General features: G+C 57.5%; 2 protein-coding genes across 5 annotated transcripts; one reads left to right on the top strand and one right to left on the bottom strand.

The window, feature by feature from the left end:
- The first annotated feature begins 13,759 nt into the window (after positions 1-13,759).
- On the top strand, positions 13,760-44,341 carry BTBD2 (BTB domain containing 2). The gene is made up of 9 exons (XM_054398794.1): positions 13,760-14,361; positions 19,777-19,896; positions 27,092-27,248; positions 28,549-28,654; positions 29,517-29,714; positions 35,226-35,418; positions 39,316-39,403; positions 40,629-40,775; positions 42,392-44,341. The coding sequence occupies exons 1-9, from the start codon at positions 13,760-13,762 to the stop codon at positions 42,551-42,553; spliced, it is 1,773 nt and encodes a 590-aa protein (XP_054254769.1). The 3' UTR covers positions 42,554-44,341.
- A 4,494-nt stretch (positions 44,342-48,835) lies between these two features.
- On the bottom strand, positions 48,836-70,291 carry CSNK1G2 (casein kinase 1 gamma 2). 4 transcript variants are annotated; one of them, XM_054398795.1, is made up of 12 exons: positions 69,790-70,291; positions 60,712-60,752; positions 60,164-60,233; positions 59,487-59,635; positions 57,817-58,051; positions 56,586-56,671; positions 56,149-56,233; positions 55,910-56,058; positions 54,626-54,709; positions 51,721-51,825; positions 49,815-49,921; positions 48,836-48,908 (listed from the first exon to the last, which is right to left on the bottom strand). In XM_054398795.1, the coding sequence occupies exons 1-12, from the start codon at positions 69,974-69,976 to the stop codon at positions 48,854-48,856; spliced, it is 1,353 nt and encodes a 450-aa protein (XP_054254770.1). In that variant the 5' UTR covers positions 69,977-70,291; the 3' UTR covers positions 48,836-48,853. The 4 variants fall into 4 exon arrangements, with proteins under 4 accessions (XP_054254770.1, XP_054254771.1, XP_054254772.1 ...); XM_054398796.1 differs by lacking the exon at positions 51,721-51,825 and having other exon boundaries at positions 59,487-59,665; positions 60,122-60,233; XM_054398797.1 differs by lacking the exon at positions 51,721-51,825.
- Positions 70,292-117,534: the final 47,243 nt, after the last annotated feature.

Genomic DNA, 117,534 nt, shown 5'->3' with positions numbered 1-117,534 from the left:
CCCTGCTTCCAGAATAAGCTATTCACCACCCACCCCTTTTTTTTAATTATTATTATTTCTTTTTGTTTTGTTTTGGTGATTGTTGGTTTTAAGCTGCCAGCTGTGCTTCTCTACAGGGCACGGAGAAAAGTCTTCCTTCCCTTCCCATGCTCCGGCTGGTGGCTCCCTGGGGGTAAGGTCAGAGCTGGGGGGGGATGCACTGGTGTCTGGGGCTGTGTTCTTGCATTGGGGCAAGTGTTGGCACCACCACCCCCCACTCTCATCGATTTTGGAGGGGCTGCTTGCTGATGGCTGTGCCCTAGTGGGGGAGCAGCAGGGATAAGGTCTCTGCAACTCCTCTGGGAGCAGGAGGATGCTCTGGGGGAGGTGAAGGACCCATCTGAAACGGCTCTGGGACCTGCTGCGGGGTGCTAGGACCTGGTGTGGCTTTGGGCTGGCCCCGAGGCTGCTGTGGCAGGAGGGTCTTGGAGGGGCACGGAGGGTGCTGAGTGCCCAGGGGATGCTGGCAAGCGAGTGGCCAGGCTGAGGGCAGCAGCCAAGGGCCACAGCACTGGGAGGCAGCATGTGGAGGGTTCAGGATGTGGAGCTGGAGGGTTTGGGGTGGGAGCAGCAGGGGCTGTGAGGGGAGCTGGGTGTGTGCCCACATTCAGCTGTGTTCAGGCAGGTGCCATGCATGGCATTGCCCTTCCCTCAGAGCCCAGGGAAGGGAGTGCAGGAGGAGAAGGACTTGGGGTGCCGAGGCCCTCAGCTGGTTTGTGCCACGCAGGGCTGGCTCCGTCCAGGTGAGCAGGGCTGCCCTGCAGCTCCTCCAGCCGCCCTGCACCGAGCCAGAGCAGCAGCAGCCCTGCTCCCCTCTGTGGGTCGTGCCCCTGTGCCACGCCTGCTGCCATCCCTGCCAGGAGGAGGGAAGTGCCTCCTTTCTTAGCAATCTCTTTTTTTTTTTTTTTCCTCCTTTCCAACTCGATGCCTGGAGCTTTCTCTGTGGTTTTTAAAAGCAGCCTTGGGCCATGGCGTGCACAGGGTGAAGGCTCTGGGAGCTTGCTTTGAGCCGGGGAAGAGCCTTCCCCTAGGCTTCAGCTGAGGGTGGTCACTGACGAACACAAAAACGTTCTCCTTTTTATTTTGAAGACTGCTGACAGCAATACTATGCAATAGATGTTGTGGGGTTGGTTAATTTTTTGTTTCAGGGAGGTGTGTGTGAGCTCTCTTGGGAGATGATGATGGAGTTTGGGGCAGGGATTATCTTTTCTCACCCTTGTTAAAGCCCTTCTGCTGGGCTGGTGTTGGATGGATTTGAGGAGGACAGCTTCCCTCTCTCCTCCACCTCACCCCTCAAAAACTGCCTCATGCTTGCAGTCTGCTCTCTTTCCCCCCCAGTCTCACCGTGCAGGGTGAGGAGGAGCAAGGGTGCTTGGTGGTGAGGGGAGATCCTTCTCCTCTATGCAGGCACCACCTGGACACCCCAGAGAGGCCTCCTTTAAGAGAAAAGGAAAAAAAAAAAAAACACAAAACCAAAAGAAAACAAAAAATCCACCTTGATTGTACATTGTTCCTTTTTCTAGGTTCTTTCTGTTTGTTTTTGGTTTTTTTCCTCAGTTGTAGATAATTCTTTCTTGTCTTATATTAAGAAATACTTGAATGTTGCTGCCTTGAGCTGGTGGCGTGGAAGCTGCCCTGGGTGCTGCCAGCCACAGCCTGTGTCTGAACCAACCACAAAAAAAGAAACTAAATGATTGTGGGAAGGGGATGGGATGGCAGGGAAGGGGGATGGCCTCTCTGAAATTATCTTGGCCCCTCTGCTCTTGTTGGCAAACAGAATTTGCCTCTTCCCAGGCATTAAGGCTGGCACTGGCTTGAGCCATGCTGGAGCTCGTCCCCCTTTGGGTGCTTTGATGCAGGGCACCCTCAGCTGGGGATGCTGGCAGATGCTGGGGGTGTTGGCATGGGGGTGCCAGGGAGCGTCCTCTGAGCTGGTTGCTTGGCACAGGGTGTTTTGGTTCGGGGGCTCAGTCAGGCTGTGGACGTGACGCTCCTGGTGTGGCAGTTGGAGGGGTGCTGAGTGCCCAGCAGCTCTGCTGTGCAGTGTGCCTGGCACAGGCTGTGCACTGGAGAGGATCCTTAAATGCCTCTGGAGCTGGAGGTTGATTCTGAAACACCTCTAGCATCCACTCATGGTGGTGTTGGGGACCCATGGGTGCCTCAGCAGGACTTGGCACTGGGGAGATGCTTGGGTTTGGGACCCATGGGTGCCTCAGTGGATCAGAGCTTGGCTTGGGTTTGGAGCCCATGGGTGCGTGAGTGGATCAGGGCTTGGCTGGGGAGATGCTTGGCTGAGGCTGGGTGCCTCAACAGGACTTGGCACTGGGGAGATGCTTGGGTTTGGCACCCATGGGTGCCTGAGTGGATCAGGGCTTGGCTCAGCACCGCACTGGGCCAGCTGGGAGACGCTTATATTGAGGCCCAATGGTGGTGGTTGGTGGAGCAAGGCTTGGGACTGGGGAGATGCTTGTGCTGGGGACCCTTGGGTACCTCAGCAGGGCAAGGCTCGTGCCAGAGGCAGACTTCCCTTCCCCACCACTGCCAGCATCTCTCTCTGAGGTGGTTTCCAGACAGATGCTTCCCTGATCTGTGGTCCAACACCTTTGGCCAACACCCTTCTTTCCTCCTTTTCCTCTCTCAAAGCCTTTTCCTCCTATTTGAGCATCTGTCTTGGAAACCAACTTCCAAAAAAACAAGAAAAAAAAAGAAAAAAGATTTGTTTGTTGTTTATTTTTTTGTTTGCTTTGTTCAAGCTGGAAATTTGAAAGCATTTTGGCTTCCTATCCTTCCCCTCCCACCCTTCCTTCAGCCAACTAACTCGACTTAGAACTGGTTAGAGATGTTTACTGTGAAGCTAACTTTAATTCTTTTTTTTTTTTTCTTTTATTGTTTTGGGTTTAATTTCTTTTTTTTAATGGAAATAGGAGAAATTTTTTTTTTCTCCACTTTACAATTCCTGAAGACTGCCAAAGCTTGGGTTCCACAAGAGTCATTGTGAAGGCACTGTTGGGTTTGGAGAGTCAGCAGCCTCTGCTCAAGAGTGGGGGGCTGGCTGGGAAATAAAAAGGCAAAAACAAAAAAACCCAAACCAAACAAAAACCACAACAAAAAAAAAAAAAAGAATTAAAAAAAAATTAAAATTTAATTCTTTGGGTTTTTTAACTCTTCTTTTTAAAGGATTAAAAAAACAAAGTTGGGAAAAAAAATTAAAATAATTAAAGAATTAAAAAAAAATAATTGAAAACCAAAGAATTAAAAAACCAAAGAATTAAAAAAACAATGAATTAAACCCCAAAATTTTAATTTTATTTAATTCTTTGGTTTGTCTAATTCTTTTTTTTAAGAAAAAAAAGTGAAAAAAAGAAAACAATTAAGCAAAGAATTTTAAAAAAAAATATTTTTTTAATTCATTGTGGTTTTTTAATTCTTTTTTTAAGAATTAAAAAACAATTTTTAAAAATTAAAGTATTTTAAAAAACTACAATTGAAAAATTTTTTTTTAATTCTTTGCGGTTTTTAATTAATTTTTTAAAGAATTAAAAAAAGAATTAAAACCCAAAGAATTAAAAAACCCAAAGAATTAAAAGAATTAAAAAAATCAAACTATTAAAAATTTAAAAATAATTTAAAAATAATTAAAAATAAAAAAGCATAAAAAAATTAAAAATTTAAAAATCATTACAAAAGAATTTAAAAATAATTTTAAAAAATGCACCAAAAAATCCAACAAACAAAAAACAACTAAAAAGGAAAAAAAAAAACACACCAACAACCAACAAATAAAAAGCAAGACAAAAAACAAGCACTTTACTGTTATGTACCAGGTGAAACTGATACAGCTGAGTTGAAGTTTTTCCTTTATAACAATTGTTGATGCCAGAATTTTGTATTCTGTTTTGTAAGAATTTAATAAAAATGGATTGAGAACCTAACCCTGTGGGCAAGGTGGCTGAGGTGGGCACGGGGCCAGGTGGTGCTGGGGGAAATGAGCTCCCCCCACCCCCACACACACAATATTCCTTCTTCCCCCTGGTGGTGTTCCCAGTCTCATCCAGCTCTGTTCTCTCAGAGTCACAGAATGGGTTGGGTTGGAAGGGACCTGAAAGCTCAGCCAGTGCCAACCCTCCTGCCATGGGCAGGGACCCCTCCCACCAGCCCAGGGTGCTCAGGGCCTCATCCAGCCTGGCCTGGAACACCTCCAGGGAGGAGGCAGCCACAGCCTCCCTGGGCAACCTGTGCCAGGCTCTCCCCACCCTCACTCTCAACAATTTCTTCCTCATCTCCACTCTCAATCTCCCCTCTCCCAGCTCAAAGCCATTGTCCTCATCCTGGCACTCCCAGCCCTTGTCCAAAGTCCTTCCCCAGCTCTCCTGGAGCCCCTTCAGGCACTGGAAGGTTGCTCTGAGGTCTCCCTGCAGCCTTCTCAACATTCCCAACTCTCCCAGCCTGTCCCCACAGCAGAGCTTCTCCATCCCTCTGCTCATCTCTGTGACCTCCTCTGGCTCCTCTCCAGCAGCTCCAGGTCCTTCTTGTGCTGGGGGCCCCAGAGCTGGAGGCAGTGCTGCAGGTGGGGTCTGAGCAGAGCAGAGCAGAGGGCAGAATCCCCTCCCTGTGCTGCTGCTCTCCTGCTCTGGATGCAGCTCAGCACTCAGCTGCCTGCTGGGCTGCCAGGGACCATTGCTGGCTCCTGGGGAGTTTGTCCCCAACTGACACCCCCAAGGCCTTCTCCTCAGGGCTGCTTTCAAGCCAGGGACAGATTCTTCTGCCACAACACTCACACTGATCTCCTAGAGTAACAAAAATGCTGTCCCAGCCACAATGCTCATGTCCCAGAGGTGCAGAGCCCTGCAGAGGTGCAGCCCTGCAGAGGTGCAGCCTGCTCACTGCACTTCCATGTTTTGCAGAGAAGCAGCTCCTCTAATCCAGTTCCCTGAAAGAATTGGCCCCAAAACAAGTTGCCCAGGGAGGCTGTGGATGTCCCCTCCCTAGAGGTGTTCAAGGCCAGGCTGGATGAGACCTTGAGCAACCTGGGCTGCTGGGAGGTGTCCCTGCCCATGGGCAGGGGCTTGGAACTGGATAATCTTCAAGGTCCCTTCCAACCCAACCCATTCTGTGAATCCATGAATGTATGTGGTGGAGTCATCACCCCTGCAGCAGAGATTCTCCAGCCCTCTGCCCCTCTTGGTGTCTTCCTCTGGCCCCTCTCCAGCAGCTCCAGGTCCTTCTTGTGCTGGGGGCCCCAGAACTGGAGACAGTGCTGCAGGTGGGGTCTGAGCAGAGCAGAGCAGAGGGGCAGAATCCCCTCCCTGTGCTGCTGCTCTCTGTGCTCTGGGCTGCCAGGGACCATTCCTGGCTTCTGGGGAGATTTTCATCCACTCAAAGTTGCTGGGAGACCAGTTGGGGATCCAGCAGGGTGGCGAGCTGAGATGCCAGGAATATGGGATGGGATGCCAGGAATCTGCCTGGCAGCAGCTCAGGCCCTGACTCACTTTTCCCAGCCCGGGTGCTGTGATCTGCCAGATCCCCAAATAGGGCTTGGAGGGTCAGGGTGCAGCACTGTGCTCTCTGCCAGCTCTCAACATCGGCACAGAGGCTGCCCCCTGCCCTGCCATCCCTCAGAGACACCTGTGGGCCATTTTACACCCCCAGCCTCCCCCCCCCCCTTTTTATTCATCAGGAAAGGGGAAACTGAGGCAAGAGGGAAGTGTAGTGTGATGGAGTAAAGCTTGAGGAGGGGAGATTGAGAGTGGAGATGAGGGGGAAATTGTTGAGAGTGAGGGTGGGGAGAGACTGGCACAGGTTGCCCAGGGAGGCTGTGGATGTCCCCTGTCTGGAGCTGTTCAAGGCCAGGCTGGAAGAGGCCTTGAGCACCCTGGGCTGGTGGGAGGTATCCCTGCCCATGTAGGGAGTTGGAGCTGGATAAGCTTCAAGATCCCTTCCAACCCAACACATTCTGTGGTTCTGTGCTGGGGGTACAGGCAGCAGCAGGGGCTGGAGGTGAGCAGGATGTGGGAGAAGGGCTGTGGCAGCCCTGCTGTGCTTTCTTCCATGGGCAGGGGAGACCTTGTGGGATTATTTTATTTTATTGGATTTTCATTGTTTAAAAGGTATTTCTAGCCTGGTAAGTTTTCCACCCCAGGGGATGGAGCCTGCAACCCCTTTGGATGATGTGGCTGGAGGGGACACAGCTGCCTGGCAGAGCCCCAGGTGTGGCAGCCCCAGTTTTGGGGACTGGGCTGCAAGTTCTGCTGTGGAGCAGCTCTGCACATTGGGCAGGGTGGCTCTGAGGAGAAGGCTTCACATCCATGCTGGCTGCTTGAACAAATGGAGCAGCTGCTTCCTGCAGCATCTGGATCTGGCTCCAGGAGTCTCCCCTCCCAGGCTGCTCCAGGATGGGCCATGGTGGGAGCAGACCTGAGGTCCTCTGGATGCAGAGGATGAGAAGCAGCTTGTCCCATCAACCCTGCCTCTGCTGGACAAAGCTACTGCTGCCTGCTGTGCCTGAGGCACCAGATCACCACCCTGGAGATGTTGTGGGCATTCAGTTCTTTTCTCCTATGTTCCTTTGTATCCTGCTCTCTTTTCCCTCTTGTGTGCTCTTCTCCTATCCTTGAGCACTCAGTTACCTATTCAGAAACCCTCCTGTCCTGCCCTTTGCTCATGGCCCATCCTGCAGGCAATCCACCCACCAAGATGCTGACTACATCCCAGGCAGGTCATGTTAAAGGGAGTTCTGCTGTGGAATCCCAGAATTCCAGCATGGGAATTGGAAGGGAGCTCTGGAAATCATCCAGTCCAAGCCCCCTGCTCCAGCAGGGCACCCACAGCAGCTTGCCCAGGAGCACAATGCCCAGGGGGGGTTGGAAGCTCTCCACACAAGGAGACTCCACAACCTCTCTGGGCAGCCTGCTCCAGGCCTCCACCACCCTCACACCAAAGAATTTTCTCCTCTGGTGGAACCTCCTGGGTGCCAGTGTGTGCCCATTGCCCCTTGGCCTCTCCCTGGGCACCACTGAGCAGAGTCTGTCCCCAGCCTCTTGCCCCCTACTCTTTAGATTCTTTACTGTCCTCTCTAGGTGGGGACCTCACCAGGGCAAAGTAGATGGGGAGAAGAACCTCCCTTGCCCTGCTGGCCACACTCTCCTTCATGTACCCCAGATCCCCATTGGTCTTCTTGGCCATGAGGGCACACTGCTGGCACATGGGCATCTTCTTGTCCCCCAGCACTCCCAGGTCCTTCTCCAGAGAGCTGCTCCCCAGCAGGTCCCCCCTCAGCTGTACTGCTGCAGGACCTTGTTCCTCCCCACCTGCAGGACCCTCCACTTGCCCTGGCTTGACCCTCACGAGGTCCTCCTCTGCCCAAACCCTCCAGCCTGGCTTAGTTATTCATCTTTCAAGTTTCTTTGCATGGTTCCACTCCCCTGCCCTTGGCTTCCTGGGTGTCTGGCAGCTGAAACCCATCTCTGAGCACATGCGAAGGGCAGCTCTGAAAATAACCCAGCGGAGGGTTAAAATAACCTGGGCTGCTCTGGTGCTTCAGCATCAGCCCCAAATAGGCTCCCTGCTGGGACCTGGCTGCTATAAATAATTCTGCTATGATTGGTGCTGGAGAATGGCCCCACAGCAGGAGCAGTGGCAGTGCCACCACCACCCCTGCTGGCCAGGTGTCACCAGGAGAGCCAAGGGGGACACCACAAAGCTGCTAAGGTGGCCTGGGGGACACGGGGCGGGGGTATCAGCTGGGTTGTGGGTGGTGTAGTGGCTTGTGTTGGTTCTCCTCAGGATCTAGAATCATAGACTCAGAGAATTGGCCTCTAAGAGCATGGAGAGGAGGGCAAGGAAGCTCGGGAAGGATCTGGAGAGTAAATCTCATGGAGAGCAACTGAAGGAGCTGGGGATGGGCAGTGTGAAACAGAGGAAGCTGAGGGGAGACCTCCTGGCTGTCTACAACTACCTGAAAGGAGGTTGTGGAGGGGTTGGTGCTGGTCTCTGCTCACAGGTCATTAGTGATAGAACAAGAGGGAACAGCCTCCAGCTGCCACTGGGGAGGTTTAGCCTGGACATTAGGAACAGTTTTTTTTCATGGGAAGAGTGGTCAGGCATTGGCAGAGGCTGCCCAGGGAGGTGGTGGAGTCCCCCACCCTGTTTAAAGGTGGTTTGGATGTGGTGCTTGGGGATCTGGCTTAGGGGTGAACCTTGTAGAGCAGAGTTCTGGGTTGGACTTGGTGATCCTGAGGGTCTGTTCCAACCTGCATGTTTCTGTGATTCTGTGAGTCCAACCATCAACATCAGAGCACCAAACCATGTCCCAAAGTGCCATAGCCACAGTTTTTTTTTTTTAATCCCCTCCCAGTGATGGTGACTCCACCACCTCCCTGGGCAAACATCATCTGCAGGCTTGCTTGTGGGCTTTGACCCCTGGAGAGGATGCCAAGGGAAGCAGGCAAGGTCCTGGCCCACATGGTGGTCACATTGAGGTGGGGTTAACCATGTCCACAGGTTTCTTCTCAGCCAAAGTTTAGTTTAATTCAATTCAATTCAGATTAATTTAATTGATCCCTAGAATCATAGAATCAACAAGGTTGGAAAAGACCTCAAAGATCATCAAGTCCCCACCAGCTGTGGGTGGCCTTGGGGCTTTGTGGCCAGTGGGGTTGTGCCTGGCTTTGGCACAGGGCACCAAGGAGGGTGGGCAAGTGGAGTGTCTTCAGGATTTGGGGTCTAGGCCTGGCTGCAGTGGTGGTAGGAGACACCTCCAAGTCCTTCTCTGCAGGGTTGCTCTCAATCTCATCACCCCCAGCCTGGATGGATACCCAGGGTTGCCCTGACCCAGGTGCAGGACCTTGCAGTTTGCCTTTCTGAACCTCCTGAGGCTCTCCTCAGCCACCTCTACAGCCTGCCCAGGACCCTCTGATGGCTCCCATCCTGTCCACCTTGTGCTTACCCCATCCAGAGCAGCTCTGCCTTTGGCTGAGTGCCCAATCCATGAGGAATCTGTTGGCTATCAGCTGCAGCTCCCTGCTGGGCTTAGGAGCATGTGTGCTCAGCTGTGTTTTGGAGGTGCTGAATTCTCCCCTGTGGCACTGTTCTTTGTATTCCTCATCTGCTGATTGCTGCTGTCTTGGTCTGAGGATGCTGTGGCAAACATCTTGCCCCACCCCACAGAGTCAAGGCAGCAGCATCCCACAGGGATTTCTGTGCTGTTTGCACAGAATCACAGACTGGTGGGGGTTGGAAGGGACCTCTGGAGGTCATCCAGACCAACCCCCCTGGCAGAGCAGGGTCACACAGAACAGGTCACAGAGAAATGCACCCAGAGAAGGAGACTCCACAACCTCTCTGGGTAGCCTGCTCCAGGCCTCCAGCACCCTCACAACAAACAACTTTCTCTTCCTGTTCAGGTGGAACCTCCTGGGTTCCAGTTTGTGTCCACTGCCCCTTGTGCTATCATGGAGCACCACTGAAGAGAGCCTGGCACCTTCTTCTTGCCCCCCACCCTTCAGATATTTATAGAATCAGAGAATTGTTAGGGTTGGAAGGGACCTCAAGGCTCAGCCAGTGCCAACCCCCCTGCCATGCCCAGGGACACCTCACACCACAGCAGGTTGCTCACAGCCACCTCCAGCCTGGCCTGGAACACCTCCAGGGATGAGGCTTCCACCACCTCCCTGGGCAACCTGTGCCAGGCTCTCACCACCCTCCTGGGGAAGAATTTCCTCCTCGCATCCTATCTGAATCTCCCCATTTCTAGTTTTGTTCCATTCCCCCCCAGTCTTGTCACTCCCTGACACCCTAAAAAGTCCTTCCTCAGCTTTCTCGTGGGCCCCCTCTCAGCCTTCTCCTCTGCAGATTAAACAGCCGCAGGTCTCTCACTCTCTCTTCACAGCAGAGATGTTCCAGTCCCTTCATCATCCTCATAGCTCTCTGTTGGACTCTCTCCAGCAGTTCTCTGTCTCTCTTGAACTGGGGAGCCCAGAACTGGACACACTATTCCAGGTGTGGTCTCACCAGGGCAGATCAGAAGGGTAGGAGAACCTCATTTGATTTCTCCCCACCCAGCTCTGCAGCCTGTCCAGGTCCTTTCTTGTTTCTGTAACTGTTTCTTTACCTTAGTCCTGAGCTGAACCTCTGGCAGCTGCCACAAATCATCCTTGTTGGTTCCTCATGCGCTGCATAAATGAGACCTAAGGAGCTGCAGCAGGGCTGGCAGGGTGAGCAAGGCATGGAGCAGGAGAGTGGTGCCAGGGAGATCAGTGCTGAATGGGGACCACTGGTGCTGTACTGTGCTGGTGGATGCCACAGAGTGGCAGGGGTTGGAAGGGACCTCTGGAGATCATCAAGTTCTAACCCCCTGCCAAAGCAGGGTCACCTAGAGAAGGTCACACAGGAACATGTCCAGGTGGGTTTGAAAGTCTCCAGAGATGGAGACTCCACAAGGTCTCCTTCCCAGGAGCCAGCAATGGTCCCTGGCAGCCCAGCAGGCAGCTGAGTGCTGAGCTGCATCCAGAGCAGGGAGAGCAGCAGCACAGGGAGGGGATTCTGCCCTCTGCTCTGCTCTGCTCAGACCCCACCTGCAGCACTGCCTCCAGCTCTGGGGCCCCCAGCACAAGAGGGACCTGGAGCTGTTGCAGCAAGTCCAGAGGAAGCCACAACCTCCAAGGCAGACACACCAAGCCCTTGGAGATGCACCCCCAAAGCTGACTCACCTGTGCATTTGCTGCTATCTGGGAGCAGGAACCACTACAGCAGACTTCAGCCTCCACCACCTCCATCCCCCACCAGCATGGACCTCAGGGGCCTCCTGATGACTTTTCCAGCAGCACTACTGGACCAGAAGGGCTGCAGGACCAAGCAGCTGATGCGCAGCAGCCCCAGGCCATGGCTCCAGGCCACCCCCGGCAGAAGGCAGCAGCGGCCCCGGTCCAGCCGGGCGCTCGCAGCAGTCTGTGGCTCCCTCTAATGTTTACGGCCCGAGAGAAGCAGCCAAAGGCAGCACCAGGCCGAGGAGGGCCGGGGCTGGGGCCCGGAGAACAGCTCCATGAGCAAAGAGTGAGGCTGTGCGGGAGCAGCTCGGCCAGCCAGGGGCTGTGAGCCTGCCGTGTGCTCAGCTGTGGAAGCCAGGAGGGTGCAGCAGGGCCACAGCAGAATGGGTCTGCAGGCAACGGTCAGTGTGAGAACCCCACCTGCAGCACTGCACCCACTGCTGGTGCCCCCAGCACAAGGACAGGGAGCTGCTGGAGAGGGGCCAGAGGAGGCCACAGAGATGGTGAAAAGGCTGAAGGCAGGACAGGAAAGAGTTGGGGCTGTTGAGCCTGGAGAAAATTAGGCTCCAGGGAGACCTCAGAGCAGTCTTCCAGTACCTGAAGGGGCTCTAGGAGAGCTGGGGAGGGAGTTGTGGCAAGGGCTGGGAGTGCCAGGATGAGGACAATGGCTTTGAGCTGGGAGAGGGGAGACTGAGAGTGGAGATGAGGAAGAAATTGTTGAGACTGAGGGTGGGGAGAGACTGGCACAAGTTGCCTGGGGAGGCTGTGGATGTGCCCTGCCTGGAGGTGTTCTAGGCCAGGCTGGATGAGGCCCTGAGCACCCTGGGCTGGTGGGAGGTGTCCCTGCCCATGGCAGGGGGTTGGAACTGGATGAGCTTTGAGGTCCCTTCCAACTCAACCTCTTCTATAATAATATAAGAAAGAATTCACAGGGAAGGCAAAAAAAGAAAAAAAAAAAAAAGGCGGGGGGGGGAAAGGAAGGGGAGGCTGTTCCTCTAAAGTCTCCTACTCAAGGCTCTTTTCCAGCCAGGTGATTCCATGATTCTCCTCATTCTTGAATGCTCAGAGCAGATACCAGAAGGAATGGTTAGGATGGGCCAGCTCTGAACCCAGCATTGCTGTGGCCACAAGAATTTCCCCAACTCAGCCACCGTGAAGTGTCAGACAGCCTGAAAGAATGCTGCAGGAACCTGGTGGCAGGCAGGGCAGCAGCAACAGGCATTTGATGACCTGATAGAGGAGCAGGCTGGAAGCTCCTGATCCCAGCTGATGGTGTAACACCACCGCTGTGCCACCGCAGCATCTGGCCCTGGCAGTTAATCAGTTAGATCCCAGAGCTATATGAGGCTCTGGAAGCTTTGAATCCATATAAATAGCACAGCTCTGTATGCAATGCAAAGGCCCAGGAACCAGAAGGGGCAGGGAAACAAACATCTCCTCGCTTGAAGATGTCAGATTGAGGATCACAGGCTTGCTCCTGAACTCTGTGTGTGTGCTCTTCCAAGGGCTGAACACAGATCAGGGAATGGATAACAGAGAAAGGGGGAATGTAATTACCCTGTGAAGAATAAATCACTTTAACAGTTCAGTTACTGAGATCACAGCAAGGCAGTGGCACAGCCTCTTAATTCATCTTCTGCTTTCCAGGCTGCTCCTGCTCCCCCTGCACCGTTCCCCACCTCATGTTGGCTGGCAGGGAGATGGCCACCGGTAGGGACCCGCTGGCCAGTGTGCCCTTGTGCCAAGCAGATCCCTGAGGAGAGATCCTTGCTATCCACAGGGTGATCCCCACGGCGCTGCTGGGAATGTGGTGCTCCAGGTCCAGTGTCAGCACAGCAGCCTGGAACTCCCAGGTGATTGTTCTGAGGAGCTGCTGGGTGCAAAGCAGGGGGGATGGGGGAAGCCTGGGTCCGTACTTTAAGGCAGGGGTTTAGGGGGTTTAAGGCTCAGGTTTGTGACAGGAGGAACAGAGGAACCCGTGTCCCCTTCACATCCCCCTCTCCCCTGCCACCCCTTTAGGATCAATTCCTTTCACCTCCACCCTTCCCCACTGTTCCTTCTCCATGGCCCAAACCTCCCTCACTCCTCTCCCCCCAGGACCAACCCCCTTCAGCCCTGTAATTCCCAACGTCCCCTCCACAAATTACACCCCCATTCCACATCCCTCCACAATCTGTTCTGTGGACTGGCTCATCTCTTCCCTCATCCTCCTCAGAATACTTCCACCCCAGGATACCCCAGAACTGCTCCTCAGGGATCACCCCCTAATCCCCTAACTGCTCCTCAAGGATCACCCCCTCATTCCCTAAACTGCTACTCAGGGATAACTCCCTCATTCCCCAAACTGCTCCTCAGGGATAACTCCCTCATGCCCCCAGAACTGCCCCTCAGAGATCACCCCCTCATTCCCCCAAGTGCCCCTCAGGGATCACTCCCTTATTCCCTAAACTACCCCTTAGTGATCACTCCCTCATCCCCCCAAACTGCCCCTCAGGAAATGCCCTCTTGCCCCCTAGGACTACCCATCAGGAACAGAAAAAGGGGAAATTGCCCCTCAGGACTCGACCCTCGTCTCCCAAACTATCCCCCCTCAGGATTGCCCTGTTCCTCACCAGAACTGCCCCTGCAGGGATCACCTCCTCACCCCCAAACTGCCCCTCAGGGATCACTCCCTGATCCCCCAAACTGTCCCCTGGGACTGTCCTTTGCCCCACCACAACTACCCTGCAGGGATTGCCTCCTCACCCCCAAACTGCCCCCCAGGGCTCGCCCCTCACTCCCCTCCGACACGTCCCCTCCTCCCCCGAGGGCTCGCCCCGCTCCGCCCACTCCCCGGGCCGGGCCAGCCCCGCCCCGCCCCGCCCCGCCCGCCCTGCGCCCCACGCCCTGTCCCCGCCCCGCCGCTGCTGCCGCCGCTCCCCTTTGGCTCGGCCGGCGGCGGCGCCGCGCCGTGCCCCATGCGCCGCTGCTGCCCTGCTCTCTGCACCAGCCCCGGCAGCCGCCCCGGCACCCCTCGCCCCGCCGCTACCGCCATCGCCGCCCCTCTCCCGCCCGCCGCCGCCGTGTCCCGCCCGCCGCTCCTGGTGCTGGTGCTGCTGCAGCGCCGCCCCGCGCCGCCCGCTCCTGCGCCTCCGCCGCACAAGATGGCGGCCGGTGGGAGCGGCGGGGGCCCCGGGGGCCTCTCCTCCTCCTGCCCGCAGCCGCCGCCGCCACCGCCGGGCAACGGTGCGGCCGCCGCCGCCGCCTGCACCAACGGCGCTCCCCCGTCGCCTCCCGGCCTCACTTACAATCAGTGCGGCGCTGCCAACCCGGCGGCGAGCAGCGGCGGCGGCGGCGGCGCGGGGGGCCCGGCGGCTGCTGCTGCTGCTGCTGCTGCTGCGGGGGCGGCGGGGGCGGGCGGCTCCGGCGGGGCGCTGCAGCGGGAGCCGGTCTATAACTGGCAGGCGACGAAGCCGACGGTGCAGGAGCGGTTTGCCTTCCTCTTCAACAACGAGGTGCTCAGCGACGTCCACTTCCTGGTGGGGAAGGGCCGCGGCTCGCAGCGCATCCCGGCGCACAGGTGGGGAGCGGGGGGCAGCCCCACGAGTGGGGGCCGGGGGGCCGCGGTGGGCTGCGGGCCGTGGAAGGGGGAGCCCAGGGCAGTGACGCGGTGGGCCCGGGGCCGTGGCGGCCTGGGCAGGCCGAGTAGGGGGCGGCCCAGAGGCCCTGCTGGGGGTCCCGGGCCTCGGGACAGGCCCTGTGCTGCGTGCGGAGGTTCCTGCACCCCCTGAGCGGGGGATGAGCCAGCAAGGGGAGGTGCAGGGTTTGGGCTTCTGTGTCTGCCTCCTGAAAGGAGAGATGGGGGTCGGGTAACTGCACCCCGCATTTCTCCGCCATGGCGGGGATGCGCCGGGCTCGGCGAGGCCCAGCCCCGCTCCGGCATCAGGCATCCGGCTCGGGGGGGAGGCAGCCGGGCAGCGCCGAGCACCGGAGTGCGGAGCCCTCCGGGTTGGGCTTTTGCAGGTTGAGAGGCGATTCTGCCTCTCGGCATGGTCGGGTGCTGTCGCCTCGGATCAGCGTCGTGTTTCTTACGGCTGCCGAGAAGGGGTGACCGTGAGGTGGGGTCCGGTTCGCCTCTCGGCAGGATTTTCTCTGGAGGATAGGTGTGACAGGGGCAAGCACGGGGGGGAACACCCCCAAATCCCTGCCCTTGTAAGCAGCCCTTGGTTGTGTGGGTAGCGGAGGAGAGGAGGAACGGCCCCCAAGAGTGACTGATCTGTGCTGACAGATAAAGGGCTCGGTGAGAACGCAGGGGATGGAGAGCAGCGACTTGAGACAGCAGATTTCTGCCCACAACATTTCCTTCTGAGGAGGACCTTTATTTTGACTCCTTTCTGAAGCTCTGTATTTTGGGGGGAATCCACTACCATAAAACACACCTCAGGATTCTGGAGGAGCTGTACTGGGAGTGACATCTGGGTTGGAGGTAACCAGCTGAGGTTAAGCGCTGGAGGGCTGAGCTGCCATTTAAAAGAGTTTGTGGCTCTTGAGCTTCTGGCTGGCTGAGAAGCTGGGCATGGCTTCCACCTGCATAATGCAAACCTCAGGTGGCTGATTGATGTTCAGCTGCTTCTTTGGGCAGCTCCTCTGACATTCAGTTGCATCTCGGGGCAGCTCTGGTGAATTGTTGTGTGCCACTCGCACCACAGCGCTCTGGGAAGTGCCTCTGGGCTGCTGAGCTCTACCAGCACTAAATAAGAGCCTTCTGCTCCAAGATTCTGCCCTTGTGAGACTCCACCTGCAGGACTGTGTCCAGTTCTGGTGCGCCCAGCATAAGAGGGACATGGAGCTGTTGGAGAGGGCCCAGAGAAGGGCAACAAAGATGATCAGAGGGCTGGAGAACCTTCCCTTGCAGGGCCAGGCTGGGAGAGTTGGGGCTGTTCAGCTGGAGAGCAGAAGGCTCCAGGGAGACCTCAGAGCAGCCTTCCAATACCTGAAGGGGCTGCAGGAGAGCTGGGGAGGGACTTTGGACAAGGGCTGGGAGTGCCAGGGTGAGGGACAATGGCTTTGAGCTGGGAGAGTGGAGATTGAGAGTGGACTATCCTCAGCTTCCTCATCTCCAGTCTGAACAGCCCCAGTTCCCTCAGCTGCTCCTCCCCAGTCCTCTTCTCCAGACCCTTCCCCAGTTTTGTTGCCCTTCTCTGGCTCTGCTCCAGCCTCTCAATGTCCTTCCTGGAGTGAGGGGTTCAGAACTGACCCCAGGATTCAAGGTGTGACCTCACTGGTGCCAGTCCAGGGGGACAATCACTTCCCTGCTCCTACTGGTCACACGTTTGCCGATCCAGGCCAGGATGCTGGTGGCCTTGGCCACCTAAGCAGACAGCTGGCTCACATTCAGATGGCTGCCAACCGGCACCTCCAGGTCCTTCTCCAAATTTTTTTCACCAGAAGGGTCATTGGGCAGTGGTGGAGGACGTTTGGATGAGGTGCTCAGGGACATGTTGTGAACAGGGAGCTGTTAGGTGATGATGGGATGTGATGATCCTAATGTGCTTTCCAGCCAGGCAGTTCTGTCATCTCTGGTGTGGTCTCATGGTGTATTGGAAATGGCCAATTTTGACAGCAGACTGCTCAGGGCAAGGAAGCTGAGAGTTGTGGTCCTGCAGGAGCTGGAGGTGGTGGTGCAGCTGCTCCCTGGTTGGGCTCCTCCAGGAAGGAGCAGAGCAGAGGTGGTGCCTTTGGAGGCTGAGGTGGCTACATGTAGCATCCATGCCAAGTGATCACAGGGATGTCATCCACATGCGGTGGTGCAGGGAGGAGGTTTCTGAGCCTGATGTTGCTGTAGGTTTAGGTGAGTGAGGGACAGACTCGAGTTCAGTGGTTCAGTAAAGCCATGGAGGACGACAATAAATACAGAATCAAAGAATGGTTTGGGTGGGAAGTGACCTATAAAACTCATCCAGTCCAACAATCTGCAGCTAGAGCTCAGAACCCCAAAAAACCTGACCTGCAGTGGTTCCAGGGATGAGGCAGCTCCCACCTCTCTGGGCAACCTCAGACAGGGTCTCACCACTCTTCACCATAAGCAGATTCTTGAGGAAGGCAGATTGAGACAGGAGATTAGGAAGAAATTGTTGAGAGTGAGGGTGGGGAGGCCAGGGAGATCCTGGACGCCTCCTCCCTGGAGGTGCTCAAGGCCAGGCTGGATGAGGCCTTGAGCACCCTGGGCTGGTGGGAGGTGTCCCTGCCCATGGCAGGGGGTTGGAACTGGATGATCTTGAAGGTTGCTTCCAGCCCAACCCATTCTGTGATTCTATGAAATTACTGCTTCATATCTTGTCTAAATCTCTCCTCTTTTAGTTTCAAACCATCACCTGTCATAAGAGGCCCTGCTAAAAAGTCCATCCCTATCTTTTGTCTCCTTCACGTACTGAAAAGCTAGAAGAAGTTCTCCCTGCAGCCTTCTCTTCTCCAGGGCTGAACAGCCCCAACTCTCCCAGCCTGTCCTCACAGGGGAGGTTCTCCAGCCCTCTGATCCTCTTGGTGGCCTCCTCTGGACCCTCTCCAACAGTTCCATGTCCTCCTTGTGGTGAGGGCACCACAGCTGGACTCGGTGCTGCAGGTGGAAGGGCCTGAAGTGTTTTGATGTCTGATGGAAGCAGCATGATGGTGACATGGCCAAGGTCAGGGCCTTGGTTAGGTCCTGTAGCAGGAGGGCACCAGGGCTATATTTTAGCCTTCTTCTAGATCTGCTTCATGGAGCACAACATCAACCAGCTTAGAAACATCTTAAACCTCATCAGCCAGGAGCTGACTGGGTGTTGTAATTAAGCTTGTTAATTAAACTTGTTAATTGGCCAGGAAACGTGGCCTGAAAGGCAGCAGGGACAGCCTGTGGCCATGGGCCCCTGTGTGTGCCACACCCTGGGATGGCTTCAGCCTGGAGACAGTCCATGGAGATTTCTGGCTGCTCTTTCCAGGTGTTTCTCTGCTGAGCTCATCCTTTCTTTTCTTGCTTGTGTGTTAATCTCTGCTGTGGAAAAAGGCTGAGAGCCCTGGAGCTGGTTAGACTGGAGAGGAGAAGGCTGAGAGGGGCTCTGATCAATGTCTATAAATATCTGAGGGCTGGGGGGCAAGAAGAAGGTGCCAGGCTCTTTTGGGTGATGCCCACTGACAGGCCAAGGAAGAGTGGGTACAAGTTGGAACCCAGGAGGTTGCACCTCAACAGGAGGAGAAACTTTGTTGTGAGGGTGCTGGAGGCCTGGAGCAGGCTGCCCAGAGAGGTTGTGGAGTCTCCCTTTTCTGGAGAGCTTCCAAACCCTCCTGGCTATTGTGATCCTGGGCAGGCTGCAGGGTCTTGGCCTGGATGATCTCCAGAGGTCCCTTCCAACCCCTACCACTCAAGATTCTTTTAGCCTGAGCACCTGCAGTGTCCCATGCTGAGATGTCCCCATGCTGAGATGTCCCCATGCTGAGATGTCCCCATGCTGAGATGTCCCCATGCTGAGATGTCCCCATGCTGAGCTCCAGGATTGCATTCTGCAGGCTTCTCCTTGCCTCCAGCTCATTTAATCTGGTGTCTCTAGTCCTTGGGTGAGCTGGAAGCATGCAGCCAGCAAATGCTCATCACTCATTAACTTCTTGTCACCTCTGGTCTCACCAAACTCCAGCCCATCACATGCTGCTCTCTTCCTGTGCCAGCTCTTCTGGAGGAGATATTTTAAGCTCTCTTGGCAGCAGAGCTGATGGAGCAGGGAGGTGGTGTGCAGCCATGGGGCACTCCTGGTCCTCCAGTGCCTTATTATTGGCATGGCTGCAGTGCCTCAGTGGGGAGGAGCACTGCTGCACACACAAACTAAGCTAGGTGAGGAGTGAAGGTGTCAAGGAGTACAAAAAATCAGGGAAAATTGGGGGGTGGGGATCTGTGAGTAGCAGAATGAAAAGAATTTTCTTGCAGGGCTTCAAAAGCCTTTAGAGTCAACTCTGGATCCTCGTGAAGACAAAATAATTAACCCCATGGAAGTGGCTGTGGCACAGCTGAAAGTCACTTCCCTTTGTTCTTGCAGAGGGAGTGAGCAGCAGTCAGGTGTTGCTTTCTTATGGCAACACAAATTGTTAAGGTTGGAAGAGACTTTTGAGATCATCCAAGTCCAGTCCTTAACCCAGCACTGCCAGAGCACCAGTAAACCATGGCCCTCAGCACCACATCTCATAGAACCCTAGAATGGCTCAGGTTGGAAGGGACCTTAGAGATTATCTCCTGCAACCCCCCTGCCATGGGCAGGGACACCTCCCACCAGCCCAGGTTGCTCAAGGCCTCATCCAGCCTGGCCTTGAACACCTCCAGACAGGGGACAGCCACAGCCTCCCTGGGCAACCTGTGCCAGTCTCTCCCTACCCTCACTCTCAACAATTTCTTCCTCATCTCCACTCTCAATCTCCCCTCTTCCAGCATTGGGTTTTGACAGCCTGCAGTGCTGTCCCCAGGGATGTGTTCCTGGTGGCAGGGGAGGAGGGTCAGTGGTGCACAGAGACAAATTGTCAGGAGCTGGGCTGTGAGGAGTTGCAGCAAGACTTAGGCTCTGTTCACTGGGAGAATCTGAATCCCATCCCTTCCCTTCCATTCCCTTCCCTTCCTTCTTTCTTAGCTTCTCCACCACGTGAGTGATCTGGATGCTCCCCCAAGCAGGACTTTGCAAAGCAGCCATGTGCCTTCTCTTCCATCATGCAGCAGCTCTTGTCTTTGGAGGGGAACCATTTCTCTGGGTGTGCTGGGACAGGGCTCAAAATGGACTTGGTGTGGAGCAGCAAGCCTGACACTCCCTTCTCTTGCAAAACCCTTCTGCTTTAACACTGGGAACGATTTATTTTCCCTGGGGGTGGCCTTGGGGGTACAGCAGCCAGCCTGGGATTGGGGTTGTTTGTGGAGACTGACTTTAACAGGAGGTTTTTGTGCTTGTTGGTTGTTTGTTTGTATTTTTTCTTCCCCTCTTAGGTTTGTGCTGGCTGTGGGCAGCGCAGTCTTCGATGCAATGTTCAATGGGGGAATGGCCACAACTTCTACAGAGATTGAGCTGCCTGACGTGGAGCCTGCTGCCTTCCTGGCTCTGCTGAAGTAAGCTTCTGATGTGGGGTGACTGGGGGGAGCAGATCTGTTGAGACAAGGATGTGCTTAGTGAGAGCAGTGGAGTGTTTGGTAGAGTGGAGGTCATTAAGGTTCTAAATCAGAGTCGCAGATTGCATCAGGTCAGAAGGGATCCTCCAAGGGCATCTTGGCCAACCCCCTGCAGGCAGCAGGGACAGCTCCAGGGGACACATCCAGTCTGGTCTTGAATGTCTCCAGGGATGGAGCCTCAACCACCTCCCTGGGCAACCTGTTCCAGTGTCTCCTCACCCTCACTCTGCAGAACTTCCTCCTGATGTCCAACCTAACTCTGCCCTGCTCCACTTTCAAACCATTGTCCCTGGTCCTATCTCCACAGCCCCTTCTGAACAGTCCCTCTCCAGCCTGCCTGCATCTCCCCTGCAGATACTGAAATGCAGCTCTAAGGTCTCCCTGCAGCCTTCTCTCTCCAGTCTCAACAGCCCCAGTGCTCCCAGCCTGTCCCCATAGCAGAGCTTCTCCAGCCCTCTGATGCCTTCGTGGTCTCCTCTGGACCCTCTCCATCAGGTCCTTGTGTCTCTTGTGCTGGGGGCCTTAGAGCTGGACACAGCCCTGCAGGTGAGGTCTCACCAGATCCTCTTTGTTGATCTGTTCAAGGATGGTTAAATGCTGGTATCAAATCCCTCTTTTCCTGGGTGAGGCTCCAGGGAAGTTGCTGTACAGGAACCTCTGACTCTTTCCATGCTTTGTTTCAGCAATGTTTAAATGGATTTGCTGCCCTGCTGCTGATCTGCACTGTGGGCAAAACTACACTGGGGACTTCATACTGTTGTAAACATGTAGTTAAATGGCCTTACACCAAGCAAGTGCTGCAGCAGGGAGGTGTTCAGCTGCAGCAGGGAGGTGTTCAGCTGCAGCAGGGAGGTGTTCAGCTGCAGCAGGGAGGTGTTCAGCTGCAGCAGGGAGGTGTTCAACTGCAGCAGGGGGGCATGTGGTGGCCCTTGGAGGTGAATTGATTCTCAGCCTGTTCAGATGTTGTCTCATAAATTCTCCTTTGTGCTTTGGGTTGATTTGAAGCTGTTGGAGAAAATTGGAGAAATGTAATCAGAAAATGGTTTGGGTTGGAAGGGACCTACAGAGCTCATCCAGCCCAAGCCCCTCTACACTCAGCAGGGACATCCTCCACTAGAGCAGGTTGCTCAGGGCCTGGTCCAGCCTCACCTTGAGAGTATCTCCAGGGATAGAGCCTCAACCACCTCCCTGGGCAACCTGTTGCAGGGTTCCACCACTCTCATGGTGCAGAACTTGTTCCTCACATCCAGTCTAAATCTGCTCTGCTCTAGTTTGAAGTCATTGCCCCTGGTCCTGTCCCTGCAGGCCTTTGAGAACAGCTCCTCTCTAGCCTTCTTCAGGTACTGGAAGGCTGCTCAGAAGTCTCTTAAAGCTCTGGAAGTTGGAAATCCTTGGAGCTCCTTTAGGTTCTGGGTGAATGAAGGAGTTCCAACAGGTAAGGCAAGGGTGTGAGCTGGCTGTGAGCTGCTCCCTGAGGTTTTGTTCCTCTTTTGGAGAGCTGGGCTTGGATTTCCATGCAGCTGTCAGGCAGTGTGCTGGGGGAAGGAGGAGGAGGATGAGGAGGAAGGGGCTGTCCCATCCTCTTCAGCCATGTCTTTAAACTTGGCTGGTGCTGTGTGACATCCCCATTGTCCCATTTCTATAGGATTTCTGTCACCTCCTTCCAGGGCTTTCCAGTCCTGTGCTCTCCACATGCTTCCTGCTGGGAATGATGACTGTATGGAGCTCTGGCACACTTTTGGCTTTACCTTCAAGAAAGGTTTTGGTCAGGACTATCTTAGAAAAATTAAAAATGCAGCTGTGCTGCAATGAGAGGCCAGAAATAATCAAGGAGCCCCAAACCCCCTCCCCTTCAGCTCACTTGAAACCAAACTCCAGCACTTGGGGAATCCCTTTAATTGGTGCTTGGCTCTCTGAGCTCAGGTAGAGCTCTCTGGAGGACAGAGGTGGTTGTCTTTGTGACCTGGTGAGGCTGCAGTAGAGAGTGAACTAGAGGCAGAGTCTTGTTGCCACCCTGCCAGTGCTGAGCCTGTGCCCTTGGATGAGAGCCATCACCTGAAGAGACAAACGTGAGGAGTTCAGGTGGATTTCAAGAGAAATGTTGATGTTTTGGGTAGGAGCAGTGTGCACAGGGCCTCCAGAGCCTGCAGTTGTGCCACAGGAGCTGTGCAGAGGGTCAGTGGTGGATGCTTAAATGGAGATTCATAGAATCACAGAACAGGTTGGGTTGGAAGGGACCTTCAAGATCATCCAGTTCCAACCCCCTGCCATGGGCAGGGACACCTCCCACCACCCCAGGTTGCTCAAGGCCTTATCCAACCTCTTTGTCCTGTCTCAGACACCCTCATGAAAAGTTCCCCTGCATTGTTCCTGTAGGATCCCTTCGGGTACTGGCAGGCAGCTCTAAGGTCTCCCTGGAGTCTTCCCTCCTCCAGGCTGAACGCCCCCAGCTCCCTCAGCCTGGCCTCACAGCAGAAGTGCTGCAGCCCTTGGACCATCTCCATGTGCCATGTCCACACATTTCTGGAACACCTCCAGGGGGGATGTCTCCACACATGCATTGATAGAGCCATGGAATGGGTTGGGTTAGAAGGGACCTGAAAGCTCATCCAGCTCCAAGCCCCTGCCATGGGCAGGGACACCTCCCACCAGCCCAGGGTGCTCAGGGCCTCATCCAGCCTGGCCTTGAGCACCTCCAGGCAGGGCACATCCACAGCCTCCCTGGGCAACCTGTGCCACTCTCTCCCCACCCTCACTCTCAACAATTTCTTCCTAATAGAATCAAACTGTCCCTTGTTCAGAGCTTAAATAAGCCAAAGGAAAGTTTTCAGTGTTCCTGTAGGAATCTTACCAAGTGCATGGTTTGACCCTTCCTAGAGGAAAACTGGACCCTCCAAACACTGCTGTGAAATGGCAGCTGATCCTCACATCTGCCTCTGGACTTGCTCCAAGCTGTGACCTAATGCTGTAGGATCAGAAGCTTAGCAAGGGACAAAGAAGAGAGAAGAGAAGGCTCCAGGGAGACCTCAGAGCTGCATTTTAGTATCTGCAAGGGAGCTGCAGGCAGGCTGGGGAGGGACTGTTCAGAAGGGCTGTGGGGATAGGCTGAGGGGCAGTGGTTTGAAAGTGGAGCAGGGCAGAGTTAGGTTGGACATCAGGAGGAAGTTCTGCAGAGTGAGGGTTGGGAGACACTGGGACAGGTTGCCCAGAGAGGTGGTTGAGGCTCCATCCCTGCAGACACTCAGGATCAGCCTGGATGTGTCCCTGGGCAGCCTGCTCTGGCTGGAGCTGTCCCTGCTGCCTGCAGGGGGGTTGGTCAAGATGCCCTTGGAGGCTCCCTTCCAACCTGATGCAATCTGTGGATGTGCCCATCCTGAATGCTGAGCAGAAGGCCCTTTCTGGACAGCCTTTGATTGTTCTGCTGTCATGGTCTTAAAGAGAACCTTTTAAATTATTTTTATTTCCATGGTAACCTGAAGGAACATTTTTGATTGTCTGGGGCTGTGATCTAAACCTCCCTCTTCACAGTTTGAGCCTCTCTTGCTTTCCATCTCAGCACAAACAGTTTGGCCTCTCATAAAAAAAAAAAAATCTAACATCATTGGTGCAGGAATTAGAAGTGGCTCTTGTTAGAGCAGCTGTAAGAACAGACCCTTGAGCAACCTGGGCTAGTGCAAGGTGTCCCTGGCCATGGCAAAGGGGTTGGAACTAGATGGTCTTTAAGGCCCCTTGCAACCCAAACCATTCAATGAATCTTTTAGCCTTGTAATAAAAAGGGTTGCCTGGAGAGAAGAGGTCTGGTTGTGTGCAAAATACCTTCATGAGCTTGATGGGGTTGTTAAGAGCTGCTCTGGAGTAGCACAAAAGCTGCATTCAGCAGCACTGGGAATGCTTCTCTTCCTTGGAATTCCCCTTGTTTGTGCTTCACAGAATGGTAGGGGTTGGAAGGGACCTCTGGAGATCATCTAGTCCAATCCTCCTGCCAAGCAGGGTCAGGTAGAGAAGGTCACAGAGGAGCACATCCATGTGGGACTTGAAATTCTCCAGAGGAGACTCCACCACCTCTCTGGGCAGCCTGCTCCAGGGCTCTGCTACCCTCACACCAAAGGTTCCTCCTCATGTTCAGATGGAACTTCCTCTGTTCAACTTTATGCTCATTGCCTCTTGTCCTGCCTGTGGGGACCACTGAGAAGAGTCTGTTCCCAACTTCCTGCCCCCCACCCTTAGATAGTTGTAAGCATTGATCAGATCCCCCCTCAGCCTCCAGCTCACCAGCCCCAGCTCTCAGCCTGTCCCCGCATCAGAGCTGTTCCAGTCCCCTCAGCATCTCAGTGGTCCTGTGCTGGACTTTCCTCAGTAGCAATTTGTCCTTCTTGAGCTGGGGAGCCCAGAACTGGACACAGTACTCAAGCTGTGGCCTCACCAGCACAGAGCAGAGGGGGAGGAGAGCCTCCTTTGACCTGCTGGCTGCACTCAATGCACGCCAGGATGCTGAACTGCCTCCTGCCCCTCTCTAGCTAGAGGATCAGAAGCTCTGCAGCAGATCTGTCCAGATGGGGACACTGCCTGGCATGCTCCTACCAGGACCCTGCTGCTGAAGGGAGCCTCCAGGAGCAGCAAGGTGTTGCTGTGTCCCCTAGAGAAAGGCAGGAGAAGCAATTGCTGGAGTTTCCAAAACATTCCCTGGCACAGGAATGCCAAGCACAGTTGGCACACGTGGTGCCACACCTCTGTGCCCCGTGCCTTCAGCATGTTGAGTGGCAAATGCTCCACTGCTTAAAGGCAGAGCAGCCACTAAAAGCCTTTGCATGGGCTCAGGGCTGATGTGCAGTGTGGGGCTGGTTTAATGAGCTCAGCCTGGCAGTCCCTGCCCTCTCTGCTCAGCAGGCTCAGAGGCTTGGGCAGGCTTCTGCTGCAGGCTTTGTTTTGCCATGCAGGATGAATGTGCTTCCTTGTTTTGACCTCCCAGTGAAGGCTGAGCTTGGCTGGCAGCAGGGCAGCCCTCCTGTCTCACTGCACTTAACCCTTGCTTTGTGCTGGATTTGTGCTGTGGCTGTGCCTCGTGGGATGGTTTGGGTTGGAAGGGACCTGCAGGATTCACAGATTGCATCAGGTTGGAAGGGACCCTCAAAGCCTCTCCTTGGTAGATGAGAGCCAGTGGAAAGGAGGTGAAAACCTTTCCAGCTGTAAGTGTGAGTGCACCCTCAGCAGGTTTGCTGATGGCACCAAGCTCTCTGGTGCTCTGGACTCACTTAAGGGCATCCAGAAAGATCTTGACAGGCTTGAGAAGGGTCAGCTGCATGAGGCTCAACAAGTCAAAGTGAAGACCCTGTGTCTGGGTCAGGCCAGTCCAAGGCACAAATCCAAGCTGGGCACTGAGTGGGTTGAGAGCAGCCCTGAAGAAAGAGCTTTGGGGGTGTTGGTTGCTGAGCAGCTCCCCAGGAGCCAGCAGTGCCCTCCTGCAGCCCAGCAGGCAGCTGTGTGCTGGGCTACAGCCAGAGGAGGTTGGGCAGCAGGGCAGGAGAGGGGATTCTGCCCCTTGGCTCTGCTCTGCTCAGACCTCACCTCCAATCCTGCCTCCAGGTCTGATGTCCTCAGCATGAGAAGGACACAGAGCTGTGGAGTGAGGCCAGAGGAGGCCACAGAGATGATCCCAGGGCTGGAGCAGCTCTGCTGTGAGCACAGGCTGAGGGAGCTGGGGGTGTGCAGCTGGAGAGGAGAAGGCTCCAGGAGCACCTCAGAGCTGCCTGCCAGGACCTGAAGGGATCCTGCAGGAAGGCTGCAGAGAGACTTCTCCTGAGGGTGTCTGAGCCAGGCCAAGGGGAATGGTTTGGAGTTGAGGCAGAGCAGGGTTAGAGTGGAGCTGAGGGAGAAGTTCTTCAGTAGAGGGTGGTGAGACTCTGGCACAGGCTGCCCAGGGAGGCTGTGGCTGCCTCCTGCCTGGAGGTGTGCAAGGCCAGGCTGGAAGAGGCCTGGAGCAAGCTGGGCTGGTGGGAGGTGTCCCTGCCCATGGCAGGGGGTTGCAGGAGATAACCTGGCTGAGGGCACTGAGTGCACTGTCAGCAGGTTTGCTGATGACACCAAGCTGGTTGGAGAGGTGACACAGGAGGTTGTGCTGCCATTCAGCAGGACTTGGGACAGGCTGAGAGTTGGGCAGGGAGAAACTGAATGAAGTTCAACAAGGGCAAGGGGAGAGTCTGGCATCTGGGAAAGAGCAACCTTATGTACCAGTATAGGCTGGGGACTGAGCTGCTGGAGAGCAGTGAAGGGGAAAAGGACCTGGGGGTGCTGGTGGATGGGAGGTTGCCCATGAGGCAGCAATGTGCTCTGGTGGCCAAGAAGGCCAAGGGCATCCTGGGGTGGATTAGAAGGGCTGTGGTCACTAGGTCAGGTGAGGTTCTTCTCCCTCTCTGCCCTGGTGAGGCCCCATCTGGAATTTTGTCCAGTTCTGGGCCCCTCAGTTCAGGAAGGACCTCAGGGAAATGCTTGAGAGAGTCCAGCACAGAGCCACAGAAATGATGAAGGCAGTGGAACATCTTCCTCATGAGGGGAGCCTGAGGGAGCTGAGGCTCTTCAGCTTGGAGAAGAGGAGACTAAGGCTTGACCTCATTCATGTTTATAAATACATAAAGGGTGAGTGCCCAGAGGCTGGAGCCAGGCTCTGCTGGAGGATGCCCAATGCCAGCACAAGGGGCAATGGTGGAAGCTGAGGCAGAGGAAGTTCCATGGAAACAGGAGGATGAATGATTTCCCTGTGAGGGTGACAGAGCTCTGGAACAGGCTGCCCAGGGGGGTTGTGGAGTCTCCCTCTCTGGAGACATTCAAGACCCACCTGGATGTGTTCCTGTGTGATCTGCTCTGGGTGACCCTGCTCTGGCAGGGGGGGTTGACTGGTTGAGGTCCCTTCCAGCCCCTAACATTCTGTGATCTGTGATCTCTGAGGTCCCTTCCAGCCCCTAACATTCTGTGATCTCTGATCTCTGAGGTCCCTTCCAGCCCCTAACATTCTGTGATCTCTGGGGTCCCTTCCAACCCTCAGCCATTCTGTGTAACGTTTTTACGAGCTGAGGGAGCTCTTACCCTGTTCTCTTGTTGACTTCAGCAGAGCAATGGTTGGTTGTTTGCATGTTTTCAGGTTCCTTTACTCAGATGAAGTTCAGATTGGCCCAGAGACTGTGATGACAACTCTGTACACAGCTAAAAAATATGCAGTGCCCGCCCTGGAGGCTCACTGTGTGGAGTTCCTGAAGAAGAACCTCCGAGCAGACAATGCCTTCATGCTGCTAACACAGGTGAGCTCACAGCCCTCTGCAGGGGGAGTCCCTTGATGAGGGGAGAGGGGCCCAGCAGTTTTCTGAGTGTTACAGATCTGAGCATCCAAAACCCAGAGGATTCTTTCAGTTGGAAGAGATCCTCAAGGTGACAGAGTCCAACCTTCAAGCCAGCACCATCATGGCCATCAAACCACAGGATCACAGAATATCTTAGGTTGGAAGGGACCTCAGAGGTTGTCTCTTCCAACCCTCCTGCTGTGGGCAGAGAGGCCTCACAACTAAACTCAGCTGCTCAAGGCCTCATCCAGCTTGGCTTTGAACACCTCCAGGCAGGAGGCATCCCCACAGCCTCCCTGGGTAGCCTGTGCCAGAGTCTCACCACCCTCTACTGAAGAACTTCTTCCTCAGCTCCACTCTAACCCTGCTCTGCCTCAGCTCCAAACCATTCCCCCTTGGCCTGGCTCAGACACCCTCAGGAGAAGTCTCTCTGCAGCCTTCCTGTAGGATCCCTTCAGGTGCTGGAAGGCAACTCTGAGGTGCCCCTGGAGACTTCTCTTCTCCAGGCTCACCAATCCCAGCTCCCTCACAGCAGAAGTGCTTCAGCCTTTGGATCTCCACCATGTGCCATGTCCACACATTTCTTGAACACCTCCAGGGGTGATGACTCCACCACATACATTCATGGATTCACAGAATGGGGTTGGGTTGGAAGGGACCTTGAAGCTCATCCAATTCAAGCCCCTGCCATGGGCAGGGACACCTCCCACCAGCCCAGGGTGCTCAGGGCCTCATCCAGCCTGGCCTTGAACACCTACAGGGAGGAGGCAGCCACAGCCTCCCTGGGCAACCTGTGCCAGTCTCTCCCCACCCTCAGTCTCAACAATTTCTTCCTCATCTCCACTCTCAGTCTCCCCTCTCCCTGCTCAAAGCCATCATCCTCATCCTGGCACTCCCAGCCCTTGTCCAAAATCCCTCCCCAGCTCTCCTGGAGCCCTTCAGGCACTGGAAGGCTGCTCCGAGGTCTCCCTGCAGCCTCCTCTTCTCCACACTAAACACCCCCAGCTCCCTCAGCTGCTCCTCCCCAGTCCTGTTCTGCAGACCTTTCCCCAGCTTTGCTGCCCTTCTCTGGCCCTGCTCCAGCCTCTCAATGTCCTTGGAGTGAGGCACCCAAAACTGACCCCAGTTTTCAAGGTGCAGCTCCATCAGTGCTGAGTACAGAGGGACCTGCAGATGGGCTAGGGGAGGGAAGGGGTAAGGTCTATCCTCAGTGGAGACTTCAAAATGCCTTCTGTGTTCAGCAGTGCTGCTTCTCCCCTAGGCAAGGCTCTTTGATGAGCCTCAGCTGGCCAGCCTCTGCCTGGAGAACATTGACAAGAACACATCTGATGCCATCAACGCTGAGGGCTTTACAGACATTGATCTGGGTAAGCTCTTTTTTTCCTCTTCCCTCCTCCCTCCACCTGCTTTCATAACCAGCCTCCAAAGCTATGCCAGGTTAATACTTGGCTCTTCCTTGGCTTTGCTCTTCTGAAGCCAAGAGCAGTGGCTGGCACTGGGTGGCTGGAGCCAAGGTGTTTGCTTGCCGAAGTCCCCTGGAATCTGCTTCCTCTGGGCCAAGCTGAGTGGTGTGGGCATGCTGCAAAGGCCATTTCCTCTGTTGGTGTTGGCAGCTTTTGGGGTGGGTGTGAGCTGCCTTCTTTTTGTGGAGTTGGCTTCATTCCCTCTGAGGTTTTGTCAGGTTTTGGAGTGAGAAGGGTGGTGTGGGTTTGGGAGCCAGAACTGGCTGTGTGAATGATCCTCTGCAGTTTGCAGGCTTGCAGGGCACAGCTAACTAAAACCATTCAGACTTTAACCTTCTTCTGACTGAGGTGGGACTGTGTAGGTAATGCACCAAGGAGCCCTTCTGGCTCTCATGCTGCTTGCTTCATCCCAACTTAAGTTGCAACTCATTCCTCTGCGCTTCCATTAACACCCCAGCGAGCCAGGCAGGGTTGGCTGCAGATCACTCACCCTCCAGAGGCTGCAGGCAGTACTTGGAGGAGATCCTAGGGTTGTATGATGGGTTGAAAATTACCCCCCAACACTCTACTACTTTCTCTTCAAGATCTATAGAAGATTTTCTAGGCACAGCCTAAAACTACCACAGGTTGGGGTTCGGTTTGTTTATTTTTCACTTGCTTCTCTTTTTTTCCTTCTGTTGGCTGTGCACAGGGTCCCTGTGGCTAGGTGGGGGTGGGGTGGTTTGGGTTAGTGCCTGAAGTTGTGCCTGTCTGTCCTGCCTTGCAGACACCCTGGTTGCAGTGCTGGAGAGGGACACCCTGGGGATCCGGGAGGTTCGTTTGTTTAACGCAGTGGTTCGCTGGGCGGAGGCGGAGTGTCAGCGGCAGCAGCTTCAGGTGGTTCCAGAGAACAAGAGGAAGGTCCTGGGCAAGGCTCTTTCCCTTATCCGCTTCCCACTGATGACTATTGAGGAGTTTGCAGCAGGTAACTCATCAAGAAGCCTTCCTGCAAGCCTGGCCTTGGCTTGCTCTCCACTGCAGAGTGTCAGTGACATGAAAATGGATTCGTTTTGGTTTAGGGTTTTCCCCCCCGCCCCTCTGTGTATCCTGTAGTTATTTACATCTGATGTTGTCCCCCAGCCCCACTGAGCTGCCAAACCCACTGTGTAACTGCAGAGAAGGACTTGGGGGTGCTGGTGGGGGAGAAGCTGGACAGGAGCCAGCAATGGGCACTGGCAGCACAGAAGGCCAAGGGCAGCCTGGGCTGCATCCAAAGCAGTGTGGCCAGAGCTGGAGAGAGAGGATCCTGCCCCTCTGCTCTGCTCTGGGCAGACCTCACCTGCAGGGCTGGGGCCAGCTCTGGGGCTCCCACCCCAAGAAGGACCTGGAGCTGATGGAGCAGGTCCAGAGGAGGCCACCAAGATGATCAGAGGGCTGGAGAGGCTCTGCTGTGGGGCCAGGCTGGGAGAGTTGGGGCTGTTGGGGCTGGAGAAGAGAAGGCTGCAGGGAGACCTTAGAGCAGCATTTCAATATCTGCAGAGGAGCTGCAGGCAGGCTGGGGAGGGACTGTTCAGAAGGGGCTGTGGGGATAGGCTGAGGGGCAGTGGTTTGAAAGTGGAGCAGGGCAGAGTTAGGTTGGGCATGAGGAGGAAGTTCTGCAGAGTGAGGCTGGGGAGACACTGGAAGAGGTTGCCCAGCGAGGTGGTTGAGGCTCCATCCCTGGAAACATTCAGGATCAGCCTGGATGTGGCCCTGTGCAGCCTGCTCTAGCTGGAGCTGTCTCTGCTGCCTGCAGGGGGTTGGCCAAGATGCCCTTGGAGGCTCCCTTCCAACCTTGTGCATTCTGTGACTCTCCATCCACAACCAGTCTTGTTTGAAAGGCTGCAGTGCTCCATCAGGTAGGAGCAGCTCCCAGCTGGCTGTTTGTATCCTTAGCTGTCTGCTTTCAGATTCAGCTGAGAGCAGAGCTCAAAGCACAACCTTCCCCTGCTTTCCTTTCTAACTGTCCCAAGTGTCCAAACTACAGAAAGCCAACAGTTGGTGCTGATTGTAGCCTGCTGCTAAAGAGCAGTGAGGATATTTCTCTCCATCCTTCTGTTTCCTGCTGCCTGTAACCCAGTGGTGCTCTTGACTGTGTCTCTCTGATAGCCTTCAGAGCACAGCCCTGGAAGAGAAAAAGCTTCCAAAGTGTTCTTTGAGGATTGGTTGTGTTTAGTCTTTGTCTCCAAGCTTGTTTTTTCAAGTTTACATTGAGGTCTTGTTCTCCAGAGCTGAATCCTTGAAGAGTTTGGATTGAAGAGTCTTTTGGGTTTGTTCTCCCTGCCTCTTTGACTTCATGCTCTGCTGCTTCTCCAGGGACTGAAAACTGGCAACCAGCTGCAGTAGTTTCCATGCTGAAAGACACTGTGGAGCCATTGTCAAAAGTGAAACTTGGTTTGGGCTGCAGTGGTTGTGGACAGAGAATCAAAAAGGGTCACTGAAAACTACTTCCTTTGTACATTACTTCTCCAGGCAGGGATGGCCTCAGCCATGTTTGGAGCCAAGGAGGTGACCAAGATGTAAATCCCTGCTCAAAACTTGTTCCTAACTTTGTTTTGCCTCTCCCAGCTGGGATGTGGCCTTGGGGATGTGAATTTCTTCAGAGAGGACTTGGTTAGGGGGCAGGATCTGTTCATCCAACTCAATAACTTCCTTGGGGTTGGCACCAGGTTGGTCCCCAGGGGTGTTGTGCCAAATGGTGACCTTGCAGCAGATGCCAGGTGGGAGACAGCATCCTGCTGCTGGAGAGTCCTACAGCCCCTTGCAGCTCCTGTACACCAAGCTCTGCATTTTCCTGTAGGTCCTGCTGGAATCCTGAAGTCCTTTGGGTTGGAAGAGACCTTTCAGATCACCCAGTCCAACCCTTAACCCCCACTGCCAGGGCACCACCAACCCATGCTCCTCAGCACCACATCTCCAGGGCTTTGAAAGCCCTCCAGGGTTGGGGACTCCACCACTGCCCTGGGCAGCCTGGCCCAGGCCTTGACAAAACTCCAGGGGAAGAAATTGTTCCTCATGTCCAACCTGAACCTCCCCTGGGGCAACTTGAGGCCATTTCCTCTCATCCTCTCACTTGTTCTAGGGAGAAGAGACCAAGCCACACCTGGCTCCAGCCTCCCTTCAGGGAGCTGCAGAGAGCAATGAGGTCTCCCTCAGCCTCCTCTTCTCCACACTAACCACCCCCAGCTCCCTCAGCTGCTCCTCCCCAGCCCTGTTCTCCAGACCCTTCCCCAGCTTTGTTGCCCTTCTCTGGTCCTGCTCCAGCCTCTCAATCTCCTTCTGGTACCCAGTGAGGGACCCAAAACTGTCCCCAGGGTTTCAGGTGCTTTCATTTCTCTCCACCCTTCCTTCAGACCTCATCTTGCTCCATCTGCCCTGCAGGATCCTGTTCATTTTGGCATGTTTGGGTAGAAGGCTTTGAGCTGGGAATGGCAGTGCCCCTCCCCAGGCTATTACAGCTGCCTGTCTGAGGTGGATCTTTGGTTTTTCTTCTTCTTACCTCAAGAGAGGCTCTTTTGTTTTTCTCCATCTTGCTTTAACCTCAAAATAGAGCTAAAGAAAACCCCAAAGCTGAGCCTGTGCTCATCAGCTGCTCTTTAAACAAGAGACTGCCTTGAAATTGCTTCAGCTTTGTCCTTTTTCTGAGTTTGGGTGACTGATTTCTTTGATGATCACAGCAGAGGTGGGAGAGGGAAACCTCCCTTCCACCTCCTTCTGCCAAAAGAGGGGGAGAAAACAAAACCAAAAGAAAACCCCAGATTGTTCCGGGCAGTGGTTTGTGGTGCAATCAAATCTGCTCCCAGACCTGGAGCTCTGCATGCAGATGTTTCACCTGGCAGTTGTGATGCTGCCTTCCCTCAGAGCAAGTGATTTGAAACTACAGAGGATGGAGTTGAGCAAGGCAGGATGAGTTCAGACATGAGTAGGGACAGAGCTGCTCTCTGCTCACCAGCTCATTTCTGGTAGCACTCCACTGCCTTCAGTCCTTCCATCTCTGCCTATTGCAGCCTTGGGCCACGTTCTGTCTGTGCAACATGGTGCTGAGCTTGGGCTCAGCACAGCTTGGGGGCCCAGCCTTGTGCTGTGCTGAGCTTGGGGCCCAGCCTTGTGCTGAGCTGGACTAACTCCAAGTGGGTTTGGACCAACTCAGGGCTGGTCACTTGCTGCCCACACTGAGGAGCTCCTCATGTTGTTGTTTCTCCAGCATGCAGCATTTTTGTTTCTGATAAAAGCCTCTTGCAAAGAGAGGTGCAGAGCAGCTTTGGATTCTTGTGCTAAAAACCTTCAGGTTTTGCCCAGTTCCACTTTTGAAAGCATTCAGAGGAGTTTGCAAAGCTTGAGTTCAGCAGCATGTTGGAAAAACATCTGGTTACTGGAGAGCAGATGAGAAGGTGTTTGGGGCAATCCTCACTGTCAATCCAGGATGTGGGGGATGAGACTGAGAGCAGCCCTGCAGAGAAGGACTTGGGGGTGCTGGGGGTGGGGGAGAAGCTGGACAGGAGCCAGCAATGGGCACTGGCAGCACAGAAGGCCAAGGGCAGCCTGGGCTGCATCCAAAGCAGTGTGGCTAGAGCTGGAGAGAGAGGATCCTGCCCCTCTGCTCTGCTCTGGGCAGACCTCACCTGCAGGGCTGGGGCCAGCTCTGGGGCTCCCACCCCAAGAAGGACTTGGAGCTGATGGAGAGAGTCCAGAGGAAGCCACGAAAATGATCAGAGGGCTGGAGAAGCTCTGCTGTGGGGACAGGCTGGGAGAGCTGGGGCTGTTGGGGCTGGAGAAGAGAAGACTGCAGGGAGACCTTAGAGCAGCATTTCAATATCTGCAGAGGAGCTGCAGGCAGGCTGGGGAGGGACTGTTCAGCAGGGCTGTGGGGATAGGCTGAGGGGCAGTGGTTTGAAAGTGGAGCAGGGCAGAGTTAGGTTGGGCATGAGGAGGAAGTTCTGCAGAGTGAGGCTGTGGAGACAGTGGAACAGGTTGCCCAGGGAGGTGGTGGAGGCTCCATCCCTGGAGACATTCAAGGTCAGCCTGGATGTGTCCCTGTGCAGCCTGCTCTGGCTGGAGCTGTCCCTGCTGCCTGCAGGGATTCGGCCAAGATGCCCCTGGAGGGTCCCTTCTGACCTGATGCAATCTGTTTCACCTCCTGCTCGGATCACCAGTGCTCTTCCCTACACTAAATGCATTAAAAGCCCCCAAGAAACCCAAAGGAAGGATTCAGTGGGGGGTTGGGAATCAAAGCAGGGCATGAGCTGAACTGTTTGTGTTGACTGAAGAAGTCTCCTGTCCTAACTGAGTTGGTGGTCACCAGGTGCCACCCCCTCCCACTACCCTTCTTGATGCTACAACAGCAATGTTTTCCTGCTCCAGTGTATGGAATCCCTCTCTCTTACTGCTCTTCCCAGCTCCTGAGGGACTGGGGGGGAAGGATTTGCTGCATGCTTGAGGTTTTCCAAGCAGCCAAATGGATTCCAGCCCTGCAGAGCTGCTGCTTAGTCACACTCCCACCACATTGCCCCACTGGGAGGCTCTGCAGCCTCTGGCTGCCCTCTCAGCAGTGCAGGAGGCACCTTGCTGCCTGGGGTTTCATTCCTGACACACCACCAAAATTCCACCTGGGATGTGGGTCTGGCCCACTCCTGGCTGCAGAGGAAGTTCACATCCCCAAAGGATCCTTGCCCAGGGAGGCTGTGGCTGCCTCCTGCCTGGAGGGGTTCATGGCCAGGCTGGATGAGGCCCTGAGCACCCTGGGCTGGAGGGAGGTGTCCCTGCCCATGGTAGGGGTTGGAGCTGGATGAGCTTTGAGGTCCCTTCCAACCCATTCTAGGATCCTTTGATTCTAGGAGCCTTTGACTGTGAGATCCTCTGATTCTTGGAATTTTGGGATTCTTTGATTCTAGGATACTTTGATTCTTGAATTACTGGATTCTAGGATCCTTTGATTCTTGGATTCTAGGATGCTTTGGTTCTGGGATCCTTTGATTATTGGATTCATGGATGATAGGATCCTTTGATCCTTGGATTCTAGAATTGTAGGATCCTGTGATTCTTGGATTTATGGATTACGTGATCCTTTGATTCTTGGATTCTGGGGTCCTTGGATTCATGGATTCCAGAGTCCTTGGAATCTTGGATTCATGGATTCTGGAGTCCTTTGATCCTTGGATTCATGGATTCCAGAGTCCTTGGATTCATGGATTCTACAGTGCTTCGATCTTTGGATTCTTGGATTCATGGATTATAGGATCCTTTGATTCTTGGATTCTAGGATTGAAGGATTCCTGGAATGGTTGGTTTGGAAGAGACCTCAAAGCTCATCCAGCTCCACCCCCCTGCCCTGTGCAGGGACGCCTCCCAGCGTTCCAGCTTGCTCCAGGCCCTATCCAAGCTGGATCTGTGCTGCTTCTGTTGACCCCTTCTGCTTCCCGAGGGCTGACAGCCTCTCCTCTGTGGTGCTGCCGTGCAGGGCCGGCGCAGTCGGGGATCCTGACGGACCGGGAGGTGGTCAGCCTCTTCCTGCACTTCACTGTCAACCCCAAGCCGCGGGTGGAGTTCATCGATCGGCCGCGCTGCTGCCTGCGGGGCAAGGAGTGCAGCATCAGCCGCTTCCAGCAGGTGGAGAGCCGCTGGGGCTACAGTGGGACGAGTGACAGGATCAGGTCAGCTCCTCTGCTCCTCCTGCTGCTGGTGGTGTGTGTGTGCTGAGCTCTGAGCCCCCGCTACAGCTGAGCCCCCCTACAGCTGAGCCCCCCTACAGCTGAGCCCCCCTACAGCTGAACCCCCCTACAGCTGAGCCCCCCTACAGCTGAGCCCCCCCACAGCTGAGCCCCCCTACAGCTGAGCCCCCCTACAGCTGAGCCCCCCTACAGCTGAGCCCCCCCACAGCTGAGCCCCCCTACAGCTGAACCCCCCTACAGCTGAGCCCCCCTACAGCTGAACCCCCCTACAGCTGAGCCCCCCTACAGCTGAGCCCCCCTACAGCTGAGCCCCCCCCTACAGCTGAGCCCCCCTACAGCTGAGCCCCCCCCACAGCTGAGCCCCCCTACAGCTGAGCCCCCCTACAGCTGAGCCCCCCTACAGCTGACCCCCCTACAGCTGAGCCCCCCTACAGCTGAGCCCCCCTACAGCTGAGCCCCCCCTACAGCTGAGCCCCCCCTACAGCTGAACCCCCCTACAGCTGAGCCCCCCTACAGCTGAACCCCCCTACAGCTGAGCCCCCCTACAGCTGAACCCCCCTACAGCTGAACCCCCCTACAGCTGAGCCCCCCTACAGCTGAGCCCCCCCTACCGCTGAGCCCCCCCTACAGCTGAACCCCCCTACAGCTGAGCCCCCCTACAGCTGAGCCCCCCCTACAGCTGAGCCCCCCCTACAGCTGAACCCCCCTACAGCTGAGCCCCCCTACAGCTGAACCCCCTACAGCTGAGCCCCCCTACAGCTGAGCCCCCCTACAGCTGAACCCCCCTACAGCTGAGCCCCCCCTACAGCTGAGCCCCCCTACAGCTGAGCCCCCCTACAGCTGAGCCCCCCTACAGCTGAGCCCCCCCTACAGCTGAGCCCCCCTACAGCTGAGCCCCCCCTACAGCTGAGCCCCCCCTACAGCTGAGCCCCCCTACAGCTGAACCCCCCTACAGCTGAGCCCCCCTACAGCTGAGCCCCCCCTACAGCTGAACCCCCCTACAGCTGAACCCCCCTACAGCTGAGCCCCCCTACAGCTGAGCCCCCCCTACAGCTGAACCCCCCTACAGCTGAGCCCCCCTACAGCTGAGCCCCCCTACAGCTGAACCCCCCCTACAGCTGAGCCCCCCTACAGCTGAGCCCCCCTACAGCTGAGCCCCCCCTACAGCTGAACCCCCCTACAGCTGAGCCCCCCTACAGCTGAGCCCCCCTACAGCTGAGCCCCCCCTACAGCTGAACCCCCCTACAGCTGAGCCCCCCTACAGCTGAACCCCCCTACAGCTGAGCCCCCCTACAGCTGAGCCCCCCCTACAGCTGAGCCCCCCTACAGCTGAGCCCCCCTACAGCTGAGCCCCCCCTACAGCTGAGCCCCCCCTACAGCTGAGCCCCCCTACAGCTGAGCCCCCTACAGCTGAGCCCCCCCTACAGCTGAGCCCCCGCTACAGCTGAGCCCCCCCCTACAGCTGAGCCCCCCTCCAGCTGAGCCCCCCCTACAGCTGAGCCCCCCCTACAGCTGAGCCCCCCTACAGCTGAGCCCCCCCTACAGCTGAGCCCCCCCCTACAGCTGAGCCCCCCTACAGCTGAGCCCCCCTACAGCTGAGCCCCCCCCTACAGCTGAGCCCCCCTACAGCTGAGCCCCCCCTACAGCTGAGCCCCCCTACAGCTGAGCCCCCCCTACAGCTGAGCCCCCCCCCTACAGCTGAGCCCCCCTACAGCTGAGCCCCCCTACAGCTGAGCCCCCCCCTACAGCTGAGCCCCCTACAGCTGAACCCCCCTACAGCTGAGCCCCCCTACAGCTGAGCCCCCCCCTACAGCTGAGCCCCCCCTACAGCTGAGCCCCCCTACAGCTGAGCCCCCCCCCTACAGCTGAGCCCCCCCCTACAGCTGAGCCCCCCCCCTACAGCTGAGCCCCCCCTACAGCTGAGCCCCTCCGCCCACCAGACCCTGATTTGAGCCAGCAGTGAGCACTTGCAGCCCAGAAGGCAAATCACATCCTGGGCTGCAGCAAGAGAAGCACAGCCAGCAGGGCCAGGGAGGGGATTCTCCCTCTCTACTCTGCTCTGGTGGGACCCCACCTGGAGTACTGCATCCAGGTCTGGAGCCTCTATTACAGGAAGGATCTGGAGGTGTTGGAAGAAGGGCCATGAGGATGAGCAGAGGGCTGGAGCTGCTCTGCTGTGAGCACAGCCTGAGAGAGTTGGGGTTGTGCAGGCTGGAGAGGAGAAGGCTCCCAGGAGACCTTCTGGTGGCCTTCCAGGATCTGAAGGGGGCTCCAGGAAAGCTGGGGAGGGACTTTGGAGGGTGTCAGGGAGGCACAGGACTGGGGGGGGATGGAGCAAAACTAGAAGTGAGGAGATTCAGATTGGATGTGAGGAGGAAGTTTTATACCATGAGGGTGGTGAGAGCCTGGCACAGGTTGCCCAGGGAGGTGGTGGAAGCCTCATCCCTGGAGGTGTTCAAGGCCAGGCTGGAGGTGGCTGTGAGCAACCTGCTGTGGTGTGAGGTGTCCCTGCCCATGGCAGGGGGTTGGCACTGGCTGAGCCTTGAGCTCCCTTCCAACCCTGACAATTTTATGGTTCTATAACTTCCACCCCAAAAGGGCACAAAGCATCACTCAATGCCTCAATCTGCAGTGCCCAGCTGCAGGCTGCCACTTTGCTGTTCTCTTGGTGAAGGTTTCCAGCCAACCTGGAGGCCTCTGGGGGGATTTTTTTTTTTCCCCTCTCTCCTTCTCAAGTGGCTTCCTACAGCTGTACAGAGTGGTTGGAGCCACCAGACAGCTCGTGGCTTCCTCCTGTGCTTGGCTCTGTCAGCCACGAGGTTGGTTCCCTGCTCTGAGTGGCTTCAAGAAGCCACATTTGGACCTCCTTTTGGCTCTTTGAGGAGAGATTAGGCTAAACTGCTGGCTGTGGCTTCTTTGCTGCTGGTTAGATGTCAGCCTGTAGAGAAACAAGCAAAGCCCACCCATGGTGACACAGGTGTGGGGGTTTGCAAGCCTTGTGTGCTTGAGCTTTTAGAGCAAGCCAGGAGGTAACCAAAAGGCTGTGCCAGAGAAGGCTCCAGGGAGACCTTAGAGCTGCATTTCAGTATCTGCAGAGGACCTCCAGGCAGGCTGGGCAGGGACTGTTCAGAAGGGGCTGTGGGGATAGGCCAAGGGGCAGTGATTTGAAAGTGGAGCAGGGCAGAGTTAGGTTGGACATCAGGAGGAAGTTCTGCAGAGTGAGGGTTTGGAGACAGTGGAAGAGGTTGCCCAGGGAGGTGGTTGAGGCTCCATCCCTGGAGACATTCAGGATCAGCCTGGATGTGTCCCTGGGCAGCCTGCTCTGGCTGGAGCTGTCCCTGCTGCCTGCACACGGGAGCTGCTGGAGAAAGGTCCAGAGGAGGCCACCAAGATGATCAGAATGGTGGAGAACCTCTGCTGTGGGAACAGGCTGAGGGGGCTGTTGGGGCTGGAGAAGAGAAGGCTCCAGGGAGACCTCAGAGCAGCCTTCCAGTACCTGAAGGGGCTCCAGGAGAGCTGGGGAGAGGGACTTGTGACAAGGGCTGGGAGTGCCAGGATGAGGACAATGGCTTTGAGCTGGGAGAGGGGAGATTGAGAGTGGAGATGAGGAAGAAATTGCTGAGAGTGAGGGTGGGGAGAGCCTGGCACAGGTTGCCCAGGGAGGCTGTGGATGTCCCCTCCCTGGAGGTGTTCAAGGCCAGGCTGGATGAGGCCCTGAGCACCCTGGGCTGATGGGAGGTGTCCCTGCCCATGGCAGGGGGGTTGGGCTGAGCTTTAAGGCCCCTTCCAACCCATTCTGAGATTCTGTGAACTTTGCTGTGTCTTTCTTGTGCCCAAGCAGTGCCAGGCTGCTCTGACTCCTCTGCCCTGTCCCTGCAGGTTCTCTGTCAACAAGAGGATCTTCGTGGTTGGGTTTGGGCTCTATGGATCCATCCACGGCCCCACGGATTACCAAGTGAACATCCAGGTACTGCTCCCTGCTGGCTCCTGAGGGGCTGCTCACACAGGTTTGGGTCCATGGGCACCAAAATCTGAAGGGAGAAGGGGCTGGGTGTGCTTCCTGGCCAGGGTGCTGGCAGATGCAGCCAGGGCCAGATGGGGCACTGGGGATCAGAGGGATTATTGCTGTCCCCTCGCTTGCGTCACTGCAGGATCTCCCCAGCCCACAGCCTCTGGAAATATCTCCTGGAGCTTGGTGACGCAGTTTGGGAGCAAGCTGGGGGTGCTCCCCACACCAGCAGCTCTGCCCTGGGGGTGCTGCAGCTCTGCTTGGGCCTTCTTTGGCTCCCAGCTGGATGATTGCAGCAGAGCAGCCACAGTTGAAGGAGGAGAGAGAAGAGAAAGCAGCTGCTGGGTCTGTGCTGGGCCTGGACAGTGCTGCTGTGTGGCCTCACACCACCAGTGAGCATGATGAGCTCTGAGGGGGACTCTATTGTCTGAAGTCCATCAGGATCTTGTTTAAAGGCTGGAGTGGTATTTCAAGACTGGATTGTGCCCAGGTGGCCAAGGCCAGCAGCATCGCAGGATCAGTAGTAGAGTGGTCAGCAGAAAGGGATTGTCCCTTTGTACCCAGCACTGGCTGCACCTTGAATCCTGGGTTGATTTGGGCCCCCTGCTCCAGGGAGGACACTGAGGGGCTGGAGTGGTTCCAGAGAAGAGCATTGAGGCTGGTGAAGGGTCTGGAGAGCAGGGCTGGTGAGGAGCAGCTGAGGGAGCTGGGAGGGGTTAGTGTGGAGAAGAGGAGGCTGAGAGGAGACCTTAGAGGAGGCTCCAGGGAGACCTTAGAGCATCCTTCCAGTACCTGCAAGGGCTCCAGGCAGGCTGGGCAGGGACTGTTCAGAAGGGGCAGTGGGGATAGGACCAGGGACAATGGTTTGAAAGTGGAGCAGGGCAGAGTTAGGTTGGACATCAGGAGGAAGTTCTGCAGAGTGAGGGTGAGGAGACACTGGCACAGGTTGCCCAGGGAGGTGGTGGAGGCTCCATCCCTGGAATCATTCAGGGTCAGCCTGGATGTGTCCCTGTGCAGCCTGCTCTGGCTGGAGCTGTCCCTGCTGCCTGCGGGGGGCTTGGCCGAGATGCCCTTGGAGGGTCCCTTGGGAGCAGATGCAGTCTGTGACTCTGTGAGGTGCCTGCAGCAGTGCAGGACAAGCTTGCAGCAGGGGCCTGGCTGAGGCTGTGGCTGTGCCTTGCAGATCATCCACACGGACAGCAACACAGTGCTGGGGCAGAACGACACCGGCTTCAGCTGCGACGGCTCCTCCAGCACCTTCCGCGTCATGTTCAAGGAGCCTGTCGAGATCCTCCCCAACGTCAACTACACAGCCTGTGCCACTCTGAAGGTACCCTCCCCACCTGCCCATGGCTGCCAGGCAAAGAGAGGGGGGGAAGCAGCTGCTCTCCTCCTGTCGCTGCAGCCTGGTTCTTTGCTCTGCCTCTTGAGGCTTTGTGGTGCGATCTTGAAGGTCTCTTCTCCCAGGCAAGCAGGGACAGAAGGAGAGGACACTGAAAGAGTTGGGGCTGTTCAGTCTGGAGAAAAGAAGGCTCCCAGGTGACCTTATTGTGGCCTTCCAGTATCTGAAGGGGGCTATAAGCAAGCCTAAAAAGTCCCTCCCCAGCTATCAGGTAGTGATAGGACTGGGGGAAATGGAACAAAGCTGGAAGTGGAGAGATTCAGGCTGGATGTGAGGAAGAAGTTCTTCATCATGAGAGTGGTGAGAGCCTGGAATGGGTTGTCCAGGGAGGTGGTTGAGGCCCCATCCCTGGAGGTGTTTGCAGCCAGGCTGTATGAGGCTCTGGCCAGCCTGATGCAGTGTGAGGTGTCCCTGCCCATGGCAGGGGGGTTGGAACTGAATGATCCTTGTGGTCCCTTCCAACCCTGACTGATTCTATGACACAGTCTCCAGCTGTGCCAGGGGAGGTTTAGGCTGGATGGTAGGAAGAAATTCTTCCCAAAAAGAGAGATTGGCCATTGGAATGTGCTGCCCATGAAGGTGTTGGAGTCACCATCCCTGGAAGTGTTTAAAATAAGCCTGGATGAGGCACTCAGTGCCATGGTTGAGTTGATCAGATGGTGTTGGGTGATAGGTTGGACTGGATGATCTCAAAGGTCTTTTCCAATCTGGTTGATTCTGTCTGCTCTGTGATCCTTGCCTTGGTGCAGCAAGAACCTGCACCACAGGGGGGTTGTAACTGGTCTGGCAAGGGCACAGGAATGAACAGGATGGGCACTGAGCAACCTGGGCTTAGTGTGGGAGGTGTTCCTGCCTGTGGCAGTGGGTTGGAACTGAATGATCTTTAAGGTCCCTTCCAAGCCAACCCACTCCATGGTTCTATGAACAGGTACCTTAGTCATGGGGGTTTGGTGTGTACAGAGGAGCTGCAGTTCTGAGGGGGTGTCCTCAGAGCCTGCCTGCCAGGGCTCAAGCAGTTGGTATCTAACTGCTGAGGGGCCTGGAGCAGCTCTGTGAGGAGCAAAGGCTGAGAGCCTGCAGAAGAGCAGCCCAAGAGGGGGTCTGAGCAATGCTCAGCAAGAGCTAAAGGAGCTGTGGGGGGCAAGAGGCTGGGGCCAGACTCTGCTCAGTGGTACCCAGGGAAAGGGGCAAGGGACACAAACTGGACCCCAGGAGGTTCCATCTGAGCAGGAGGAGAAAGTTGTTTGGTGTGAGGGTGCTGGAGGCCTGGAGCAGGCTGCCCAGAGAGGTTGTGGAGTCTCCTTGTGTGGAGAGCTTCCAACCCCCCCTGGGCATTGTGCTCCTGGGCAAGCTGCTGTGGGTGCCCTGCTGGAGCAAGGGCTTGGACTGGATGATCTCCAGAGCTCCTTTCCCAGCCCTCCATGCTGGGAATCAGGGATTGAGTGTGCAGACACCATCAGCCCAGGCTGTGAGGCCCAGGCTTGCCAGCAGGCTGCTGTGTGAGCCCCTCCTGAGGTGCTGCTGTTGTTGTGTGGCCATGGCAGGGTCCAGATTCGCACTACGGAACCAAAGGGCTGCGCAAAGTGATCCACGAGTCGCCGACCAGCGGCGCCAAGACCTGCTTCACCTTCTGCTACGCCGCAGGCAACAACAACGGCACCTCGGTGGAGGATGGACAGATCCCAGAGATCATCTTCTACACATAGTGCAGCTGCCAGCTGCCCCTTAGACTCTTCCTCCTCTTCCCCCTCGCCTCCCGAACGAAACTTCTTGGCTGAGTTCGACCGCAGCGAGCGGAGCTGCCCTGGCTGAAGGTCTCTCACTTCCAAACCATTTCCCAGCTCGTCCTCTGCCTCGTGCTGGTGGTGATTCTGCTGCTGTCCCCTACCAGAGCAACTCGGTGCCAGGGCAGCTGGTACCCCAGTACCATTCGTAGGTTGTCTGTGGCTGTCGTCTCTCACTCCCCCCCCTCGTTAACCCCACCCTAAGGCGATGCATTTCCTGGACTGTAATGAATGTAGAAGCTTTTCCCCACCAGCCAGAAGCATGGAAAGGAGTGGCTCTGGTTGTGGTTCTGCTTGCTGTGAGGAGATGATGCTGCAAAGAGACTCAAGCCCAGGCTGCTGTGGCCCAGCCTCTTCTGCTCTGGCTCAGCAGCTGAGGTGGTGCCAGTGGGCACCGTGCCCAGCCCCGTCCCTGCTGCCAGCCATGGCCCCCAGGGCTGCCTTTGAACACTTGTGGCAAGTGGCCTTGTACCCCAGGGCTGCACCATGCCAGCTCCGCAGGGGCTTGAGGAACACATCCAACCTGGAGCACCTCTGAAGAGACTGCAGCCCTCTCATGTCCTCCTCACCCATCTGTGACAATCCTGCACCTGGGGCAGTTGGTGATGCCACAGTGACCTCCCCCACGGGGCCTGGCTGGGCAGGCTCTGCCCTGCCCTCCTTCTGTTGGGGCCTGGTGGTGCTGCCTCAGCCTCTGGCATGTTCCAGGTGATGGGAGGGGTCAGAAAGGCCTCTTGCAGTGCCCAGGGGCAGGTACCTGCACTGGTGGGTCCTGTGCCCATCAGTGCCCAGGGTGCATCAGCTGGAGCCAGCAGGGGCCTCGCCTTGCCCAGCCCCTCTGTGCTCCTCTGCTGCTGCTCTTCCCACCCACTTTCCAATGCATTTTTCTCTCTCCCTGCATTGCTGCCCCAGCCTGAGCCTGCTGCAGAGCAGGGAGAGAGGCTGTGCTGCAGCTGCCTGCTTGCAGCAGCTGGAGGAGGCTTTGTGACACAGGGCAGGAGAGCAGGGAGGGCTCTGTGCTTGCTGTGTGCTTGCACAGCCTGCCCAGAGCAGGAGGAGGATGGAGTTACAGACACCACCTGTCCTGGGGCCCTTCAGCTCTTACCTGGTACAGTTGCTGCTCCCTGTAAGCAGCTCCAGCTCAGCAGGAGGAGGGGGGTGGCTCCTTATGGCTGCCCACCCAGCCCCACACTCGCTGCCTGCTGGTGAAGACCATTTCCTACTCTTCCTCCTCCTCCACAGGGGAAGTTATAATCAAAGCCCTGCAGAGCAGTGGGGCCAGAGCCCTCCTGGAGCCTGCTCAGGACTCACTGCAGGGTTGGTGCTGCTCAGAGCTGAGGCCCAGCCCTGCCACACCTCCTCTCTGGGCAGGCAGAGCTGTTGGAACTCACCAGGCAGCAGCTGCCACTGCACGGAGCTGCTCAGAGCTGGAACCTGCTCGGCCTCGGTGCCTGCTCCCCCGCTGGGGCATAGATGTCTCCTCCTCCGTGGGGCCCTGCCCGTGGTGGGTGGCTGCTGGGTGTCCCCTCCCCCACCGTGCAGCACTGCCCGGGGCAGGAGCAGCCTCCACCTCCTAACCAGTAGCTATTAGTGTCCATAGTGTGTTCCCTTCCCTAGGAAGCCGTTGTCAGATGTGTTTATTGTCAGCCTGCTTCGAGGTAGGACGTTCTGAACAAGGCCAGTACACAGCAAGAGACTGAAACACAAAAAACAGGAAAGAAAAAAATTGAAAAAAAAAAAAAGAAGAAAAACGAGAAAAAAAGGAAAAAAAAAAAAAGCTGGGTCCATGACTTGGTTACTGAACCTGACTCTGTGCAATGCGAGGTGTGAGACATGAACACTGCAGGGCCCTGTGCTTGCTCCCTTGCCTCTGCCTCTCTTCTCGCAGCTGCTGCCCCGGGGAGGGCTCTCTGCTGGGAGGGGGGGGTGCAGCCCCCCGGGGCCTCCTTGTGGCAATAGAGGAAATGGTTGGAGTTGGGAAGAGGCAGGGATGAGGCAGCAGACCCTGCTCAGGCTCCCTGCTGGCTCTTCCCTGGAAGAATTCTTTTTACTTCTCTTTTGTTCTGCTGATTCTCTGCCCCAGATCCACCCTCCCTGCCCATCACCCCCCCAGGCGGGGCCGGGCGCTGGTCCTGCAGGGGAGGGAGAGGACTCAGACTGAGCTACACCTGAGCAGCTTCTGTTCCTAACAGCTTTGATGCAGTTCGATGCAGTTCTGGCTTTTGTAGATAGATGAATGTAACTCCTCGTTGGACTTGCCTGTTCCCAGAAGAAGTTAAGAGCCATCCCTCTGTGGTTCCACCTCACCCTGCGGGCGGAGCCGGGGCCGGGGCCGGGGCCGCCTGGCCCGCGGCGCTCTGTCGCTGAATGTATTCGCTGCTCTCGTCCAGTGCTCACTCTGCTTCCGGCCAGCTTCGTGATCTGTAAATAGGAATCAATAAAGACAGCCAGGTTGTCTTTAGTGGCCTCTCTGTGTGCTTCGGAGGGAGCTGATGGAGGCTCGGAGGGAGGAAGGAACAGTGTCCAGCTGGTTCCCCCAAGCCAGCGCTGCAAGGTGAGATGCAGGAACAGGTTGCCCAGGGAGGCTGTGGATGTGCCCTGCCTGGAGGTGTTCAAGGCCGGGCTGGATGTGGCCTTGAGCAACCTTGGCTGGTGGGAGGTGCCCCTGCCCATGGCAGGGGTTGCAACTGGATGAGCTTTCAGGTCCCTTCCAATCCAAACCATTCTATCAGTCTGTGAGGCCTTCAACTTCCCCATCCCGGGGCATGGGGGATGAGCCAAGCCCCTCAAGAGTGACCCTCAGTAGTCCCCAGACAGAGGCAGATGCTGCTTGGGAGGCCCAAAGCACTGGGTAATGAGGTTAGGGTGGTGCCTCTGAGCCTCTAGGGCGGGAGGGCCGCAGGGGGTTGAGTGGGAGCTCTGCTGTCTGCGTGTGGGGCAGGCTCAGCCTGGCTTTTTTATGACTGAATGACCTTGAATGAAAGGTTTGACCAATGAACCACGGCTGCTGAAAGCTGCCCTGGCCCTCACTGACTCCAGGTCTGAAAGCAGCAGCAGCAGTGAGGGGGTGGAGGCTTTTCCCTGCCCTCTGTGCAGGCAGAGCTGGAAGGCAGCAGCAGGGATGAGGCAGCACCGAGGGCCGAGATCTGTTCTGCCCTGGAATCAGCAGCAGCTCCCAGGAAAGTCTCTTTTGGCAGCTCCTGGGCACCTTGCTCAACACCTTGGTGATGCCCAGGGAGCGGCAGGGCTGTGTAGGAGCCTCCTGGTGAAATGGATCCCCTGGGCCTGGCTGTGGGAGCTTCCAGCCCTCTGGAAGTGCTTCGGTGCTGGGAACAGCAGGGAGCTCAGCCTGGGACCTCTTCTCCTGCCGCCCTGGTATGCATGGAGGAGGCACAAGGGCCTGAGGCTGTGGCTGGATATCAACTGGCTCAAGCACACGATGCTCAGCCCATCGGTCCTCCTCCTCAGCTGCAAGGCCGAGGGCTCTCCGGAGTCCCTCACCCCATGTGGGCTGTGGCCCTTCAGGCTGGCCCCAGTCAGAGCCCAGCCGGTGCCGGAGGGCTGAGCTCCAGGGGGTCGCTGCCCTCCCCTGCAGCCTTTGTGCAGGAACAGCTCCGGGAGCTGCTCGGAGCCATCAGCCTCACTCCCCTGACCTCCCCTGCTCCGGCTTCGTATGAAGCACCAATGTGGAGCTGCATTTTTAGCTCGGTGCTGTTCAGCAGCAGGAAAAGCACAACCAGGGAACTACTGACAGGGCTGAGGCAGCTCCCACCGGGATGGGGAATGGGCTGCTGGTTGAACCTCAACTGAAAAGAAGGAGCTGGTCACTTGTCCCCCACCCTCTGGGCCCTGCAATCAAGCACAGAAAGATGCTGGAGGGGTTTTAAGATTTTTTTTTATTTGATTGTTTTTTTTTGTTTTATTAAAAAAAAAAAGGGAGAAAAAAAGAAACAAAACAAAGCCCCTTAAATTCTATGGCTTCCAGGAAACATCCGAGAAGTTGCAATTGCCTTTCCTTGGTGTCGAGCAGAAACTAAACAGGCAAATGGAACACCCCCGCAGGTACATTCCCAGCGTTTGGCCTCCTCGCCGGAAGGAGGCCAAGCCCCCGGGGGTGGTGCCACCACCCTCGGCTGCCCCTCACCCCCAACAGCAGAAAGGGCACAGCCAGAGCCAGACCCTTCCCCTCCACGGCTCCTCTTCGGCCTCTGCTGGGCTTGGGCTGAGCGACGCTGTCCACAGGCTCCACTTCCAGGGAAAATTTAAGGCGAGTTTTTGGGGGAACATTTTTCTTTCATTTTTCTTTGCCTCGCTGTGGGAGGCGAGGCCGAAAGGAGGACATCAGCCACAGCCCTGCCCGGGGATGCGGCCGGGGCTGTGCCGGTGCCCTCCTGCCCTGCTCCAGCCCAGGAGAAGCTGAAGCTGGGGGGGGGGGCACAACCCCGAATTGAGGAGGAAGAGAGGCCACGGTGCGGCCCCTCCCCAGGGTTCCTCGTGGTGCCCAGGCAGGGCTGGGTGTCCCCCACACCCCTCATGCACCCCCGAGGCCGGAGCAATGCCTCCTGCAATTCGGGGGCCCCAGAGAGGGTCACTTTGGACAAGTGTTTGGAAGCAGCCACAGATGGTCGCATTGCCCACCCCCCGCCCCCGCCCCCCCACTCCTCTCCTCCCCCAAAGCCTCAGCACAGCCTCAGCTCCTCCTTTGGGGCAGAACAAGAGGTTTTTGGTAAAGATAAGTGTTGCTCACCCCTCCCTCCCACTCCCTAAACGTGTCGTGATCAATACACCAGGACAAGGTCAGCCGGGTGGGGAAGCTGCGGTGCCCAGGGGAGTGAGGAGCAGGGGCAGTGGGGGAGGTGTCTGTCTGTCTGTGTCCGTGTGTCTCACTGTGTCCGTGGTTAAGCTGCAAAACCTCCCATTTCCCCCAGCCCCAGGATCAGACCCTCGCAGTGCCAGGGAGGCCACGCTGGCAGCACCAGCAGTGCCTGACCACCCTGATGCCTTTAGTGCCTCTGTGCCTGCTCCCCACGACCCACCCCGTGCCCACTGCTGCCCCAGGGAGCAGCCCCAGGCCCACTGTGGGAGTCTCAGACACAAAGAGTTTGAAAAACAAACAAAAAAGACCCAAAAGAGCTGCCGGGCAGCTCTGGTGCTGCCCCTGCACACTGACAGCTCCAGCCCTCAGCCACGGCAGCACCAGAGACCAGGCTGGAGGCTGCTTCCCTTTGAGGCAGCTTCATCTTCCCTCCCTGCTCTGCCACCTCCCCTTGGGCTCCTTTTGGTCTTGCCAGGCACCCTGGCAGCAGCTGGGGCAGCGCAGTGCCTGCCTAGCCCTTGTCCCTGCCTGCCTGTGCCCCCGGACTCAACGACCTGTCCCTGGCAGGACCAAGCACAGCTGCACTCCTACCAAAAGTGCGTGGAAAATGCTGGGGGTCTGCCCCCATTCCCCCACACCCATCCCCCTACCGACACCTCGCTGCTGTCACCGCCGGCAGGGGGGAAGGGAACCCAACGTGGGGGCGGGGCAGGGGGGAGGGGAGCACAGGCTGGAAGAGCAGAATGGAGCAGCACTGAAGGTGACGCTCAAAGACTGACGACTCAGCACTCTGCACCGAGACTCACTTTAAATTAACTTAAGAGACAAAGAAGCAACAGAAAAAAAAAAAAGAATGAAAAAAAAGAAAAAGAGGAAAAAAAAAAAGAGTAATTCCTCAATTCCTTCTCCTCATCCTCCTCTTCCTCCTCCTCCTTTGCTGCTGCTGCCACAGGGCAGAATCTGTGAGAGTTGATCCCCAGCTGCCAACTCAGAAGCAAAGTGACTCTGTGGGGTGGGTTCAGGTTGTTGCCTTTTTTTCTTTTTTTTTCTTTTTTTTTTCTCTCCGTTATTATTTTTTTTTTAAATCTTTTGTCTTGTTTTTGTGTTTTTTGTTTTGTTTTTTCTCTTGGTGTCGGACGCAGGAACTCAGCGAAGTTGGGCTTGGTTCGAGTCAAACGGCCACGGGCGAGTGGCAGAGGACAAAAAAAAAAAAAGACAAAGCAGTTTTGGGGAGTCCCCGCTCCCCGCCTGCGCCTGGGGCGCTGGGGGGAGCCCGTCCGGCTCGGCACCCCCCTCCCCCGGCCCCGCACAAACCCCGGGGCCGCCGCCGGCTCCGCAGGTGAAGATCCAGCCGCGGCCGGAGGGAGAGAGCAGGCACCGCACGCCGCTCCGCCCGGCCCCACGGCTCACTTGCGACGCTTGGTGGTTTTCCTCTTCCTTCTCTTGAAGAAACAGCAGCACCTGGGGACAGAGGGGACCCTGCCAGAGCCCGGCCTGCACATGGAGGGGGTCAGCAGCGCCATGGTCGGGGCAGAGTCGGAGGAAGGGGGATGGGAACTCCCCCAGCTTCTTGGTGAGCCCCTGCGGGCACAGCTGCTGTGGGAAGTGCCCTGGCACAGGGCAGGGGCTGGACTGGGAACACTAAAGGGCAAATAGCAAGAGGCTGGGGCCAGATTCTGCTCAGTGGTGCCCAGGGACAGGCCAAGAGGCCATGGGCACAAACTGGAACCCAGGAGGTTCCAGCTGAGCAGGAGGAGAAAGTTGTTTGGTGTGAGGGTGCTGGAGGCCTGGAGCAGGCTGCCCAGAGAGGTTGTGGAGTCTCCTGGTGTGGAGAGCTTCCAACCCCCCCTGGGCATTGTGGTGCTGGGCAAGCTGCTGTGGATGCCCTGCTGGAGCAGGGGGCTTGGACTGGATGGTCCCCAGAGGTCCCTTCCAGACCCTAGCAAACTGTGATGGCCACAGTGAGTGACAGTGGCCATGGAATGTGCACTGCCAGCCACAGCAAACAGCAGCAGCCAGAGATGGGGCTCCTGGAGGAGAAATGTCCCCAGCTCTGTTCTGCCTCTCTGTGCTGGCTGTGGGAAGGGTGTGAGACCCTCAGGGCTGAGCAGGGTGAGGGGGGAAGGAGCTGAGGGTGGTGGCCCTGCAGAGCAGCAGGGCTGGGCTCTGGGACAGGGCTCTGGGGTTAGATTCTAGGGCTGAGTTTGGGGCTGGGCTCTAGGGCTGGACTTTGGGGCTGGGCTCTGGGACTCTGCTCTGGGGTTAGGCTCTAGGGCTGGGCTTGGGGGCTGGGCTGCTCCTCCCCAGCAGCTGCTGAAGGCCGAGGCCGCTGCGAGCAGGAGGCAGCAGGGCGGTGCCTGTCCTTACTTTGTATCGTCTGTCACCTCCACCTCGGTGGGGGCTGTGATGGGGGCGTTCGAATGTCCTGCCGTGGGGTCGTCCGTGTTCAGCTCTCCGTTGGTGGAGCTCATCACCTGCAGAGAGAGCAGCGGCAGTGAGGGGCAGCCCCCGGCCCTCAGCCCCCACCCCACGGAGCTGCATCCCAGAGAGGTGCAACCCCAGAAGCCCCTCCCCAGAGCCCTGCATGAGCCGGGAGGGCCCTGCACAGGGCAGCAGGATGGTGCCACACCCCCCCAGACAGTGCTGGGAAGTGCTCAGCCTCGGTGTGGAGCACTCCCGAGCAGCCCCGGCACACCGAGGGGCTGGATCCTCTTGGAGTCTCAAGGAGGATCCCAGAACCCCTGCACACCTCGATGGCTGCCAGCTCCAGCACACCCAGGAGGCCTGGCCCCAGGAAGCTGCTGGCTCCAAGGAGACTCTGCCATGGCTCAGCAGCTGGACACAGCTCTTGCTCCCCAGTCCGAGTCCCCAGCCCTGTGGGCTCCTGCCAGCCTTGAGGTGCCCCTGAGCTCCTGCCTGCTCACCAGGGCAGCAGGGCTGTGCATGGTGCCAAGGCTGGCAGGAGATCCAAGTCACCCAAGTGAGCTGGGCTTGGTACAGGCAGCTGGGACTTGCCTAAACCCTGCCTGGCCCGTGCCCACAAAGCCAGGAGCTCCCTGGGGATGCACAGCCCGCAGGATCACCAAGCTAAGAGGCTCAGCCTTGCCCAGTCTCATGGAGGAGCTGCCATCTGACAGCCACAGTGCCCAGCTGGCAGGGCCACGTCAAGCCACACCCCCACCCCCCAAACCAGCCCAGAGACCTCTGAGCTTCACCAACACCCCCTGCAGTGCTGGGCACAGGCAGAGGACAGGATTTGGGGTTTGCAAGAGCAGGGAGCAGCCACCCTGGCAGGGAGGGGACATGGCACAGGAGGAGCTGGGCAGAGCATGAGCTGGCCCCAGGGCCTGCCCCAGCCCCAGCCCTTCTCTGCCCAGGCTCTGGGACCAAGCACCAGCAGAGATTCACTGCGGAGCAGCAGCAAGGAGCAGCAGGGATGGCAGCAGAGACAGAGGAAGCAGCACAGGCCCAGCCCCTGGGCAGCCACCAGGGCTGCCCCACCAGCAGCAGGGGCTGCAGCACACCAGGCCAAGGGGGGCAGAGGGCAGCGAGGGCGGCGAGCAGGAGGCCAACGGCGCAAGTGCAGGACCCAGGCAGAGGCAAGAGGCTGAGGGGTGCCCAGGGAAGGGAGGAGAAGCAGGACCCAGCCCAGGAGGCACAGGGAAGTCCCCACCTGGGAGAAGGCCTCCTGGTCCAGCACTGCTGGCACAGGCTGCACTGAAGGCAGAGCCTGATGCCCACTGGGCTGCAGTGTGGCACAGAGCCAGTGCTCATCCAGTACTAACAGCCCTCCGAGTGCCACGGCAGCACCCAGGGTACCTAGGAAGCAGTGCCAGCCTTGTCTGAGCTGTGAGCACCCATGTGCCATGGGTATAGGGCAGCCTGTGTGGAGTGCCATGGGGACAGGGCAGCCTGTGTGGCAGTGCCACGGGGACAGGGCAGCCTGTGTGGAGTGCCATGGGGACAGGGCAGCCTGTGTGGCAGTGCCACGGAGACAGAGCAGCCTGTGTGGCAGTGCCATGAGGACAGGGCAGCCTGTGTGGCAGTGCCATGGGGACAGCGTAGCCTGTGTGGAGTGCCATGGGGACAGGGCAGCCTGTGTGGCAGCCCAGGCCATGCATGGCCCTGATGCCCCCCCAGGCTGGGGGGCAGGGCTGATCCCCAGCGCTGCCCACAGACAGCCGTGCCCCGCGCTGGGCTGCAGGCCGCCTGGCACAGGCTGGCTCTGCTCCCTCCCGTGCCCCCCGTGCCCTCGGCGCGTGGTTGTGTGTACCTGGACGGACCCCCCGAGCCTGCCGGCTGCCAGCTGAGCTCCCAAAGGCTCCTCGGCAGGCTGCACACCGGCCTGAGGATCCCACACCTCCGTCCCCTCGGGTGGCTGCTCGGCCAGGCAGGAGGAACAGGATGAAAAGAAACAAAAGAAAAGAGGAAGAATGGGGAAGAAAAGGGAGGAGGAGGTGGTGGGAAAGGGCAAGGAGAAGAGTGGCAAAGGGAGTCGAGAAAATAAGAACATGCAAAAGCAAAACCATGACCGAGGCAGCAGAGTCTGTGACGGGGGAGGGCACCGGCACAGCACCGTCCCTGCGGCTCCCCGGAGCAGTCCCTGCCGTGGCAGCGTGGGGCTGTGCCCTCCCTGCCACACACAGCCCCCTGGCAGTGCAGCCAGGCTCTGGGCATGTCCCTCAGGGCAGTACATAGAGCCCAGCCAGCCCCTTGGGGCACAACCATCCCAACGAGGCCCAGTCAGTCCTATGGAGCACCACCAGCCCCACGGAACACAACCAGCCCCATGGAGCACAACCAGCCCCATGGAGCACAACCAGCCCCAAGGAGCACCACCAGCCCCATGGAACACAACCAGCCCCAAGGAATACAACCAGCCCCACGGAGCACCACCAGCCCCAAGGAACACAACCAGCCCCATGGAACACAACCAGCCCCAAGGAACACAACCAGCCCCAAGGAATACAACCAGCCCCATGGAGCACAACCAGCCCCATGGAGCACAACCAGCCCCAAGGAACACAACCAGCCCCAAGGAACACAACCAGCCCCAAGGAATACAACCAGCCCCATGGAGCACAACCAGCCCCATGGAGCACAACCAGCCCCATGGAACACAACCAGCCCCAAGGAATACAACCAGCCCCATGGAACACAACCAGCCCCATGGAGCACAACCAGCCCCAAGGAATACAACCAGCCCCATGGAGCACAACCAGCCCCAAGGAATACAACCAGCCCCAAGGAACACAACCAGCCCCAAGGAACACAACCAGCCCCATGGAGCACAACCAGCCCCAAGGAATACAACCAGCCCCAAGGAATACAACCAGCCCCATGGAGCACAACCAGCCCCAAGGAACACAACCAGCCCCATGGAACACAACCAGCCCCAAGGAATACAACCAGCCCCATGGAACACAACCAGCCCCATGGAGCACAACCAGCCCCAAGGAATACAACCAGCCCCATGGAACACAACCAGCCCCATGGAGCACAACCAGCCCCAAGGAACACAACCAGCCCCATGGAACACAACCAGCCCCAAGGAATACAACCAGCCCCATGGAACACAACCAGCCCCAAGGAGCACAACCAGCCCCAAGGAATACAACCAGCCCCAAGGAATACAACCAGCCCCAAGGAACACCACCAGCCCCATGGAACACAACCAGCCCCAAGGAATACAACCAGCCCCATGGAGCACAACCAGCCCCATGGAACACAACCAGCCCCAAGGAATACAACCAGCCCCAAGGAACACAACCAGCCCCATGGAACACAACCAGCCCCAAGGAACACAACCAGCCCCAAGGAATACAACCAGCCCCATGGAGCACAACCAGCCCCATGGAGCACAACCAGCCCCAAGGAACACAACCAGCCCCAAGGAGCACAACCAGCCCCATGGAGCACAACCAGCCCCAAGGAATACAACCAGCCCCAAGGAGCACAACCAGCCCCACACAGCCCTGTCTGGAGCAGGCTGGGGAGATGCAGCTGGGCCAAGCCCATGCCTCTGGCCACTCTCCAGCAAATGAGACCTATCAAGGCTGGCACAGCCCCTGCCACGCTGCTCCTGGAGGGCACAGGCTCCTCAGCTGTCCCACAGCCCGGAGCTGCCTTGCCATGGTGAGCATGGCAGAGCCCCATGCCTGCTGGGACCCTGCAGCCCCAGGATGGAGCCTGCTGCCAGGCTGGCAGAGTTCTGTGCTTTGCTGTCCCACTGCTCCCAAGCAGGGAAGTTGAACAGGGATCTCATGGACCAGAGGTAGGGAGCAGACCTTGCTGGGAGCCAGTTCCCAGGAACAAGCCAGAGGTACTTTGAAGACATTGCCCTCTCCCTAAGGAAGCACTGCCAGGGCTGTGCCAGGCTCCCTGTGCTCGGGCAGGAGCAGCAAGGGGCACTGCTGGGTTGATGTGTGGGTGCTGCACCCCCAGCTGCAGCTCAGTTGCAGCTGCTCTGCTCCCTGGGGAGGTTCAAGGCAAGAGGATGAGGTCTGCCCAGGGCTCACCTCTTGATAGCAGCAGCCCCAAGACCTCATTTCCTCCAGGCCACAGCGCCAGAGAAGAGCCTGGACAGCCTGGCACCTTCCCACAGTGGCACAGGCAGGGAGCTGCTGGCACAGCTCTGCCCATCTCCTGCCCTGCCGGCCCCCGTGCCCGGCCGGTGCCCAGGGCACAGCCAGCTCCTCTGTCCAGCACAGGGCCTTGCACTGCCAAGCTGTCCCACAAATCCTTCCCTTATGCCACGTCCCTGTTCCACTGATGGAGGTGGCACCACGAACAGGGCAGTGTTACCCATGTGGTGGCACAGCACCAGGGGCATCTCAGTGGCTCAGCCTGTGCCATGCCCACAGCCCCTGGCCAGCAATAACCTTGCAGTTTGCCAGCTGAAGCCCAGGCCTGGTGCTTCCCTGCTATGCTGGAGCCCCCGCATGGCAGCTTCCTCCTGCTTCTGCCAGGCCACCTGGCACAGGGGACACTGCCTTGGTCCCCTCATGAGCCACAGCCTCAACCTGCAGGGAGAAGCCCTCCCACACACAGCACTGGGGCAAAAGGGCTGCCTCAGTCTCTGCTGCTGCCCAGAGGCCCCACTGGGCTGTGTGAGTGTGTGGAGCAGAAGCCCAGCTGTGCCCCATGCCCAGTGCCCCGTGCCCAGTGCCCACTCTCACCTGGTGTTTGGTGTGTGGCTGTGCTTTGTCTCTGTTCGGGGGCTGCACCTGCACCTCGCTGTGCATCGTGCCGATGGGGGTGGGCTGGGGACACCACAAGGACAACATCAGCCATGGCACAGCACAACTCTCACCACCCTGCACCCCCTGATCCTGCAAAGCACCCCAGAATCGGGGCCTGCTCCCTGCCCCAGCAGCTCAACGCTCGGTGGGTGGCTGCAGCCAGCCCTTGGGGGTGCCCATGGCAGAAGGGGAGGTGCCAGCTCCACTGCTGGGCTCCCCTCAGCTGCAGGAGCCTCAGACTGCTGTGTCACAGCTTGAGCTCATCAGCTGGACAGCCCCAGCGTGGAGCTGGCTGCTGGTGCCTGGGGAGCCTGGGGGAGTTCATCTCTTGGCCATGGATGCTTACAAACATCTAAGGGGTGGGGGGCAGGAAGGTGAGGCCAGACCCTTCACAGTGGTGCCCAGTGCCAGGACAAGAGGCAATGGGCACAAACTGCAACCCAGGAGGTTCCATCTGAACATGAGGAGGAACCTTTGGTGTGAGGGTGGCAGAGCTCTGGAGAAGGCTGCCCAGGGAGGTGATGGAGCCTCCATCTCTGCAAACTATTTAGGGTGCCAGGGAGTGATAGGACTGGGGGAATGGAACAAAACCAGAAATGGGTGGATTCAGATTGGATGTGAGGAAGAAGTTCTTCACCATGAGGGTGGTGAGACGCTGGCACAGGTTGTCCTGGCAGGTGGTGGAAGCCTCATCCCTGGAGGTTTTTAAGGCCAGGCTGGAGGTGGCTGTGAGCAACCTGCTCTGGTGTGAGGTGTCCCTGGGCATGGCAGGAGGGTTGGCACTGGCTGAGCCTTGAGCTCCCTTCCAACCCTAAAAATTCTGTGATTCTATGACTTTCAAACCCCACCTGGACACGTTCCTGTGTGACCTGCCCTAGGTGCCCCTGCCTTGGCAGGGGGGTGGCACTGGATGGATGAACCTTGAGGTCCCTTCCATCCCCTACAACTCTACCACCCTGTGATGAGCACAGCAGGGCTGGGCGCTGTGCTACCAAGTCCCCACCGCCTCCCTGGGGCCCAGCAGCCTCTCACCAAGGGGTTGTGGTACCAAGTCCCCACCACCTCCCTGGGGCCCAGCAGCCTCTCACCAAGGGGTTGTGGTACCAAGTCCCCACCACCTCCCTGGGGCCCAGCAGCCTCTCACCAAGGGGCTGTGGTACCAAGTCCCCACCGCCTCCCTGGGATCCAGCAGCCTGTGCCCAGCAGTCCCTGGCCTCTCACCAGGGGTTTCCCTGCCCAGTCATATTCGTAGTCAAAGACATAACCGTTCCTCTCAAACAGGTCTGTGAAGAGCTTTCTCAGGTAGTCGTAGTCAGGCTTCTCGAAGAAGTCCAAGCGCCGCACGTAGCGCAGGTAGGTTGCCATCTCCTCTGCAGGGACACAGTGGGGCTGGGTTGGGGCAGGGGGACACAGCCACAGGCTCAAGGGGGATAGGGGCAAGACCCACAAGGAGCCCTCACCTGGGAAGTTCTCACAGAGCACCTCCACTGGAGTGGCTCTTTTGGTGTCGCCGATCTTCTGGTACCTCTCCTTGAGCGTGTCGGCCTGGCGGGGACAGGGAGGAGGGCAGCAGCAGGGGCAGGGCACTGGCTGCCATCAGACCAACGATGCTTTCATGGTGCCAATTTACCAGGAACAGCCTAAAGCTGGTCCCCAAGGAAGCTCCCACCCAGGAGGGTGAACACCAGGGAGTGTGGCTCCAGGACAGCCTCTGTGAGAGCAGCCGGGACACCCAAAAGCAGGGGGGACACACCTAGAGCCACGCAGCACAGAGCTCACAGCAGCAGCCCCTGCACGGTGCCAGCCCTCCAACACCCCAGGGGACAAAGCCTCCTCCACTCCCTGCTGCTGCCCAGACTCACAGGGCAGCCATGCCCAGGAGGGACCTGACACTTACCTTGAGGCCTTGCCAAGGGAGGCTCCCACGGAGGAAGTACATAAACATGTGCCCAAGTGCTTCCAGGTCATCCCTGCGGCTTTGTTCTGTGTGGAGACAAAAACAGAGTCACAGATTGCATCTGCTTGGAAGGGACCCTCAGAGGGCATCTTGGCCAACCCCCTGCAGGCAGCAGGGACAGCTCCAGCTAGAGCAGGCTGCCCAAGGACACAGCAAGTCTGGTCTTCAATGTCTCCAGGGATGAAGCCTCAACCACCTCCCTGGGCAACCTCTTCCACTGTCTCCCCAACCCTCACTGTACAGAACTTCCTCCTGATGTCCAACCTAACTGTGCCCTGCTCCAGTTTCAAACCACTGCCCCTTGGCCTATCCCCACAGCCCCTTCCGAACAGTCCCTCCCCAGCCTGCCTGTAGGTCCCCTGCAGATATTGAAATGCAGCTCTAAGGCCACCAGAGGCTTCTCTTCTCTCTTCTCATCCAACCTGGCCTTGAACACCTCCAGGGAGGGGGCAGCCACAACCTCCCTGGGCAACCTGTTCCAGTCTCTCCCCACCCTCACTCTCAAGAATCTCTTTCTCATCTCCACTCTCAATCTCCCCTCTCCCAGCTCAAAGCCATTTTCCCTCATCCTGCCACTCCCAGCCCTTGTCCAAAGTCCCTCCCCAGCTCTCCTGGAGCCCCTTCAGGTCCTGGAAGGTTGCTCTGAGGTCTCCCTGGAGCCTTCTCTTCTCCAGCCCCAACAGCCCCAACTCTTCCAGCCTGTCCCCATAGCAGAGGTTCTCCAGTCCTCTGATCATCTTGGTGGCCTCTTCTGGACCTGCTCGAACAGCTCCATGTCCTTCTTGTGCTGGGGGCCCCAGAGCTGGCCCCAGCCCTGCAGGTGAGGTCTCCCCAGAGCAGAGCAGCACAGAGCAGAGCAGAGGGGCAGGATCCTCTCTCTCCAGCTCTGGCCACACTGCTTTGGATGCCACCCAGGCTGCCCTTGGCCTTTTGTGCTGCCAGTGCCCACTGCAGCTGCAACTGCCCACAAGTGACCCTGCTGCAGCTGCTGCTGCTTGAATTTCAAGTCAAACACTTTTGCTGCAGCCTATGAGAAGATGACCACCACTGCCCCTATCCCCCTGCCCAGCATCACCCCAACTCCACCAACACCCCCAGGGCTGCAGAGCTGCGGTGGCAGCTCGCCCCCAGCCCCCTTGCCCGTGCTGGGGGCAGGGCTGGCAGCAGGCACCTTTGCCCAGGTGTGTGTTGATGCTCATGTAGCGAGCTGTCCCTGTCAGGCTCTTGTGCTCTCGGTAGGGGATGTGTTTTTTGGTCTCGGGGTCGATGTACTCCTTGGCCAGGCCGAAGTCGATGATGTGGATGGTGTGCTGCCGCTTGCTGCCCGGCCGCCCCACCAGGAAGTTCTCTGGCTTCACGTCCCTGTAGATGAGGCTTTTGGTGTGGACATATTCCATCCTGGTGATCTGGGGGCAGAAGGAAGAGCTCAGCACCAGCCTGCGCCCTGCACACCTCCCTGCACCCCCTCCTCCCCTGGGCCTGACTCTGCTCCCATCGCCTGCACGTCACTCTGAGCGGAAAGGACGAGGCAAGAGGTTCTGCAGCTCCAGGAGGTGACCTCAGCCTGGTCACACAGGATCACAGACTGGTTTGGGTGGGAAGGGACCTTCAAAGCTTCCTGTGAGGAAGGAGAAATCCTGATCCTGTCTGGAAGGTGCCAGGGAGCTCTGGGCAGTTGGAGAGCAGCAGTGTGCAGGGGCAGCCCCAGGCTGGCAGTGTGGCAGACACTGCCCTGGAGAGGCTCCAGTTTTAGGAGGTGCTTTGGGTGCTGGGTATGACACAGAATCCTGGAGTCACAGACTGGGTTGGGTGGGAAGGAACCTTCAAAGCTCATCCAGTCCCACCCCCTGCAGCCAGCAGGGACATCCCCAACCAGAGCAGGTTGCTCACAGCCCCACACAGCCTGACCTGCAGTGGTGCCAGCCATGGGGCAGCTCCCACCTCTCTGGGCAGCCTGGGACAGGCTCTCAGCACCCTCAGGGTCAAACATTTCTTCCTTCTCTCCACTCTCAATCTCCCTCTTGCAGTTCCAAACCACCTCCCCTTGTCCTGTCCCAGCAGGTCCTGCTCCAAAGTCTGTCCCCAGCTTTCTGCTCAGCCCTTGAAGCACTGCAAGGCCACCAGAAGGTCTCCCTGGAGCCTTCTCCTCTGCAGGCTGCCCAAGCCCAACTCTCTCAGCCTGGCTCCCAGCAGAGGGCTTCCAGCCCTGCCAGCATTGCTGTGGCCTCCTCTGGCCCTGCTCCACCAGCTCCCTGTCTGTGCTGAGGGCTCCAGAGCTGCCCCAGCACTGCAGGGGGGGTCTGAGCAGAGCACAGCAGAGGGGCAGAATCCCCTCCCTGCCCCTGCTGCCCACCCTGCTGGGGATCAGCCCAGGACAGGGCTGGGGTTGGGCTGGCAGTGCTCAGTGCTGGCTCACCTCCAGCTCATCACCCCCAAGCCCTTCTCCTCAGGGCTGCTCTCCAGCCCTTCATCCCCAGCCTGTGTTGGTACCAGGATTTGTCCCAGCCCAGGTGCAGGACTTTGTGCTTGGCCTTGTTGAACCTCATGAGGTTCTCATGTGGCTACTTCTCCAGGTCCCTCTGGCTGGCATCTCCTGATCACACCTTGAGCACACAGTCAGAGCTGCTCAGAGAAGGGCTCTCGGGGAAGGAGGAAGACCCTCCTAGATGAGGGCCAGGCTGAGCTATGGCAGGAGGTGGGCTGGGATGTGCCAGTGCCTCCTGTAGCTGGCTGGGCCTTGCTCACCCCTCTGTCCCCTCTCCTCCTGCAGTGCCCCCAGGCTGTGACCCCCATGGCCAGCTGCCACTCTGGTGCCCAGGGGAGGTGCAGCTGTGCCCTCACCAGCTGGATTGCGATCATCAGGACGGTCTTGAGCGTGAAGGTTCGATCACACAGATCAAAGAGGTCTTCTAGGCTGGGGCCCAGCAGCTCCAACACCATGGCATTGTACTTCCCACAGGGGCCAAAGTAGTAAACCTGAGGAATTCCTTCTGCAAGAGACAGAGCAGGGGTTGGCAGAGCTCCTGGCAGGGTGGAGCAGCACAGAGCCATGCTCTCAGGGCCAGGGAGTTGGGAGAGGGGCTGCAGACAGACAGGGGAGGGGGGGGGATGTCCCTGCACTGCCCTCCTCCTGTGCTGCAGCCAGCCTGGCTCTGCTCTTGGCAGGAGGGTGAAGGAGGCAGCTCCATCTGCATCCCCAGCACTGCTGTGGGGGAGGTGGGGGGGAAAGGACTAAATCAAAAGGGATCAAAGCTTAGACTCGGAGGCTGTGTGGAAAATCAGCCTCCCCCAGCCGAGCAGATGGGCAGGGGCTGCTCAGGCTGGGGAGGGAAGTTGCAGAGTCACGTAGAGTGGAAGCTTCCCTCCCCCAGCCGAGCCCAGCCCAGCCGAGCCCAGCCCAGCCCCCAGCCCCCAGCCCCCAGCCCAGCCGGCCCAGTCCCCAGCCCAGCCCAGCCCAGCCCAGCCCCCAGCCCAGCCGGCCCAGTCCCCAGCCCAGCCCAGCCGGCCCAGCCCCCAACCTGCATTGCCGAGCTGTTTGTAGAAGCGGTACTCCAGGTGCAGCTGGGGGGCCCGGGACTTGATGGGTTCCTTGGGGGAAGAGAAGGAGGAACAGTTAAGGCTGTGGCAGAGTGACCATTCAGGAGGTCTGGGTGTCACACACCTCCTTCAGATGCTGGCAGCAGCAGGACTGAGAGCATTTGGGGGTTGGTACAAAATGGAGATGAAGCCTCAGGAGCCAAAGAGAGAAAACTGTGGGAGCCAGACCCAGCTCTGCAGAGAGATCTGGGTGCTGGGGCAGACATGAACAGAAGCAGCTCTCAGTGGGGACCACCCCTCCCCTGGGGGTCTCTGTGCTGCTGGTACCAGCTGAGCATGGCACAGGCCACAGGGAGAACCAGGAGAAGCCAAGCCCCCGGGCCCAGGTCCCCCCTCCTGCACGGGGATTGTTTTGCCTGTCCTCACCCAGCCCCCACCCAGCTTGACCCACCAGAAACAGCCCAGGGAGGGTGAGCAGCTCCTTCCCAGGCAGCCTGAGCAGGGCCCCCCTGACCACCCCAGGACTCACCAATTTGATAGCTACGTATTCGTTGGTGTAGAGGTTCTTCCCTGCAGGGAGAGACACAAAAGGCAGTTGGAAGAAGGGAGCCTTGGCTTCACTCCACAGCACTCCCACCCCCAGCACGTCCAGAACAGGTTCAGCAGCTCCTGGAGGAGCCTGCAGGCATGGAACCCATTGTGGGGAGTTGCAGCATGCCTGCTAATTACTCCCAGATGGATTCCTTTGGGACAGGCAGGCTGCTGGGGGGGGCTGGAACCAAATCTGCTGGGAGGGGGCAATGTCCCAATTGAGGCCTGCAGGGATTGCCAAGGCTGGGACTTGATGCTTCTCTCTCCCAGCCCTGCACAGAGGGGAGCTGCCTTGCTCTGGGGGTGCTCTCCAGAGCTGGGGGACACTGTGGGATTGTGTAGAGGGTGGCAGGGAGGAAGGGCCCCCAAGAGCACTGGGAAAGCTTGCAGCTGGCAGTGGTTTGAGGACACAGCAGGTAGGTGGACAGCCCTTCCCCAGGGCTGGGATCACTCCTGGGGCCAGCACAGGCTGTGTGCACACCACCTGCAGCTCAACCTCAGCCTTTGGCATTCTCCCACCCTCCTGAGGGTGCAGGGGAAGCCAGGAGCAGACCCACAGCATAGCCCAGACCATGCAAGGTGAAGCTGAAGGTCCTGTGGTCCTGTAGGGAGCCCAGGTGCCTGCTTCCAACAACCCAGGGCAGCTGAAGGGGCAGCTGAAAGGGGCAGCCATGCCACCCCCTAACCCTGTAAACAGCTTCCTAGATGGCTCAGCACCTTTCTGGGAGTCTTCCTACCCTGAGAGGTTGAGCTAAAGGTGTCTGCACACCACCCTGCTCACCCCAGAGAGCCTGGAGGGCGTGAGGGAGGTGTTACCACTGGTTAGAGTCAGTACAAACTCTGCCCCAGGTCCATAAAGGCAAAGATTAATCCCAGAATCCCAGCATGGTGGGGCTGGAAGGGGACTCTGGGGATCACAGTGTCAGAGGAGGGCACCCACAGCAGCTTGCCCAGCAGCACAATGCCCAGGGGGGGTTGGAAGCTCTCCACACAAGGAGACTCCACAACCTCTCTGAGCTCCAGGGCTCCAGTGCCCTCACACCAAGGAGATTCCTCCTCACTGAAGAGGTTTGCAGCAGTGCCTGAGAGGCCTCCAGGAGAGCAGAACTAAGGGCAGACTCCGATCCCATTGCCTATGCCACAGAGCTGCATCTGTCTCCTCGGATTTGCTCCAAGCAATGTGCTCAGGGAACAAGCTCCTCCTGGCATAAGATTTCATCTGCTCCCACCGCTGCCCTCCACCTGAAGCAGCAATAAATCCTGGCCGGGTGACATCAGAGGCAGCTGCTGAGCGCCGGAGCCGGCAGATGACGGCCGGAGGGATGAATGGGAGGCACTAACGGCGCAGCTCCGCCCAGGGCTGGGCTCTGCAGCCGCCGAGGGGCTCAGCCCTGCTGCCTCGCTGGCTGCCTCCCATCCCAGGGCACCTCCCCGCAAAGCCACTTTGCCTCCTGTCTCTGCAAACCCAAATCCCCTCTCAGGGATTAGGCAGCAGGCGATTTGGGAGGGACAAGCATATGCCAGAGCCGGGGGGCTCGGCCCGTCCTGGGCTGGCATTTCCTGGGAAGGAGCTGGGACATCCCCCAGGCCCTTACATGGCTCCAGAGAGCTCCAGGAAGCCCTCAGCTCATTGGGAACTTGACTAGGGCAGGGAAGAACTGAAATCTTGATGGACCTCACTGCAGCTCCCTCAGCCCTGCTGTGAGCAGTCACATCCCAGGGACTTCATGGGGAGGGAAAAAACCTCCCCCAGGGGCTGGAGCCAGGTGGGGGTTGGACTCTTCTCCCAAGGAACAAGTGGTAGGACATGAGGAAACAGCCTCAAGTTGCCCCAGGGGAGGCTTAGGCTGGACATGAGGAACAATTTCTTCCCCTTGAGGATTGTCAAGGCCTGGCCCAGGGCAGTGGGGGAGGCTCCATCCCTGGAGGCAGTGCAAAGCTGTGGAGCTGTGGTGCTGAGTGCCATGGTTTGGTGGTAGGAGGGAGAAGGGAAGGAGAGGGGAACGAGGTAGGGAGCATCCCCAGCAGGGCTGTGCTTGGAGGGGTCCTCCTGTTCTTGTTGGGTGGCATCTGCCCTGTCCCCACCACACTCAGTCCCTCCTGTAGCTTGCTGGCACAGAGCACTACCCACAAACATGTCCTGGGAGCTGGCAGCCTGAGGAACCAGCCCAAGCCATTTGACACCCCCATGGCTCACCCCTGCCTGCAGCACTCAGAAGTGGCCCAGCAGGAGAGGAACAAAAAGTGAAAGAAGGAGGAGAGAAGGGGAGCTGTGGAGTCCTTCCCCCATGCAGGGAACTCCTTGCTCCAGGAGCAGCTCCCCACCCCCAGGCAACTTCAACACCAAAAATGTGTTGGGTGTGCCCTGGGCACTGCTGCAGGGGTCAGAGCTGAAAAATACTTCTGCAAGGAGAAAAGAGAAGAGCAGAGCAGCAAGATGGGAGCCAGAAAGCAAATATTTGTGTTTGCAGAGAGGCCTTTGCCCTGCTCAGGGCTGGTGGAGCCTCTGGATCCAGCTGCCAGCACCTGCAGGATGGGACAGGGCCCAGCAGCACTGAGTGAGGGGCAGCCACCCAGCCCTGGGTCTATATGGTGCCCACAGGCTGGCAAGGGCCTTCTCACCTCCTGCCACCACCATGACTGTCCCCTCCCCATGGTGGACTTGGCTGCAGCAGGGTCCTGCAGCTGCTCCTGCACACCACAGCAGCCTGAGATGGAGCTGTGCTCTGTGCTGGGCTCCTCACCCTGTCCCCATCCAAGTGGCTTCCCCTGGGCCACCTTTGACCTGGCACTACCCTTGCTCATGGCACAGCACAGGGCACAGCATCCACTGACCACATGGGAGCCTGTGCTTGGAGTACAGGCTGGCAAGAGGCTGAGCAGGAGCCAGCAAGGTGCCCTCATGGCCAGGAGGCCAGTGGCATCCTGAGGGGCATCAGGAAGACTGTAGCCAGCAGGTCAAAGGAGGTTCTGCTGCCCCTCTGCTCTGCCCTGGTGAGGCCACAGCTGGAGTCCTGGGGCCAGGTCTGGGCTCCCAGCTCAGGAAGGACAGGGACTGGCTGCAGAGGGCACAGCAAAGGTGCTGAGGGCAGTGGAACATCTCTGGTGGGGCCAGGCTGAGAGAATTGGGGCTTTAGGCTGGAGAAGAGCAGCCTGAGGGGGATCTGATCAGTGCTGAGCAATACTCCAAGGGGGGGTGGCAGGAAGGTGGCACCAGGCTGTGTTCAGTGGTGCCCAGTGCCAGGGCAAGGGGCACAAAGTTGCCCATCAGAAGTTGCATCTGAACATGAGGAGGAACTTCTGGAACTGAAGGGTGGTGGAGCCCTGGAGCAGGCTGCCCAGAGAGGTGGTGGAGTCTCCATCTCTGGACCATTGAATGCCCACCTGGATGTGTTCCTGGGGGACCTTCTCTAGGTGAATGCCTTGGTAAGGGGCTTGGACTGGATGCTCTCCAGAGCTCTCTTCCAGCCCAACCCTTCTGTGATGCTGAGTGGCTCTGTCTGCAGCAGGAGCATGGAGCTGTGCCTGGGTGCTGGCACAAGCACTTTGGCTTCTCTGGCACCTGGGCAGTGCCCTCAAGGAGCCCAGGAGAAGGCAGCTGGGCAGCAGCCCCATGCTGCATCCCCAGTGACTGCAGCTGCACTGCTCCAAGCACTGCCAGTTCCTTGGGGTTTAATACCACTGGGGGGGTGAAAAACCAAATATTGTAGAGCTTGAGCTGCCTCCTGAGGAGGCTCTGAATGAGAGGAAAACCAAGCAAGAGCCATCAGTGATGGGGGCAGGGTTGAAGCTGGGGCTGTTAGCCTGGAGAAGAGAAGGCTCCAGGGAGAGCTCACAGCAGCCTTCCAGTACCTGAAGGGGCTCCAGGAGAGCTGGGGAGGGAGTTGTGGCAAGGGCTGGGAGTGCCAGGATGAGGACAATGGCTTTGAGCTGGGAGAGGGGAGACTGAGAGTGGAGATGAGGAAGAAATTGTTGAGTGAGGGTGGGGAGAGACTGGCACAGGTTGCCCAGGGAGGCTGTGGATGTCTCCTCCTTGGAGATGTTGAAGGCCAGGCTGGATGAGGCCTTGAGCAAGCTGGGCTGGGGGGAGGTGTTGGGGGGGGTGGGGAGGGTTGGACCTGGATGATCTTTTGAAGGTCCCTTCAACTCAACCCATTCTGTGAATCTAAGGGGTGCTGGCAGGCAGGGCTGGGCTCTTCTCTTCCCCAGCCCACTCCAAAGATGTCCCTGAGCTGCTTCCAGCATGTTCTGGGTGTGTGGCTCAGCAGAGGTGGCCAAGTCCCTCAGCAGACCTGCACAGAGGGCACTGCAGAGCTGAAGACAGAGAAGGGGTCACAGGCCCCACAGTGAGCCCAGTCTGCACTTTCTGAAGGGACCTCTTGTGGCCCTCCAGAAGTAACCCCCTGGGAGCACCCAGGAGGCTGCAAGCCAGGGGTGGGAGCCACAGCTCCAGAGAGCTTGGGAATGTCCTCAGCACTGGCATGTGACCATTCAGCAGGGACATGGCCCTGGCCCAGCTGTAGTAGTGACCTACTGGTGGCTGCCACACAGCACAAGGAGCCAGCCCCTGCTTTGCTTCTCTCCACGTTGCTGGGTTGCCTTTCACACACACACAATCAGTAAGGTTGGAAAAGACCTCAAGGATCATCAAAGTCCAACCTGTCACCCAAGACCTCATGACTACTAAACCATGGCACCAAGTGCCACATCCAGTCCCCTCCTGAATACCTCCAGGGATGGTGACTCTTTTACCAAGAGAGTTCTCCTCCAGCTTCTCCTGTCACAGGGAACCAGCCCTGGTGCTTCCAGGCTGCCATCAGCCATGGGAACAGCAGGCTGGGCAGAGAGGTGGGCACAGGGCAGCTCCACACAGCACATCTGCAGAGGTCTCCTGCAGCAAGAACAGAAGCAGCCTCTCTTGGGTCCCCATCAGGTGCCTTTGCTCCCCAGGGCAGCTCTGTGGCACAGCCTTGGCCCAGGTTGGGGAGGGGCCCCTCAGGAACCCCCTGCCCAGCACAAACAGCAGCTCCTGGCTGCAAAGGGCAGCTGGGAGGCAGCCAGCAGCAGGCAGAGCTCAGGGGAGGGGATTTGCAAAGCACCCAGCTGCCCTGGGCTCAGTTTTGATCTTTCTGGTCCATGTCTGGGTCTTCCTCTTCTCCCTGCAGCCTAGCCCAGCCCAAACCAAACCCCACTGAGGAGCTGCTCAGAGGGCTCTGCTCCAACAAAGCCTTCCTGGGAGCTGTGCTGGCCTCAGTCCCAGGGATGTGGGCAGCTGGCAGGGGGCTGCAGGCTCCTGCTGCTTGCCCACAGCCTGGTGCCAGGGCTCAGGAGCCACCAGCTACACTCTGGTCACCCTGCTGCCACCAGTGCCCTCCTGCCTTGTGTTTGAGTGGGCAGCAGCCAGCCCTGGCATGGAGGCAGGCAGCTCAAGGGGCTGCAGGCAGCAGGTGCTGCCCAGGGCTCTACCTTCCCTCAACCATGGAACACTTTGGGTAGGAGAAGACCTCTCAGACCGAGTCCAGCCCTGAACCCAGCACTGCCAGGGCACCACCAACCCATGGTCCTCAGCACCACATCTCCAGGGCTTTGAAAGCCCTCTGGGGATGGGGACTCCACCACTGCCCTGGGCAGCCTGGGCCAGGCCTTGACAAAACTCCAGGGGAAGAAATTGTTCCTCATGTCCAACCTGAACCTCCCCTGGGGCAACTTGAGGCCATTTCCTCTTGGCCTGTTGCTTGTTCCTTGGGAGAAGGAACATCCACCTGGCTCCAGCCTCCTCTCAGGGAGCTGCAGAGAGCAATGAGGTCTCCCTCAGCCTCCTCTTCTCCAGGCTGAACACCCCCAGCTCCCTCAGCTGCTCCTCCTCAGCCCTGTTCTCCAGACCCTTCTGCAGCTTTTTTGTCCTTCTCTGGACCTGCTCCAGTCCCTCAATGTCCTTCTTGGGGAGAGGAGCCCCAGACTGACCTCAGCACTCAAGCTGTGCCCTCACCAGTGCCAGTCCAGGGGCACCATCCCTGCCCTGCTCCTGCTGCCCACACCATTGCTGCTCCAGCCCAGGCTGCTGCTGCCCTTCTTGCCCCCCTGGGCACTGCTGGCTCCTCTCCAGCTGCTGCCACCCAGCACCCCCAGGCCCTTTTCTGCTGGGCAGTTTCCAGCCACTCTGCCCCAAGCCTGGAGCATTCACAGGGTTGTTGTAACCCAAGGGCAGGACCCAGTCCTTGGCCTTGTTGAACCTCATCTCACTGAACTCAGCCATGGATCCAGCCTGGCCAAGTCCTCTGCAGAGCCTCCTGTCCTCGAGCTCATCAGCACTCTGCCCAGGTTGGTGCCACCTGCAAACTGACTGTGCCCTGATCCTCTTGTCCAGATCACTGACTGAGTTATCAAAGGGAACTGGCCCCAGCCCTGGGGCATACCAAGCCCTTTGCAAAGCCCCAGGAGGAGCTGGGCTGGCTCCTGTCTACAGCTGCAGGCTGTCAGGGGCAGGAACAGACACTTGGGATCTGCTGCCCAGACCACAGGGTGAAAAACCAGGATGGGGGATGACCAGGAGGTAACAGAAGCCCCAACCTAAACACAGCTCCCCCCAGACCCCATGTGCCTGAGGGCTGAGGTGGCAGCTGCACTGCACTGCTCCAGCCCAGCTCATCCAGTGAGGAACTGGGCAGTAGTGCTGCCTGGCTGGCACTGGCACTACATCTGTGTGCTGCCCAGCCTGCCATGGCCAGCAGGAACACAGAGGGGAGGGATCCAAGCCCTGCCCTGGCAGCCAGGAACTCCTGCCCAAGTCACTCCCCATGGATGCCACAGCCTTGACTGATTCAACCTGCAGCAGGCTGATGGAACAGAGCTCACCCAGAAACAGGTACCCACTGTGGGATGCCCACTGGTGAGCAGGGAGAAGGAGGTGGAAGGACACAGCTAGACCCTGGGTAGCTCAGAGCCCTCCAGCCACCCCTCCCAGCCAGCCCTGCAGGGGCAGCAGGAGGGGCAGCAGGAGGGGCAGCAGGAGGGGCAGCAGGAGGGGCAGCAGGAGGGGCAGCAGGAGGGGCAGCATCCCCAGGGGGTAATGAAAGGAGCAGCTGGTGTGGCACAATCCCTAAATTTCTCTCCTTCTATGGTACCTGGCTCTGGAGGAAGGAGCAGAGCTCCTCACCCCCCCAGCCTGGCTCTGGAGGAAGGAGCAGAGCTCCTCACCACAGCATTTGGGACAGAACCTCTGCTGCTGCACATGGGAACCACTCAGCTGAAGGCAAGGGGAGCATCTGCCCAAGCTCTGATCCCATCAGGGAGGGCAGGCACAGGGTGGTTCAGCCTGGCACCAGCCAGTCTGTCAGGCTGGGCAGAGCCAACCCCAGCTCCCCACAGCCAGGGGTGGCTCAGAGAGGTAAGCAAAGTCACCCCACCCTGCTGACAGCCTCCCACCTCCTGCTCCTCCTGCCCAGAGCCTGCTCACTGCAGGCTGAGCTCAGAGCCTGCTTTGAAGTGGTGCTGCCAAAAATACCAGGGAGCAGCAAGGCTGTCACAGCTCCCAGCCTGCTCTGGCCTGGCTCTTCCCGAGGGCACAAGCCCTTCCCCAAAGCACTGCCTGCCAAGGCCAACATTCCTGCAGCCCTCTAGACAGAGCTGCTGGCACCACAGTGCCTGGCACTGCCAGGCTGCTCCCAGCTGAAGGGTTAACAGCTGCTGAAAGCCTCCTGGGGCATGAAAAGGCTTGGTGAGAGGAGCAACTCAACTCAACTCAGCCACACTCTGAGCAAAATCTGCTGCTTGATAAACTTGGCTCAAACCCGGAAGTCACCATGGAAGGTGCTGGGCTTCATTCAGCCTTCTCTCTCTCTCTCTTTCCAGAGCATAACATTTTAGGAGCTGAGCCAACCAGGTTCAAACAAACAGAGAATCCACCTGGGGGAATTCTGCCCCTCTGCTCTTCCCTGGAGAGACCCCATCTGGAGAAGTGTGTCCAGCTCTGGGGCCCCCAGCACAAGAAGGACATTGGCAAGGGTCCAGAGAATGCTACAAAGATGCTCAGAGGGCAGGAGAACCTCCCCTGTGGGGACAGGCTGGGAGAGCTGGGATTGTTGAGCCTGGAGAAGAGAAGGCTCCAGGGAGACCTCAGAGCAGCCTTTCAGTACCTGAAGGGCTCCAGGAGAGCTGGGGAGGGACTTTGGACAAGGGCTGGGAGTGACAGGAGAAGGGACAATGGCTTTGAGCTGGGAGAGTGGAGACTGAGAGTGGAGATGAGGAAGAAATTGTTGAGAGTGAGGGTGGGGAGAGACTGGCACAGGTTGCCCAGGGAGGCTGTGGATGTCTCCTGCCTGGAGGTGTTCAAGGCCAGGCTGGATGAGGCCCTGAGCAAGCTGGGCTGGGGGGAGGTGTCCCTGCCCGTGGCAGGGGATGGAACTGGATGATCTTCAAGGTCCCTTCCAACCCAACCCATTCTGTGACTGTGGCAAACTCCTGACTCTTCCCCAGATGTTCATCCCAGAAGAGTGATCACCCCACAGGCCCCAAGCATGGTTTGGGGTTGGAAGGGACCTCTGAAGATCATCAAGTCCAACCCTCCTGCTAGAGCAAGACCACCTCAAAGAAATCCCACAGGAACACATCCAGGAGGGTTTGGAATGCCTCCAGAGCTGCTCTCTTGAGGCACGTGGGGCAGCACCCAGATATTTGCATCTCATCAAACAAACCTCACTCCCTGCATGGCCACCACAGCAACCAACAGAGAGGACTGAAGTGGGTATGGTGGGGAGATGGGAAGCACCTCTGCCACCATGCCTTCGGGTTGTGGTGGGCTTTGAGAGGCCAGGCACAGCCTGAAGGGGCTGAGGAGAGGGAAAGCAAAGGTGCTGAGCACTCGTACTGCAGCGAACTGCAACGGGCAACCTATGCCTGCTCAGCACCCTTGGTGCTGGTGGCAGTCACAGGCACGTGCCAGCAACCCATGCAGAAGCTGGGTGCCAGGGAGAAGCCCCTCCACAAGAAGTCAAGGCCAGAAGCAGCCCCTCCTCACCTAGCCGGAGCTCCCCGAAATTGCCGCAGCCAATCTTCTTGCCGACCCGAAAGTTAGGACCAACCATTAAGACTCCTGAGTTGGTTCCAGTGCTTCGACTTCCATGACTGCTCCTTCCTCCACCCGTCTTGGACATCCTTTTACCTTCCTCCAGCTCCCCTTTCCCTCCTCTCTTATCAAAATCCATAAGTTTGTGATACCCCGGCCTCTCCACGGTTACGCTGCTGCCATACAAATCCCAAGAGCTGCCGGAAGTCGAGGGGGTGAGGAGCAAAACGAAGCAGGCTTCTCCTGGATCAATAGATCATCACGGTGAAGAGGAGGAGGAGGAGGAGGAGGGTGGGGTTTGCAGAAGGGAGGGAGAAATGGCCACCCACAATGGGTGCTGGGCTACTGAAATGTTAGTGCTTCCCAAGGTCCCGCCGGGATTGTCATCGTCGTCTGTTACGGAGAGTTCTTTGGTGGAGAGGACATCCTGTGAGGAGGCTTCTCCCAGCGCCGCTCCTCGCTCTGCCAGCTGCAGGCAGGAGAGAGAGAAAGGTTAGCAGGAGGAAAGAAAGACACAGAGGGCAACAGGTTCCTGCCCCCAGCTCTGCAGAGTCCTTCCAACACTTTTCCCTGCACCCCACAACGATGAGGTCAGTTGAGGGTCAGTCGATGCAGAGCTCAGCAGGGGCTGGCAATGGTCACTGGCTGCCCAGAACCAGCTGTGTCTGGGCTGCATCAAGAGAAGTGTGAGCAGCAGGACAGGGAGGGGATTCTGTCCCTCTGCTCTGCTGAGACCACATCTAGAGATTACTGGGTCCAGTTCTGGTGTCCCAAACACAAGGACATGGAACTGTTGGCAAGGGTCCAGAGGAGGCCACGACTCTGATCAGAGGCTGGAGAATCTCTGCTGTGGGGACAGGCTGGCAGTTGGGGCTGTTCAGCCTGGAGAAGAGAAGGCACTGGGGGGACCTTAGAGAAGCCTTCCACTACCTGAAGGGCTCCACGGCAAGCTCCCAGCTCCACCTCTTCCTCTGCTCTCAGAGATGACCCTGGGGGCTAACTGCAATGTGAGGGTCCAGAGGGCTGCTGGTTGCAGCCAGGGCAAAAGCCACCATGACACCAATGAGAGCACCACTGGCCAGGGATGCTCTTTGCTCAGCACCAGGCCACTCCTGACTGTGCAGCATCCCAGTGAGGCTGCTGGGAAGTCCCCTGCTGCTCCTGGGGCTCCCCTCAGTCCCTGCAAACAGTGCTGACTTGACTCAGCCCCTCAAATGAGGGAACTCCTTCCCAGCACTGAGTTTAAAGCAGATTCACAGAAGGCATTGGGTTGGAAGGGACCTTCCAAGGGCACTTTGTCCAATGCCCCTGCAGGCAGCAGGGACACATCCAGCTAGACCAGGCTGCACAGGACCACATCAAGTCTGGTCTTGAATGTCCCCAGGGATGGGGCCTCACCCACCTCCCTGGGCAACCTGTTCCAGTATTTTCCCATCCTCATCGTGAAGAGCTTCCTCCTGATGTCCAACCTTCAGTTTCAAGCCAGATGAGCTTTAAAGGTCCCTTCCAAACCAAACCAGTCTGTGATTCTATGACATCAGCTCCACATGAGCCCCCCTCATGCAGCTGGTTGTGTTCACAGGGGTACAGCTCGAATCTGAGGTCAAATCAGCCACTCCTCACTCCCTGCTGGAGGGGTGGGATGAGAATGACCTTCAGCCAGTGCTCAGGGAATCACAGAACCATAGAATGGAAGGGGTTGGAAGGGGCCTCTGGAGATCATCCAGTCCAACCCCCCTGCCAGAGCAGGGTCATCCAGAGCAGGTCACCCAGGAACAGGTCCAGGTGGGATTTGAGTCTCCAGAAGAGACTCCACCACCTCTCTGGGCAGCCTGCTCAAGTGCTCCAGCACCCTCACACCAAAGAGGTTTCTCCTGATGTTGAGGTGGAACTTCCTGGGTTCCAGCTTACATCTGGTGTTCCTTGTCCTGTCACTGGGCACCACTGCAAAGAGCTTTGGGAAGCAGGTTCCCAGGAGGGAGCTGTGCTCTCCCTGCATCTCAGCCTCCTCCTGGAGCTGCTGGAGGGAGGCCAGGCTCTGTCCCTCCTTCTTGGGGACACACAGGAGCAGCCAGAGCATGCCCAGAGTGGGGCAGCCAGGAAGCTGGACATGGGCTGGGAAGCAGAGAGGGTCGAGCAGGAGCTGGGTGCACACTGGGAGGCCAGGTCAGAGCCAGCCCAACCACCACACCCCTGCCCTGCTCTCCCCAGCACTCACCACCTCTGGTGCTGCTCCCAGCTCAACCCTTGCTGTGTTTCCATCAAGCTGAGCTGGGAGGCAGCCCCCACCCCTCCCTGGCCCACTCCCCCTCTCACCACCTTCCTCAGCTCCTCTCCAGGCTCCTGTGATGCCCACCAAGAGCCCTGGGCTGCCTCATTACCTGTGGGTTAAAGCAGCAAGCCCCAGCCCCTACAGCTCAGACTGCAGGAAATGAGCACACTGCAGGTCCTGCTGCCCAGCCCACCCCCTGCACACTTTTTATTGGCTCCCAACAGCTTTAATAACACCAACAAAAGGCCTCTTCTGCTGCAGGGTGCATGGGGGGAACAGGGGAGGGTCTGTCAGCAACACAGCCAAGCCACAGCATGGGGGAAGGAGAAGCTATGGACGGGTCCATGGGCAGGGGAGCTGCTCCCTGGGCTTGCCCCACTCCCAGGGCTCTCTTGCCAAGGTCCACCACACTGTCCTGGCAAAATGCCTCCACTCTGCAGGAGGTCATGGAGCTGGAGCTGCTGGGCCAGCTCCTTGGGACTGTTGTGGGTGCATGAGACTCACCTATGGGCCCTGCCTGCTCAAGTGCTAGGGAATGAGGCTTCCACAGACTCAGACTCCTTTGGGTTGCAAGGGACCCTCAAAGATCATCTTGTCCAAAGCCCCTGCAGAGAGCAGGGACACCTCCAACACCAACCTTCACGTGGGATGGGAGCCCTCTCCTTCTCCAGCAGGCTCTGTCTTTCTGGCCAACACCTCCAGAACACAACAGCCTGGCCCTCCAAAGGTCATAGAATCATAGAATGGCCCAGGCCAGAAGGGACCTCCAAAGGTCATCCAGTCCAACCTCCCCACAGTCAGCAGGGACATCCCCAACGAGATCAGACTGCCCAGGGCTCTGTCCAGCCTCACCATGAATATCTCCAGGGAAGGAGCCTCAGCCACCTCCCTGGGCAACCTGTTCCAGTGTTCAACCACCCTCATAGTGAAAAACTTCTTCCTGATATCACCTCAGCAGCCCAACACCAGGGGGTCAATCTACTGCACCCAGCCCATCGCAGCTGAGGGAAACTGAGGCACATGGAGCCCTGCAGCCTCCCAAAGCCTCCTGCCCGACCTTCCCTTCCCTTCCCCCAGCAGCCTGCAGGCTGTGCCAGCAGGAAGCAGGGTGGGAGCGGGAGCTGGAGGGGGAGAGGGAGCGGGAGCTGGAGGGGGAGAGGGAGGGGGAGCTGGAGGGGGAGAGGGAGGGGGAGCTGGCACAGGGCTTCCCTGAGCTTTGTCCTGCCCCAGCCCCGAGGCCCACACGTGACATCCTGCCATCCTGACGTGACATCCTGCTCGTTCTTTGCTGCCCTGAGCATTTCCTCTCGGGCTGTGACGCGTGGCCGAGCCCTGAGCCATCGTCACAGCTTCTGCCACCTTCCAGAGCCCCAGAGGAGGACACCAAGGAGCCATTTCCCCCACCACATCCCAGCTCCCGGAGTGGGTGTCACAGAACAGAATTGTTTGGGTTGGAAAAGGTCTCCAAGATCATTGAGTGCAAGCTACACCCCAACCCCACCATGGCCACCAAGCCATGGCCACATGTGCCATGGCCACAGGGTTCTGGAACCCCTCCAGGGATGGAGACTCCACCACCTCCCTGGGCAGCCTGTGCCAATCCCTGAACCACTCCTCCAGCAAAGAATTTTTTCCTCCTCTCCAACCTAATCCTCCCCTGGCACAACATCAGGCCATTTCCTTTCCTTCTATCGCCTGATGCTAGGGAGCAGAGCCCAACCCCCACCTCCCTGCAGCCTCCTCTCAGGGAGCTGGAGAGAGCAATGAGGTCTCCCTCAGCCTCCCCTTCTCCACACTAAACCACCCCAGGTCCCTCAGCTGCTCCTCCCCAGCCCTGTTCTCCAGACCCTTCCCCACCTTTGTTGCCCTTGGCACAGCACAGCTCTCCCTGTGCATTTCAGGAGCCACTGTCCCCAGCTGTGGGCAGGGCTGGGGCAGGCAAGGCAGAGATGTGTGGCCCAGGCAGTGATGTGTGGCCCACACTGCTCCACAGCCTGTTCTGGTTCTGAATCAGCCCTTTCTGTGCTGTCCCAGGGGAATTTCAGGCCGGGGCTGTGTTTGCACAGCATCAGGCAGCCAACAGCCAGAGCCCAGGGAGCTCCAGGCCCCGCCTTGGGATTATTTTTTTGATGTTTTTGAGGAGGTCTGGGCCAGTCTCTGCAAGGGAATTTCAGACAATGGAGCGAGCCAGAGCCCTAACAGAAGGGAAAAAACAAACACTGCTTCCTGCAAGCTCTGGGAGCCTGCAGTGTCTCACCCCCGCCCCGAGGAAAACAGGCAGCAGCGTAGCACAACCCTCCAGCCCTGCCTCAGCTGCAAGCCCCAGCCCTGGCAGGAAGAACCTGGCCCCAAACCCTGACTGCAGGTGACAAGCAGTGAGGCCATGGCACTAACCCTGTGCCAGGGCTCTGTGCCCGACAGCTGCCACCCTGCAATTCCCCAAAGACCACACCTGGAGAACTGCATCCAGGTCTAGTGCCCCCAGCACAAGAAGGACATGGAACTGCTGGAGAGGGGCCAGAAGAGGCCATGAAGATGATCAGAGACTGGAGAAGCTCTGCTGTGGGGGCAGGCTGGGGGAGTTGGGGCTGTTCAGCCTGGAAAAGAGAAGGCTGCAGGGAAGCTCAGAGCAGCCTTCCAGTGCCTGAAGGAAGCTCCAGGAGAGCTGGGGAGGGACTTGGGACAAGGGCTGGGAGTGCCAGGATGAGGACAATGGCTTTGAGCTGGGAGAGGGGAGACTGAGAGTGAAGACGAGGAAGACATTGTTGAGAGTGAGGCTGGGGAGAGCCTGGCACAGGTGGCCCAGGGAGGCTGTGGATGTCTCCTGCCTGGAGGTGTTCAAGGCCAGGCTGGATGAGGCCTTGAGCAAGCTGGGCTGGTGGGAGGTGTCCCTGCCCATGGAACTGAACGATCTTTAAGGTCCCTTCCAACCCAACCCATTCTGTGACTCTATGAGAGCTGGGCAGCCAGAGCAGCAGGAATTCACCCAACCACATCCCTGTGAGTCAGGCCAGGGCAAGTAATGCTCCTCCAAACCCTGCCCATCAGCCTCCCCTGTGGATGAGCCCAGGGCAGCTGAGGGCTGGCAGGATTCTGTTTCCAGAGCCAAGGAGAGGCAGCAGCTCTCTGCAGCTCGGTACCCCAGCAGGACCCACCTCTCTGTGCAGTGTCAGCCACTGGTCAGGTTTTCCACTCTGTGCCATAAAGAGATCTGTGGCCTTTAAAATTGAGAAGAACCTAATTAGAAACAGAAACCTTTGGTAAAATCCCAGGACTCCCACTGCTGCTGAGCAAACAGCCCTGAAAATCCTCTGTGTGTCCAATCCCAGCAGCTTCAGGATGGGCAACATGGACCCTGCCTGGTCCTATTCTGCTGCCCCAGGGTAGCAACACGGTGGGGAAGCCACCACCGATAAAACCAGCAGCTCCTTGCTGTATCTTCATAGATTCACAGAATGGGTTGGAAGGGACCTTCAAGATCATCCAGTTCAAATTCCCTGCCATGGGCAGGGACACCTCCCACCAGCCCAGCTTGCTCAAGGCCTCATCCAGCCTGGCCCTGAATACCTCCAGGGAGGGGGCAGCCACAGCCTCCCTGGGCAACCTGTGCCAGTCTCTCCCCACCCTCACTCTCAACAATTTCTTCCTAATTCCTTTCTCTTCAGCAGGAATCCTCACCCAGATAGTTACAGCCTCAGCAAAGTACCTTCTAGACTGGATTTGTTGGCTTGGTACCAAATCTGATGCAAGATGAGGTGAGGAAAACTTCTTTTTCTCTTTGGGAGGAAGGGAGGGAGGGGGATGAATAAGAAAAAAAACCCAACAACTATCAGGTGGCCTCAAGTTTGGTAGAAGAAATTCCAAAGCAAAGTGTGGGCTTGAAGCAAACAAGCACTGCCCTGTGGTGTTTGCCATGCTCCAGGCCAGGGAAATGAACTCCAGAGAAGTGCAGGAGGCTTCAGGAGCTTCCAAAAGCAGAACCACACTGAAAGCACCAGCAAGGGCTTCAAGCCACACTCAAGCAGTCAGCTGGCACCCAAAGGAGGGGTTCATGGTGGGGTTGGTACAACAAAGGGCTACAGAGGTGCTGAGGGGCCTGGAACATCTCTGATGGGGACAGGCTGAGCGCATTGGGGACTTTTAGGCTTTCTCCTCACTTCCTGCCACCACCCTGACTGTCCCCTCCCCATGGTGGACTTGGCTGCAGCAGGGTCCTGCAGCTGCTCCTGCACACCACAGCAGCCTGAGATGGAGCTGTGCTCTGTGCTGGGCTCCTCACCCTGTCCCCATCCAAGTGGCTTCCCCTGGGCCACCTTTGACCTGGCACTACCCTTGCTCATGGCACAGCATCCACTGACCACATGGGAGCCTGTGCTTGGAGTACAGGCTGGCAAGAGGCTGAGCAGGAGCCAGTAAGGTGCCCTCATGGCCAGGAGGCCAGTGGCATCCTGAGGGGCATCAGGAAGACTGTGGCCAGCAGGTCAAAGGAGGTTCTGCTGCCCCTCTGCTCTGCCCTGGTGAGGCCACAGCTGGAGTCCTGGGGCCAGGTCTGGGCTCCCAGCTCAGGAAGGACAGGGACTGGCTGCAGAGGGCACAGCAAAGGTGCTGAGGGCAGTGGAACATCTCTGGTGGGGCCAGGCTGAGAGAATTGGGGCTTTAGGCTGGAGAAGAGCAGCCTGAGGGGGATCTGCTCAGTGCTGGGCAATACTCCAAGGGGGGGTGGCAGGAAGGTGGCACCAGGCTGTGTTCAGTGGTGCCCAGTGCCACGGCAAGGGGCACAAAGTTGCCCATCAGAAGTTGCATCTGAACATAGGAGGAACTTCTGGAATTGAAGGGTGGTGGAGCCCTGGAGCAGGCTGCCCAGAGAGGTGGTGGAGTCTCCATCTCTGGAGGCATTTGAAAGCCCACCTGGATGTGACCTTCTCTAGCTGCCCCTGCCCTGGCAGGGGATTGGACTGGATGATCTCCAGAGGTCCCTTCCCACCCCTCTGCTCTGTGATGCTGTCACATACTGGTTTCATTTCCTCTGCCATCTGGTTCTGAGCATGCCAGCTCTGCTCCAGTCACTGTTAAAAGATTTCTCCCTGCAGCCGTGAGGGTGAGAAAAGGAGTTAGGGGGTGTGGGGGAGTTGTGGTTTCTTTTGAAAGAAAGAATCCTAGAATTGTTTAGGCTGGAAAAGCCCTTCAGGACCATCCAGTCCAATCACTATCTAACTCTTCCAAGTCTGGCTCTAAACCATGTCCCTCAGCATCACATCACATTTTGGATGACACCAAGCTGCGTGGTGCTGCTAACCTGCTGGAGGGAAGGGATCCATCCAGAGGGCTGACGTTAGAGAGCAAACTCCAACCCAAACAATTCTGTGATTCTAGGGCAGCAGCAGAAACTGCTTAGAAAAATACCTTCCCAGTCTGTCACTCTGAGGCACTCCTTTTTCTTCTTCTAGATCCTTTCCTTCTCTTAGCTGTTCCCTGTCCTAATCACTCTGCTATCTGCCCTATGTGTGAAGCAGGACCACTACCATACAGCATCAATCAGAGAATTGTTTGGGTTGGAAACGACCTCCAAGATCATCCAGTCCAACCCCAACCCAACCCCACCATGGGCACCAAACCATGGCCCCAAGTGCCATGGCCACACACTTCTGGAACACCTCCAAGGATGGGGACTCCATCACCTCCCTGGGCAGCCTGTGCCAATCCCTGAACCACTCCTGCAGCAAAGAAATTGTTCCTCCTCTCCAACCTAACCCTCCCCTGGCACAATTTCAGGTCATTTCCTCTTCTTCTATCACCTGATCCTGGGGAGCAGAGCCCAACCCCCACCCCACTGCAGCCTCCTCTCAGGGAGCTGGAGAGAGCAATGAGGTCTCCCTCAGCCTCCTCTTCACACTAAACCCCCCCAGCTCCCTCAGCTGCTGCTCCCCAGCCCTGTTCTCCAGACCCTTCCCCAGCTTTGTTGCCCTTCCCTGGACCTGCTCCAGCCTCTCAATGTCCTTCTTGGAGTGAGTGGCACAAAACTGACCCCAGGATTTGAGGTGCAGCCTCACCAGTGCCAAGTCCAGGGACACCATCAGTGCCCTGCTCCTGCTGCCCACACCACTGCTGGTATCTATCCAATTCACACCGATCTATTACCCAGAGTAAAAGTCCTCATAGCCATCTACAGCTTTGCAGCTCAGCTTCTCACTGCCTGAGGGGCACTGATGTCCTCAATGAAGCAAGGAAAGACCACACCAGCAGAAAGAGGGACTGCAGTGCTCAGTCCTGGCCCCTGAGACCTGTGGCTTGGCCTGAGATCTGCAGGCTTGGGAAGCTCCTGGCCACGTTTGCAGGTATAAAAAGGGAAATGCTGAGAAGCTGGGGGTTTAAAAATGTCTTTCCTGTACAGTAAAACCTTGTGGCTGCCAAGGAGGGACCTGTACACCACCATTTGGGGCATCCTGTTCCAGGCCCTTTGGACACACAGAGTGTTCCTGCCCCAAAGAGGCTGAAAGTAAAGAGAGCAAGACAAAGGAGGGCAAGAAGAGGAAAAAATAGTGGCCAGGAGCAGGGAAGTGATTGGTGAAGGTCAGGGAGCATATCCATGGAACAGAGTCCCAGTATCACAGCCCAACCAGCCCCCAGGAAGGTGTGAGGCTGCCACCAGCCTCCAAGGCTTGACTGATCTGAGCCCTGATCTCCACAAGCCTTTGAGATGGTTCCCTGAAGCTGGTTCCCCCCTCCCTGTACTCTGAGTGAAAGGGCAACACAGCTGCAGCCAGATGAAGGAGAAAGGAAAGCTTCTGGAGAGCAGGCAGAAGAAAAGCCCTTGACACTATGCAGCTCCAAGTACAGATCCCTGCCAATTAACAGCTAAAAATAATCACAGATACCCTGAGATGTGCCAAAGGATGACCCAAGGGCTGGCTCCCAACACAGCAACCCATCCCCATCAGCTGCCTCCCAACACAGCAATCATAGAATCACTGAATGGTCTGGGCTGGAAGGGATCTCCAAAGCTCATCCAGTCCAACCCCTCTGCACTCAGCAGGGACATCCCCAACTAGAGCAGGTTGCTCAGGGCCTCATCAAGCCTCACTCTGAAGATCTCCAGGGATGGAGCCTCAGCCACCTCCCTGGGCAACCTGTGCCAGGGTTCCACCACCCTCATAGTGCAGAACTTGTTCCTCACATCCAATCTAAATCTGCTCTGCTCTAGTTTGAAGCCATTGACCCTGGTCCTGTCTCTGCAGGCCTTTGGGAACAGTCTCTCTGCAGCCTTCCTATAGCTTCCTTCAGGTCCTGGCAGGCAGCTCTAAGGTGCCCCTGGAGCCTTCTCTTCTCCAGGCTGAACACCCCCAGCTCCCTCATCCTGTCCTCATAGCAGAGCTGCTCCAACCCCCTGAGCATCTTCTGGCCCTCCTCTCCATCAGGTCCATGTCCTTCTTATATTGAGGGCTCCAGACCTGTACACAGCACTCCAGGTGAGGTCACCGCAGAAAAAAAGTGGCAGAATCACCTCTCTGGCCCTGCTGGCCATACAACTTTTGATGCAGCCCAGGATGTGATTTGCCTTCAGGGCTGCAAGCTCACAATGCCTGCTCGTGTCCAGATTCCTGTCCAGCCCCACCTGCTGCATCCCAACGCAGCAACCCAGCCCCACCTGCTGCATCCCAATGCAGCAACCCAGCCTCACCTGCTGCATCCCAACGCAGCAACCCAGCCCCACCTGCTGCATCCCAACGCAGCAACCCAGCCCCACCTGCTGCATCCCAACGCAGCAACCCAGCCCCACCTGCTGCATCCCAACGCAGCAACCCAGCCCCACCTGCTGCATCCCAACGCAGCAACCCAGCCCCACCTGCTGCATCCCAACGCAGCAACCCAGCCCCACCTGCTGCATCCCAACGCAGCAACCCAGCCCCACCTGCTGCATCCCAACGCAGCAACCCAGCCCCACCAGCTGCATCCCAACGCAGCAACCCAGCCCCACCAGCTGCATCCCAACGCAGCAACCCAGCCCCACCAGCTGCATCCCAACGCAGCAACCCAGCCCCACCTGCTGCATCCCAACGCAGCAACCCAGCCCCACCTGCTGCATCCCAACACAGCAACCCAGCCCCACCTGCTGCATCCCAACACAGCAACCCAGCCCCACCTGCTGCATCCCAACGCAGCAACCCAGCCCCACCAGCTGCATCCCAACGCAGCAACCCAGCCCCACCAGCTGCATCCCAACGCAGCAACCCAGCCTCACCTGCTGCATCCCAACGCAGCAACCCAGCCCCACCTGCTGCATCCCAACGCAGCAACCCAGCCCCACCTGCTGCATCCCAACTCAGCAACCCAGCCCCACCTGCTGCATCCCAACTCAGCAACCCAGCCCCACCTGCTGCATCCCAACTCAGCAACCCAGCCCCACCTGCTGCATCCCAACACAGCAACCCAGCCCCACCTGCTGCATCCCAACACAGCAACCCAGCCCCACCTGCTGCATCCCAACACAGCAACCCAGCCCCACCTGCTGCATCCCAACGCAGCAACCCAGCCCCACCTGCTGCCACCCAACTCAGCAACCCAGCCCCACCTGCTGCATCCCAACGCAGCAACCCAGCCCCACCTGCTGCATCCCAACACAGCAACCCAGCCCCACCTGCTGCATCCCAACGCAGCAACCCAGCCCCACCTGCTGCATCCCAACGCAGCAACCCAGCCCCACCTGCTGCATCCCAACTCAGCAACCCAGCCCCACCTGCTGCATCCCAACTCAGCAACCCAGCCCCACCTGCTGCATCCCAACACAGCAACCCAGCCCCACCTGCTGCATCCCAACTCAGCAACCCAGCCCCACCTGCTGCATCCCAACGCAGCAACCCAGCCCCACCTGCTGCATCCCAACGCAGCAACCCAGCCCCACCTGCTGCATCCCAACTCAGCAACCCAGCAACCCAGCCCCATCAGCAACATCCCAACACAGCAACCCAGCCCCACCAGCTGCATCCCAACACAGCAACCCAGCCCCACCAGCTGCATCCCAACACAGCAACCCAGCCCCATCAGCAACATCCCAACACAGCAACCCAGCCCCACCAGCTGCATCCCAACACAGCAACCCAGCCCCACCAGCTGCATCCCAACACAGCAACCCAGCCCCACCAGCTGCATCCCAACACAGCAACCCAGCCCCACCAGCTGCATCCCAACACAGCAACCCAGCCCCACCAGCAACATCCCAACACAGCAACCCAGCCCCATCAGTAACCAGTGGCCTTAGGTAGCTGCACCCCAAACCCAATGAACTGTAAACATGGAAGAGGCAGAAGAGGTCTCTGCTCACCAGGAGATTCAAAGTCTTAAACCAAAGCAAGACCCAACAGCTTTAGAGCAAGCTGCAGGCAGTCCCTGCTGATGCCTGCAAGGGTTTACCATTGCAAGTGTATCCCAGAGCACACTGCTGGCAGCCAGCCCTGCTCAGGATGGGCTTGGAAAAGCTGGGATACAACACAGAGTTTTCCCAATACAGGGGGTCATGGAAAGCTTCAGCAGGCTTCCTACAGGAGACCCCTGACATGGAGATCTCTGTGGTGAGATAGGAGGTGCTGGAGGGACACAGGGCAGCTCCTTCATCCCTAGAGAAAAGCCTGGAGGAGGCTGAGGGGAGACCTCATTGCTCTCTACAACACCCTGAAAGGAGCTTGGAGCCAGGTTGGGGTTGGTCTCTTCTCCCAAGAACAAGCAACAGGACAAGAGGAAATGGCCTCAAGTTGCCCCAGGGGAGGTTCAGGTTGGACATGAGGAACAATTTCTTCCCCTTAAGGACTGTCAAAGCCTGGCCCAGGCTGCCCAGGGCAGTGATGGAGGCCCCATCCCCAGAGGGGTTTCAAAGCCCTGTGGAGATGTGGTGCTGAGGGCCATGGGTTGGGGGTGCCCTGGCAGTGCTGGCTTCAGGGCTGGACTGGATGATCTGAAAGGTCTCTTCTGACCAAAATGTTTCTATGACTCTGGTTCCCATGGGAGGGCAGGAGAATCAAGGACACCCCTACACAGGTACCCCCCAGGAGCTCAGAGAGCAGAAAGGCAGAGACCTGTTGGCAACTTCCAGCTCTGGAGCAGTCTGGGCACTGCCCAAGCACAGAGAGCAGCCTGGGCACTGCCCCGAGCACAGAGAGCAGCCTGGGCACTGCCCCAGCACAGAGAGCAGCCTGGGCACTGCCCCGAGCACAGAGAGCAGCCTGGGCACTGCCCCGAGCACAGAGAGCAGCCTGGGCACTGCCCCGAGCACAGACAGCAGCCTGGGCACTGCCCAAGCACAGACAGCAGCCTGAGCACTGCCCAGGCACAGAGAGCAGCCTGGGCACTGCCCAAGCACAGAGAGCAGCCTGGGCACTGCCCCGAGCACAGAGAGCAGCCTGGGCACTGCCCCGAGCACAGAGAGCAGCCTGGGCACTGCCCCGAGCACAGAGAGCAGCCTGGGCACTGCCCAAGCACAGAGAGCAGCCTGGGCACTGCCCAAGCACAGAGAGCAGCCTGGGCACTGCCCAAGCACAGAGAGCAGCCTGGGCACTGCCCCGAGCACAGAGAGCAGCCTGGGCACTGCCCCGAGCACAGAGGAGCAGCCTGGGCACTGCCCAAGCACAGAGAGCAGCCTGGGCACTGCCCCGAGCACAGAGAGCAGCCTGGGCACTGCCCCGAGCACAGAGAGCAGCCTGGGCACTGCCCAAGCACAGAGAGCAGCCTGGGCACTGCCCCGAGCACAGAGAGCAGCCTGGGCACTGCCCCGAGCACAGAGAGCAGCCTGGGCACTGCCCAAGCACAGAGAGCAGCCTGGGCACTGCCCAAGCACAGAGAGCAGCCTGGGCACTGCCCGAGCACAGAGAGCAGCCTAAGCACTGCCCCGAGCACAGAGAGCAGCCTGGGCACTGCCCCGAGCACAGAGAGCAGCCTGGGCACTGCCCCGAGCACAGACAGCAGCCTGGGCACTGCCCAAGCACAGAGAGCAGCCTGGGCACTGCCCCGAGCACAGAGAGCAGCCTGGGCACTGCCCCGAGCACAGAGAGCAGCCTGGGCACTGCCCAAGCACAGAGAGCAGCCTGGGCACTGCCCAAGCACAGAGAGCAGCCTGGGCACTGCCCGAGCACAGAGAGCAGCCTAAGCACTGCCCCGAGCACAGAGAGCAGCCTGGGCACTGCCCCGAGCACAGAGAGCAGCCTGGGCACTGCCCCGAGCACAGAGAGCAGCCTGGGCACTGCCCCGAGCACAGAGAGCAGCCTGGGCACTGCCCCGAGCACAGAGAGCAGCCTGGGCACTGCCCCGAGCACAGAGAGCAGCCTGGGCACTGCCCAAGCACAGAGAGCAGCCTGGGCACTGCCCCGAGCACAGAGAGCAGCCTGGGCACTGCCCCGAGCACAGAGAGCAGCCTGGGCACTGCCCCGAGCACAGAGAGCAGCCTGGGCACTGCCCCGAGCACAGAGGAGCAGCCTGGGCACTGCCCCGAGCACAGAGAGCAGCCTGGGCACTGCCCAAGCACAGAGAGCAGCCTGGGCACTGCCCGAGCACAGAGAGCAGCCTGGGCACTGCCCCGAGCACAGAGAGCAGCCTGGGCACTGCCCAAGCACAGAGAGCAGCCTGGGCACTGCCCCAAGCACAGAGAGCAGCCTGAGCACTGCCCCGAGCACAGAGAGCAGCCTGGGCACTGCCCCGAGCACAGAGAGCAGCCTGGGCACTGCCCAAGCACAGAGAGCAGCCTGGGCACTGCCCCGAGCACAGAGAGCAGCCTGGGCACTGCCCCGAGCACAGAGAGCAGCCTGGGCACTGCCCCGAGCACAGAGAGCAGCCTGGGCACTGCCCCGAGCACAGAGAGCAGCCTGGGCACTGCCCAAGCACAGAGAGCAGCCTGGGCACTGCCCCGAGCACAGAGAGCAGCCTGGGCACTGCCCCGAGCACAGAGGAGCAGCCTGGGCACTGCCCCGAGCACAGAGAGCAGCCTGGGCACTGCCCAAGCACAGAGAGCAGCCTGGGCACTGCCCCGAGCACAGAGAGCAGCCTGGGCACTGCCCCGAGCACAGAGAGCAGCCTGGGCACTGCCCAAGCACAGAGAGCAGCCTGGGCACTGCCCCGAGCACAGAGAGCAGCCTGCAGGCACCAGCTCAGCACTGATGGGACCCTCTCAATCCACCCCACACTTGGGGGCCACCAACTCTCAGCACTCATGCATGGCTCTGACTTGAGGCCTTCCAGGTCAAGCAGGCACAGGAGAGGTAGGAACAGCTAGAGAAGGAGAAAAATATGCTGAAAGGGGGGAGGGGGCAGCACAAGGACCCCAAACTTCTTCCAGCCTAATGCTGTGAAGTGGGGGCCTCCTGAGGTGGAGGTTTGGACCCACACCTATGCCCTCCATGGGGACACAGCGTTGGGGAGCAGAGGCCAACACAAGCTGGAGGAACTAGACAGCAGCAGAAAAGGTGCTCCAGCTGCACCCTCCTCAATGGAGTCACCTTCCCTCACCAACACTGCTCTGAGAGGAAATGAAAAAACTTCTGGAGTGTCCCAGTGCAGCAGAAACTCATCCCATTGGGTCTGCAGTGTCCCAGGCTCTGCAGGGCTGGCTGAGGTCCTCTTTCTGGGCTGAAGCTCCTCACTTCTGCTGAAAGCTTGAAGGAAAAGCCTGTCCACAGAGTTAGCCCAGGAGGGAAATCCAGTGGATTACCCAAAGTGTAAAAATAACACAGCTGCTTCTCATGGCCTGGAAACTTCCAGTTCAAAGCCTATCTGTCCATGCCAAAAGCCAGCATCTCTTGTGGGGCAGCCAGCATGACCAGCACCACCACACCATCTGTACTGGAGTGACAGGAAGCACAAGCACATGTGGGAGCACTCAAAACACCTCCAGCACCATTTGAACCTCACAGGGTCAAATCTCCTCCCACCCACAGCCAACGCAGACCCAATGCCAGTCCCACCACAGTGCCTGGAACCTGCCCCCCATGCTGCTCTCCTCCTGCTTCCACAGAATCACAGGGGCTGGAACAGACCTCTGAAGATCACTGAGCTGCAGCAGGTCAGAGCAGGCCACAAAGATGATCAGAGGGCTGGAGAACCTCCACTATGTGGACAAGCTGGGAGAGTTGGGGCTGTTCAGCCTGGAGAAGGCTCCAGGGAGACCTTAGAGCAGACTTCCAGTACCTGAAGGAGGCTCCAGGAGAGCTGGGGAGGGACTTGGGACAAGGGCTGGGAGTGCCAGGATGAGGGAAAATGGCTTTGAGCTGGGAGAGGGGAGACAGAGGGGAGATGAGTAAGAGATTCTTGAGAGTGAGGGTGGGGAGAGACTGGCACAGGTTGCCCAGGGAGGCTGTGGCTGTCCCCTTCCTGGAGGTGTTCAAGGCCAGGCTGGATGAGGCCCTGAGCAAGCTGGGCTGGTGGGAGGTGTCCCTGCCCACAGCTGGAACTGGCTGATATTCAAAGTCCCTTCCAACCCAACCCATTCTGAATGTGTGGTGAGGTTGGAGGTGCTGGAGCTGAGCTGGGTTGCATCAAGCGGGTCAGGTCCTTGCTCCCATGGACACAGCGTGTTCTCAGTGAGGAGCTGAGAAGCCAGGGAGGGGAGGTTTGGAACAAGGATGCTGGGATCACATTGGATTAGAAGCTTTGCTGCCACACTGGAAGGGTTTTGTGGATTTCAGTTCTTTTTCCCCTGAATGCTGGAAGAGGTTCTGGTGGAATCACCAACCTCAGCTTTCTGCTGCTGGTTTTCTCTTTTCAAGAAAAAACAGGGATAGGAAAATTAGTCCTCTTTTGGCCAAAGTGCTCTTGCAGATTTCCTGGCTGTAAACATTGTGAAACCATGCTGTGGTGTCCCACTTTGCTGCAGGGGGGGGAACCAGCCCCAGCCCTTCCCATGTTGAAGGAGAAATGGTGCTTGAGCTGCTCCTGGAGCCTTCTCTTCTCCAGGCTGAACACTCCCCAACTCTCCCAAGCCTGTCCCCACAGGGGGAGATTCTTCAGCCCTCTGATCACCTTTGTGGCCTCCTCTGGACCCACTCCACCAGTTCCATGTCCTCCTTGAGCTAGAAGCACCAGACCTGGATCCAGTACTCTCCAGAGAAGGAGACTCCACAACCTCTCTGGGCAGCCTGCTCCAGGCCTCCAGCACCCTCACACCAAACAACTTTCTCCTCCTGCTCAGGTGGAACCTCCTGGGTGCCAGTTTGTGCCCATGGCCCCTTGGCCTGTCCCTGGGCACCACTGAGCAGAGTCTGGCCCCAGCCTCTGCCCCCCACAGCTCCTTTAGCTCTTGCTGAGCATTGCTCAGATCCCCTCTGGGGCTGCTCTCCTCCAGGGTCTCAGCCTTTGCTCCTCACAGATCTGCTCCAGGCCCCTCAGCATCTTCAGAGCCTCTGCTGGGCTCTTTCCAGCAGTTCCCTGTCTCAAACTGGGGAGCCCAGAACTTGACCCCTGACTCCAGATGTAGCCTCAGTAGGGCAGAGGGAGAGTAGAACCTCCCTTGACCCACTGGCCACACTCTTCTTCATGCCCCCTAGGAGACCATTGGCCTCGTGGGCCATGAGGACACCTTGCTGGCTCAGGGGGAAGCAGGGGCAGTGGTTTCAGTTTCTGCTGCAGGCAGCACAGTTGGCAGCAGTCCCCTGGAGCTGTGAATTCTCCTCGTTGTTGCCATTTCAAACCACTGCCTCCTCTATGAGCAGAGCAGGGAACACCCTGGACCAGCAGCCAGACAACCTCCCCCCAGACTCTCACACCTCAGCACAGCTTGGCCAAGAAGGTCCTTCCCGGGGGGTGGGTGAGGATGCCTGTGCAGTGTCAGCTTTCTGGCAGCAGTTCAGCACTAATTATTTAGCACTTGAAAACACCTGACGAGGAAAGAAGCCTCTCTTTAACCAGCAGGAGCCTTTGGCTGCCTGTTTGCTCCCTGCTTGCATAAGCAGAAATGGAAATCAATGTGCTCTGGACAGCCCAAATTCAGAGCAGCCCAGATCCTCAATGGGTTTGAACACAAATGAGGTTGCAGAGTCAACAGCTCTGCCAGGGCAGCTCCTAAAGCTCCCACTGAAAGCAGCCACAAAGCAGAGGCCATGAAGCATCTCCCTGGGCTGTGTGCTGCTGTGTGGTTTGCTCCCAGCCTAAGGCAGGAGTTTGCTCTCTCCACAGCATCACAGAATGGTTGGGCTGGAATGGAGCTCTGGAGATCATCCAGTCCAACCCCCTGCCAGGGCAGGGGCAAGGTCACATCCAGGTGGGCTTTCAATGGTCCAGAGATGGAGACTCCACCACCTCTCTGGGCAGCCTGCTCCAGGGCTCCACCACCCTTCAGTTCCAGAAGTTCCTCCTCATGTTCAGATGCAACTTCTGATGGGCAACTTTGTGCCCCTTGCCCTGGCACTGGGCACCACTGAACACAGCCTGATGCCACCTTCCTGCCACCCCCCCTTGGAGTATTGCTCAGCACTGATCAGATCCCCCTCAGGCTGCTCTTCTCCAGCCTAAAGCCCCAATTCTCTCAGCCTGGCCCCACCAGAGATGTTCCACTGCCCTCAGCACCTTTGCTGTGCCCTCTGCAGCCAGTCCCTGTCCTTCCTGAGCTGGGAGCCCAGACCTGGCCCCAGGACTCCAGCTGTGGCCTCACCAGGGCAGAGCAGAGGGGCAGCAGAACCTCCTTTGACCTGCTGGCCACACTCTTCCTGATGCCCCTCAGGATGCCATTGGCCTCTTGGCCATGAGGGCACCTTGCTGGCTCCTGCTCAGCCTCTTGTCCACCAGCACTCCCAGATCTTTTTCCCCAGCTCCAGGAGCTGCTCTCCAGCAGCTCAGCTCCCAACATTTTCACTGGATCTCTGTCCAGAGCAGCTACACCTGGCTGGAAAATGTTAACTTTGCTGCTGCAAGAGGCCAGAAATGCCACGCTGGAAATTTCAGCAGCAGCACAGGAACCAAGCAAAAAAAGCTAAAAATACTTCTCCAGGCCAAATAATAACAACAGTAAATATGGAGATGCTAAAATAAGAGCAGATCTGAGAGCTAGACTGCCAAAGATCAAACATGGTCAGGCAAACCCATCCCAGAAGCAAGCCTAAGAGTCCAGCCACCTTCTGGGACTCAGCAGCCACAATTTTTAACTTCCAACTACAGAATTCCTCCAAATCCACCAGGAAAGAGACTGAAGCTTGACTAGAGAGTTGAAGGGAGGCAGCTTTTTGGCTGACACAAAAGGGTCTGTACTACACCCCGTTTGAAAGCAGCTGTGCCCAAGTTAGCCCCAGAGCAGCCACACCTCCCACTTCTTGAGCCATGTCCATTGCAGGAGCCATTCCCACAGTCCCTCTGCTGGATCCACACCACATGGACACAGCAGCAATGCCAAACCAGATGCCAGGAATGCCAACTCCTGGTTGCAGAATGGAGCCAGGCAGAAGAGGTGCCTGGCCACCTTCCCACCCAGCCCTGCTGTCACACCTCTGGGATGCTACACAATGGTCAGGGTTGGAAGGGACCTTTGAAGACCAACACCTTCTGCCTGCTCCTTACTCCTGTATCCAGTTCTGTGTCCAGTTCTGGAGCCTGTATTACAAGAAGGATCTGGAGGGGCTGGAAGGTATCCAGAGAAGGGCCATGAGGATGAGCAGAGGGCTGGAGCTGCTCTGCTATGGAGACAGACTGAGAGAGTTGGGGTTGTGTAGTCTGGAGGGGAGAAGCCTCTGAGGAGACCTTCTTGTGGCCTTGCAGGATCTGAAGGGGGCTCCAAGAAAGCTGGGGAGGGACTTTTGAAGGGGTCAAGGAGGGATAGGACTGAGGGGGATGGAACAAAGCTGGAAGTGGGGAGATTCAGATTGGATGTGAGGAAGAAATTCTTCCCCAGGGGGGTGGTGAGAGACTGGCACAGGTTGCCCAGGGAGGTGGTGGAAGCCTCATCCCTGGAGGTGTTCAAGGCCAGGCTGGAGGTGACTGTGAGCAACCTGCTGTGGTGTGAGGTGTCCCTGGACATGGCAGGGAGGTTGGAACTGGCTGAGCCTTGAGGTCCCTTCCAACACTGACAATTGTATGATTCTATGATCCCTTCTCCAAGACCACTAACAGTCATCCTCCTGGCTGCTGGGCCAGCAGAGATTCTTGCAGTCAGCTGGAAGGTGGCAAGCTCAGCACATGGCCCAGCTCCAGCTCCATCCTGCTGCTTCACTGCTCATCCCAGCATTGCTTTGGTCCCTGCTCAGGGATGGGGCAATTTCTGCCTGAGAAGCTGCAGCTTGCCTTGCTGGCAGCAGGAGATGGATGCTGCAGATAACCAGAGCTGTAAACCTGGTTGTGAACACCAAGAGAAAGGACACAGGGTCACCTTCTGCCCCTATGTGAAGTAACTCACCCAAAGCTGTAACTCTGATGAATCTGTCCTATCCTAACAGCTCGGCAAAGAAGCCAATTGAGACCTTGAAGTGCTTTCAGTTTTACTAAGGCAGAGGAAGTTCCTCACTGACAACATCAAGTCCCTGGCCTGGGAGACCTTAAAAGGTCAGCAGCCAGAGTTCAGCTCCTGGCTCTCCACCCCTTCCCCACAGCCACATGCTCCAGGGGACACAAGAAGGGTAGTGGTCAAGATGCTTAAGCCCTTGCCTGGCACCACCAGTACTGGATTCAACAGTGACTGGCAGAGCCACCAGACCTGGCTCATTTGAAGGGCCTTCAGGCCCCTCAGATGAGCCAGGTCTGGTGGCTCTGCCAGTAGGTTTCAGCTCAAACCAGGGTGTCCCACCAGGCAGCAAGCTCCAGAGTGACACTAGGTACCAGCTGTGCCAAGGCAGAGCTGCCCAAGAGCCAGCTGCCTTCCTAAAGCCAACACAAACCTGGTACCAATCCTGCACCTTCTGCTTGTCCAACCAGGTCCATCCTGCCCAGTTCTTGCCCTGATTTCATGCTCATCTTGGGGCAGAGGGACCAAAGGTCTCATTTCTACTCAATTTACCCCACACAAGACTTCATTTACTCCACTCAGGCCCAGAGCATAAAGCCCAAGACTCAGCCAACATCAACCTCAAGAAGTTTTGGAGCAGAAGAAGGTCTGACTGGGAAAGGTCAAGTCCCTGAAGCTCACTTTGGAGCTTAGGCAAAACTTCTTTGCTGCCAGAGTGGTCAGGGCTTGGCACAGGCTGCCCAGGGAGGTGGTGGAGTCCCCATCCCTGGAGGTGTTCCAGACCCTGTGGCCATGGCACCTGGGGCCAGGGTTTAGTGGCCATGGTGGGGCTGGCTTGATGGTTGGACTGGATCTTGGAAGGCTTTTCCAACCCAAACAATTCACTGATTCTACATCAAAACCTGGGGGTTGCTTCCAAGTGTGGTAATTCCTCACAAAATAAGCTCTGTCTGCAAGCAGGTATCCAAAGGTCTGTCTGCATCCCAGGTCTCTGAGTCATGACTGGGCCCTGGAAAACAGAGATGCCCAATGAGAGCTGCTTCTGCTCAAACAGCTGCTAGGCACAGACCACTGAGCCTGAGCCCAAAGCACCTTCAGGAAAGGCTAACAGCCCTGGGGCTGAGAGCCTGGAGAAAAGCAGCCCCAGAGGGGAGCTGAGCAATGCTCAGCAAGAGCAAAAGAGCCTGTGGGGAAAAGGAGGCTGGGGTCAGACTCTGCTCAGTGGTGCCCAGGGACAGGACAAGGGGCAATGGGCACAAAGTGGAATCCAGGAGCTTCCACCTGAAGAGAAGAAAAAGCTTGTTTGGTGTGAGGGTGGTGGAGGCCTGGAGCAGGCTGCCCAGAGAGGTTGTGGAGTCTCCTTGTGTGGAGAGCTTCCAACCCCCCCTGGGCATTGTGGTGCTGGGCAAGCTGCTGTGGGTGCCCTGCTGGAACAGGAGGGGCTTGGACTGGTTGAGCTCCAGAGGTTCTTTCCAACCCCTCCATGCTGGGATTGCAGGACTCACAGTGGACAGCCTGTTCCATCTGTCCACCACCACCAGATACAGATCCTCTCTAACCATTTCCCCTTCAGCCCTGGGTAAAACACACCCTGCCAGCCTGGCCACCCTTTTACTGCCCTGGCAGAACATATGCTGAGGGAGGCAAAACAGGGACAGATCCAGACATGCTCCACCAACTGCTGGACCTGCAGCTCCACAGGGACCCAGCTGCAACCTACCCCAAAGCTGGGCAATGCCTGCAGATGTGGAACGGGAGCTGTACTGCACCAGCACTTCCTTAGCAGGCATCACCAGGCCCTTGCCATCCTGCCCCCAGCACCACAGAGGTTCTGAGAGCAAGTTCAACTTCAACAAGATGCAGGTGGCAGTGGTGGGACTCAAGGCACCTGCAAAGCCTTTCTCCCGTGACAGGGATCAGGCTGCACGTGTCAGCAGCACAGGAATTTGCTGACACTGCAACCCAGACCAGCAGTCTGGTTGTGACGATGCCACTGCTGGGCCAGGCTCCAAGAGCCATGCAGGACAACACTGCATTCAGATGTCAGGCTCCTCAGCAAGGAGAGGTCCCCTTCTACCTCCTTCCCTCCTGTCCACAGAGCTCACAACCTCCTTCCCAGTCACCAGGCAGAGAATGAAAAAAGGCTCCTGGACAAACAGATAATTTTCACTTGGCAGCTTAGAAGGACCGCTTCCACTTGGCACCTCCCATCTGAAGCTACACCACCTCCTCCTGTGCTGCTGCAGCCTGAAATAAGGTTAAGACCATCTCTGCTTCCTCAGCCCTGTCCCCAGGTACTCCCAATGCCCTCAAAAGCAAAAGCTCTTCACCAGCCCAAGAGAAGGAGAAAGTGTTGCTCACCCTCCTCTCCATGAGGGACCTCAGCGTGCAGCCACAGTGGGCAGAGGCATGGATGTGAAAGCTGCCAGGGCTTGGCCTCACAGGCAGGCAGGGCAGAGGAAGGTTCTCTCTCTGCATCCACTGCAGCCAGAGACAGGCTGCACCTCTGCCCTGTAGCAGCAGCCAGGGTGGTGAGAGCTGCCCCTGCCTCCTGCCAGGCCAGCAGGCAGAGGCTGCAGCAGCCACCCCGCAAAAGAAGGTTTAGGGACAGCCTGCTGCAAGAGGACTTTGACAGAGAAGCTGGAGGAACAGCAGCTGCCAAAGCCAGCAGCAGAGGAAAGATCTGCATGGCAGGGGCCAAAGCAGAGGGGAGATGCTGCAGCAGTCACGAGGCCATGCCATGCCCACCTGAGAGCTGACCCTAAGCCCAGCTGCTTGTCACCACCTGGAGCCAGCAGCCAGTGACCCCCAGAGAATGGCACATGTGGGTGCTGGGAACACAACACCAGGGCAGGAGAGCTGATGTTCAGGCAAGCAACTGTCCATGTCCCACCACACTGTGATGGGTTGGTTTCCCTGCTGGGCACCAGGGCTGCTGGGCACCATTTGCTGCTCCCAGATGTTGAAGCTTCCCCTCTTTGGTCCCAGCCTGCCCTGGCACCTGGAGCACACGACCGCGTTTCAACTTCAGGGTGAAGTCAGAGGCTGAAACAGCAAACTCCTGGAGAACTCTCATTCCATCTCCCAACCAAAGCTGGGAGATGGGAAGGTGTCCTGCATTCCCAGCCCTGGGACAGCCCAACCATCACCAAGGCCAAGCCATCAGTAAAGCCTTGACATGCACATGATGCTGTGCATGCTGCCACCGCTGCTCCCCCCTCCCCTGAAGGCCTAGCAGGGTCCACAGCCTCCACCACAGCCCACTGAGGAAGATCTACAGCAAAACCTTCCTCCTGCTTATGCAGCCACAAGCCCCTGAGGACAGAAAAGCAGCCAGGACAGGACAGCAGCAAACCTCACCACAATGTGAAAACTCCATGGGATGTGCAGGGGCTGCTGAGCTACCTTCAGCCCTTGGTCAGTGAGCCCCAGAGCAACCCCTGCCCATGGCAGGGAGCCCCTGACCCACATCACACAGTGGACAACACAACAGCTCCCAGCTTGCCGGCAACACAGCTCCTTCATTGTACTGGGCCCAGTTCTGGGCATCCCAGTTCAAGAGAGACAGGGAACTACTAGAGAGAGAGTCCAGCAGAGGCTATGAAGATGCTTGAAGGGCCTGGAGCAGCTCTGTGAGGAACAAAGGCTGAGAGCTTGGAGAAAAGCAGCCCCAGAAGGCATCTGAGCAATGCTCAGCAAGAGCTAAAGGAGCTGTGGGGGGGAAAGAGGCTGGGGTCAGGGACAGGACAAGGGGCAAGAGGCACAAAGTAGAACCCAGGAGATTCCACCTGAAGAGAAGAAAAAGCTTGTTTGGTATGAGAGTGCTGGAGGCCTGGAGCAGGCTGCCCAGAGAGGTTGTGGAGTCTCCTTGTGTGGAGAGCTTCCAACCCCCCTTGGGCATTGTGCTCCTGGGCAAGCTGCTGTGGGTGCAGAGGGGTTGGACTGGATGATCTCCAGAGGTCCCTTGCATCCCCCACTCTGCTTGGAGTGACTTATCAATTCTCAGTCAGGTTCTCATGAAGGGGGTTCTGGCCTGCTCTGTGGACAGCTGGTGGAGACAAACCCTGGTGAAGCAGAGCTGCCCTCCTACGCTACCAGGCTGTGGGTGAACTGCTGCCAGCCCCTGCCTCTCATCCACCCTCCTATGCCTGGTGTCACAGGCATCATTCAAGGGGGCTGCTGCCCACAGGATGATCCATTCCTCATCACAGCAGGACAAGGCTCCAGAGAAACCCTGAGCAGAGGTGTTGTGGGGTGCGTGAGTCAGAGGGTCCCACCAAACCTCCCACACACCATGGGAGAGCTCCTCAGGACTCTCCTTACAGAGCACAACCCACAGTTGTGTCCCAGAGGCCAGGAGGCAGCAGAAGGGGAGCATAGGACATGGGAAGATGCAGCCATCTGAGCAGTGGCTCAAGAGAGAGCTGTCAAGTGGTGTAAGACCTTCAAGAGCAGCAGAAGAATGGAGGATGTCCTTAGAGATCCCAAAGCCTCAAGTCCCACATCTGCTTCCTTCTAGCACTGCAGGGGATCTGCTGCAGCCTGCCTGAGGGGCTCCACATCTGTTCTCCAAAGGACAGGGAACCTTTCCCAACCCCTTTCCTATAGCAAGATGAAATTCCTGGATGCACATGGATCCCTTCCTCACCCAAGCACATGCTGGGTGACAGTCTCAGAGCCTTTCATACACTTGGAGGAGATTTCCTCCCTGCAGAGGAACTCAGCTGAACACCAACAAGGCCTGGCCACGTCTCTCCTGCCCAGGCAGTGGGACATGAGTGACACTCAGCAGTTCTGCCCCTCCACAGCCTTTGGATGGACTCCCAGAAACCTCAGGAGCAGAAGGCTGTTCAGTGCTGCCCTCAGGTCTCTCCACAACACATATGACTTGAAATTGGTCAGAGCTAGCTCAGCATCACTGAACAACCCAGAATATCCACACTCACTCCCAGCTTCCAGGGAGCAAGTTCAGCAGAGCTGAGCTCTGAGCAACCCCTGCTCCCTCCCTGCATCCCTGAAGAGCCACAGGAGAAGCAGCAGCAGCACTTTGTCCACTCATCTGCACAGGCACAAGGAGCAGGCAGGGAGAAGGCTCCCTGAGAGCAGGAGTCAAGGAGCCCAAGCCTAAGTTCATTGATTCATAGAATGGGTTGGGTTGGAAAGGACCTTAAAGCTCATCCAGTTCCAACTCCCCTGCCATGGGCAGGGACACCTCCCACCAGCCCAGGTTGCTTAAGGCCTCATCCAGCCTGGCCTTGGACACCTCCAGGTAAGGGACATCCACAACCTCCCTGGGCAACCTGTTCCAATGTCTCCCCACCCTCACTCTCAAGAATTTCTTCCTCATCTCCACTCTCAATCTCCCCTCCTCAAGTTTCAATCCATTCCCTCTTGTCCTATTGCACTCCCAGCCCTCATCAAAAGTCCCTCCCCAGCTCTCCTGGAGCTCCTTCAGGTACTGGAAGGCTGCTCTAAGGTCTCCCTGGAACCCTCTCTTCTCCAGGCTGAACAGCTCCAACTCCCTCATCCTGTCCCCATAGTGGAGGTTCTCCAACCCTCTGATCGTCTTCATGGCCTCCTCTGGCCCCACTCCAACAGTTCCTCACCAAGGAAGTGTCCTGACAGAAGAAGGAGCTGAGGCACATAACTGCTCAATGCTGTGCAGAAAGCAGTGGCAGAAGAGGGAGTAGAGCAGAGTTCCTGCTGTGCCCTCTGGGGTCACCTGCGCAGAAGGTGGCCCTGACCACAGGAACCTTCTGCAGGCCAGGCCAGGCCAGGCCAGGCCAGGGCAGTAACCCGGCCTGGGGCAGCACCGCCCGCTCCGCTCGGCTGCCAGATTGGGCTCAGATTTGCCTCCTGCTTCACATTTCTAGGAGGTGGGTGGAGCAGATGCCTACAGCCAGCACCTCCCTCCTCCTCCTCCCCAGTGCTACCCTGGGCAGCCACCACTTCTGAGAAGTCATTGACCTACTGCCAGAGGACACAGATGGACACTGGTGGGGGTTCACCTCCTGCTTCCTGCACTGGAGCAGGCTGCTCAGAGAGGTTGTGGAGTCTCCTTCTCTGGGAGCTTCCAACCCCCCCTGACCATTGTGTTCCTGGGCAAGCTGCTGTGGGGTGCCCCTACTTCAGCAGGGAGGTTGGGAGGTCCCTCCCAACCACCACCATGCTGGGATTCTGTGACTTATCAATTCCCAGGGATGGGGAGGTCAAGAGCAGCTCTCAGTCAGGTTGTGATGAAGGGGGCAGCCTCCATCCCCATGGGTTCTGCTGTGCTCTTTGGACAGCTGGTGGAGACAAACCCTGGTGAAGCACAGAGCTGCCTTCCCACACTGCCAGGCTGTGGGAGAGCTGCTGGCCTGCTGCCAGCCCCTGCTGGGATTTTGGGATTCCTCCCCTGCTCTGCCACTCCAGAGTTCTCACTGGGTAGTGAGAGGGGAGAAAGGAGGGGCTCCCAGGCCCAACAGCTGGGGAAGTAGGGTGAGCTGTGCTGTACCCCCTGAAATCTCAGTGAGGAGGCAACAAGGTGCTGGGAGCACTCAGGGGATGTGACAGCTCAGCACTACAGCTGAACATTTCAGAAGATTCTGGCCACCACAGACAGTTTGGGGCAGCCCTGAGGACTTGCTGCTACAAAGCAGCCAGCCAGGAGGGTGCTGGCTGGGAGGCTTGGCCAAACCACTTTTCCCCCTGCCACCCTCACCAATACTTCTCATGGGCAGTTACTGACTTGCCCCAAACCTCAACTAACAGCTTCTTCCCAACTCTGCCCAGGGACCAGGGCTGAGGAGGAAGCAGCAGATGGAAAACACCCAGCACTGGAGGAGCAAAAACCACAGCCTGCTTCACCTCCCATCTCCAGGGTTTGGGATGATTCCCCATCCTGCAGGAACAGAGGCAAGCTGAGCACTCTGGGGCCTTCAGCTGGAGGAGTTTCCAGTAGGGATTGTTAAGGAGCCACTCACATGCCAGGCATAGAGAAGAAGGGGGAAGCAACCCCCCAAAGCCTCCAACTGGCAGATCCTGGGCACACACCCAGCACGGCTGCCAAGGCCTGGGAGCTGCAGGTGACAGCAGGGATCCCCCAGGCCTCAGCCCATCTGGGGACTGTCACTCTGCAAGGACCTGCTTGGCCTCCTGTCAGCTGTATCACTCCCAACCCCTCTCTATCAGCAGGATCTGGGTGCATAAGCACTTTTTATAGTAAGGTTGGGGTTTCTTCCCCCCCCCTTAACCCACATCCTCTTGACAGAACCAGGTTAAGAAGCAGCTGCAGTGCCAGATCTGGGGTTGCCTGTTGCAAAGCAAGGCAAGGAAGAAGGGGGTGCCTGGACCCAGTTTTCTCTCAATTACCAAACCACAGCTAATTGCAACTTCCCCAACTCCCCTAGGATGGCATGGAAGCAGGAGCAGTGCCAGCTCTGCTCAGTCCCAGCCCCTCAGCCCTCCAGAGTGGGCCCTTCACCCCTTGCAGGGTGGGTGGAGGCAGGGTGTCATTCCCACTGGTGACAAGGGCTGTTTCCATTTCTGGGCTGCAGAGCTGCAGCTCTGTCAAGCCAAGCTGTCCCACGTTTAAGCAAACACCACCTCCTGCTCTGCTTTCCTCCCCAAGCTGCTCCAAGCCCCACACGTTTCCTCTCCAGTGACTGCCAAGCCTGGAGAACCTGGGAGGGAGGGAAAGGAAAGCTTCCGGGGGGGGTCACAGGGAAACCTCTCACTGAAGAGCCATCAGACTCCTTGTGCAGACATGCCAGTCACCTCCCTACTGCAAAGTCACTCATGGCTGCTCTGGCTTGTGGAGAGCTCCCAGCTCTGCACCCCAATGGGGACAGTCAGTCACCCAGTGGGGACAACAAGCCAAGCCCACAAGCAGGACCCACAGCCCAGAGTGTGGAGAGGCCAGAAGTGCAGTGCAATGAATCCTCCCTGCACAGCAAGTGAGGCAGAGGCCATCTCCATAGCACAACAACATCCAGCAGCTTACACAGGGGCATCAGCAGCATCTTCAGAGCCAGCCATGAGGATCCATCTTCCCAGCCCTGGTCCAAGACCAAGTAGCTCAACCCATTACACATTGCTCCTCGTACCACCCTGAAGGTCCAGAAGCAAGCTGGTTGATTTACAGATGGGGAAGTGACAGGTCAGAGAGCTGAGAAGAAAAGGGGGTACAGAAGGGTCATTCCCAAGTAACTGGGACCAGTTCCTAAGTCCTAGACACATGCCCCAGTCTGCTGGCTTGCAGGGAGGGATAAGCTTCAGAACAGAGAGGCCAGAGACCTACATCCCATTCCTGTTCATGCCATAGACTGTTCAGGACCTTCTCACTCCTCCACCCCTCAGGCAGAGGATCAGACTCACAGCCTTTTACTATGCACTGTGACAGGTTGGAGGATTAAGGACTCCCCTGGTTTGCCACTTCCAAAGGTGGCTCCTCATCTTTCCTTGCTCCCCATCTCTCTTTTGCACAGGATCCAAAAGATGAGGACTAGAAGAGGAACACCCATGAGAGCAGCTAGTGCTGAAAGGGTAGCTGCAGACTGGGAAAGGAAGCTTTTCATAAAATCATAGATCTGTTTGGCTTGGAAATGTCCTCTGAGATCATCCAGTCTAACCTGCAACCCAACCCCAACATGGCCACTAGACCCTGGCCCCAAGTGCCATGGCCACAGGGTTCTTGAACACCTCCTGGGATGGGGACTCCACTACCTTCCTGGGCAGCCTGTGCCAATCCCTGACCACTCTTGCAGCAAAGAAGTTTTTCCTCATCTCCAACCTGAACCTCCCCTGGCACAATCTCAGAAAAGAGACTGACCCCCACCTCATTCTAACCTCCTTTCAGGTAGTTGTAGAGAGCCATGAGGCCTCCCATCAGCCTCCTCTCCTTGCAGACTTCCCTCTCTCAAGCAGGTAGGTCTAGTGTGACCTCTCTGCTTCCTCACCTGTTCCAGACCTGCTTTTCTGGGCCCTACACAAAAGGCTTCAGAGGGATCACCCTCAAAGGCAACACACAGGATACACCCCCAAGAGGATCCATTTCATCCTGCTGCTATTAATACCTGGAACATTATTTGCACGAACAAACCCTCCCTTCCCCCTCATTTCTGGACTTTCATTTCCCTGCCTTGTCCCAGAAAGCTCAGCCAACACACGTTCCCCCTTCCCCAGCACACACTGCCATCCAAACCCCAAACATTTCCTCTTCTCTGACTTAATTATCCCTGTTCCCAGCACCTCTTCCAGTTCCTGCAGACAGGACACAGCTCCCAAGGCTCCTTCCTTCATTACACAGAGAACCTGTGGGCCTAAACCCATCAACACTCCTTAGGGAAAGGGACTAGGACTTCCCACAGCTGCACACCCACAGCCAGCCCTGTGGGCAGGGGCTCAGAGAGGCTGCTCTGGAACATGACCCCTCTAGGACCTTTCAAACTGGGGACAACCACAGAGGGGCTCTGGGCTGCAGTGGGGACACTGCCAGAGGCCTCAGGTTGAATGGACACAACTCAGTTATCACCACCACAAATGGCACCAGGTGCTGCAGAATATGCAGACGGGGTGGTGGGGGGAAAAATCACAGACCCTCAGCATGGTGGGGTTGGAAGGGACCCCTGGAGGTATCTAGTCCAAACCCTTGCTAAAGCAGGGCACCCATAGCAGCTTGCCCAGGAGCACAATGCCCAGGGGGAGTTGGAAGCTCTCCACACAAGGAGACTCCACAACCTCTCTGGGCAGCCTGCTCCAGGCCTCCAGCACCCTCACACCAAATAACTTTCTTCTCCTGTTCAGGTGGAACCTCCTGGGGTCCAGTTTGTGCCCATTGCTCCTTGTCCTGCAACACTGCAGGCTCATGGACAACTTGCTGCCCATCAGCAGTCCCAGGTCCTTCTCTACAGAGCTGCAGGGTGCAGGTCACCCCTCAGCTGTACTGGTGCAGGGGGTTGTTCCTCCCCAGCTGGAGGACTCTACATTTGCATTTGTTGAACTTCATGAAATTCCTCACTTTGCCATCTTCCCATACAGCCCTAGATCCCCTCCATCTCCAGCACCACACTACCCTGTGTTGGATGGGGCTCTACCACAAGCCTTTGGTTCTGTCCCTCAAAGCCAGAGCATGCTCAGGTTGGACTTGGCTTCAGGCTGGGTTTGAGGGCTGCTGCAAGCCCTTTGCCACAGTGGAAGGAGGAAGTTCTCAGCTTTTCAGAGCTGGCCTGAACTCTGCACACAGGAGCCCAGGCAAAGCCCTTCCCGCGGGCAGGCAAAGCTGCATGCCTTTGATTGTGCTTCAGCAGAAAACATATTTCTGTGTGTGCATGGCCAAAAGCATCCAATCAAGAGCTCCAGAAGTCAGGGCAGAAGGCTAGCAGGAAGCCCAGACCTCACACCCAGCCCCAGAACAACCAACCTGCCCTGTCTGAAGAGAGAGGCTGCCTGAGTGGCCTCAGGTCACCGCAGGAGCTGGCAATAGTGGATCAGGCTCCTCTCCATCACTGCATCCTCACATACCACCACCAGCCCATGCAGCCTGGGGAGATGCCAGCATAACCCGACCTAGATTCCAATGTACACCTCCAGCACCCAGCTCCACGCTCTGCTCTCTGCCCAGGAAGCTGAGCAGCAGCAGCAGACCCCTTTGTGGGCTTACCAGAGGCTGTGAGATGGAGTCTGTGGCACGCTGTCAGCAGGATCACACAGGAAGGTGAGAGAGGACAGGAAAACCCACAGGCACCTCATCCAGCAGGTCCAGGGGAAGGGAAATCCTGCCATTAGCAGGATCCACTGCAGAGGATTTCACAGCTAATGCACTCTAACCACCAAAGCCTACAGAGAAAGCAGAGGCAGGAGCAATTCTCTTCCCATAAGCTGCTTTGATGGGAAGTTTACGCACGCTCCAGCCCGGCTGCCCACACCAGCCCCAGCTGGAGAGCAGCTCCAAACCTGTGCCTTTAAATCCCTGCTGGCAGCAGGAGCAGGACTGGGGCTGTGTGAGCAGACACACCCTGCTCAGCGCCCCAGCACACAAACATTTCCTCCCAGCAGCTCCTGCTCCTGCGCTTCAGCTCAGCCGGAGCTGCCTCTGGCCCTGCCAGCACCGCCAAGGAGAGGACCCAGCCAGGCTCACACCGAGCTGTGAGCACAGGGACACAGCTCCTCAACCCAAACCCCAGAGTCACAGAAGGGTTTGGCTTGGAAGGGACCTTAAACATCATCCAGTTCAAACCCCCCTGCAGAGACACCTCCCACCAGCCCAGCTTGCTCAAAGCCTCATCCAGCCTGGCCTTGAACACCTCCAGGGAGGGGACAGCCACAGCCTCCTTGGGCAACCTGTGCCAGTCTCTCCCCACTCTCACTGCCAAGAATTTCTTCCTCAGCCGAGTCTCAGTCTCCCCTCTCCCAGCTCAAAGCCATTGTCCCTTGTTCTGGCACTCCCAGCCCTTGTCCAAAGTCCCTCCCCAGCTCTCCTGGAGACCCTTCAGGTATTGGAAGGCTGCTCTGAGGTCTCCTTGGAGCCTTCTAACCTGCTTAGGGTCAGAGGTGAGGAGCAGCAAGTTGTTTGCTGCTTTCATGAGGATGAAATTAATTTTTAATTTAACTCTCTCGAGCTAGCAGCAGCCTCCCAGCAGTCTGGCACTCATGCTCATTTGGTGAAGCCTCACTGAGGCTGCTTTCAATGGAGGACCATTAAGTTATTATTTCCCTCCATTAAGCTATTGTCCCTCGTCCTGGCACTCCCAGCCCTTGTCAAGTCCCTCCCCAGCTCTCCTGGAGCCCCTTCAGGTACTGGACGACTGCTCTAAGGTCTCCCTGGAGCCTTCTCCAGGCTGAACAGCCTCAACTCTCAACCTGTCCTCATAGGGGAGGTTCTCCCACCCTCTGATCATCTTCATGGCATCCCCCCAGCAGTGGATGTTCTTCCCTCAAACCCCTGAAGGCTAACACAGGAGTCTAACTCAGACATTCCTCATGGCAGGCACAAGTTAAATATTGGCCCTAAAACAACAGCAACTGCCTTTAAATGATTCTGGCTGGAGAAGCTCTGCTCTGGACTTTGATTTCTGGCTCCAAACAAGAATGGGAGCAAAGCACAGAGCACTACCCTCCTCTCCCAGGAGAAGACAGATTTCAGGCTCTGCATATCCCCTGCCAGGACCACAACCAGGAGCAGGAACCATCCCCTGCTCTATCACACCCCAAGTGGCTGCTGTCCCTGAGCCAAGCCCTCTGCAGTGCATCCTCTGCATCGGGCACAGGAATATTTTGAGTCTCATTTCCAGGTCTGTGCCTTCATCTACACTCAGAGAAACACTGGAGCAGACCCACTGGGAAACATGGGTGCCATGCAAACTGCAGTGAGGACATCTGCAAGCAATGTTCTCCCCAGCCTGGCTGCAGCAGCCCCGTTCTCCAAGGTGCCCACCCCTCCACCCAGCCATGCTGGCAAACCCATCTCCCCATGGAGAAGATGCTGCAGGCTGCTCCTGCTCTGCAGGCAGCACAGCTTCCCAACGGACATGCCAGCTCTTGCAAGGAAACATCTCAGCATGCAGGAGTCCAAGAAGTCAGAGAGATGTCAGCACAATAAATGGGAGAGGGAAAGGTGAGGAGAACAACAAAATAATCATCTGAGGTCAGCACACTTGAAGCATGGCTGGGCTGTGATTTCCACAGAGAAGAGGTGAGCAGAGCTCCTGTTGTGACCCTGCAGCCAGCCCTGAGCAGCCAGAGCCCCAGCAGAGCCTCAGAGCAGCCCAGCCCGTCAGCAACCCCTCAGCAGCTAGGGCTGCCCCATCCCCCTGCAGCTCTCACCTCTCCAGTCCGAGGCAGGCCTGTGGCTGCTCCAACACCATCCAAACCCAGAGTTTGCTTCAACACAAGGACTCTGCCCACTGGTGCTCTGTGGCAAAATGCCACTACAGATTTAGCCAGAGAGCTTTAGCTGGAGAAAGGTTACTGCAGCACACACAGGTGGACAGCACAGAACCACAGCATGGTTGGTTTGGAAGGGAGCTCTGGAGAGCATCCAGTCCAACCCTCTTGCCGGGGCAGGGACACCTAGAGAAGGTCACACAGGAACATGTCCAGGCAGGTTTTGAATGTCTTCAGAGATGGAGACTCCACCACCTCTCTGGGCAGCCTGCTCCAGGGCTCCACCACCCTTCAGTTCCAGAAGTTCCTCCTCATGTTCAGATACAACTTTTGATGGGCAACTTTGTGCCTATTGCCCCTTGCCCTGGCACTGGGCACCACTGAACAAAGCCTGGTGCCACCTTCCTGACACCCACCCTTGGAGTATTGCTCAGCACAGAGCAGATCCCCCTCAGGCTGCTCTTCTCCAGATTAAATAGCCCCAGTTCTCTCAGTGTTTCCCCATCAGAGATGTTCTAAACCCCTCAGCACCTTTGTAGCCCTTTGCTGTGCCTTCTCCAGCAAGTCCCTGAAGCTCTCTGCACAGCACCTCATGCTCCTGAGCTTTATTCTATACTCAGCTCAGCATGGAGCATTAACAGACCTTCCCTTTCACTCTCCTGAACTTGGTGCCTCTGGGTCCTGGGCAGACCAAGGAGCTCCCTGTTCAGCTTGTCCTGCTCTAAGCAAAAGTCTGGGAGGAAGATGAGGGCTTTGAGCAACGGAGAGCTGCTTCCTGGCTATGCAATGCCTGCTTGCTGCTGTGCTGGAGTTCCTCTCTCTGCTCCTTCCCCACACCAAAACAGCCACTGATTCAGGCTGGAGAGTCTGCTGGGGATCTCCTGATGGGGCAGACACTGAAAACAGCCTGGGTTTAAAAAAAAAAAAACAAAACAGCTGCAAGTTACCCTGGAGGAAGTGGGAAAGCTCCAGCTCTTCCTAGTCCTTCCCCAGCCACCAAAGCCCACTGAGCAACAAGCTCCAGCAAGTTTGTGCAGGAATTCCCAAGCCTTGAGGCAGAGATGGGTCTGTACCTGTGAGCATCAACATCTCCAGAGCCTCGTCCCACAGCATGCTGACCTCCCAGTCACCAGAGAGGACAGCTGCCAGCAGTGCCTTCCACCACACAGACCATACCTCTGCTTCCAGCACTTGCTCCCAGTCATGCCCTTAATAATATCTGTACCTGGGAACACCAAAGCCAGGCTCCAGCTCAAACCTGCATTGCTGGGATCAGAGGAATTGGCACGGCTGGGGGTGGGGGGATTCCAGGAGAGCCTTGGCCTGCCCCTCGCCCACACACAAGGCACAGAAAGTGCTGGAAAGCACCATCCTCTCCCAGCACCTAACTGGGGGAATCAGGCAGAGTATAAACTTCATCACTGCCAACAGCACATGCTAGAGAAAGGAAAGAAAAAGGGGTTCTGGCTTTGTTCTTTATCCCTCAGTGCTCTCTAGAAAGCAAAAAGCAGCAAGTTTGTACCTGAAAACCCCAGGCAGTGACAAGAGCCTGTGAGGATGGAGCTTCCCAGGAGAACAAACCCATCACACCTCCATCCTGGTTTTACATAAGACACTGACTTTCCAGAGCCTGTCTTTAGCCCCCTGTGCTCAACCTTCCAGATTGGGAAGGGGAATGAATCCCCAGGCATGCAGCTGTGCCTTTGGAGTACTCCCAAATCCCCCCCAGCACAGCCCCTCCTCACAGCTCTGCTCAGCTGCAGACCCCTGCAGCTGCAAACCTCCCCCAGAAGAAAGCTTCCTAAAATCCAAGCTGAAGACCAATCTCACCCCCTGTTTATCAACTCAAGAAGGTCCCTCTTGGGCTGACAGAGCTGGTGCATCACCTGCCAACTGTCTAATTCACCATGTGGAAAGCAAAAGCCAAGCTCCCTCATTAACAGCCATTACATAACAGGAAATAACAAAGGGCCACAGGACATTCTTTGCTTGGTGGACACGAAAAAAATGAATGATGACCAAAATTAATGCTTCTTTCCTCCACACTCTGTGTCTCAAACACCCTGGGAGCGTGAGGAGGGCCTTACTGAGACCTGGCTGCAGCAGTGGCATGGCTCACACCAACTCTCGTAGTCACCCCATGGACACCAGACCAGGCAGCACCTCCCAGCTCCCTTCCCAAGGGCCCCAGTGGACAGCAGCAGGGCTGCAGTCTGCTCACAGGAGGATCACAGAAGGGTTTGGGATGGAAGTGACCTTAAAGATCATCCAGTTCCAACCCCAAACCATGGGCAGGGACACCTCCACCAGCCCAGATTGCTCAAGGCCTCATCCAACCTGGCCTTGAACACCTCCAGGCAGGGGGCAGCCACAGCCCCCCTGGGCAACTTCTTCCAGTCTCTCCCCACCCTCACTCATCTCTAGTCTCAATCTCTGTTCCCCAAGTTTCAGTTCATTCCCTCTTGTCCTATCACTCCCAGCCCTTGTCAAAAGCCCCTCTCCAGCTCCCCTGGAGCTCCTTCAGATACTGGAAGGCTGCTCTAAGGTCTCCCTGGAGTCTTTTCTTCTCCAGGCTGAACTGCCCCAACTGCCTGTCCCCATAGGGGAGGTGCTCCAGCCCTCTGATCACCTTCATGGCCTCCTCTCTACCTACTCCAGCAGCTTCATGTGTCAGGCTGTAGTGTGGGGAAATCTCCCCAGGCCTGGCAACCACCTCCTGTGTCCCTCACAGGGCAGGACCCACTGTTTTCAGCAGATGAGCTCATGAGCACATCTGGTTTCACTGTCACAGGTGAAGCAGCCTCAAGCCACCCAGATCTTTGTTTCCTGCAAGTGAAAACACTCAGCTGCAACTTTTTAAGTGACCTGGGTCTGACAGCAGTGGGCAGATGTCAGCAGGGTACTGCCTGGACAATGCAACTGTCATCAACCTTCCAGCAGAACAGACTTCATGGGCACTGGAAAAGATTCCTGTACACACAGTAAACTTCTGTCCCTCATCTTTTTGGAACCAAAGAAGCCAATTCAAAGCCTTTCCAGAATTCTTCTACTCCAGAAGCAAACTCTACTGGGAGCCCTAAAAGAAATCACAAACTTCTTGTTCCATGCAGCATTTTAAATGCCCTGCAAAGTTTCACCCACAGGTTCCAGCTTACCTGAAGAACCATTTCCCAGACAGCACAGCGTGGGATCACCTCAGCACCTCTCAAGCACACCAAACCTGCTGCAGCTTTCCCATCACAGCCAGCGGAAGGCAGGCAGACAGACAGACAGACTGTGTGGTTTTACACATGCTGCACAGCACCCAGGGCAGGCTGCACTATCTCTGGGGGAGCCCAGAGTGGTGGAGGTCACAGCTCTGAGCACCTGTGGCCCAGACAAGCCTTCAGAAAGCAGACTTGTCCTTCACCTCAGCTGCCAGACAGCCACCACCAGCTGACAGCATGGGAAGCACAGGGCAGGAGGTCCCCTGGAAGACCTCAGCTGGGCAGGAAGCTTTTTTAAAGCCAGTTACTAGGAATAATGCATTGAGATAACATGCAAGAGGGGGTGGGTTGTCCAACAGGAAGGGCTGCAGCCTATATAAGGATTTAGGAGAATTCCCCAGGAGATGGAGGACAGGGGCATTAAACTGGGAGCTAGTGGAGAGCCCAAAAACATTGTGTTAGCTGCCCCAGCAGAGTCACCTTTACACTCTCCTCACAATTGGGTCCTGCTCTTCTGCACAGCAATGGAGCTACTGGAGACAGAGGCAGCCAGCAGAAAGCATAAACATCCACCCTAATGCAAACCCAAACCTATTTGTAAGCACCCAGCTTTGCTAACAGGATGATCACCTGTCCTCCAGCAGGACCCCACAGCTGCTGAGACCTGCTTGCCCTCCATCCCCTCCCAGCTCACCAGGCACAGCAAGACTGGAGCAGTCTCCAAACCATATCACAGCTGGCCCTGAGGATGGAAGCTCAGTTCCACAGCTCCTCACTGTGCCCAGGACCAGCTAAGTCTGCCCAGTCAAAGCTCAATGGCAGGGCTGTGGGCAGAGCTGTGCCCACAAGCCCTGAGCCAAGCAATGTAAGCAGACGAAGGAAGCTCCTGAGTTGGCATCTCAGTCTCTCCCCTCCCAGCAGCACTACGAGGGCAGAGAGTTTGATTCCTGGGGCAGGTGGAAATCACAGGAGCAGCACAAGGCAAACCAGGCCCCTGTACAGTGCTACCAACCCCCCTGTTAACTGCTGAGACAGGAGAGCGTCTCCACAGCCCTGAAGTCTGCTCTGCTCCAGCACACCCCCAGAAAGGATTCAAAGAACTGCAGGGGCTGCTGCTCAGCCGAGGCTTCCTCAGCACTTAAGACAAGCCTTTAGTGCCTGTGGTGCTGCAGTTCCTCTCTCTGAGGAGCACAGATAAACAGCTCCCTGCCCAGCCTGGCTCCTTCTGTAACATCCCCAGCCCAGCAGCCAAGCACACACCTGGATGGAGCAGCTAAAGCAAAGTGCTGCTGTTCCAGCACAGCTCATCAGAGCTCCTCTGAGCTGGGAAAAGCACAGGGGTGGGCAGGGGGGGAAAGGCTCCAGAGCACAATCAGGCCTGAGTCCAGTGAAGATGTTTATTGGCAGCTGTTCTCAGACATCATCTATTCCAGCCCAGTGGGGCTGGAAGGGGAAAAAATCCTGATTGTCCATGAGCACAACCCTCATGTCAGCCTCATTGATCCGCTGAGTCACTCCCCACGAACCGTTTTGACAAGGCTCAGGCTGCACAGGAGCTTGGAAGCAGAATACAAAGCAAGAGGCCAGGCAAAGCCTCTCCCGGCGGCGGCAGGGAGCAGCGCTCACAGGGCAGCATCCAGAAACCTGCTGAACGGCAAGTGCCAGCTTCCTCCTCTCCACTCGCTCTTCTGAGGAGTGCTGCAACAAGCAAACCAAACACAAACCACACTGCAAGGGCAGGAACACAGAGCTCCATTCAGTGAGCCCAGGGAAACTGCTGGGCAGAGACACAAGGGCTGCCCTGCAAACCACCACCGCCGCTGCCTGCACCCCAGCCCATCTGCAGCGAGCACCAAGCAGGGCAGCAGCTGTTTCTGCGAAGAAACTGTAGAACTGCTTGAGAAGGCCTTCCAGATTTGTAAGCTAAGGAGGAAGAGATCAAATCCCAAGGTAGACTGACACAGGAGTGCAGTTGTCTCTGCAGCTAAGGAGACAACCCTCTCTGGGGAGAGCTGGGGGTTCCCTGAGTGTGGATAGAATCAGAGAATGGGTTGGGTTGGAAGAGACCTTAAAGATGTACAGTGAGGATGGGGAGACACTGGAATGGGTTGCCCAGGGAGACTGTGGCTGCTCCCTCCCTGGAGATGTTCAAGGCCAGGTTGGGTGGGGCCCTAAGCAACATGGTCTAGTGGGAGGTGTCCCTGCCCATGGCAGAGGGTTGGAGCTGGATGATCTTTAAGGTCCCTTTCAACCCAACCCATTCCATGAATCCATGAATCATCTAGCTCCAACCCCATGCCAGACCACTAGACCCAGACCTGAGCCACCAGCCAGGCAGCAGAGTGGGGTTAAACCATCCTCATCTGCACCATACCACCTACAACCCCCCACAGAGGCCCCAAAGGTGGCTAAGCACTGCTAAAGCCATCAGCAAACAACCTTCTTATCCATACAGCACCCAATTAAACCAAACCCAACACATCTTTGGTGAGTTCCTGGCAGGAGCCAAGCCTGCCCTGCCACAGACAAGGCCTCTCCACAGGATCCCCATGGAGGCCTCCTGCCCTAATTTACAGCCAGTCCTCCTCAGAGGCACTGGCAAACACCAACCATTGGCTCCACTTGGTTACATAAGGCCCAGTTTTGGAGCCTCCATGCTGGCTGTGGGGGAGACAGGGCAGGCTGAAGGGACAGTTGGCTAGCAGGTGAACTTCCAGACTCCTCAGGAATCATTTCCACAGAGCCAACCACTTGTTGTGCAAAGGGGAAACAAATGCTTTAGTTAACAAGGCAACTTCCAAACACACTGGTGCAGACCACTTGCATCCCTGCAGTCATTCTACACATGGTTTGACCTGGGTCCTGATTAGCTCCAGCTCGTTTAGAACCAACTAATTTCATGGCAACTTGGAAGAGGTTTAAAAACTTCATTTTTTAACTTAGAAACACAGCAGGCCCCTGCTCTGCCCAGACCACGAGCTGCTCCTCAAATGAAATGACCTTACTGAACATCCCCAGAACATCAGGTTATCTGTTCCCCACCTCCAGGTGTGAGAGCCCCACTCAGCTCCCCTCTGCCAGCCACCACACAAGAGCCACAGGCCTCTGGTGGCCCAGCTCCACAGGAGAGCTGCTTCCCTCTCTCCTCTGCAAACTGCTCTTGGCTGCCTCGGAAAGTCAGCTCCTGTCTGGTGGGGCTGAAGGGGGAAGGTATTTTTCCTGTTTCTCACATTCATCCTCACCTGCTTTGCTAAAGAAAAAAAAAAAAGCTATTTTAAATACCAGATCAGCCCAGTCCCTTTCCCCAAATAAACACTTCCCAAACCCTTTGGAGAGAGGAAAGCCACATACAAAGGAGCCAACATCCTGCGAGGCTCCGGCTCCCCGGGGCAGGCCGGGGCTGGGGGCAGGCCAGGGGGACGCAGCCGGGAAAGGCCTGAGCCCATCCCTGCCCCCGACCCGACCTCAGAGGGGGCTGAGGGGGAGGGGACGGCAATCTCGGCTGGACCCGGACCCTTTTCTCTCCGGGCCACAAAACAGGCATCGCCGGGAGGAAATGGAGCACGGCGGCGCTGGGACCTCAGCCCCCCGGAACCACCCGGCCACAACAGCCCCACAGACCCCCCAAGATCCAGTCTGAGCCCCCCCCACCCCCGGCCCAGTCCGAACCCCTAACCTCAGGCCCACAACCCTCCCCGGCCCTCTTCAGACTCCCAGGCCAAGCCCAGGCCTCTCCCCGGTACCTACCTGGCCCTACGGCCTCCACAGCCCCTTCTCCCCTCCGGGCTCTGCCCGGCCCCTGCAGCCGCCCCACGGCCCCGGCTCCCGCCGCCCCCGCCCGAGGCGCCGCCCGGGCCGGCCCCCCCCGGCCCCGGCACTACCCGGTCCAGGCGGGGTCGAGCCGCAGGGACCCACGGCCCCGGTTACCTCCACGGGCCCTCAGCGCTGGGCCGCGCTGCCGCTGCCCCGCGGCCGCCTCCCCATGGCGGCGCCCCCGGCCCGGCTTCTCCTCACGCCGCCTACTCGCCTCCCCTCAGCACTCCGCGGGCAGCGGCCAGCCAGCCACAGCACTACGCCGCCGGCGTAGGCTCCCCACGCACCCATACGCGCCCCGCCACGCCGCCGGCGCAACCGCCCTTCCTGAATACCAACTACGGAGCGGAGAAGCCCGGCGGAGCTCAGCGCAAGCGCAGCCGGCAGCAGGGTGGTGGCGCAACGGCGTTGGCGTAAGACGCGTTCGAGAATAGGCAGCTTGAGAAGAGCGACAGGAGAGCGTTTTTGCGGCAGTGCGGGGCGCTTTACGATAGCGCTACACTTGGCGGCTGCCGCCGGCACTTCCGTTTAACTCCTGGCTGCCCGGCGGGCGGAAGCGGGCCTGGTTCAGAGGGCTCGGAATAAGGTCCAGTTCCACCCTGCTTACAGCTCCGCGTGTGTGGCAGACTCCGGTATAGGGCACGGCCCGCGCCATAGGGGTACAGCCCCCACTGCAGGGTGTGCTCCCGGTGTGGGGGGCAGCACCACTATGGCGACTGGGATCCAGTATAGTGCATCGTTCTCAGCCCCACTGCAGGGAACAGGCTCCAGTATGGGGCACGGCACCACTATAGGGGCCAGACCCTGCTATACAGGCAGCACAGGCCCCCACTAGAAGGGACAGGCTCTGGTCTGTGTCATAGCAACTCTGTTATAGGGGCCAGGCCTGAGCCCCCCATTAAGTCTACAGCCCCAGTATGGAGTACGACCCCACCACAGGGTACAGCAACACCCAGCCCTGCACTAGAGCCTGGCTGGGCAAGCTCTGGGAAGGGAATCTAGGCATGGGAGGTACAGCAGAGGGGGTATGGACATGGAACTGGTGAGTGAAGCCACACAGCCACCTCCAGTGCATCCCCATCCTGTCCCCTGGGAGCAGAGGAAAGCTGGAAACTGGAGTTATACAAACACTGAAGCTTTTCTGGGGACAGTAGCCCCAAGCAAAGTTGCTGGCACAGAACAGAAGCAGCTGCTGCCATCCTCGCTGCCTCACAGGGATGTCACCAGGACAGAGCTCCAGGCTGATGCCCCTGCCATGACAGGAGCCAGGCTGGCACACAGGCCCCAGTGCCACTTCCTAAAGCCTTTTGCTGTTTTCATTCTTGGAGTTATTCTGATTTTGGAGCTACTCTGTTCAATCGTTAGGCCATAAAAGCCTTCTCCCTGTGAAGGAGGGCAGAGCCAGGAGAATCTCTCCTTTCTGTTGGTGGCACAAGAGCTGTCACCATTTAGCCCTTTCAGGGTCTCACTGGAGGGCAGAGGCATCCTTGTATGATCCCATTGCTCTCCTTGTCTTCACAGCATAGGACAAATTCACCCCCAAAATATTTGCAGGCAATGGGCAAACAAGTTTGTGTGGCTCTTTGGGAGAATCAGTTCTTCACCAGTATCACCCCAGCATTCCCAGCTGCTGGAATTGATCCTCTCCCAGTCCCAGAGAAATCCCTCCCCTGCCCCCCAGCATTTGTCTGGAGTTCTTTTCTCCCTGTGGGTGTTTGCTTCTACCAAAAAGTGCTATGATTTTGGAGAATTGGGAAAAGAAAATGAGCTTCTGCACACATGTGCCCAGGTGGCCAAGAAGGGCACCAGCAGCCTGGCCTGGATCAGCAGGAGCAGGGCAGGGATGGTGCCCCTGGATGGGCACTGGGGAGGCTGCACCTCGAATCCTGGGGTCAGTTTTGGGCTTCTCACTGCAAGAAGGACACTGAGGCTGGAGCAGGTCCAGAGAAGGGCAACAAAGGTGGGGAAGGGTCTGGGGAACAGGGCTGGGGATGAGCAGCTGAGAGAGCTGGGGGGGTTTAGTGTGGAGAAGAGGAGGCTGAGGGGAGACCTCATTGCTCTCTCCAGCTCCCTGAGAGGAGGCTGCAGTGAGGTGGGGGTTGGGCTCTGCTCCCTAGGATCAGGTGATGGAAGGAGAGAAAATGTCCTGAAGTTGTGCCAGGGGAGGGTTAGGTTGGAGATGAGGAAGAATTTCTTTGCTTCAGGGTGGTCAGGGCTTGGCACAGGCTGCCCAGGGAGGTGGTGGAGTCCACATCCCTGGAGGTCTTCCAGACCCCCGTGGCCATGGCCCTTGGGGCCATGGTGGTGTTGGGTTGCTGGTTGGATTGGATGCTCTCAGAGGGCTTCTCCAACCCAAACAATTCTCCGCTAAAGCCCAAATGTTGTCATCCCAGCCCCAAGCTGTGGCATGGTCATGGTCCTGGTCCTGGTCCTGTTCCTGCTCCTGCTCAGGAGGGCAGCAAGAGGCTGTGAGCTTCATCCTGCTGCTGGAGAGGGGACAATAGCCCCTGCAGCACCCACTAGCAGAGCCACCCCCACCCCCCTGTCTCCATCCCACCACCCCACACCACTGGGAGAGCTGATGGGGAGCACCTGGAGAACACTCAGGGTGTTCAGATGTTCAGCTCAAGAACTGAAGGCATCCTCTGGAGCAGGAGAGGGGCAAAGCCAATCAGCTGCATTTGATTTGAAGGGCAAATCTCCAGTGCTGAGGATGCAGCATGCCAGGGGTGGGCTGCAGAGACCTGCACAGCTCCAGAACCAGCCCCAGGGAGTGAGCCAGAAAAGCCAGGGAATTTCTGTTGGGAAAGCCATGAACCCTGCCCTTTGCCCGTGGGCAGGAGTTAATTAGGGATAATTAGCAGCAGACAACACAAATGAAGCACTCCCAGTGACAAACAGAATGAGCTGCTCAGGGGTGGGAGGATGAAACCTTCCTGCCCTGAAACCTTCCCGGTCAGGGCCTGGGAAAGCAAAAAGTGACAAAAACACATCAAGAACCAGACAAAGCAAAGCCTCCTGCTGGATGCACCCTGATGGGGGGACCCTGAAGCTTTTGGGGAGCTCCTTGGGGCATGGTGCTGAGTTTGGCTGCACAGCCACTCACTGTCCCCACGCTTTGGGCCTGTCCCTGCTGACCCTTGCCCTATCTGCCTCCTGAGCCCTGGCTTTGGCAGAGGGAGTGTGGCAGAGGTGAACAAGTCACAGCTCCTAGTGCCAAGCACCTGCCCAAGCAGCAGCTGGACCAAGAGCTTAAAGCTGTGCCTTGTGCTCAGACTTTGAGAACATGGAGCAAGAACTTCAGCAAAAGAAATTTACACAGAATCACAGAGCCTCAGTGTGGTGGGGGTGGAAGGGAGCTCTGGAGCTCACCCAGCCCAAGCCCTGCTCCAGCAGGGCACCCACAGCAGCTTGCCCAGGAGCACAATACCCAGGGAGGGTTGGAAGCTCTCCACACAAGGAGACTCCACAACCTCTCTGGGCAGCCTGCTCCAGGCCTCCACCACCCTCACACCAAAGAGGTTTCTGCTCCTGTTCAGATGGAACCTCCTGGGTTCCAGTTTGTGCCCATTGCCCTTGGCCTGTCCCTGGGCACCACTGAGCAGAGTCTGGCCCCAGCTCCTTTAGCTTTTGCTGAGCATTGCTCAGATGCCCTCTGGGGCTGCTCTTCTCCAGGCTCTCAGCCCCAGGGCTCTCAGCCTCTGCTCCTCCAGGCCCCACAGCATCTTCAGAGCCTCTGCTGGACTCTCTCCATTAGCTCCTTGGCTCTCAAACTGGGGTGCCCAGAACTGGCCACAGGACTCCACAGGTGGCCTCAGTAGGGCAGAGTAGAGAGGAAAGAGAACCTCCCCTGCTGGCCACACTTTTCTGAATGTCCCCCAGGAGAGGCTCTCAGTCCTTGCTCCTCAGACAACCACAGAATTGTTTGGGTTAGTAAAGCTCAAAGACCAAGTCCAAACCATAAAGCTAAGACCTCCATGGCCATTAAACTATGTCCTGAGGTGCCATGCCCTGAGAGATGCTCCAGTCTCTGGATCATCATCCCCTCCTCATTTCACCCTCATGCTCAACACATCACTGCCAGAGCAGCCAGGAGCTGGAGAATGCTGCTGGGGGTGAGATGCTGCTGGCTGGGCATGGTGGGGCTGGGTTGAAAGTTGGACTGGATGCTCTCAGAGAGCTTTTCCAACCCAAACAGTTCCATTAACCTTGAGACTGGGTGGGGAAATGGTAAAAAGCAATGGACCCTGGGGGAGGGTGCTACAAAGACCAAGCAGGTGAAGCAAACTTCTGCTAAGAGAGGAACTCTTGCAACAAGCACACAGTGCACTCTGTAATTACAGCACAAACTGCCTCCACTCCACCCAGCACAGGCTCCCACCAGTTTCTCAGAAGTTGCCAGAAGCAGCCCCTGGGGCAGGGGAGCTGCATGCTGAGCTGCCAGGCTGTTGGAGCATTCTGCTTACCAAGCTGCCCAGCCACAGAAGCCAATGGCCTGCAGGACTGTGAGCAGGAACTGGGCTCCAAAGGTGAAGAAAAAGGCTTCCATGAAATTAAAGGAGCTGTCTGACCTGGAAAGGAAGAGAGGCACTTAGGGGAAGACCAACACCTCACATTGCTTCATACCCAGGTGTGACCCCACCAGAGATTCACAGAATGGATTGGGTTGGAAGGGACCTTAAAGCTCATCCAGTTCCAGGCCCCTGCCATGGGCAGGGACACCTCCCACCAGCCCAGGTTGCTCAAGGACTCATCCAGCCTGGCCTTGAGCACCTCCAGGCAGGAGAGAGCCACAACCTCCCTGGGCAACCTGTGCCAGGCTCTCCCCACCCTCACTCTCAACAATTTCTTCCTCATCTCCACTCTCAGTCTCCCCTCTCCCAGCTCAAAGCCATTGTCCTCATCCTGGCACTCTCAGCCCTTGTCCAAAGTCCCTCCCCAGCTCTCCTGGAGCCCCTTCAGGAACTGGAAGGTTGCTCTGAGCTCTCCCTGCAGCCTTCTCTTCTCCAGGCTGAACAGCCCCAACTCTCCCAGCCTGGCCCCACAGGGGAGGTTCTCCTGCCCTCATGCACAAACCCTCTCAGAAGAGACCCCTCTGGAGCTCTGTGCTTTGAAGGTTTCTCCTCTCTCCCTGGCAGCCAAAGCACAGATCCGTGAATCACCAGCAGCTGACCTCTCCCAAGGAGGCTGGCTCCTGCAGCTCTCTCCCAGGGTGATTGCCTTGATGCTGACACACGAGCAGGGCAGTCTCCTGCAGCCCAGAGGGAGCCTGAATCATTCCTCTGCTCAGGCACTTGCAGACAGCTCAGCCTGACCCCTGAGAGCTGGCACAGGGCAGCCTGAGCAGCAGCAGCAGCAGGCTGAGGCTGCCATGTGCCAGAAGTGATGATGGAACATAAGAATTCCAGCTGGGTATGTCTCTGTGGCTCCTCTTCATCATCCTGCCCCTGGGTAATGATGCAGCACTGGGACATGATAGAAGCAGACACCAGAGGAACAGGTGGTGCTGCCTTGCACAGCTTTGTGGGCTCCACATCTCTGGGGATGGGGAGGCTGAGAGGGCCCTGAACATGTCAGGTCCTTTCATTTGGATGGGCACAGGGGGCATGAACATGGTCCCAAACCAGAAGTCCTGATCATGGTCTCTCTGTGGTGGGTGCTCTGCAGCACTGCTCTGTCTTTGCTCAGGTTCTGTTCAGTTCAGATTTGGGCTCCTCACTCCCAGAAGGACATTGAGAGGCTGGAGCAGGTCCAGAGGAGGGCAACCAAGCTGGGGAAGGGTCTGGAGAACAGGGCTGGGGGGATGAGTGTGAAGAAGAGGAGGCTGAGGGAGACCTCATTGCTCTCTACAGCTCCCTGAGAGGAGGCTACAGGGCTGGGGGGATGAGTGTGAAGAAGAGGAGGCTGAGGGAGACCTCATTGCTCTCTACAGCTCCCTGAGAGGAGGCTGCAGCCAGGTGGGGATTGAGCTCTTCTCACATGCAACAAGTGACAGGACAAGCCTCAAGTTGTGCCAGGGGAGGTTGAGGATGGAGGTGAAAAATGGCTTCCCAGGAAGGGTTCTCAGGCACTGGCACAGGCTGCCCAGGGAGGTGGTGGAGTGCCCATGCCTGGAGGTGTTCCAGAACCCTGTGGCCATGGCACTTGGGGCCAGGGTTTGGTGCCCATGGTGGGGTTGGGTTGAGGTTGGACTGGATGATCTCAGAGAGCTTTTCCAACCCCAACAATTCCACGTGGTGCTGAGGGCCATGATTTGGCAGCAGTGGCTTAGCAGCAGGGGTTGGATTGTGAGCTCCAGGTAGGGCTTGATGAGGTCGGAAGTCTCTTCCAACCTCAACACTTCCATGTTTCAATTATTCTAAGCCTTGGCTCTGCCACAGAACTGCAGCAGAACATCTTCATCCCTTGAAAGCAGCTCTGCCATGGAGTCAGCCCTTTGCTGTCAGCCCAGGCACCTCTAGAACTCCCCCAACTCCCAGTTTTTCTGAGGGGAATGATGACAGCAGTGACAGAACTCCAAGGGGCCAGCATGGCACTGAAAGGGTTGTCAAGCCCTGGACCAGGCTGCCCAGGACAGTTCTTGAATCATCATCCCTAGGGGGATTTAAAAGCTCTGGAGATGTGCTGAAGGACATGATCCAGTGTGAGGTGTCCCTGCCCATGGCAGAGGGGTTGGAACTGGCTGATCCTTGAGGTCCCTTCCAACCCTGACAATTCTGTGACTCTGTGACATGGTTCAGGAGCAGCCTGGCCAGTGTTGGGTCAGTGGCTGGACCTGAGCAGCTGAGAGGTCTTCTCCAGCCTGAACAATTCTGAGAATCTCTGATCTACAGCTTCACAAAACCTACCTCAGCTGCTCAGGAGGCAGCCTGGAGCAAGGGGGAGGTTACAAAAGAGCTGAGGTCATCCCCAGCTCCTGCACAGACCCTGTGCAGAACATTCAACTGTTTATCATTTGAGTTATCATCCCCTGATGCCTAACAAGGAGATGAGGGAGGCAGGAGCCCAGACTCTGGAGAGGTTGATGCTGTGGACCTCAGTTAGTGTGAGACAAGCAGGCTCCAGGCAGAGCCCTGCCACTGATCCCTGTGCTGGGACATTCACCTTCTGCCCTTCAGAAGAAGGCTGCAGAGCTGCTGTGAAATTATGAGGAAGAAATTGTTGAGAGTGAGGGTGGGGAGAGCCTGGCACAGGTTGCCCAGGGAGGCTGTGGCTGTCCCCTCCCTGGAGGTGTTCAGGGCCAGGCTGGATGAGGCCTTGAGCAAGCTGGGCTGGGGGGAGGTGTCCCTGCCCATGGCAGGGGGCTGGGACTGGATGAGCTTTGAGGTCCCTTCCAGCTCAAACCATTCTGTGAATCTACAAAAGCTATTTGCCATCCTCCTGATCCCACCCTTCAAATGCCACCCCAGAGCACAGCAAGCTGAAGGGAACCCTTCCACCATGGGCTGCTCACAGCCTCCCACAGTCCAATTCAGCAGAATCAGGCTGGAAGCTGAGCCCTCAAACAGACTCACTCCAACTCCAACCTGCAAGGGCTGGAGGAGTCTTCATTTGAGAGGGTCTGTGGGAATTAGTCAGGATCCTTAGAAAAGGAGACTTCTGATCCAGCTTCCTGGACAGGAATGGCATCCAGAGGGACCTGGGCAGGCTGGAGAGGTGGCCCCAGGTGAACCTCATGAAGTTCGACAAGAGCAAGTGCAGGGATCTGCAGCTGGGCCAGAATGATCCTCACTGTCAATGCAGACTGGGGGAGGAGGGGATAGAAAGCAGCCCTGAGGAAAAGGATTTGGGGGTGATGATGGAGAAGAAGCTGGACAGGGGCAGGCAGTGTGAGCTTGCAGCACAGGAGGCAAATCACAGCCTGGGCTGCATCCAAAGCAGCAGAGCCAGAGAGGAGATTCTGCCACTTTGCTCTGCTCTGCTCAGACCTCACCTGCAGTGCTGTGTGCAGGTCTGCAGCCCTCAATGCAGGAAGGACCTGGACCTGATGGAGAGGGTCCAGAGGAGGTCATGAAAATGCTCAGGGGGTTGGAGCTCTGCTATGGGGACAGGCTGAGGGAGCTGGGGGTGTTCAGCCTGGAGAAGAGAAGGCTGCAGGGAGACCTTAGAGCAGCTTCCAGTACCTGAAGGGGCAACAGGAAGGC

Source organism: Indicator indicator, unplaced genomic scaffold, assembly GCF_027791375.1.
Source record: "Indicator indicator isolate 239-I01 unplaced genomic scaffold, UM_Iind_1.1 iindUn_scaffold_114, whole genome shotgun sequence".
Lineage (NCBI taxonomy): Eukaryota > Metazoa > Chordata > Aves > Piciformes > Indicatoridae > Indicator > Indicator indicator.
Note: the sequence above shows the minus strand (reverse complement) of the source record. Positions and strands in the feature narration are given on the sequence as shown.

Excerpts from the sequence above, each read along its gene's own strand:
- BTBD2 (XM_054398794.1), top strand. The coding sequence starts at position 13,760 with ATGCGCCGCTGCTGCCCTGCTCTCTGCACCAGCCCCGGCAGCCGCCCC. Across the intron at positions 19,897-27,091 it reads GCCTTCCTGGCTCTGCTGAA|GTTCCTTTACTCAGATGAAG; the intron begins GTAAGCTTCTGA and ends GCATGTTTTCAG. Across the intron at positions 39,404-40,628 it reads ATTACCAAGTGAACATCCAG|ATCATCCACACGGACAGCAA; the intron begins GTACTGCTCCCT and ends TGTGCCTTGCAG.
- CSNK1G2 (XM_054398795.1), bottom strand. The coding sequence starts at position 69,976 with ATGGATTTTGATAAGAGAGGAGGGAAAGGGGAGCTGGAGGAAGGTAAA. Across the intron at positions 60,753-69,789 it reads TTTCGGGGAGCTCCGGCTAG|GGAAGAACCTCTACACCAAC; the intron begins GTGAGGAGGGGC and ends CTCTCCCTGCAG. Across the intron at positions 58,052-59,486 it reads TGATGATCGCAATCCAGCTG|ATCACCAGGATGGAATATGT; the intron begins GTGAGGGCACAG and ends TTCTGCCCCCAG.